This window comes from Silene latifolia, chromosome 3 (genome assembly GCF_048544455.1).
Source record: "Silene latifolia isolate original U9 population chromosome 3, ASM4854445v1, whole genome shotgun sequence".
In the NCBI taxonomy this organism is placed as follows: Eukaryota; Viridiplantae; Streptophyta; class Magnoliopsida; order Caryophyllales; family Caryophyllaceae; genus Silene; species Silene latifolia.
In genome coordinates this window covers 2,017,879-2,162,057 of record NC_133528.1, presented here as the reverse complement: position 1 = coordinate 2,162,057, position 144,179 = coordinate 2,017,879, and the positions used below count along the sequence as shown (strand labels likewise).

General features: G+C 35.2%; 14 protein-coding genes and 2 long non-coding RNA genes across 22 annotated transcripts; 8 read left to right on the top strand and 8 right to left on the bottom strand.

The window, feature by feature from the left end:
• Window positions 1-5,960: 5,960 nt before the first annotated feature.
• LOC141646701 (2-methylpropanoate--CoA ligase CCL4-like) lies at window positions 5,961-8,079 on the bottom strand. The gene has a single exon (XM_074454605.1). The coding sequence runs from the start codon at window positions 7,897-7,899 to the stop codon at window positions 6,220-6,222; it is 1,680 nt and encodes a 559-aa protein (XP_074310706.1). The 5' UTR covers window positions 7,900-8,079; the 3' UTR covers window positions 5,961-6,219.
• A 7,379-nt stretch (window positions 8,080-15,458) lies between these two features.
• On the top strand, window positions 15,459-20,622 carry LOC141646699 (uncharacterized). Its single transcript, XM_074454604.1, has 2 exons — window positions 15,459-15,675; window positions 20,342-20,622. The coding sequence occupies exons 1-2, from the start codon at window positions 15,502-15,504 to the stop codon at window positions 20,411-20,413; spliced, it is 246 nt and encodes an 81-aa protein (XP_074310705.1). The 5' UTR covers window positions 15,459-15,501; the 3' UTR covers window positions 20,414-20,622.
• A 1,147-nt stretch (window positions 20,623-21,769) lies between these two features.
• Window positions 21,770-22,444, top strand: LOC141646511 (uncharacterized). Its single transcript, XM_074454382.1, has one exon. It carries the CDS (start codon window positions 21,770-21,772, stop codon window positions 22,442-22,444), a length of 675 nt encoding a protein of 224 aa, XP_074310483.1.
• Window positions 22,445-25,161: 2,717 nt separating this feature from the next.
• Window positions 25,162-27,108, bottom strand: LOC141646698 (putative pentatricopeptide repeat-containing protein At5g40405). The gene has a single exon (XM_074454603.1). It carries the CDS (start codon window positions 27,061-27,063, stop codon window positions 25,453-25,455), a length of 1,611 nt encoding a protein of 536 aa, XP_074310704.1. The 5' UTR covers window positions 27,064-27,108; the 3' UTR covers window positions 25,162-25,452.
• A 26,757-nt stretch (window positions 27,109-53,865) lies between these two features.
• LOC141645807 (uncharacterized) lies at window positions 53,866-56,344 on the top strand. Its single transcript, XM_074453999.1, has 2 exons — window positions 53,866-54,251; window positions 55,701-56,344. Exons 1-2 carry the CDS (start codon window positions 54,080-54,082, stop codon window positions 56,000-56,002), a joined length of 474 nt encoding a protein of 157 aa, XP_074310100.1. The 5' UTR covers window positions 53,866-54,079; the 3' UTR covers window positions 56,003-56,344.
• A 745-nt stretch (window positions 56,345-57,089) lies between these two features.
• Window positions 57,090-59,951, bottom strand: LOC141645806 (uncharacterized). The gene is made up of 2 exons (XM_074453998.1): window positions 59,618-59,951; window positions 57,090-57,442 (listed from the first exon to the last, which is right to left on the bottom strand). The coding sequence occupies exons 1-2, from the start codon at window positions 59,760-59,762 to the stop codon at window positions 57,273-57,275; spliced, it is 315 nt and encodes a 104-aa protein (XP_074310099.1). The 5' UTR covers window positions 59,763-59,951; the 3' UTR covers window positions 57,090-57,272.
• Window positions 59,952-61,365: 1,414 nt separating this feature from the next.
• On the bottom strand, window positions 61,366-62,290 carry LOC141645805 (uncharacterized). Its single transcript, XR_012545172.1, has 3 exons — window positions 62,181-62,290; window positions 61,981-62,011; window positions 61,366-61,678 (listed from the first exon to the last, which is right to left on the bottom strand). It is a non-coding gene; the product is annotated as an uncharacterized LOC141645805 (long non-coding RNA).
• Window positions 62,291-65,174: 2,884 nt separating this feature from the next.
• LOC141646697 (uncharacterized) lies at window positions 65,175-68,545 on the top strand. Its single transcript, XR_012545595.1, has 3 exons — window positions 65,175-65,573; window positions 65,709-65,737; window positions 68,222-68,545. It is a non-coding gene; the product is annotated as an uncharacterized LOC141646697 (long non-coding RNA).
• A 17,241-nt stretch (window positions 68,546-85,786) lies between these two features.
• On the top strand, window positions 85,787-96,295 carry LOC141646680 (auxin response factor 8-like). Of its 5 annotated transcripts, none has more exons than XM_074454583.1 (15): window positions 86,105-86,324; window positions 86,459-86,872; window positions 87,364-87,479; window positions 87,579-87,677; window positions 88,060-88,116; window positions 88,209-88,364; window positions 88,442-88,526; window positions 90,562-90,652; window positions 90,799-90,963; window positions 91,084-91,206; window positions 91,909-91,984; window positions 93,370-93,517; window positions 94,043-95,010; window positions 95,274-95,464; window positions 95,788-96,295. In XM_074454583.1, the coding sequence occupies exons 2-15, from the start codon at window positions 86,830-86,832 to the stop codon at window positions 95,876-95,878; spliced, it is 2,409 nt and encodes an 802-aa protein (XP_074310684.1). In that variant the 5' UTR covers window positions 86,105-86,324; window positions 86,459-86,829; the 3' UTR covers window positions 95,879-96,295. The 5 variants fall into 5 exon arrangements, with proteins under 5 accessions (XP_074310681.1, XP_074310683.1, XP_074310684.1 ...); XM_074454581.1 differs by having other exon boundaries at window positions 86,151-86,240; window positions 87,364-87,494; XM_074454584.1 differs by having other exon boundaries at window positions 86,159-86,240.
• Window positions 96,296-100,089: 3,794 nt separating this feature from the next.
• Window positions 100,090-101,420, top strand: LOC141646678 (psbQ-like protein 3, chloroplastic). 2 transcript variants are annotated; one of them, XM_074454577.1, is made up of 3 exons: window positions 100,090-100,194; window positions 100,672-101,156; window positions 101,252-101,420. In XM_074454577.1, exons 2-3 carry the CDS (start codon window positions 100,722-100,724, stop codon window positions 101,345-101,347), a joined length of 531 nt encoding a protein of 176 aa, XP_074310678.1. In that variant the 5' UTR covers window positions 100,090-100,194; window positions 100,672-100,721; the 3' UTR covers window positions 101,348-101,420. The 2 variants fall into 2 exon arrangements, with proteins under 2 accessions (XP_074310678.1, XP_074310679.1); XM_074454578.1 differs by lacking the exon at window positions 100,090-100,194 and adding an exon at window positions 100,209-100,393.
• Window positions 101,414-103,276, bottom strand: LOC141646679 (uncharacterized). Its single transcript, XM_074454579.1, has 4 exons — window positions 103,000-103,276; window positions 102,140-102,215; window positions 101,858-102,030; window positions 101,414-101,646 (listed from the first exon to the last, which is right to left on the bottom strand). The coding sequence occupies exons 1-4, from the start codon at window positions 103,185-103,187 to the stop codon at window positions 101,571-101,573; spliced, it is 513 nt and encodes a 170-aa protein (XP_074310680.1). The 5' UTR covers window positions 103,188-103,276; the 3' UTR covers window positions 101,414-101,570.
• Window positions 103,277-103,656: 380 nt separating this feature from the next.
• LOC141646696 (protein EMBRYO SAC DEVELOPMENT ARREST 30) lies at window positions 103,657-111,329 on the bottom strand. Its single transcript, XM_074454602.1, has 10 exons — window positions 110,908-111,329; window positions 110,607-110,691; window positions 109,471-109,541; window positions 109,288-109,376; window positions 108,942-109,185; window positions 107,929-108,041; window positions 107,451-107,541; window positions 106,768-106,896; window positions 104,969-105,522; window positions 103,657-104,474 (listed from the first exon to the last, which is right to left on the bottom strand). Exons 1-10 carry the CDS (start codon window positions 111,076-111,078, stop codon window positions 104,069-104,071), a joined length of 1,953 nt encoding a protein of 650 aa, XP_074310703.1. The 5' UTR covers window positions 111,079-111,329; the 3' UTR covers window positions 103,657-104,068.
• Window positions 111,330-113,107: 1,778 nt separating this feature from the next.
• Window positions 113,108-116,016, top strand: LOC141646695 (uncharacterized). The gene is made up of 2 exons (XM_074454601.1): window positions 113,108-113,256; window positions 114,873-116,016. The coding sequence occupies exon 2, from the start codon at window positions 114,957-114,959 to the stop codon at window positions 115,764-115,766; it is 810 nt and encodes a 269-aa protein (XP_074310702.1). The 5' UTR covers window positions 113,108-113,256; window positions 114,873-114,956; the 3' UTR covers window positions 115,767-116,016.
• Window positions 116,017-116,676: 660 nt separating this feature from the next.
• Window positions 116,677-123,423, bottom strand: LOC141646694 (uncharacterized). Its single transcript, XM_074454600.1, has 8 exons — window positions 122,216-123,423; window positions 121,703-121,787; window positions 121,143-121,239; window positions 120,983-121,046; window positions 120,846-120,902; window positions 117,932-117,969; window positions 117,756-117,837; window positions 116,677-117,272 (listed from the first exon to the last, which is right to left on the bottom strand). The coding sequence occupies exons 1-8, from the start codon at window positions 123,272-123,274 to the stop codon at window positions 117,183-117,185; spliced, it is 1,572 nt and encodes a 523-aa protein (XP_074310701.1). The 5' UTR covers window positions 123,275-123,423; the 3' UTR covers window positions 116,677-117,182.
• Window positions 123,424-126,435: 3,012 nt separating this feature from the next.
• Window positions 126,436-132,523, top strand: LOC141646693 (ras-related protein RHN1). 2 transcript variants are annotated; one of them, XM_074454599.1, is made up of 8 exons: window positions 126,436-126,621; window positions 126,704-126,781; window positions 126,884-127,051; window positions 128,314-128,362; window positions 128,515-128,588; window positions 130,894-130,987; window positions 131,725-131,855; window positions 132,211-132,523. In XM_074454599.1, the coding sequence occupies exons 1-7, from the start codon at window positions 126,583-126,585 to the stop codon at window positions 131,823-131,825; spliced, it is 603 nt and encodes a 200-aa protein (XP_074310700.1). In that variant the 5' UTR covers window positions 126,436-126,582; the 3' UTR covers window positions 131,826-131,855; window positions 132,211-132,523. The 2 variants fall into 2 exon arrangements, with proteins under 2 accessions (XP_074310700.1, XP_074310698.1); XM_074454597.1 differs by having other exon boundaries at window positions 126,462-126,621; window positions 132,198-132,523.
• Window positions 132,524-132,700: 177 nt separating this feature from the next.
• Window positions 132,701-135,397, bottom strand: LOC141646692 (trans-cinnamate:CoA ligase, peroxisomal-like). Its single transcript, XM_074454596.1, has 2 exons — window positions 135,125-135,397; window positions 132,701-134,400 (listed from the first exon to the last, which is right to left on the bottom strand). The coding sequence occupies exons 1-2, from the start codon at window positions 135,320-135,322 to the stop codon at window positions 132,823-132,825; spliced, it is 1,776 nt and encodes a 591-aa protein (XP_074310697.1). The 5' UTR covers window positions 135,323-135,397; the 3' UTR covers window positions 132,701-132,822.
• Between the last annotated feature and the right edge of the window lie 8,782 nt (window positions 135,398-144,179).

The window sequence follows — 144,179 nt, the reverse complement described above, 5'->3', positions numbered from 1 at the left end:
ACTATTAGATATAATGAGTAGCAATTGTATGTATTCGGTATTCGAGATCTGGTTGGATGTCGAACTAAGTGCAAAAAAGATGGTGTAATTCTGAATATGTTATTTGTCCCACATTGAAAAATAATGCAGGTTTGATAAATATATATTACGTATAAATATTAGAATTTTCCCATATCAGAAAAAAAATCCAATTTTTGTGAATATATTACTTATAAATAGTAGAATTGTCCCACATCGAAAGATTAATATAAGGTAGGGTGATTATATAATTATAAATAAGAGTTAACCCGCGTATATATTAATCTTTTTTTTGAAAGAGATATTTTAATAATATGTAAACAAATCATTAGACATATAATGTAAACATTAAACGCTTATAACGTTTTCTTTTGCATTATAAATAAGTTAATTACCCCGTTGCAACGCACGGGCATTCAAACTAGTTTGCTAATAAATCAATTTAATTTTATAATTAACCGGTATTGTAGGTTGCTATTATTTCATTAATTTGATTAGTTTAACTATAAAGTTGAATTTGTTTATTTATTGTCAATTATTTAACTTGTTAATCCGATTTTTTTTTCTTTTGTTAATTCGATTTATTTTTAAGTTCATTAGATATATGACAGGGCTTGTTTACTCTGGCCCATGCGAGCGTAAGTGGGCTTTCAGACTTTTGGGGTATTATGGGCTACATTCCTACCCAAGTTCCAACCTATTTCTCTTGAAGCTAAAAAAACTTTTTTTTACCCGATTTGTAAACATCGACAACGTTTTAGTAACTATCGTCGACGTTTTCATTGCAAAAGACGATAACGCCCCCAACATCTCACTAACATTTTCATTTCCTCTCTAATTGAAAAAACCCAAAATACTCAACAGTCAACACCCAAACCTTCCACCACCATCCCACACCGCCACCACTGCCACGCCGCCACCACCACCAAGCCACCAACCGCCGTCAAAAACCATAAAAGTTTAGTCACTTTTCTTTTGTTTTTGTTTTTTTTTTAAATTAGCTTAGTAATTAATTTTATTGTAAAATTAATTTGTGTCCCCTTTGTCCCGGTCAATAGTTATCTATTTTCATTTTTAGGCGTATCATTGAACAGTTATCTATTTACATTTTTGATAATCTTTTGTGGGTCATTTTCCATGTATGAGGTTAAGTGATTTATGTGGTCCAAATTCACTCATACTTATCTCCTTAATATTTGTGTCAAAAGTAATACTCTCTCCTATTCGGATAACTGTCCCATTTGGACAATGGCACGAAAATTAAGGAATAAAGTTAAATAATGAAAAATATTGTATAAGGGTAAGAATATAGGAGAGTTAAATAATGAAAAGTTTACTAATAGGATGAGCTAGGGGTGGTTGGGGTCGTAAATAAAGAAAAGAGTCAATGGTAGGAAAGTCATTAAACATGTCCAAATATGGCAAATGGGACAGTTATTCCGAATAGGAGGGAGTAGATAACTATTGAAAGAGACAGAGGGAATATAACTTTAATAGGGGGCTTTAATAGTAGGTAGTAGTTAGTTTTAATTCATGTATTACGTTTTCAATTTTTAACCGGAATTCTGGAGAGGTGTTGTTGTTGTTGATTGGGTGTGTATTGTTGTTAGTAGTTTGTATTTCGTTTTCGATTTCAACCGGAGTTTTAATAATAGTTTGTAGTTTGTATTGTTGTTGTCGAAGGGGTGATGTTGTTGTTGTTGTTGTCGATTGGATATGTCGAAGGGATGGTTGGAGGGGCTGCCATGGCGCAACGTTGGAACTCAACGTGAAGCCATGGTCTAACGTTGGAATTCAACATGTATCCATGGTGCAAACGTTTGTATTCAACGTTAATGTCATGGTGAACGATGAATCCTTTCGTTTGATCCATGGTTAAACGTTGAGATTCAACATTCAGCCATGATCAAACGTTGAATCTCCACGTTTGGTCCATGGTCGATTGTTGAATCTCAACATTTCGTCTATGGCTCGTTCAAATTCTTTTAAACCGTGTTTATTGCCTTTATTTGCCAAATTTTTTAAATTATTTTAAGTTTTCTATTCGATATAGGTTATTTTCTAATATTTTTTATTTGTTTAATGCAGATGGGAGATCGAAATGAAAGAGGAAAGAACATGCTAATGCAGATAGGTTATTTTCTGTTCCGGGTATAATTCCAGAGCAGATTTGTTTACCACGTAAGCTTGGTGAAATGATGCCTTTGCTTGACTCGACTCTTCCTTGCGGTCTCTCCTGAAACGATGAACTTTGCACCGAGCGTACTCACTCCGACGCTCAAGTCAGTAAACTTAAAGAGATTAAGTTGTGTGTTACTTGACAAAGTATATTGTAGAGAGATAAGGGAGTTTATACCAGATGAATAGTGAGTTTTAGGTTAGATTGTGGATCGTTTCAGGAGAGACCGCAAGGAAGAGTCGAGTCAAGCAAAGGCATCATTTCACCAAGCTTACGTGGTAAACAAATCTGCTCTGGAATTATACCCGGAACATTTTCTAATATATGTTGGTTTTTTTTTTTAATTTAGTTTGTTTTTACCAGAATTTGAGAGAAAATTGTTTAGAGAGAGAAAGTAGTGTGAGGGAGCAAGGGGCATGTTCGTCTTTTGGAATGAAAATGTCGTCTATAAAAATCATCCCTCTTTTTTTAGTGATCAGAGAATTCACATCCACTATTTTCGGTGTGCACCGGTTAAATCATCGGGTATACGTAATAGTTTACAAACCACGTAGACCAGGAACCGAAAAAACTTGTATGGATAGCATCATGATGAACAAGTGAACATAATAAATAACGGAAAAGAAAGATATTCTCTCCTGTTCACTGAAATTGTAAAATTGATTGAATATAAGTATTATTTTAATAAAATGTTGTACTTTTAGAAAAGGGCAAAGGGAGCAACATTATCGACTTATCAGTAGTATCACCATATCGCGTGTACACATTAGCATAGCTAAGGTGTGCTACCAAGGACAACCACCACAACATTCACTTAAGCCCAATGGAGAGGCAAGTTCCTATTAATGGTCCGGATTGCATTTGAACAACATTTAACGGTTCTAAATTTACACATAAGATAAAAGAAAATGAGGGTGAAAAGAGAAATTATTATTTAAAGAGATTGTGAGAGGAAATGGAGAGAAAGGAAATGGAGATGATCCATTTCTCATTCACTTGGTCACTACATGAAAAAGTTTGTCAATCTCCAACTGATAAGACCATCCCCAAGCACGATTATAAGGCAGGTCATGACCTTGTTGGGTCACCTTAATCAACAATTAAGCACAAGATTAGCGTGACCTCTTTCCAAATTAACGTGACCTTTTGGTAAAAGAGGTCAATATTTGTGACCTATTTGATTGCTCTTGACCCAATTGGTGACCCAATAGGTGTCACATTTCGGTCAGAAATTAATAAAGACACGCAGGGGTTCGATAGTAAAGTCATTTCGATCCAATCCATTCTTGGGGTCAAATAAAGACAACGGATATGTCAATGACCTAGCACGACAAAGCACTCTCCGAGGGCATGGAATGTCTCTTTTTTTTTTGGTAAGAATCTCGCTTAACGAAAGGGAACTCTCTAAATTCTTTCACACAATTGTATCTTTGTTGTTTAGGATTACCGATTTTACATTATGTATGAAAGAAGGTGATACATAATTACGTAAAGAAAAATTCTTGTGTCCTCTAGAAGGACCGTACTCCTTACACCTAAGTCATTATAATAATTACATTTGATAGATTGTCTTTAAATGTACGGAGAACGATCCTCCCAAAAAACATAAGAATTTTTCTTACGTAAATACTTGAATAGCATGATCTAGTCATGTAGGGTCACACGTTTATTTGATGCCAACAACTTACGTCCTACACTAGTAAAGAAAATTCATTCATCATTCATGTCATCTGACTCACTGATCATTCACTATTCTACCCGATTCGCATCAGCATTTAGCCTTATTCAACCCCAACACCACAAACTCCTTCCAAAAGATATATACTTCGTACTTACTTGTGTGTCCGACACTCGCACACGACACCTGTGTCAGTACTTTATTTCGCTTGTGGGGTCGCCACAATTACTGCGATAAGTACTATTTGGACCTCAACCATCACTTATAAGAATTTGAATAATTTTATTTAGGTTAGATCGTCTTTTCATATGGTATCAGAGTCAGCGTGATCAAAAGATCACGAGTTCAAATTCTGAAAACCTCCAAAAAAATCCCGTAAGTGGAATTTAAGCACACGCTATGAGTCCGCAATTCAGCATGTGTATGTATAATCCACTTTTCAAGCCCAACAGACAGAAATGTTTTCAGTATATGTCGAATCAATTGGGATTCTCTCCATTTATGCCTCTCTCCATTTCCTTCCATTTCTTATTAACGTTCACGATTTCGTTTTGAAATGATCCAACGGTTGATTGTTTGATGAGTTGGTGGATGTATAATGATTTAATATTGTTGTATTAGAGGAAATGGAAGGAAATGGAGAGAAAAAGGAAATGGAGAGGATCCATACTCATGTCGAATACTCGAATATATGACTTAGATCAGGGCCGTCTTTGGACCCGTGCGGGCCGTGCGGTTGCACAGGGCCCCCAATTTTTTGGGTCAGAAATCAAAGTAAAAGAAAGAATAAATAAATACAGTACACTAAATATTCAATGAATGATAGTGTCTTGGTGGTTAGTAATTGAGTTTCTATACATAAGGTCTCAGGTTCAAGGTTTGGTAGCTACATTTACGGACTTTTTTTATCCTTCTTTTTTAAGATTCTATGTCTTAAAATGTTATATAGGGTCCCATATCTAGGGTTCGCACAGGGGCCCCCAAAACCCCGAGACGGCCCTGACTTAGATCATGTTCACTAGATTGATAGTATACCAAAACATACATAAATCTGGTAGCTAGGTTGGTTCAGGACAATAATGTAAACCGGACATGATCTACACGGCAGTAGATATTTATACCTTCCCTTCATAAAAATCTACTAACAACGACAAAAAAAATCGCCTTTATAGCTGATATACATGTGTTAAAGATGACGATTGAGGGTGAAAGTTTGAAAATGAAATATTGTGTATTTTTTCGTTCATCATATACCCAATTTATACAATATAAGACTCTATGTATACATTTAATGTACTGAAGACATTTGCCATATCGACTTTATTGTTAACAACATCAACAAAAAAAATTGCGTTTATAGTTGAAATACATGTGTTAAAGATTACCATTGAGGGCGAAAGTTTTTCCTTTTTTTTTTTTGGTCTCCTGAAGCGTGCACATAGTCGCATTATAATAAAGTGGAAGGGGGATTCGAACCTGGGACCTATTGAGGGCGAAAGTTTGAGAATGAAATATTGTATATTTTCTCATTCAACATATACTCAATTTATACAATATAAGACTCTCTGTATACATTTAATGTATTGAAGACATTTGCCATGTTGACTTTATTGTTAATAACATCAAAAAAAAGTAAAAAAAATCGCGTTCATAGCTGAAATACGTGTGTTAAAGATTACGATTGAAGGCGAAAGTTTGAAAATGAAATATTGTATATTTTCTCATTCATCAATACCCAATTTATACAATATAAAACTTTGTGTATACATTTAATGTACTGAAGACATTTGCCATATCGACTTTATTGTTAATAACTTGATAACAAAGGGAAACAAAAAAAAACTTGAAAATTGCTAAATCTTCACTGCTTCATACTAACAAAACCCGGAATTTTATTTTCGTAATTATTCGAGATTTTGAGTACCATAAAATTATATTTTCTGGCTCCGCTACTGATTACAATCGACTACTTTTCGAAATATCCAACCCCTTAGCAATTTCCCTAAGCACAAATTTCTTAATTTTGCCAGTAGAATTCTTAGGCAATTCATTACATGTGTTAAAGATTACGATTAAAGACAAAAGTTTGAAAATGAAATATTGTGTATTTTCTCATTCATCAGATACCCAATTTATACAAAATATAAGACTTTGTGTATACATTTAATTACCGAAGATATTTGCCATATCGACTTTATTGTTAACAACATGATAGCAAAGGGGAAAAAAAACTGAAAATTGCTAAATCTTCACAGCTTCATACTAACAAAACCCGAAATTTTTTTTTCATAATTATTCGAGATTTTGAGTACTATAAAATTATATTTCCTGACTCCGCTACTGATCACAATCGACTACCTTTCCCTTTAGAAGTGTCCAACCCCTTAGCAATTTCCCTAAGTACAAATTTCTTAATTTTACCAGTAGAAGTCTTAGGCAATTCATCCTTAAAAACAACAGTCTTAGGCACCATATAATGTGGCAATTTCCCTCTACAATACTCAATCACATCCTTTTCAGTCGGACGCGCCCTCACACCGTCTTTCAAGCTTACAAAGGCGCAAGGCGTCTCGCCCCAGTACTCATCAGGTTTAGCCACCACAGCGGCCTCGTTAATTTCAGGAAAAGTATATAAAACTGACTCTACTTCAACACTACTAATATTTTCGCCTCCACTTATGATTATATCCTTTGATCTGTCCTTAATTTCTAAGTACCCATCAGTGTGCATTACTCCTACATCCCCTGTCTTAAACCATCCATCATTTCCCATACAGTTTTTCGTCGCAATTGGGTCTTTTAAGTATCCCAGCATTAAAAACCCGCCACGTAGGACGACTTCTCCTACGGTTTTTCCGTCTTTTGGGACCGGGTTTTGGGTTTCAGGGTCGATTATATCGACTTCTGAAGCTGATAATGTCCGGACGCCTTGGCGGGCTTTTAGTTTCGCTTTTTCCAGAGCCGGAAATTTATTCCAGTGTGGCTTCCATGCACAAGAAATGACCAGTCCTCCGGTTTCGGTTAAACCGTATCCGTGGCTGATGATAAACCCTAGGGATTCGGTCCGGAGGAGGACGGCGGCTGGTGGTGGTGCTCCGGCGGTGAGGAGGTGGACAGGGCGGCGGAGTGGGGTCGGGTTGGGTTGGTTTGAGAGCATGTTGAGTATCACCGGGGCCCCACACATGTGGGTTATATTGTACTGGCGGATGGCAGCGTGGACGGTGGGGCCATCGAATTTACGGAGACAGATGTTCGTGGCCCCCACCGCTGCCATCCCCCACGTGAAGCTCCACCCGTTCGCGTGGAACATTGGTAGAGTCCACAGGTAAATTGGTTGTTTCGGGACTGACCAATCCACCAGGGCGTCCATTGACATAATGAACGCCCCGCGGTGAGAGTGGACTACACCCTTGGGTGCTGACGTGGTACCCGAAGTATAGTTTAATACTATCGGGTCCCACTCACTCTCAGGTCGTACCCACTTAAATTGTGAATCACCCTTTTTGATCATTTCCTCATAAGTGGTCAAATACTGGTCAATATTTATATTGACCTGGGTTTGAATCTCGTCAGCATTATTATTACTTTCTTCAATCAGAACCAGTTTTGGACGAGGGTGGGTGGGAGGAAGGACCGCGAGCGCATCAACCAAAACCCCGAATAACTGATAATCAACGAATACGAGCTTAGTTTCGCTATGACGAATAAGCACGGAAATCGTCCTAGGGTTGAGACGGATATTAATATTATTAAGAATTGCACCCGACATGGGTACGCCAAATTGTAGTTCATACATAGCAGGAATATTAGGTGCTAAAACGGACACAACATGACCCCTTCCAATTCCTAATGACATTATCGACGATGAAATACGTAAACATCGACTATACGTATCGGACCATGTATATGTCGTGGAGTCGTAGACGATAGAAGGGCAGTCACCGTAGACGGTGGCTGCCCTCTCTAGGAAGCCTAAGGGAGTAAAGGGTGGGGAGTTTGCTTTGTTTGGTTTGAGATGGTCCATTTTTTTTATTTTTTATTTTTGGGAGATTTTGGTAAGGTAGGAAATGGGATGAGGTACGAAAGTTGGTAGTAAGTAATAACGAAAGATCAAGAGATAAGAATGTGTTATATGGACCTACACTAGATTCCGTAATTGAGAGAAATTGCTTTAAAATAATCTTGATTTAAGACGGAATATTCGTCTTAAATTTAAAAGGATCGGGTCTTTTAAGGTAAATGGGATAAAAGAGTAATAAAAATTGTCTTTGATATACAAGTAAGCTATGTTACTGAGACTCGTTTAGAAGTATCCGACACAAGTGCGTGTCTAAGTGTCGGACTCGGCTATTATTCTGAAAAATATGCATATTATGGTCTAAAATGAAGCGTCCAAGTGTCATACCCATATCTGAGTGTCGAGTGTCGGACACGGATACGCTAGGAAATTAGAAGAGTCGGAGTAACATAGCAAGTAAGTTTGTAAATGTATATTTAACCTGTTTTCGTCTTAAGACGGATACTATATGGACAAAAGGTTTTGAGCTAAAATGATTGGTTTAAGACAGGATATCCATCTTAGTCATAAAGCGGATCAGGATTATTATGGTAAATGAGATAAAAGAAGTAATAAAAGTTGTCTTATATATACAAGTGTATACTAAACTTGTTTTTTGATCTTAAGACGGATATTGTCGTTCTGAAAGAGACGTATTTCTTTATATGTATGGACAAAAGGTTTTGATAGTCACATGAGAGTTGCAAAAATCAAGAAGTCAAGGACGATAAGGAAGTTTATCTTAATGACAACTTGTTTTAAATATGTGTACACCATCAATAGTGTTATCTCGAGCACCGAAAGGACTCGGTCAATAATTACTCTCGTACAAAGATAGAGCGTCACCCGATTAAATTGACTTTTAATATCACCTTCACACGGAAATATTATGTAAAAATAAGAGATTTGTGTATAATTTACGTATGCATGTGAGAGGATGGTATATTATAGATAACCAAGATATTATTCAATAATATTATCTCATTTTCCTTTCAAGATTCTTTCCTTTCAAATGAGAATAGGAAAAGGATAAAGAGCTTTTTTTTTTCTGACATGCATATGAGTTGGATATGATTTGGAAGTGATTACGTACGTAACTTACCATTGATGTGGAGTGAAATTTACTTTAAGGTTGATTCTTGTTATTATATGCAAATTTGATCTTAATTGCATATAAAATGTTGATTAATTTTCTTTAATTTCATGATTATTATGCTTAACATTGAGTTTACACGAGTTTTTTAGATTTAGAGGCGTAAGAAAATTGTCAAAATATTTATGCTTTTTACAATATTAATTATATAGGTGATTTGAGAATTCCACGGTCTTTTAAAAAGAAACTCTAGCTTGATAAGGGTCGACATTATTATAGATTTATAGCGACCATTTTGTCAAAATATAACAATAGTCCAATAAATACTAAGGATTTGTTTTTGGACTTTCTTCATTTTAAGCTCGTCTTACCATAAAATTGTCTTATAAGAAAAATCGTGTAATAATTGTAAGTTGTAACTAATTGGTATAAAGGTATATCTCTTCCTACAACAACTCGCATATAGGACCGTCTTATAACATAAAATTGATTCAAAAGAAGAGAAGGCCAAAGATAATTTTTTATTTTATTTTTATTTTAACAACACGATATTTTATGATAAAAACTAACATATTTAAATATACGGAGTAGTTATTAATATAAAATTTTAAGTTATCAAAATAAAATATATTTTTTACAAGTCTATTAACTAATTTTTGGAGTTTTTGATTATTTAATTAAAAAAGGGATTTGGGTTTTTGGGTTTCTTGGCTGGTCTTATGCTATAAGACTGTCATATAATCCCTTCCATCCACTCAAAAGGTAACATGAATTCACTTTTCCCTCACAAAAAAGTGGGTTCATGTTATATTTGGAGTGAATAGGAGGGACTATAACAATTTGTGCTCTTCATATTAGTCTCAACTCTTAGTGCCCAAATAGCCCTTTAGAGCCCGAAAGCCAGTTTGAGCCCGTTAGGTTTGGGCTCATTTATTAGGCCAACGCATATGGCCTGATCCGGCCCAACTCACAGGCTTAGGTTATTAATATCAAGGCCCAACTCAACTTTGGCCCAATCCACGATCACCTCTATTCTATAAGTACTAGTTTTAAACCCGTGCAAAATTGCACGGGTATGTATTTAGGACGGTATGAATCTTTTTTGATGAATATTTAATTTTTACATTTCTACTGTAATTATCTAATAGTTCTATATCAGTGATCTACATGTTTAATGTAGATCAGTGATCTAATTGGAAATGAACATTCCCGACGTTTGTTGAAGAGTAAATTTACTCGGTAGCCTATTATTGTCACCTATCATTTTCGATGTGCGCGGCTAGTAGTTAAGTTGCCGAGTTTTTAACTGTAAGTAAATACTCCGTCATGATTTTTTTTTTTCAAATATATCGCACTATCTAGTTTTAAAAAAGTATGCTTGTAATTTATTTATTTTTAGGTGAAATGTGAGTATATATATTATATCAAGGAACCAAGATACATATACAAGGTTAGGGGTTCAAACCCTGGTAAGCTCAAAATCAAACAAAAAAACGTACAGCATAACAGATAACCAAGCCTCATTGCAAGCAACTTAACCACCCATTAGTGCTGTTAGACATCCCAGGGCCAGCTTTGCTGCACCCTCTTCTTCCTGCCATCTCCTCTATCTGAGCAACTAACAGTTCAGGCCTCACAACAGACTGATGGAGTCTGGTGATGTTTCTCTGATGCCATATCATATAAAGATAAACATTGAATACCATAGTCATTGCCTTCCATTGTATACTTGTAATTTATTCGCATTATATGTAATTCAATCACATAATTAAATATAAATCATTCTCGTAATTATGTAATTTTATTGTTATTCAATTTTTTTGTAAAATTATGTAAATTCTATAATTTGTAATTAGTTTCATTTATTCCGATTTGTAATTCATACCGTTTATACACTACAAGAAAACACGACAAAGGCGACAGACATACTACAGTCGCCAAATTGGCGACAGAAAAAAAAAAATGGGCGACCACTATCCGTCGCCAATTTGGCGACTATAACTTTTTATCCAAAAATCCGTATGAAATCCACGGGCGACGCAATATTATCCAAATTGGCGACCGAAATCAGTCGCCAAATTTGGCGACCATTACCCGTCGCCAATTTGGCGACCAAAAACGGTCGCCAATCGTCTGTATATTTTTTTTTTGCCAGATTCTCACCCCGTCCCCTTCATTCACTTCAATCAACTTAAAAAAAAAAAAAAACGCCCAAAAATCCGACGACCCGACGCCACCACCAACTACAACGACCACCGGACGCCACCACTCGCCGCCGCCATCCGCACACTACATCCCTACCGACCCTTTGCTTATAATAAAGGTTTGTTTTCGACTCAAATCGATTTAATTACTTCAATCCTTCATATTTTGTTTAAGTTGTGATACTTATTTAGTATCTAGTTGTAATTTATACATTAGTGATGCTTATTATTGTATGTAGTTGTAATTTAATTAGCATTTTTGTTAATTAATTTGAGTTAGGGTTAGAAATTGGGGTTTTTGTTAAATTAGTAATGTGATTTGATTAGGGGATTGTATAAGGTAGTATAGTTTTATGAAGGTAGAAATTGGGGTTTTTGTTAAATTAGTAATGTGATTTGATTAGTGATGCTTAGTTTTAATAATATTGAAGTAGTATTGTTGAAGGTAGTATAGTTTTATGAAGGTAGTATAATTGTAGGATTGTATAAATTTGCCTTATAATTAACCAAATTAAGTTAGAATGATTTAATTAGCATTTTTGTTAATTAATTTGAGTTAGGGTTAGAAATTAGCATTTTTGACAACTTGTATAATTAACCAAATTAATTAAGTTAGAATGATTTAATTAGCATTTTTGTTAATTAATTAGCATTTTTCTTGAATGGAATGAGCATGATGTATAAATTTGTTAAATTAGTAATGTCATTTGATTAGGGGATTGTATAAATTTGCCTTATAATTTTGACAACTTGTTTAATATATAATGACCTAGTACCCGTTCAAGAATTACTCATTAGGAGCAATTCTTGAATAGTCCCCATTTTGGGACTGTCTTTGTACGTTTCAAGTCACTTAGGTAGTAAACACATAGTTGTGATTTTATTAATGAGAAAAGAATTTGGTTGCAAATTTCTCCAATGTTCTCTGAATACATATGTGGAATATGTATCTTTTCCACATTGTGTATTTGGAGAACTAAGGGGAATTCTTTGCCGAATTTTTTCTCATTAATAATTCACAAATGTGTGTTTGCTAGTGACTTGAAACGTACATTGATGGGTTTAGGTTGGAGTGATAAGGACCCAATTGAAATCTTGAAATTAGCATAAAATGGAGGATGAGATAACCATTGCTTTTTTTGTTGAAATTAAATATTATTATTTAAAATGGTTAGTTTGCTATATATTGCTTATAGATTAAAATGAAGAGATCGAACGTATTTGGATGTACGAAGAAAGAGTAGATAAGAAGAAACGTCCTATCGCTAGATTTGTAAAGGGAGTTCGTGGATTTATTGAATTTGCTAGATGTCAAGATTCATATGATTTGGAACAACATAAACTTAGGTGTCCTTGTACTAAATGTAAAAACTTAAAATATTTATTTGACATTGAAGTAGAAGAGCATCTTGTTACAAATGGTTTTTTTCCAAACTACTACAATTGGATCTCCCATGGAGAAAAATATTATCCCGAAGAACCTCAAATCCAACAAAATGAGAACCCATATAGAGAAATGGTACTTGATGCCTTTCAGTCTAATGATTTCATTAATGACGACCGTGTACCAATGATTGATGAAGAACAACCAAACCCAAGAGCAAAAGCCTTTTTTGACATGCTAAGTGCTTCCGAAAAAACCTTATATGAGGGGAGTAGAATGACATTGTTACAAGTTGCACCCAGGAACAATTCCTTGTCCGTAGGAAGAACAACCCGGAAATTGATGACAATGAGCTATGGTTTGATCTTGTTGAGGGGTTCCAAAGAGGAGATGTGTATGGAGCCGGGTCGGCAAAGGAGATTTTCTACCCTCCTACAAGAAGAAGAGGGTCAATTTCCTCCCAACAACAACCTTATACCCCAAGTGTCGTGAGTGTGCTCCAAGCTCAATTAGCCGCCAGGGAGAGGCAGGATGCCGAGAGGGAGAGGCGGGATACCGAGAGAGATGCTGAAATTCGGAGGATGAAGGAGGAAATGGACCGGATGAACACCTTCTTCGCCAATTGCAACACCGGGTGGCGCCCGCAACCAAAGGATCCTAGAGATCCTAATCATGGAGGTGGTAGTGGAGCGGGAGCAAGTTTCCCTGTTATGTAGTTTTTTAGAAAACATGTTATTCCCGGATAATGTTAGATGACCAAAACTCGTAGAACTCGTAGTTGTGTGTATGGAACATGATTTTCTTTATCAAGTTTGGTTGTGTTGGCTTCCCATGTGTTCTCTCATTGGAAATGTTGGTTTATTTGGGTTTTTACGTATTTGGCTAGGTCAAAAACGATTTTTAGGCTAAAAAACATGTAAATTTGGCGACGGACACTGGGCATTTGGCGACGGGAAACCGTCGCTAAGTCTCTGATCATGAATTAATTTTATGGGCATTGGCGACGGAGAACAGTAGTTTTGGCGACCAAAATCTGTCGCCAAAATGGCGACCAACATCTGTCGCCAAAATGGCGACCAAAATCCGTCGCCTTTTTAAAAAATATTGAGATGACGTGGATTTTAGGAAAGCGACTAATAACAGTCGCCTTTTTAGCGACTCATGACAGTCGCCAATTTGGCGACGAATTTTGGTCGCCCGATTTAAAATATTTCAGTCGCCAAAATTGGCGATTTAACGCTGTCGCCAAAAGCGACCAAACCCAGCTACGAAATGCGGGCGACGGGTCTTAGTCGCTTTATTCTTAATGGCGACTGTTCTCAGTCGCCTTATATGGTCGCCAATTACCTTATTTGTTGTAGTGATATGCCATTATTTCATTTATTCGGAATGTATAAAATTATTTCATAGTAATTGTTCTAAGACGGAATTTGTCGCATGTTTGTATTGACGTAATTCTGAAGAAATAAATACTTTGCACACTAACGGGTCCCACCATAACATGAATTTCCAAAAAAAAAGGTTGTATTAATGACGTGGCACGTCCTGGATTGAGTATTGTCTTCTGAATTAATAAAGATAAGATTTGTTATCCGTCACGGTTTAATAAAAAGAAAAGGAATTTATAACACCCAAATACGTTGAACTGTTTCACTTACCACAATCCCCAAGGATCGTTCCCTCACTAAAGATTATAAGGGTCGCGCAACTGCCACTTCAAAGAAAAGGTCTATGTTGTCAGTTTCTTTTTGCAGGTACACCCGCAGTACAATTGCCATTGTGAGAATGAAGCAGGAGGAAGTCCACTTTATCGAGTTCGACGCCCATTACCGTCCACTGTTCAAAAAGAGTCGTCTTGTTTCTTCGCTTGAAACTACTTGTACTGTTTCTTCTGTTACTAATTGGGTATCAAGTAGTTTTAGGTTTGGTTATGTTCCTTTGTTTGTACTTTACCTAGGTAGTTTGAACTGAACTGTTTTATTTATCAAAGTTTATTGTTGTCAAAAAAAAAAAAAGTTGAACTCAAACAACACAACAGTTGAATCAAATTAATATGGATTATGGTCTTATGGAGTACATAAACTCATCTCAAATTTGATTATTTTATTCACGCGTCATTAACCAAACTCTACCACTTCCAGAATATATTGGCGTTTGGTTCAATAGCATAGAATGGAATGGATTGGAATATGAATCAATTCCCTCATAAACATGTTTGGTTCATCTTAAAATTGTAGAAGAAAGGAACGAAGTTTGATACCAAGGGGGGAAGTTGGATATGGGATTCCAGGGGTTGGAATGGAGTTAAAATCCATTGGGTATCTAACTCCATTCCAAAAGACTTCAACCAAACATTGGAATGAAGCAAATCCATTCAAATCCATTCCAAGAGAGCCAACCAAACACCCAGAAAATAGACATTTAAGAGACGAGACCCTCCTTGCCATTAACGACAATTTGTAAATGTTGTCTAAAACCTCAATTAAAAACCTCTCATAACCTCTCTTTTATTTTAACCAATTATTCAAAATGATTGGGAAAACCTAGACCTAACAAATTGAGCTGACCCAAATGATCGACCCGAATAACTAGCCCGTACCCAACCCGACACCCAAATTCAAGACACGAGTTTAACCTGACCGAATATAACACGAGCGGAATATTTATCATTACATACTGATTCTATACATAAATAACCAAATAACATTTGACCCAAAAATAACCGAAATCCAACCCAAACCTTTAAAAACCCAAAAACTAACCCGCGTCAAATCTAATTCGATTGACCCGTTTGTCACGTCTAGATAAACCGTCTTACTTGACCACCCCCATTTCCCCAAAGATCTAATAACAAGTGAAACAAGAAAGAAAGAAAGAAAGAAAGAAAAATGAGAGGGAGAGGAGGAGGAGGAGTTGGTGGTTCAAGGCGACAACAACAGCAACAACAACAATCATGGTTATCAACACTTGTTGACTCTATTTTCTCCTTTGTTCGTGCTGCTGAATTCGAGATCCTTTTCGTTGTCTTCTTCCTCATTGCTTTTCTCATCTTCAAAGATCTCGTATGCCCCCTTCCTTTCCCTCTTTTTTTTTTTTTTTTTAAACGGTTTCGGATGATGATTCATGTTAGCGACCCCATTTTATTATGTTGTCGGATGATGATTCATGTTAGCGACCCTAATTATAGTTTGTGAGGCGGGTTTATACTAATATTGTATTAAACGGATTACTATATTGGTTTAAAAGGATCACAAACTCTTAGAAGTAGTTACAAAAATCCGTTTTACTCAAGAATTTGTGTTTTGCAAATTAGTTTGGGTAATTTTACAAATGATGGGTTATGCCCAATTAGTCATTTTGGTGCTTGGTGAGTTTATAATGCCCAATTAGTCATTTAAAATCCGTTTTACAGAAGAATTTGTGTTTCGCAAATTAGTTTGGTTAATTCATACGAGTAGTTTACAAATGACGGGTTATCTTTGGGTTACAATTGTCGGGGCCAATTAGTCAATTTGGTGCTTGGTGACTATATAATGCCCAATTAGTCATTTACAAAAAATCCGTTCTTCAGAAGAATTTGTGTTTTGCAAATTAGTTTGGGTAATTGTACAAATGATGTGTTATCTTTGGGTAATTATTGAAATGCCCAATTAGTCATTTTGGTGCTTGGTGACTATTTAATGCCCAATTAGTCATTTAAAATCCGTTTTACAGAAGAATTTGTGTTTCGCAAATTATTTTGGGTAATTCATAATTGTACAAATGACGGGTTATCTTTGGATTACAATTGTAGTGGCCAATTAGTCATACTGGTGCTTGGTAACTATATATTGGCCAATTAGTCATTTACAAAAAAATCCGTTCTTCAGAAGAGTTTGTGTTTTGCAAATTAGTTTGGGTAATTGTACAAAATGGGTTATGTTTGGGTAACAATTGTAGTGCCCAATTAGTCATTTTGGTGCTTGGTGACTTTATAATGCGCAATTAGTCATTTACAAATAATCCGTTTTACAGAAGAATTTGTGTTTCGCAAATTAGGTTGGGTAATTCATAGATTACAAATGACGGGTTATCTTTGGGTTACAATTGTCGTGGCCAATTAGTCAATTTGGTGCTTGGTGACTATATAATGCCCAATTAGTCATTTACAAAAAATCCGTTCTTCAGAAGAATTTGTGTTTTGCAAATTAGTTTGGGTAATTGTACAAATGATGTGTTATCTTTGGGTAACAATTGAAATGCCCAATTAGTCATTCTGGTGCTTGGTCACTAAATAATGACCAATTAGTGATGTTGAAATGATCATAATTTCATTATTTATTCGGGGAATTTGTAAACTAGAAAAATGGATGCTAAGTTAGTCAAATTGTGGAAAGAGTGATCACGACTTTGTTATTTATTTGTGGCGATTGTGTAAATGAAGGGTGATTTTTTGGGTGTAACGCCACCGGTGGTATTGAACTCTCTAAATCGTGTATGTGAGACGGTGGTGTTGAAACTTTGTAACACCTCTTGGTGCCCTATCATTGTCGATTTCTGAATTCTAAAGATGATGCCCATTTAGTCTCAACAGTGCTTGTTGACTATATAATGCTCAATTAGTAACTAATTGGAGATAGAGTGATTATGAGATTTTTTAATTTGGGGTAATTGTGAAAATGATGGGTGATAATAGTTCAGAATTGGAAAACAATGCCCAATTAGTCATGTTCATTTGTGACCCATAAATGAATTGTTTTCCATAGCTTGATCATAAAATGCTAAATTAGTCATATTGTGCAAAGGGTGATCATGACTTCGTTATTTTTTTGGGGCGATTTTATAAATGAAGGCTGATTGTGTGGGTGTAGTGCCGCCCGATGGCATTGTGTTTCAAACTTTCAGACCACCCTTTCACATGTAGTCATCTGTAGAATCAATGTGCATGTGAGAGGGTGGTACAAAACATCATTGTCCATTTCAGAATTCGGAAGGTAATACCCAATTTTTCTTATGGGTGCTTGCTGACTATACAATGCCCAGTTAATCAGGTTGGGGGTAGAGTGATCGTGATTGTATTTTTTATTTTGTGTAATTGTGAAAATAATGGGCGACAGTAGTTCAGAATCGGAAAATAATGCCCAATTTTAGTCTTGTTGATTTGAGACTATATAATGCAATGTTTTCCAGACTTTGCTTGTATTGTGGTTTCTTCCTTTTGATTGTTGAAGTGGGTTCTTGCGTTGTTTCTAGGATAGCTTTTTGGAGAGCATTCGAACAGTACTAGTAATGTCTTGGTTGGGGCATTTTAATCTGTTCATCAAGTGTTGGATCGTTGGTGTGAATTTTTGTTTTTGTGATTAGCCACTTACTGCTTTGTATTAATTAGTCAAACCACAGAATGCAAAGTATGCTTAATGCTAATGGTTGATGTATGGGGTTTGTTCTTTGCTTGGCGAAGTGGTTTTTGTGTGTGTCACTTGGATAGCAGTCAAATGTTACTAGTTCTGTATTGGTCTAGACTCTAGACCAGGTCATTTGTTGTACTCGTCAATTTGTCGGTGATTTTCGTTGCTTTTGTGCTGTTTTTTTTTTCTTCCTTGGAGTAACATATGCCATGTAGTGGTACCCTCCTCTACCTAGTCAACGGAAAAAAAGTTCTGTTTCTTTCTTTTTTATTCCCTCGATTTCTCCCTAATCTTAAGTCTTAGCCGTGTGCTCTGTAAGGTCACGTCTGTTGAGGTTTTTTTTGTGTAAATTGGAAAATGCATCAATCTCATTGTACTGCAGCCAAATGAGATTTTGTGTGTGTTTCACTGTAACGTACTAACGAGTTGGTAAAAGGGCGGGGCGGTGGGTTAACTGTATTTCGTTGTAGTAATATTGCCCCTTGTCTACTCTCCTCATAGCTTGAGTAGTACTTTGGCAGCCGTTTCTTCTAGTACTTGGTTGCCTAGCCCCTTAGTCATTGCCTGGATTGTGCCATTCAAACTGCATTTGATCTTGTTTTAGTATTAGTGGCCCGTTATTAGAGCTTGTATGAGTTTTATCTTGAGCAAAATCATCATTCCATCGAAATGGCGAGTTCCCCACAACTCCGCAAGCTTTTCTGAGAAACCTAGCAATTCTGTACTTATTTTTCTTCTGCAATTGCTATATGAGAAAGTGTTGTTGACGTTACAAATCTTCTTTTCTTTTAGAAGTCTTTGATATTCTCCACAACCTTCATGCATTATTCTCAACTCTTGTTTGTGTTAACTGTAATGCCGATTGCTTCGTTTGTGTGATGGAGTGGGGTCTGTGTCAAGCAGTAGCAAAGGCTTAAGTGTAAGCTATATTGATATTGCTCCTGATCTCCCATTTACTGATTAGCGCTTTATGTTAACCTTATTCAACAGACTATCGACTCTTATTTCCTTTACTCCTGAACTAACCCTTTGTTTCAATGGAGAAATTTGGAGGAGAAGGGAGGGGCGAACAACTTTGTTTGGATTGTAAGCTGCATTTCCCTACAAGCCAAATTAAAATTTTCCAGCTTTAAAACGCCATACCCACATTTTCCCTCCTCTTCTCTCCTCCATCCCACAATTGTATCCAAACAAACCCATAGCAATACAAATTGTCATGAAGGGGGTGTATCTCTGCGGCCGATTCTCCTGATAAGCAACCCATGTGTTTGGCTGTTTGAGCAAAAATCACTGAAATGTAGCTGATTGGAATACTAGTCAGTAAAGCTGTCTAGATCCTACTGATATTGTGTTCTCTTGCAGCTGCTAGTTGGTGATTTTTGGCTGAAAATGTGACCGTAATTTGAAGTGTTTAGCACCTGATGGTTTAGTTTTATGTTATCTGCTGAAGTGGTTTATTTTAATATCATTGAAATTCTTTTTAGTTGGGGTTAAGTTTCATGAGTAGCTTGGTATGGGTAGGAACGTCATGTGCAGCAGTGATCTTTCTATTTCGATTCTTCACTTCCACTGCCATGACCTCTCATGTATGACACGAGACTTAAGGATATGAGAATGGAATCCTTTCCTTACACTTCCTAATTCAACCCTCCTTCGCTAAGACATAAAAGGAGGCTGACATTGTAAAAATCGAGCAAGAGACCAAAACTAGAAGCGGTTAGTATATATTAGATGATTTAAACCTCATAGCACAAACAACATTCTATTATTTCTATATCACTTCAAATCTCTTAAACATTTCATGCTTTTTATTTCTCTTGTTTTCAAGGCGAATCAATTAAAGGACTCCTCCCAAGTTTGGTTGTTTCGTTCGCAGGGGTCACTGTATATTTTTCGTTTATGCCTATTGGGTATATTGGTATCTAAAATCAGATTCTCCGAATGTGGTACACAGTCTATCTGGTCCTACAAAATCAGTGTGTGGTTGCTGAATTCATAGACTTTAGGTCTTGTTGTTGTTGGTTTGAGGATCTGAAATTTCTTGATCATGGTACAAGTGAATGGCAGCCATAAAGAATGTTAGAATGGTATTGCATTTATATTCCCTTCCAGTACGTCACCACCGACGGATAAATAGCACAGTTCTTGCATACTTGCATGATATATGCCCCACTATATTAATGTACTGATGCTGATAATTCAGCTATACCCCAGTTACATGTTTATGTTCTGCTACGATATGAAATGTACTGATAAAACAGGACTTGATGGGCATTCCGTCTCATTTGTGAAATTGTTACATCCAGATACACTGTCTGACGATTCTTCTCGATTTCTGCAGACATCAAGACCCGAGTACAATCAAATATTGGTGAAGAAACCCGGAGGACATGATGGGTGGCCTTTCGGCTAAGCAAACTGTTTTGTGTCGTAGGAGTACTTTGTAGCGGTGGGTGTGTCCGATTATCCTTCCTATAGGCTTCATGTTGTATGGATAAAAAAAGTTCCGTTTGAATTCAGTTGTAAAAATGTTATCTACAAGTCGGAGAAAATCACCAAAACAATGTGTTGAGAGAGATTGTTAATGAGCCTCATCAATTTTGAAAGCGGATTGTTTTTTCATATTCGAAGTTTGCTCTTTTAATATACACCGTCTTTAAATTGCCGTCTAATACACTTCTAATCTTCCTTTCTTCCTCCATCTTCTTCTCCAAATTTCCATCTAGTTGCTTTTTCAAATACAAAGGACCTTGGTGGAACATTGGCGATTTAATTAAGAGTGGAGTAAACGGTGATTTCTGAGCTGTAAATACCCAAAAGACGACGAACTAGCACTTAATACAGTACTTACCTTTAAAAAATTAGAAAACTTGTTTTACACTAATTTTTGTTTAAGACGGATAATTCGTCTTAAACATAAAACAGGTCAAATAGCATAGATAAGACAAAAGCAGAAACTCAGAAAGTCTAGATATCCGCAAAAAAAGCTTACCTTATCTATGCAAATTGATACTCCATCTAACCCGTTTTAATCGAAAGACAAATATATCTGTTATATCCGTCGTAAGAGAGACTAACCGCTTAATTTAAGGTTAGTGACCCAAAAATCACCATAAACTCCTCATTACATCCCCCCTACTACTAAGAGAATAAAATTTTTCTTAATTTTCCCTCCAAAAAACATATACCTAAATTAGGAGATAAGTATCATAAAATTATCTTTTCAATAAATATGTTTTACTTTTAATTATAACTCTAATATTTTTATTAAATTCATAATTATTATTTTTTCATTAAAATTAAATAAAGTTAGTATTAAATTATTATAAATTAAAAGTTGTTAAAAGTTTCAATAATGCAATAATTATTATTTTAGGGAATCACTTGACATCCCCTTTTTTACTAAAAAAAAAAAAAATCTCAAACTTTTTCCACCTACGTGTTAACTACTACTTACAGTACTTAGTATATTTCTCTAATTAACTACTCCCCTGATTCATTTTAATGATATTCTAATTTTGTACACAATAAAAGTAGTTATAAATATATGTTGTATAATTGAAAATAGAAAAATAACAATAGTTTAATTGTTATTTTTTCTTACGTTTCCAACTAGAAAAACCGTGCTAGCACGGGAGCTACACTAGTTACACACTAACGTGTTAAACGCGTGATACGTATATTAGTCAACACCACCACACAACCTCAAAAATTCAATCAAATCAAAATCAATTTAATCCCCAAATTTCTCAAACCTAAATCTTCAACAATGGCGATCAAGCTTTTCTCTCTCCTCATCCTCCTTCTCTTCACAACCATCGCCACCGTCTCAGCCCGACCCGGTATCCCTTTCCACCCATGTAACACCCTTATCATCTCCACCTACTCTTTCTCTCTCCGCCAACCTCAACCCCAATCCCATCTCCATCTCCATAACCCTAATTTCCCTAATCTCCCCAATTTCCCCCAATTCCGTAACCCTAACCCCGATTTCATCTTCATGGATCTCCACCCTGTTCTCCGCCACCGTCTCCGTCACCGACACCGATACTTCCTCCTTCCCACCGATCTTAGGACGACAACTCCGAAAACAGCGATAACAAATACCCAACGGAGTAGTGAAATGACGGATTTACCCTTAGGGTTTAGCTCGTTGAGGGAACGTACTAGGGATATTCTTAGTGTTGTTGCTTCGTTACTATTTGGTGCTGCGTGTGGTGCGCTTACTGCTGGTACTATGTATTTGATTTGGTCTATTTTGAATTTCCGTCATGGTGATTATCGTAATGTTGATGGGTTTTCTGATGATGATGACGATAATGATGATAATGATGATTTGTTTAACCCTAAGAAGAGTCATTATGTTGCTATTCCTGCTGCTGCTGCTGCGCCGGTGAATGAGAAGGATGCGGATGCGAAAGCGAATGCTAATGCTACTGTTTAACAGCTTATGATGAATATGAATGTTTGCAGGTTTTTAAATTGTGAGAGATAATGTGATAAAACATTATTAATTATGTTGATGATGCTTATATATTAGTATATGTTATGAATATATTGTTGATTTCGCGTAATTGTGACTTGTATGAGTTTGATTTAATAGTAGTACTTTGTTTATGTTGATTTCGTATGATTGTGAGTTTAATTGTTTGCTTGTTTTATTTCTGTGATACATATGATGTCCGGGATGAAGATTGAAACCGATTTATGAGTCTGTGTTTGTAATCTGACTGCTTAAGTATGTGAGTTAGATTGATTGTGGGGTGGGTGTGGGTGTGGGTGTGGGGGACTTCATTGTGGTGCTGAAGGTTACGAGTTTATGGTGCGGTTGTTTAAACTTATGTTGGCTGTATGGATAGATGGTTGAGTCGAGTTTATAAGAACTTTGATGTTCTAATATGGTAAGGTCTGTCTGAGGTTTACAGCAATGACGTCTAAGGATTGTTTCTTTGACGAGGTTTTTGGTGCTACAGCAATCATTTAGGGTGTGTTTGGATAACGAAAGTGGAGGGAAAGGGAGGGGAGGGGGAAGGAGGGAAAAGAAAGGGAGGCAAGGGAAGGGGAGGGCAAATGGGGAGTGGGTGTTTGGATACAATTTCCTTCCAAATCTTGCCTATTGTGGAGAGATTTTGATTTGCCTTGGAGAAGGGAAAATGGATCCCTCCAAATCTCTCCCCCTCCATTTCCCTCCACCCTTATTTGCTATCCAAACAAGGGATTTTAAATCCCCTACTCTCCCTCCCTTTCTTTTCTCTCCAAATCACTCAATCCAAACACACCCTTAGGATTTTGCTGTCGTTGTTGTTCATGTCTTTGAGTTGTGGACAGTGGATTACAGAGGATTGGACTCTCGTTTATGGAAAATCTGTATTGTTGGCTTAAAATGAATTGTCCAATGTCATACCCATTTCCGAGTGTCTAGGGTTGAGTGCTTGGTGCACCAGGTATTACAAATAGTCAGGGTAACATAAGTTGTCTGGTATTGACAAATGTGGTGCTTTGTGCCCTTCAATAAGCTTGAGGATTTAGAATTAGGCAGTTCAAGAGAGATGTGATCGGGGCTTCTGAGATTTTGGGGTTTGGTCACTCCTGTTCAGCATCTAGCTTTACCTTACCTTTGTCGAGATAGCATGTTTTTGCTGAGTAACGGGTTGGAGCAGGTAAGATGCTTATTGTTTTAATGCAGCGTATTGAAGTTTTTCTGTATATAATGTGTATGCGAAGGCTGAAGGAGGATTTACTAGTAACTCTAGTTTGAACTACATCCCAAAACCAAATAATACGGTCGTTTTTTAATTTTTTTAGTTTGTTGGGGTTTTCAAATGTGCATTATATCAGGTTCATATCTTTATTCACCTATCTAATCTTCAGTTAGCATTATACGACGGAGCATGTCTTTCGTGCTGTGTTCTGTCTTATCGGCATTATAGGTTCTATACTTCTATTACCGATATTTCTTAAATGTACATCGGGAATTATGTTGTCACTGCATTATGTAGTGGTTAGAAGTTAAAACGGAGTTTTATATTGATAATACTCCGTATGACCGTATATATTAATAGCTCAGTTTCTACCCTATTTCTTCTCTTTGGCCCTTTCTGCCTTTTCAGAAGTGTGATTATTTTCCCATGGGAGAGCATGTTTATACTGGCCAGTTGCTAAGATTCATTGACTGATACTCGTATACCTTAGTTTAGAGGCGGCAATCATTGACACGATCCGAAAACACGACACGAACCCGACACGAAGTTAGCGGGTTAGGGTCAAGACGTTGTGACCCATTTATGTTATTGGGTTGACACGACACGATACGAAACTTAAATGGGTCGGGTTAGAGTTGATGTCTTTTGACACGAACCCGACACGAATAACCCATTTATTTAAAATTGTCATAATATATTTGGCTTGAGTCAATAATTCTACAAAACAACTTAAAAATTAGCATTTTGATTCATCATTTTTGGGTTTATAAGTTATAAAGCGTAGTTCATTGAAATAGTTTATTGGGTTAAACGGGTTAAGTGGGTTAAAAATGACCTGCTTAAAGAGTGTTTCTTTGATGGTGTTGGTTACGTTTGATGTCGGGATGACTTGCTTAAGTGGGTTAAAAATGACCTGCTTAAAAATGTCTTTTGATTTTGAATGATTGCGAGTTTAATTGGTTACGTTTGATGTCGGGATGAAGACTGAAATCGATTTATGAGTGTGTGTTTGTAATCTGATTGTTGAAGTTAGTGAGATAGATTGATGGTTGTGGGTGAGGGGGTTCGGATTCTCTGTCCCATTTTAGTTTCTCATCTTGTGTAAATGTTATTTCGTGATGGTGCTGAAGTTTATGAATTGATTGATGTTGGCTGTATGAAATCATGGTTTAGTCGAGTTTATGGAGTTGCTAAGGTCGGTTTGAGCTTTGTAGCAATGATGTTTAAAGAGTGTTTCTTTGATGGTGTTGTTGGTGCTAGAGTATAAAGAATTATTTGGGATTTTGTTCTTGTTGTTGTTCATGTCTTTAAGTGTTGTGGATTTGGGAAGACGGAAATGACTGCTTGGTTCTTAAGCAATGATCCAGAAAGCATGGTAGTTTTGGCAGTGCTTAGTTTTGGCCGTTGCGATAATTATAACCTTCACAAAAATATACTGTACGAGAGTAGTAAACAAAAAAGGGGAAATCGACAATGAGGGCACGTTTCTTTGATTTCTTGGTACTAAAAAATACAGTTTATGAGGCCATGTCTGAAACAAAGATCAATCATTCATGTCCCAAATTTATTGCCAGTTCCACATAGCCAAAGACCAAAGTCGACAACTTTTATCGTTCTGCAACTGGATATGAATATAAGGAACTCTGCCAGAACAGTTCACAAATGAACTCCGTTCAAGTACAGTCCATTCGGTTTGAGCAGAAGACGATCTAACCCTGAAGCATGCAATAGTGCGCCAAGCCGGATATAGTTATAAACGGATGTCTTGAGGAGCTGGTGTAGGGTTATGATCCGACAGATTGGAGCGTAGATGCTTGTCCATTCGAAGCAAGGATAACTTGATATCTTCCATTGCCTGGTGAGATTTTTGTCCGACACCAAACTCAGAAACAACACCGTCAACTTCAATTAAGCTGCATCCTGGCACCTTTCTCACTTCGTTCTCTTCCATCGTCTCTCTTACTTTCATTACTCTATCCCATTTATTTGCCGAGGCATAAATATTTGAAAGAAGGGTATGAATTCCGCTATAGTCTAGACCTCGCTCTATCAATCGTTCGACTGTTTCTTCTCCCAATTCGACATTACCAAATACTCTACAAGCGTGTAGAAGTGCTCCCAAGACATAGGAATCGGGCATCATTGACATACTTTTCACCACTTGTACCGCTTCTTCTAACATCCCGGCTCTAGCTAGAAGATCAATTAAACATCCATAGTGCTCGACGCCTGGCTCGATCCCGTATCTATCTTTCATGCTCTCGAATATTTTTAGCCCCTCGTCGACTAATCCCATTTTGCTACAAGCCGTCAAGACACAAATGAAAGTAACTCGATTTGGGCTAACCCCTTCGTCTTGCATCCTTTGGAATAACTCGATAGCTCTACCGCTCAACCCGTGATTTGATAAACCGAATATCAAGGAACTGAAAGCAAACACATCCTTAACAGGCATGCCCTCGAACACACGACTGGCCATCTCGATACACCCACATTTCGCATACATATCAACAAGAGCCGTCCCTAACTTCAAGTCCATTCCGAGCTTATTCCTATCCACGTACGTATGAATCCAACTCCCTTGCTCGAACGCTCCAAGAGACGCACAAGCGGAGAGCGCCCCAACAAGCGAAGCATGATTAGGTCGAAAACCCGCCACCTGCATATCACTAAACATCTCCAAAGCCTCATTAAAGAACCCCATTTGAGCGTACCCAGAAATCATAGCACTCCAACAAACTACATTTCTGTCAGGCATTTCATCAAACAGTTGGCGGGCATCCGAAACTCGCCCCGCTTTCAAATACCCATTAATCACAGCAGTCCAAGAAATCACATCCTTATCCTCACTATCATCAAACAATCTCCGCGACAAATCAACCCGATCACAAACCGTATACAAATGAATCAACCCGTTTCGCACAAAATCATAACTTTCCCACCTCAATTTAACACACTGACAATGCAACATTAATCCCAAATTCAAATCACAAAGATCAACACAAACCCTAATCAAAAACGAAAAAGTAAAATTATTAGGCCAACAATTAAACCCTAACATCTTTTTATACAAAGAAATCGCGGTAATCGGTTTTTTTTTATCTAAATATATTTTGATCAAGGAATTCCACATGTAGGTTGAATGGGTGGGAGAGTGGATGAGAAGTTGGCAAGCATGAGGGAGATATAAAGGGTGGTTAGCAAAGGCGGTGATGAGCTTTCCGGTAGCGAAAACATCGTAAATAGAACCCGTGACGACGAGGCGGGAATGGAGTTGTTTGAGGTGAGGGATGGTGAGGTTTTGGTGGTTGTCAAGGAGGGAAAGGATGGTTTTTGTTGTTTTCATGTATTGGCGCTTCATTACCGGATTTTTGAAAGTTTGTTTGTTTGTTACTTAACCAAGTGAAGTATATAAGTGCACAAATTCTTACATGGGACGGTCACAAGTTTGAGACGACTTATGGCTAGATCTGGTAAGTAGGTTATTTGGATTGAGTCTTTTTGCATTGAGATATTTTGGATTGGATCATTTTCTGCTTAATAATTATCGAGTTATTTATCGGATCGGGTTATTTTTGGGTGGTGACTCACTGACTTTGAGTCGTTCTGGAACAGGATTTTGTTTAAAATAAGTTATTTTGAGTGAATTGGGGTCAACGGGGTTATTTCGGGTAACTTTAAATCAGGTCATTTCTGGTCGGGGCAGTTCGGGTCTATCGGGCCAAGTATGAGTGATGAGTCACTTTTCGAGTCTCAGATCAGTCTTATCGAGTCTAGTCACTTTTTACAGGTCTTGTTATAACCGAAAAGGACAAGGGAATGTGACTTATGAGATGTCATAAGTTTTTGACTAGAGAAAACTCTGTAGGTAAATTGAAAAACACGTTATTATACACCCAAACTAATAGACACGGGAGGATTTCGGATTTTTTTATTTTTATTTTACCAAATTATATTAAGTTATACAATAGGGTAAAGGTGATATGTACTGATGTCCTAAATGATTATGATTTATATTCCGTATGATAATATGATAAACTCGATATATTCAATAATTTATCGTATATCTTCACGTTTTGAGAATATTATGTGCATTTTTCTCATTTATATTTCTGCAATTGTTGGACAAAACAAATGAAAGAAATGATTCAGGCAAAAGGAGTAAAAAGGTTTTGTTTCAAAATGATGATTTTATATAATAATCTGAAGTGAGACCAACTAAAATGAATACGACTTAAAATAGGCTTTTTTATTAATTTAAATACCCAATACATATATTTAAGCACTCAAATAAATCCACAAATAATACTCCATGATACGTAGCCGATAGTCCGATACATTATTTAGTTGCACACAATCACACAAAGATTGTTAATTTATGGACATTTTGAGGTTCCTTTCTTCGTCTTCCAATCATTATAGCACGGACATTCTTCTTTATTACCATAGGTTCCCGAGGGTACGCATAAACACTTCTTACAACATAAGTTGCAAAAGTTCAAGCATGGGTCATGTGCCGATGCTAATGCACACCTCCTTTCACATTCTGTTGGACATTCTGTAAATTGTATGATACATATGTAAGTTATTAATTTACTCATTAATTAATAACCTAAATTAAAAATTCAAACGAATTATATAAAATGAACTGTTTTGATTTGGGTTTTTGAACATGTACCAACAATTCTTAAAATTTGAATACGTGTATATACCTTCTGAAGTGACGGATCCCTCTCCACCCGCCTAGAAATACAAAGAATTATTAGTATCATACTATCATATACAAGTATATAATTATTAAGATATGTAATATACGAAAATGTGACAGTAAGAGAAATACATAATTTAAAAAATATGAAACATGATAATAACTCACTATAATAGTTCAAAATATTGCAATTTCATCAAATTAATCAAATAATTTTAAAATTTGCAAAAAAGTGGAGTACTTACATTTGAAGAGATAAAAAGAGATAGAACTATTAGACAAAAGATGGAAATTGTTGCAAATTTTGCCATTGTTTTGCTTCCAAGAAAATGTGGTTTTTCTAATGAGATTAATTTTTAATTTGCTTAGTTGTTTATGAGTTATGAAATTTCTTCAAAACCTTCTACCTTTTTATAGTACCTCTAGTAAATAAATGTAATTAATGTTTCATGTAAATAGAGTAAATAATTTGATTAATCACCTACCATTATCTAATTCTCCGTATGATACATTTCTCGTTTACACATTTGTTCCCACTTGGAAATTGGAACATGTATGTGTCTTATTAATTAGTTTTCTTAGGATGAAATAATTTTCTTGTTCATTTAAAGAGTCTCATACGTCTATACAACAATCGTAAGGTGCAACGATTGAAAAAGTGACTATTTTTCGATAGATGGTGATTATCTTATTCTAATATGATAAATTTCTCCTTTACACATTTGTTTCCATTTTGAATATGTATGTGTCTTATTAATTAGTTTTCTTAAGATGAAATAATTTGCTTGTTCATTTAAAGTCTCTCATACGTCTATACAACAATCGTAAGGTGCAACGATTGAAAAAGTTACTATTTTACGATAAATGGTGATTATTTTATGTTATAAAATGATCAACGTTTTTTACGATTATAAGGTGATGACCATCATTTTTGAAAATCTTAGATTTTCTTTACCGCTCTCATCCGTTACCTAGTTTCCTTTCCTCAAAAAAAAAAAAACAAATTAAACTAGCCATTATTAATCATAAAATAACCATTTTTCTCCGTCGTACCATAAAATTTGGGTACACAATAATTATTGTAGGTCAAATAGATAAATATGATGGGTATTAATCATAACATCTACTTTGATTTCAATGTTAGTCATACGCTTAGGGAATGTACTTCTTAAATGCTTATGGATTAGACATGTACGTAGCATCTATTATGAATTCAAATTTTTGTAAGTCGTCTCTCTCGTAACGGGCATATTCGTTATAAACTTGTGACGGATTAAGTACTGTCCATGTTGTTAGAACTTAGAAAAGTTAAAACAAAATGTTACTTCGTAGATAGACACGTTTAGGGAATATGCCGGTCACAAATGAGAATTTGTGTTCAAATTTAGTCAAACATGTACAATGTTCTTGATTTTTGTTGATGTTCAACCTTGGATAAGTAAATTGGAGATATTTTCAAAAATGTGAAAATTTTAGTGTTATGTTTTCTTAGAGTTTGTTTGGAACTTTGGATGAACAAATGATTTTTGTTTCCGTTCCGTCTCGAACAAGACCCGAATCTTTCGATTGGAATCGGTTTGAATTGAAAAGACCGAAATACTGAAATTTGTTGATACAATCCAAACACATAATTAATTTCAAAAGGTTAGATTTCATCAACACAACATCATCTGGAATTCTAGTTATCGACTTCCATATCAACATCTTGATGCACGATGTTGAAACATGGCCCTCTTGTGTATACCTAGATTATATCTCATCAAAACTAATTAAATTAGAGAAAATGAGATAGCGTTACTCGATGACACTGTATTTTAGTACAACCCATGACATTTAATTAATAAATTACCCTAACTTTTTTTACTTCCCTCCTTGACAATTTCAAATTCAAACTATAGAGAAGGTTAGTTTAGTAATATGAGTTTATTAATTCTTAATTTTTGTATGATCTTATACTGCATAATATATTCGTAATTATGCTAACGGAAGAAGGAGAAGTAATTTTTATACTTGTATAAAAAGACTAGAAAAGAGCATTAGTTTTCATTAAAAAAACGCTCAATTAATTAAGATTGCATAAGATACGAGAAAACAACGAGTCATAATGAGAAGGACAAAAAACATAAAAGTTCTGAAATACTTGGAAAATAGAACAAATTTGCCTATACATTCGTCAACATACATTTCATATTTTTCGAAAATATATCACACAATTTTGAATATAAAAATGCGAATATTCAAGTACTCGTATAGTCGTATATAGAAGTAGTGTTGATTGTGTTGAAGAAACAGTCCTTAAGAGTCGGCCTGGATAACACAAAGTTGAAGTTATTAGTACACAATAATCAATTATTCTCTTCGTCCAGACTCCTAATTATTCATTTACCTTTTTTTTTTATTAAGGTATATCATATTATGAATAAAAGGTAAGCAAATGTCGAAGATAAGAATACAAAATTAGACGTACCGTCTTCACAAAGACTCCAATGGAATGAAGATAACGTCCCGGAGCTCCAAAAAAGCCGATAATAGGACCAACAGACGGGTCATCAGGAGATTTGAAGGTCTTAACGTTCTTGCAACCCTTCAACCAACCATATGGCCCGTATCCATTCGGAACCAAATTGGTATGAATATAGAGTTGTGCCACAGTTGTACGATTTTCATCCCCGTCGTAGTCGCCATATGATCCACTTATTTGTGTTATATGTTCCGAGTTTTGCAAACGTACCTAGATATAGTCATATAGATATAAATATACATGCGCTATCGGAAAACTAGTTTTACAAAAAAATACACGGGTCGGTTTTAAATTATCATCTACTGACCTTATATGAATATTAGATATAATATTTATTTTATCAACAATTAAATTAAAAAAATATGAATTGAAAGTAGCTTAGATAATTGACATTGAATTAAATTGAAATCTAGTAATAATGAATTAAATAAATTATCCAAACACTTGTAGAGAATTTGTTGAAATTAATTGTCGTTAAGATCATGGATAGGCCTCACATTAAAAAAATTACTTTTTTACTCCTAAAATCAACAGCCAATCACAATTCTCCAAAAAAAACTTGGCTTTTATATTTTGTAGATGCTGCAATATTACATACAAAGATGAGAAGTTTACAGTTTGATGGGCATGAGATACCACATTGATTTAGACGTGCCAGATTGATCCACGATTTCGAAACCAATGCCATTAACAATAGGCAAAAGTTAAAAACCACCCCGGGGGCGTTTGTTTAGCACCAAAATCTCTGACAAACTGATTTTATTATTTACCAATTGTGCCCCTAGATTTATTCTAGAATCCTATCTCCATACACTTCTTGTTCCCGTTTTCTCTCTAACCACTTACTTTGTTTCTATCTTCAATCTTTCTCTTCATATTCCCAACATTGTAAATTGCTTCATTTTGAGTTTCTTCCATCAAAATCGTAATGCATTAATTATGATTTTTCATTATATTGTGATCTTGATCCATCATTTTTTTGAATGAATATTATACCACAACCATAATCCTCTTTAAACCCATTTTCGAAAAGGGTTCACCATTTCCCTCCTAGGGTGTCTTTTGTTCGGGATCCGGCGGCGAAGCCGTCGGTGTCATACAGAAAAGGGTTTAAGGTTCGATTTTCCGGCACCGCGTGTGGTGCCGGAAAATCGAACCTTAAACCCTTTTATCGGAAATTTTCAGGTATTAAGGTGGCGATTTGATTTAATGGGTTGTTTATTTGTGTTTGTGGTAATTTTTTATGGGTGAAATGAGTTGTAGGGCTCGGGTTTTGCGAGAGGTTTTGGGTGGCCAGGGATGAGTATCGTTGTAGAGCAAGGGGGGTGGTTGTCGTCGGAAACAGGCTGTCAGGGAAGTGAGATTTTGGTGGCGATGGGTACTGGTTGGGATGGAGGCCTAGAGGGTGGTGGTGGTGGTGGTGGTGGTGGTGGCTGGGATTGGTGGAGTGTGACGGGGTTGATTGGGACGGGGTAGGGACCTATAATCTTAGTAGTGCTAAAATCCTTACAGCTTAATGTATGTAATAACGCTAAAATGGATATTATCCACTGCCCCGGGGGCATTCGTTATCAAGATCATATTACCGGCTGAAACGATAAAAGTTCCGAGTCTATCGGTTTTATCAAGGACGAAAGTTGAAGGTCGTTGAGGGTCTAGGACGACCATATGGCCCGTATTATGCAAAAAACTGTGTCTGAGGGATATAATAATACATTATACATGTATTAAAAAATATTAGGGCCGTCCCTGACAATTTTGCGGCCCTGTGCGACATCTTCAACATAGGCCCTTAATTAAGGGTGCATCTTAATAAGTTAATACGGTTGTAATATATATTTTCTATACTTTCCACAAATAGAAATAGATATTACTGTTTCTTTATAACATGTACTTGGAAATGGCATAGTGGTCAATATTAGCATTGTCACAAACATACGACCCAGGTTCAATTCGCGGTTGCTGTTCTTTTTCTTGATTTTAAATATGCAAAATTTAGTTAAAAAGGGAGTTACTGTCAGTCGAACTCGCGTCCCCACTGCCAAAGTAACATCCATTTACCACTGAGACAACAAGCGCTTCTTGAAACAAATACTCGCTATTATGTATAATAACAGATCGCAGCTTAGATTGGGCCCCCTTAAATTGGAGGCCCTGTTCGACCGCACGGGTTGTACACCCATCCAGCCGGCCCTGAAAAATATGAACGTAAAAATATTTAATAAAAATAATAAATCATACAACCGATGATTTAATTATAAAATGTGTTTTAACCATAATCCGACCTATTTATTAAAACTTTACATCATAAATCATAAAAAGCAGCTTTGTCGTAAACATTACAACCAAGCTAGTTATTTAGTTAATCGTAGCTTTGTGACCAGGCCCGACCCTAGGGGGTGTCATGAGGGGCATTTGCCTAGGGCCCAACCTTGGAAGGGGCCAATATGAAAAAAAAAAAAAAAAAAAAAAAAAAAAAAAAAAAAAAAAACCTTAGAAATCTGCCTCAGTGCCCCTGCTCCTAGGTATGTAATCTTTAATTTCTGTGTACAATCAATTTTCTCAAAATCTTATCCATTTCACAATCTTCTTTGTCTTCAATTCCTTTGTACACAATCAATTTTCTTCAATTCCAAAGCAAACATATTTCAGATTTTCCATTAATTTGGCTAATTGTATGTATATTTATTTGAAACTTTGTATATTTTAAAGAAAAATTCAAACTAAAACATTATTTATTTAAAAAATTATAGTGTGTATAACAAGAGACATAGGTTTTCGATATTTTTTATGCTAAATAAAATTATTTAGAGGAAATTTTTTTTAAAAAAATTCAAGCCAAAATAATTTATTGGGGAAAAAAAAAATTGTGCCCCCATGCCTCAAATTCCTACTTCCGCCACTGATCATACATTGTATTTTTTTAAAGGGCCCCAATTCAAGATTTCGCCTAGGGTCCCGAGAAGTCTAGGACCGGGCCGGACTTTGTTGATGCCATTTTCTTCGAGTTACGTGCTATTAACGCCTTCTAAGTGTTATAACCGATGAAATTTAACTTGATTTGCTTTGCAGTTTGATTGATGTATATGTACTTATGTAGCGACCATATTATGGAGTTTTTATAGTAAGAAAATACAAGTTCGTGTAAAATTTAGAACAAATCCACTTTTAATTTTCCAACCTTTACCAATTCAATTCCCAAATGGGCAAATGGTGCCTTGGATATGAACAAATCCACTTTTACTTTTTTCCTTAGACGTGTGTATGAATGATAATGGTGTACAATTATGAATTGCTATTTCTGAATTGAATAAAATAAACATAAATACTTATTTAAGACGAGTATATCTGTCTTAAACTTAAGACGTGTCGAATAAGTGAATAAAATTAAATAAAAACAAAATGCTTCATTTGATATGTTGTTAATGATCGAAATCAGTACTTTGGTTTGTTTGAAGTGTTTAAATTTAAGTCAATCCCTTCATTTATTTTGAGCAAGTTTATGTCGGGCTAAATTTACAAAGTGTTATTTTTATGTCGATATAATGTTTTTAAAATTCTGATTTTTGTCATAAAGAGTCGTAGTTCATGTAACTTTTTCTGCAAAACAATCTACCATGTTGGCAATTCCTAAAAAAGAATTTTCTATATTTTTTGACAACCAAAGAACCATTTTTGTTTTTTTCCCATAATATAATTTGTTACAAGCCTAAAATAAAATAAAATTGTGTATCGCACGCATTAGATATTTAGTTTCTTATATAGAAAAAGAACTGCAATTTACGTAATCTAGAAAACGGATTTATTTCAAACTTAATTATAATTCATAAAATAATCGAAAAGGAATACAACTCTTGTAATATTTTTTTTATTAACTTGAATACCCAATACATATTTTAAGCATACGAATAATTGAAACTAAATCCACAAATAATTATACTTAGACGTCACAATCACACAAAAGTGATTGTTAATCTAAGGACATTTTGAGGTTCCTTTCTGTGTCTTCCAATCATTATAGCACGGGCATTCTTCTTTATTACCGAAGGTTCCTGAGGGCACGCATAAACATTTTTTACAACATAAGTTGCAAAAGTTCAAGCATGGGTCATGTGCCGATGCTAATGCACACCTCCTTTCACATTCTGTTGGACATTCTGTAAATTATATGATACATAGTAAGTTATTAATTTACACATAAGCTAATTACTGAAATTATAACAACCCCAATTTATCCGTCATTTCCTTTTCTCTTATAACCCAATTTCCGCTTTAATGAATAACAATTAACGGACAAGTCGGGAGTGCTACGTAACCCAATTTAATGCTTAAAAATACACGGATAAATTGGAGGTGTTACAGAAATTCACAAATCAAACATAGTCTATGAAATGAATTATTGTATTTGATTTGAGTTTTTGATCATGTACCAACAATGACTAAAATTTGAATACGTATATATACCTTCTAAAGTGACGGAACCCTCTCCACCAGCCTAGAGACACAAACAATCATTAGTATCGTATATAAGTATATACGGAGTAACTATTAAGATATGTAATTACGAAAATGTGACAGTAACAGAAATACATAATTTAAAACATATGAAATAAACATGATAATAACTCGCTATATAATAGTTCAAAATAATGTTCGTGAAATAATTTTTAAAATTTGCAAAAATGTTGAGAACTTACATTTGAAGAGATAAAAAGAGATAGAACTATTAGACAAAAGACGGAAATTTTTGCAAATCTTGCCATTGTTTTGCTACTAAGAAAATGAGGTTTTTCTAATGAGATTAATTTTTAATTTGCTTAGTTGTTTATGAGTTATGAAATTTCTTCAAATCCTTCTACCTTTTATAGTACCTCTAGTAAATAAATGTAATTAATGTTTCATGAAAATAGAGTAAATAATTTGATTAATCACCAACCATTATCTAATACTCCGCGTATGATACATTTCTCCTTTGCACTTGTTCCCACTTGAAAATTGGAATATGTATGTGTCTTATTAATTAGTTTTCTTAAGATGAATTAATTTGCTTGTTCATTTAACTAGTTTAGACCCCGTGCATTATATGCACGGTATTTAAAATTTTAATATTTTTATAAAATTACTTATATAATATTAGTACCTTTTAATTGTTTACATTTCTCATAATTGTATTTTGCTTTGATAAATAAAAGTTAGAACTGAAAATTAGTTAAGAGAATTGAGTAATGATCGAGTTGAAATATATTTTAATGAAAATATTTTTATAGCATAAAACTAATGAGTTTCAATTTATATATTTTTTTTATTATTTTTATTGTCACGAAAATAATAACCAACGATTTCTAGTTTTGGTTTTTATATAGAACTAGGTAGTATCCCGCGCTTCGCGCGGCTTGTTTTAATATTTTATGATTATAATTGAAGAAAAATTATATAATTCATATATGACCTTCAATATTCTCTCTTATAAGTAATTTTTTCTCAAATTTAATATTTTTAGATTTAACTTCAATGTTTTAGAATAAAATACATAAGAGTTTTAATTAAAACTAATAAGTGATAATTAATTATGCATGATCAACATTTTATAAATAAATTTGTGACTGGTGAAATATCATATTCTTCAAAATAAAATTTATTCGAATAATACAACAATCAACAATAAGTTCTCAAATTATATCATTTCACGATACTTTATGTCTCAAATCAATTAATATTTATTCAAAATAATGTGAACATAATTTTATGTAGTTTTTAATTTTTTATGTATAACATGTGACATTTATTATCTATCAAACATATAGAGTTCAAACTCAATTTCTTCAAATGTTTTGATTGTGTCTTGCATGTGATATGTGTCAAAACATATCTATGAGAAATTTGCACCTTTTGTTTTTTAAACAATTCTATATAATGATGTTTAAGAGTTTATTACCTGTAAATATAATATATTAAACTTTCTCAAATATTATTTTTTTATGTTTAACTTCAAGGTATAAAGATAACATATAAAATATTTAACTAAAAGTAATACGGAGTATTTGGTTAGCACAAATAAGATCATACATCCTGTTGTACAGGAAGCATGGTACATCAAGCCCATATATTACATATTAAACTATTTAAGCCCAAAAAAAAAATTCTACACATCTCCATTTTTCCCTAATTCTGGTTTGTCTCCAGTCGACAAACCCTACTCCCTCTTTCTCTTCTCTAAATTTCTCTTAAACGATCCGTAATTCTGATTCTAATATGGTGAAAAGAAATCAATTGACATCATAATCAAGGAGGAAAAACGCATCTAATAATATTTTGGTGAACGAGAAGCAATTTACATCATCATCAAGAAGGAAAAATGGATCTAATAATACTTTGAGGTAAATTTCTACACCAATCATACGAACTATTATTAGAAGAAAACAAATTCAAAAATTCGAGTACATAAGAATACGAGTTATTAAGATAAGAATATGAGTTAATGTAAAAAGATTACGAGCTTAAAAGAATCACGAACTTAAAAATACAAGCACATGAGAATACGAGCTATTAAGATAATAATACGAGCTAATGTAAAAAAAATACGAGTTTAAAGGATTACGTATTTAAAAATACTAGCGCATAAGAATATGAGCTATTAATATAAGAATACGAGCTAATTTAAAAAGAATACGAGCTTAAAAGGATCAAGAGCTTTAAAGTACGAGCACATAAGAATATGAGCTATAAAGATAAAAATATGAGCTAATGTAAAAAGTATACGAGCTTCAACTATTTTCATGTATTAAAAATTTTGGATAAAATTTTTTTTTTATCACAAGTCACGCATGTGATTTGTTCCATTATAATAATTTAAAGGAGAATATGATTCATTAAGTGGATGATGGATGAAGATGGAGAGGAGTTAGAAAAATATGGAAGTAGTCAGAAAAAGTAGGAGGATTGAATTCAAAATTGGATTACGTTTTTTTTTTTTTTTTTTTTTTTGTAAAAGCATTTGGAAAAAGACTAAAATAACCTTGGATGTACAATGCGCATTGTACATCCAGTTGTATAGTCTTGGAACTGTTTGGTTAGTCATAATCAATATTTTATATTTGACTTATACATATTTAATTAAAGATATTAAAAAAAATATAACGTGTTTTCTACTTTTTCATGTCATTTATAATACTATATTACTTAATAATCATTACTTTTGTTTGATTATTCAAATGCACTCGCGATCATTATGTACATACACACGCGTACACATACTCGTTATCACACTATTGAAACCTATCAAAATCTCATATGCATTCAATTTGTCCAATATAATTTTTTTCATTCTCAGATTATAAAACTTATCTCTTAATAGTTTTTTTAAAGTTGTGTTTTTCATATATACAATGACTCTTCCAAATATATTTTCTTAATGGATTTAATAGTCTAAGTTTTATAACTTTCTCAAAATGTTTTTTTTACGTAAATGTAAAACATTGTGAGACAACCATTTTAATCATCTCTACATATCAAAATAAATATTTCCAATAAATATAATGAAAATTATACTCAATTGAAAGCATTTTTCACAATGAACGTAATTATTTATATTTTAGAATTTTTATCAAAATAACTTTTTAGTAAATTTAGAATCAAATTACCGTAATTATTTAATATAATTTTATAATAAAATTTATTAAACTATAATTAATACGTTGCTGAGATTTATACAACATTTATTATGTTTGTATTTAATTTCAGCTGTAATTAATACGTGTATTTAAGGCTGGGTTGACACGTGGCGCATCCACAGCGTTTCAACCCAGTTTTATATATATATATATATATATATATATATATATATATATATATATATATATATATATATATATATATATATATATATATATATAAGATATGGCTCAACTCATCATCTAATAATATGATCTATAAAAGATTTAGCAATTTATAATTTTATATTAATTTTATTTTGATTTAAGTAAAATATTATAGTTTAGAGTTTAGTGAAAATAATATAATTTGATGAAAGATTAATCTTAATGAATATATAATAGATGAATTAAATTGTAATTGTTAGTTTCCTTATTTAGTGAATAAATATAATTATCATTAGTTTCATTTTTTGAGGATATGCTTTTTGGCGGTAAAATGATAGAGTTCACCTATTTGTTACTATTATAAAGTGATGACCATTTTATTTTATAATAAAATGGTGATTATTTTATGTTAGAAAATGATCACCATTTGTTACTATTATAAAGTGATGACCATCATTTTTAACATAATAAACTAATCATAAAATGACCGTTTTTCTCCGTCGTACTATAAAATTATCGTACACAATAACTATTGTAGGTCAAATAGATAAATATGATGGGTATTAATTGTAACATCTACTATGATTTCAATGTTAGTCATACGTTTAGGGAATGTACTTCTTAAATGTTTATGGATTAGATATGTACGTAGCATCTAATCATCTATTATGAATTCAAATTTTTACACAAGTCTCTCTCGTAACGGGCATATTCGTTATAAGCTTATGACGGATTAAGTACTGTCCATGTTGTTAGATAAGACAAAACAAAATATTACTTCCTAAACACTTTAGTTTTGTCTTATCTACCCACATAAATCGTATTTGATCTGTCGCAAGTTTGCAACGGATATGTCACAAATAAGAATTTGTGTTCAGATTTAATTAGTCAAACATGTACAATGATTTTTTTTATTTATGTTGATGTTCAACCTTGGATAAGTAAATTGAACGATAATTTCAAAAATGTGAAAATTTTAGTGTTAGGTTTTCTTAGAGTTTGTTTGGAACTTTGGATGAAAAAATGATTTTTGTTTCTGTTCCGTCTCGATCGAGACCCGAATCTTTCGATTGGAATCGGTTTGGATTGAAAAGATCGAAATACTGAAATTTGTTGATACAATCCAAACACATAATTTTATCAACACAAAGTACATGATCATCTGGAATTCGAGTTATCGACTTCCATATCAACATCTTAATGTACTTCATCTTCATTGTCATCATGGACACCAATAGCTTGCCATATTTTTTGTGCCATCTTTTCTCATACTTTCGCCATGAATACTTTTGATCTTTATTATCCAAGTTCGTGTCTGTTCTTCCTTGACCATGTCGTATAACTGATATACCAAGTTTATGTATCCGTATAAAATTATGAAGTCTGAAACGAAAACAATATTAGCATTTAATACTTTGATGACAATGTCACAATAGGGCATGTTTATATGATTATATCACCTGTCAATTTTTTTATATTTATATTTTAAAATTTCTTAGTTGGTCCAAATGTATCTACCAATTAAATTACTACTCCATCAATTCATTTTATTTCCACACCTCATGCATTTTCATTACATATTAGTACTCCCTTTTTTTCGGTCAATTGCTGTCCTTTACTTTTTGGACATTATTCATAAAGTAAAAGTCCTTAAAATAATTTCCAATAACACAAAAAATATAGTCATGAAGAATCTTGTTTGATTCGTTTTAATGAGTAGTTAAAATTATTAAAAATTTATAATTGTCACACTTATGTAAATAAAGATATTTACGAAAAGAAAAATAACAACAATTGACTTAAACAAAATGACTGAGATAAAGGGAGTAGTAGTTACATGTGATTATAGTAAAACATTACATAACTTGGAAGAGAACAAATCCACTTTTACTTTTTCCTTAGACGTGTGTATAGAAACAGTAAGTGGATTATACATTTAATAAACTATCACTAATAGTATAGTTACTAAGCATTGTAATAAAGTTTTTATTTTAAAAATTATGAGTTTTACTATAAAGTTTTTGAGTTCAATTACTTAAACATTAAGCTCAAAAAATTACAATAAAACTCAAAAAAATTACTCCCTTCATTTTTTAATATATGTCGTTTTAGAGAAATCAACTTTTCTCAATTTATATATCGTTTTAGAGCTTGTTTTCCTTTTTCAATGCACCTTTTCCTTTCACATCCACATTCACTTTTTTTTTATGCATTTAATTGATTAGTTGTGGAGAGAATTAACCAATAAGAGGTAGTGTTGAGGATAATAAAATTTTATTTTCAAGATTGCTAAGGTTCATAATTATGCATAATCAATGATTTTTGTTTTAACAAATTTTTCTTAATTCATGTGCAAAAGTCTAAAACAACATATATAAAAAAATGGAGGGAATAAAAATAACCTTAGTTAAATTTAAGTTTTGACGGAAAAAAATAAAAAAATCTAAATTTTTAATTTAAATAATTTCAGAAAAAATACACATATGCTCAAAAACAAATAAAGTTTGAAATAATAAGTTAAAAAAACACATATGCTCAAAAACAAATAAAATCTGAGGTAATACATCCGATATATGTTTCTTTTTCTCGTATAGGAATGATAATGGTGTACAATTATGAATTGCTATTTCTGAATTGAATAAATAAACATAAATACTTATTTAAGACGAGTATATCTGTCTAAAACATAAGACGTGTCGAATAACTGAATAAAATAAAAACAAAAGGCTTCATTCGATATGTTAATGATCGAAATCAGTACTTTGCTTTGTTTGAAGTGTTAAATTTAAGTCAATCCCTTCATTTCTTTTGAGTAAGTTCATGTCGGGCTAAGTGTTATTTTTATGTCTATATAACGTTTTTAAAATTTTGATTTTTGCCATAAAAAGTCGTAGTTCATGTAATTTTTTCTGCAAAACAATCTACCATTTTGGTAATTCCTAAAAATTAATTTCCTATATTTTTTGACAACCAAAGAACCATTTTTGTTTTTCCCATAATATATTTTGTTACAAGCTTAAAAATAAAATAAAATTGTGTATCGCACGCATTAGATATATAGTTTCTTATATAGAAAAAGAACTGGCATTTACGTAATCTAGAAAACGGATTTATTTCAAACTTAATTATAATTCATAAAATAATCGAAAAGGAATACAACTCTTGTAATATTTTTTTATTAATTTTAATACCCAATACATATATTTCAGCATGCGAATAGTTGAGATTGAACTCACAAATAATAATACTTAACCGATTACAAAAGTGATTGTTAATCTATGGACATTTTGAGGTTCCTTTCTATTAACAATACTAAGTCAACTTAGTTTGTTTAGATAATTTGCACATGTTTAATTTAGTTTCCTAGTCTAATGTAATTAGCTTTAGTCAATATTGTTATATCTCCTTCCACGTAAATAGCTACTAGTTAGCTTAGATTTAGGTTATTGTTAATCCTCATGTATTATAAATATCATACTGTAAACTCAGTTTAGTTTATCAATGAAAATCATCTCTTAAAACCTCATACTTTACATGGTATCAATCCCGACATCGATCCTAACCTTCATCTTGCTTCTCGTTGTACTCAACCCTAAAACACTCATGGCAAACTCCAACAACCTCGTCCCAAATCCTGACGAACCAACCAAACCCCTTATCTCCATATCGTTTCCCACATGCTCCAAACTAACCCCGACAACCTATCGCTCGTGGCGTTTCCAAATCACCCGTCTCCTTCAAGGTTTCGGTTTATTTTGTTACCTTGATGGAACCCTCACCCCACCATCCAAAACCACCACACCGGCAGCCTCCACTGAAAAGCCCAACCCCGAACCCATCCCAAACCCAGCGTACAATACATGGTTCAAACAAGATCAACTTATTCTTGGTGCGATTGCGGGTACACTTCATGACTCCGTTGCACCAATAATACTTGATTGTACCACCTCCAATGAAGCTTGGACTCTCCTTGCTTCAACCTATGCCAATCCTTCCCGTGGCCATATCCTACAGTTAAAAGATCGTCTCAAGCATATAACTCATGGAGACAAATCCATCACCGACTATATGCTCGAGATTAAAACTTGTGCCGCTAACCTTGCCCAACTAGGTAAACCTGTCGACAATGAGGACATCACCAGCCAAATCATTGATGGTCTTGACCAAACCCTCTATAAACCCGTCATTGATGCCGTTCGTGCTCGTGACGTCCCTATCACATTCGAAGCCTTACATGAGAAATTAATTCATCATGAACTAATTGTAAGCAAACAACCTGTTACCACTACACCCTTCACCCCCTCCGCCAATGCTGCCATAACCCGTCCCTACACCAATCACCACAACCAGCCTCGCCCTAACTCCACTGCCAACCAAAACCGTGGCCCATCCTACACTCCCAACACCAACCGTGCACCCTACTACAACAACAACTCCAACCGTGACAACTACAATAACCAACCCCGTCCTTTTAAAGGAAAGTGTCAATATTGTCGCGACACCGGCCATGTCATCAGTAGTTGCCCTGACTTTAAACGAGACTACCCGAATGTTGTCTTCCCTCCACCTTCAACCCGCCAAAACAGACCCTATGCACACACTACTACCATATCGCAACAACCCGCTTCCTCTTACCTTATTGACAGTGGTGCCTCTCATCACGTCACCAACGACCTACAAACCCTCTCTATGCATCAACCTTATGATGGACCCGATGATTTAATTATTGGTGACGGCTCTTCCCTTCCGATAACACACATTGGTTCATACTCTATCTCTACTCCTACTCATACTCTTTATTTTAACAATGTTCTTGTCGTTCCTACAATATCGCGCAACCTACTATCCGTTTCGCAATTTTGTTTTGACAATAATGCCACTGCCTTATTCTCACATAATTCTTTTTGTTTTAAGGAAATTTCGACGGGGGCGAACCTTCTTCACGGGCCGCACCATGAAGGCTCCTATCAATGGCACCCGTCCTCACCACGGCCAACTGCACACTCGGCCATCTCCACCCCTAGCAGCTTGTGGCACAACCGCTTAAGCCATCCATCCTTAGCTACTTTAAAATTATTAAACTCTTGTTTCAATTTCCGTATTTCAAATTATTTGCACTGTAATGCGTGTCTTATCAATAAAAGCCACAAGCTTCCTTTTTCCGATTCAACCTTAACGTCAAATGCTCCCCTCGATCTTATTTTTTCAGATGTTTGGTGCTCACCGGTTCCGTCACATGACTCATTTAAATATTATATCATATTTGTCGATCACTTCTCACATTATTTTTGGCTTTACCCTATTAAAAATAAATCAGATTCATTAACAATATTCAATCAATTCAAAGCCATTGTTGAGAATTATTTCAAGAAACCTATAAAACAATTTTATTCCGATAATGGCGGCGAATATAAAAAACTCACACCATCACTCCTCAATGCGGGTATCACTCATCTCACCTCCCCGCCTCACACTCCCGAACACAACGGTTTTGCTGAAAGGCGACACCGTCACGTTGTTGAAACGGGTCTTGCTCTCCTCACTCAAGCACAAATGCCCCTCACGTTTTGGCCACTCGCTTTCTCCACAGCTACTTATCTCATAAACAGGCTGCCCTCCACCACACTACATAACATATCACCTTACAAAATTCTTTTTTCTGCAAATCCCAATTATCAAAAACTTCGTCCGTTTGGGTGCCTATGCTATCCATGGCTCCGACCCTATAATAATCACAAACTCGAACCCAAGTCCACACCGTGTGTGTTTGTCGGGTACTCCAACACTCAAAGCGCCTATCTTTGCTTGGAACCCGTCACCAAACGTTTGTATACCTCCCGACATGTTCGATTCGTCGAAACCCATTATCCTTATGTTGAACTCACTAAAACCAGTATCTCAACCCTTCCCTCTCCAGATAATTGGTGCACCTTAACTCTCCCTATCCTACCTCCCTTTGTCGATAACCCTACTGCCCAACCACCTTCATCGCAGCCCATACCGACCCCTGCTACCCCTGTCGACCCAACCCCTGCCTCACCCTCCTCTGTTTCGCATCCCGCTGCCACTGCACCCTCCTCTCCTTCCACTCCTCCCTCTACCTCAGTCACGACGCCGTCTCCACCACCACCTCCACCACCTCCTCCACAAAGCAACCGTCCCATCACTAGACTCTGCAACAATATTATTAAACCCAATCTCAAATATATTAAACCAACCAAAACAGCCAACCCCGCCACCCTTTCCTCGACCCATACCACTCCAACGACCACCAAACAGGCCCTTGTTGATCCTCGTTGGAGACAAGCCATGACCGAAGAACACCAGGCCTTATTGCGCAATCAAACCTGGACCCTTGTACCACGAAACCAAGCCTCCAATATCGTTGGTTGCAAATGGGTGTTTCGGGTAAAGTACAACACTGATGGAAGCATAAAACAACACAAAGCGAGACTCGTTGCTAAGGGTTTTCATCAACGGCCCGGCATCGATTACTCGGAAACCTTTAGTCCTGTTATTAAACCCACCACTATTCGTCTTATTTTAACAATTGCAGTGACTCAAAACTGGCATCTTCATCAACTTGATATCAACAACGCATTTCTTCAAGGTAAGTTACATGAGTCCGTTTTTATGATACAACCACCAGGATTCGTTGACCCTAGCAACCCTGATTATGTTTGCAAACTTAATAAGGCCATATATGGTCTTAAACAAGCCCCGAGAGCATGGTACACCGCTCTCAAAACGCACCTTGTCACGCATGGTTTTCGCCATTCAGTGTCAGACCCTTAGTTATTTATTTTACAAAAACCTACTGTCAAACTTTTCGTTCTTGTTTACGTCGACGACATTATCATCACTGGCCCAAACAAGGATCATATTTCTCAATTTATTTCTCACCTTTCCTACGTCTTTTCACTTAAGGACTTGGGTCCCCTTTCTTATTTTTTAGGAATAGAGGTCACACCCACACGACATGGTCTCCACTTAAACCAAACTAAGTATTTGTCCGACCTCCTTCACAAATATAACTTTCAAGAGTGTAAACCCGCCTCTACACCGATGATTTCTCACCCTCCTCTTGTAGCTGAACCCCTCAATCCCGTTGACAATCAAACGGACTATAGAGCTATAATTGGCAGCTTGCAATATCTTTCCTTGACCCGACCCGACATTGCATTCCCGGTTAACAAACTTGCACAATTTTTAACACACCCCACATCGACCCACTGGATGGCTCTTAAGCGTCTTCTACGTTATCTATGTGGCACACTTCATCTCGGCCTACACCTTAACCGTCACTCCCCTCTTCGACTCCATGCATATTGTGACGCGGATTGGGGTGGTGACCCCTCTGATTATGTCTCGACCACTGGCTATATTGTTTATCTAGGAAGTAATCCTATTTCTTGGTCTTCTAAAAAGCAACGCGCCATCTCTCAATCAACCACGGAAGCTGAATTTCGTGGTGTCTCTACTACCACAACCGAGCTACTCTGGTTACATTCTTTACTTCAAGAATTGGGTGTCTCAACGACAATTGCTCCTACAATCTATTGTGACAATTTGAGTGCCACGCATTACTCCGCCAATCCCGTGTTCCATTCTAGAATGAAGCACCTAGCCATTGCATTTCACTTTGTCAAAGAGCAAGTCCGACAAGGCCTTATTCGGATTCAGCATATTAATGGTACGGACCAGCTAGCCGACACCCTAACGAAGCCCCTTCACAAACCTCGGTTCCTTGAGCTATCTTCCAAGATTGGTCTTCGTCTTCGACCGTCCATCTTGAGCGGGAATATTAACAATACTAAGTCAACTTAGTTTGTTTAGATAATTTGCACATGTTTAATTTAGTTTCCTAGTCTAATGTAATTAGCTTTAGTCAATATTGTTATATCTCCTTCCACGTAAATAGCTACTAGTTAGCTTAGATTTAGGTTATTGTTAATCCTCATGTATTATAAATATCATACTGTAAACTCAGTTTAGTTTATCAATGAAAATCATCTCTTAAAACCTCATACTTTACACTTTCTTCGTCTTCCAATCATTATAACACGGGCATTCTTCCTTATTACCGAAGGTTCCTGAGGGCACGCATAAACATTTTTTACAACATAAGTTGCAAAAGTTCAGGCATGGGTCATGTGCCGATGCTAATGCACACCTTCTTTCACATTCTGTTGGACATTCTGTAAAATATATGATACATATCACATATGTAAGTTATAAATTTCCTCATTAATTAATAACATAAATTAAAAATTCAAACGAATTATATAAAATGAACCGTTTTGATTTGGGTTTTATGAATACGTATATATACCTTCTGAAGTGACGGATCCCTCTCCACCAGCCTAGAGACACAAACAATTATTAGCATCGTATATAAGTATATAATTATTAAGATATGTAATATACGAAGATGTGAGAGTAACAGAAATACATAGTTTAAAACATATGAAACATGATAATAACTCACTATAATAGTTCAAAATATTGCAATTTCATCAAACTAATCAAATAGTTTTTAAATTTGCAAAAAAGTGGAGTACTTACATTTGAAGAGATAAAAAGAGAGAGAACTATTAGACAAAAGATAGAAATTGTTGCAAATCTTGCCATTGTTTTGCTTCTAAGAAAATGAGGTTTTTCTAATGAGATTAATTTAATAATTTTGCTTAGTTATGAGTTATGAAATTTCTTCAAAACCTTCTACCTTTTTATAGTACCTCTAGTAAATAAATGTAATTAATGTTTCATGAAAATAGAGTAAATAATTTGATTAATCACCAACCATTATCTAATATGATACATTACTCCTTTACACATTTGTTCCCACTTCGAATATGTATGTGTCTTATTAATTAGTTTTCTTAAGATGAAATAATTTGCTTGTTCATTTAAAGAGTCTTATACGGCTATACAACAGTCGTAAGGTGTAACGATTAAAAAAGTGACTATTTTATGATAAATTATGATTATTTTATGTTCGAAAATGATCACCATTTGTTAGTATTATAAAGTGACCATCATTTTAAACATAAACTGGTCATTATTAATCATGAAATGACCATTTTTCTCGATCATACTATATAAAATTGTCGTTCACAATAACTATTGTAGGTCAAATAGATAAATATGATGCGTATTAATTATAACATCTACTTTGATTTCAATGTTAGTCCTACGTTTAGGGAATGTACTTCTTAAATTTTTATTGATTACACATATATGAGCATTAACCATTGATGGTAGATATGTACGTAGCATCTACTCTGAATTCAAATTTAAATTTATGCAAATCTCACAAACACAAGCTTATGACGGGTCAAATATTATCCATGTAGGTAGATAAAACAAAATAGAATGTTATTTTCTGAACACTCTGCTTTTGTCTTATCTACGCACATAAATAGCATTTGACTCATCGCAAGCTTGCGACGGATATGCCGATCACAAATAAAAACTTGTGTTCAAATTTAGTCAAACATGTATAATGATTTTCTTGATTTTTGTTGATGTTCAACCTTGGATAAGTAATTTGGACAATATTTTCAAGAATGTGAAAATTTTAGTGTTATGTTCTCTTAGAGTTTGTTTGGAACTTTGGATGAAAAAATGATTTTTGTTTCCCTTCCGTCTCGATCGAGACCCAAATCTTTCAATTGGAATCGGTTTGGCAAACACATAATTAATTTCAAAAGTTAGATTTCATCAACACAAAAGTACTTTTGATCTTTATTATCCAAGTTCGTGTCTGTTCTTCCTTGATCATGTCATATAACTAATACAGTAAGTTTATGCATCCGTATAAAATTATGAAGTCTGAAAGCGAAAACGATAATTAACATTGGATACTTTGATGACAATGTCACAATAGGGCATGTTATATGACCTTCCAGTTGACCGAATACCACTCCAACTTTCATTCTACTCAATAAATTTCTTCACAAATTCTCATTTGTGATGGAGGTACCCGTTGCAAGCTTGTGACGGATACCGTACCGTTTCCTCTCACAAAATACCCATTAAGAGATGAGTGGAAAGCACATCGGGGGTGCCCCACCTTGTCCCCTTTCTCTTTTTATGAGAGGTCACAAACTTGTGACGGAATTAGCCCGTCACAAGCAAGACTAGCTAAAATTTCTTAGATGGTCCAAATATAAGTCAATTTTTTATATTTATATTTTAAAATTTCTTAGTTGGTCCAAATTTATCTACCAATTAAATTACTACTCCATCATCATGCATTTTCATTACACATTAGTACTCCCTTTATTTCGGTTAATTGTTGTCGTTTTTGTTTTGGACACTATTCATAAAGTAAGAGAATCCTTAAAAAAATTTCCGATAACACAAAATATAATCATGAGCGATCTTGTTTGATTTGTCTTAATTAGTACGTTAAGATTATCAAAATTTTATACGAAATGAAATGAGCATTGTCAAATGTGCAAAAGGCAAAGCACAACAATTGGCTGAGATAGAACGAATAGACATGCATGTGATTATAGTAAAAAAATAGATTTTTTCTAAAATACGCCCTAAGGACACGTGTTAATTTTTCAAAATAGGATTTTTCTAAAATGTGCCCCTTTACCAATTCAATTCCCAAATGGTGTCATGGATATGAACAAATCCACTTTTACTTTTTCCTTAGACGTGTGTACAATTATGAATTGCTATATCTGAATTGAATAAAATAAAACGAATAATTATCTAAGATGCTAAGATAGATATATATGTCTTAAATTTTAGACGTGTCAAATAACTGAATAAAATAAAAACAGAATGCTTTATTTGATATGTTAATGATTGAAATCAGTACTTCGACTTTTGAGTGAGTTTATGTCGGTTTAAATTTATGAAGTGTTATTTTTATGTCTACATAGATGTTTTTAAAATTTTGATTTTTATCATAAAAAACCGTAGTTCATGTGATTTTTTCTGCAAAACAATCTACCATTTTGGTAATTCCTAAAAACGAATTTCCTATATTTTTTGATAACCAAAGAACCATTTTTGCTTTTCCCATATTATATTTTGTTACAAGCCTAAAAATAAAATAAAATTGTGTATCACACGCATTAGATATAGTTTCTTATATAGAAAAAGAACTGCCATTTACGTAATCTAGAAAACGGATTTATTTCAAAACTAATTATTATTCATAAAATAATCTAAAAGGAATACAACTCTTGAATGTTTTTTTTTTATTAACTTGAATATTCAGTACATACTTTAAGCATGTGAATAATTGAAACTAAACCCACAAATAATTATACTTAGACGATCCATTACTTAGACGTACACAATCACACAAAAGTGATTGTTAACCTAAGGACATTTTGAGGTTCCTTTCTTTGTCTTCCAATCATTATAGCATGGACATTCTTCCTTATTACCGAAGGTTCCTGAGGGCACGCATAAACACTTTTTACAACATAAGTTGCAAAAGTTCAAGCATGGGTCATGTGCCGATGCTAATGCACACCTCCTTTCACATTCTGTTGGACATTCTGTAAATTATATGATACATAGTAAGTTATTAATTTACACATAAGCTAATTACTGAAATTGTAACAACCCCAATTTATCCGTCATTTGCTTTTCTCTTATAAACCAATTTCCGCTTTAATGATTAATAATTAACAGACAAGTCGGGAGTGGAACTTAACCCAATTTAATGCTTAAAAATAAACGGATAAATTAAAGGTGTTACAGAAATTCACAAATAATCAAACATAGTCCCTATAAAATGAATTATTGTATTTGATTTGAGTTTTTGATCATGTACCAACAATGACTAAGATTTGAATACGTATATATACCTTCTAAAGTGACAGAACCCTCTCCACCAGCCTAGAGATACAAACAATTATTAGTATCGTATATAAGTGAAATAACTATTAAGATATGTAATTACGAAAATGTGACAGTAACAGAAATACATAATTTAAAACATATGAAATAAACATGATAATAACTCACTATAAAATAGTTAAAAATATTGGAATTTCATAATGTTGGTGAAATAATTTTTAAAATTTGAAAAAATGTTGAGAACTTACATTTGAAGAGATAAAAAGAGATAGAACTATTAGACAAAAGATGGAAATTGTTGCAAATTTTGCCATTGTTTTGCTACTTAGAAAATGAGGTTTTTCTAATGAGATTAATTTTTAATTTGCTTAGTTGTTTATGAGTTTGAAATTTCTTCAAAACTTTCTACCTTTTATAGTACCTCTAGTAAATAAATGTAATTAATGTTTCATGAAAATAGAGTAAATAATTTGATTAATCACCTACCATTATCTAGTACTCCGTATGATACATTTCTCCTTTACACATTAGTTCCCATTTAGAATATGTATGTGTCTTATTAATTAATTTTCTTAAGATGAAATAATATCCTTGTTCATTTAAAGTGTCTCATACGTCTATACAACAATCGTAAGGTGCAACCCTGCAACGATTGAAAAAGTTACTATTCTACGATAAATGGTGATTATTTTATGTTATAAAATAGCCTAACGTTTGTTACTATTATAAGGTGACGACCATCATTTTTAACATAAATTAGTCATTATTAATCATAAAATAACCATTTTTCTCCGTCGTACCATAAAATTGTACAGAATAATTATTGTAGGTCAAATTGACAAATATGATAGGTATATTAATTGTAACATCTACTCTGATTTCAATGTTAGTCATACGTTTAGGGAATGTACTTCTTAAATGTTTATGGATTAGATTAGATATGTACGTAGCATCTATTATGAATTCAAATTTTTGCACAAGTCTCTCTCGTAATGGGTATATTCGTTGTAAGCTTGTAACGGATCAATTATCAGTACTGTCCATGTTGCTAGATAAGACAAAACAAAATGTTATTTTCTAGACACGTTTAGGGAATATGCCGGTCACAAAAATGAGAATTTGTGTTCAAATTTAGTCAAACATGTACAATGATTTTCTTGATTTTTGTCGAGGTTCAACCTTGCTTGAATAAGTAAATTGGACGATATTTTTAAGAATGTGAAAATTTTAGTGTTATGTTCTCTTAAGAGTTTGTTTGGAACTTTGGATGTACAAATGATTTTTGTTTCGTTCCGTCTCGATCGAGACCCGAATCTTTTGATCGGAATCGGTTTTTGGATTGAAAAGACCGAAATACTGAAATTTGTTGATACTTTCGCCATGGACACCAATAGCTTTGCATATTTTTGTGCCATCTTTTCTCATACTTTCGCCATGAATACTTTTCATCTTTATGGTTAATTCTCTGGATGAGAATGGCCCTAACAAAGATTTAAACGGGGATTCTCATGGTGCGGAAAAGAAAATGTTTCAGTTTAGTAAAAGGGGCAGAGGACATTCCGTGCTAAAAATTGATGCGGGTACTTATAAAAAAACTCCATGATGGTAAAGAGGTCAGCTTCTTCCAGAAATCACACTTATCAACTTTGAAAATTAGAGTTCTTAAACCGTGCATCAAGGAGCCTGATAGAGGTCCAGTCACTCCTCATAAGAAGAATAGAGAAAGACAAAAAAGGAAAAAAAGTTTGCGGGCTGATACTCTAATTACTGTGGTAGACACGACCAAAAGTGACGTTTCACATTTACCTCCTGTGGCCTTTAACAAGCCTATTGATCGTGATCTGCCTATTGCGGAAGCTACTCAAGCTTATCTTGGGAGCTCGTCAATAATGAGGCTTTATGCGGTCCTTGTAGTTCTAATTCAAATCAACCTCCATGTTTCATCCAGGGTTGCCGAATACGTAATACGCTCGATACGAATTCGTAATACGAGTTCGCGATTCGCTCTATTTAGCGTATCCGATACGGTGAGCGTATTAAAAATAAATAATTCGCTAATACGTATCGATTCACTTAATATACAAGACGAGTAAAATAAAAAATAATTTCAGAAAAATACTTAAATTAATGAACACACTTCACGAAATTTAGATCTATAGGAAAACTCAAGAGCCATATTAATTACCTAGAGAAAGCACAAATTACAAGTTAAAAAATTGTTTCTTCTCAAGAAAGATCCAGAAGTCTACTTGCTACTTTATGTCTATCTCTATGATCTAATCAAACCCAAGAAAACCCTTCATTTATCAGTAATCAGAAAAAAAGAAAAAAAAACCATTCAACTCATCTTCATCTTCTTCACAAATCAAACAAATAAAGATGAAATTAAAGCTAAATCTACCAACTTCATCTTCATCTTCTTCACAAATCAAACTATTTAATAAACAGTAAAAAAGAATTCATTTCTTCTCAATTTTCCTTTGAATCATTTACACAATTAAACCTAAAAAATCCCATGCTTCATGCAGAAATTAAGATGAAATCAAAGCTAAATCTACTAACTTCATATCAAAATGAGTACAAAGTGTAAGTATCTTTCATTTACTTTAGTTTTTTCTTCATTTTTTTTTTTTGTTTTGGCAAACTATTTCAGTTCGCTCTTTCTGGGCGAATTCATAACGAATTTGGCCGAACTGATTCGCTAACGAATTGCGAATTGATACGATCGTATCGATTCGCGATTCGCTAGGGGGTGTAGCGAATTCGGCAACCCTGGTTTCATCTTCACATCATCGAAGTCGAAGGTTGATAAAGTGTTTCAGGCTAGAAGACAATTAACAAAAATTCAAAGCCGAAGAAAAGAATCTCCAAGACGCAATGTTTATATCTACCCAGGTAAATTTCCACGTTCACGTGACGTGAGTGTGTCTTGTTGCAGGTACTTTCCTAAATGTCAATTACTGGAGAAAAGGAAAGAAACGACATCCTCAATGTGCTACTCCAACAACTCTTTGAAGAAACCTCGTGCTTTATTTTCCCCCACCCCTAGTTTAACACTAATTCTTATTTCAGACCGGCCGATCCGTCTGAAATAATAAGACGGGTCAAACCCACCCATATTCCATTAAACAACCCGTCCGAAAATGCAATTTGTGGGACAATTCATTAATGAGCCGTCCAAAAGGTGATTTGTGTAAGATTTGCTGATTTGAGGTGTCTAATATAATAATAACAATAGTACCATTGTTCCTTTTCTCTTTCTATTCTAACCTAAACCTACACCATCTCCTCTTTGACTGCTTCCTCTTCAACCATTCTCCATTTTCATCACATTTCATCACATAGATCAAAAAATCAATTTTCAACAACAATTATAATTCTCAATCACTCATTCTATTTAATTTATCATCAAACAAAATGTGACGGTCTTCGTAACAACGTTGTACTTCTTATTTCGTACTCCATAACATTTATTTATGGAGTAAAAAAAAAGTCACACATGGAAGCCAATAATGTAGGCATGACTATTGTCACCGTTGAGGATGAAGTTAACGATGTCGTTATAAGGGACGCTAGTGTGGTTATCAGTGACGATGTCGTTCTAGGGGACTCTATTGTGGTTGGCAATGACGATGTCGTTCTAGGGGACTCTATTGTGGTTAGCAATGATGGTGAGTTAGACTGTTTTCATATGGTTAATGTGCATGTAATTTTCAATTGGTTTTCATATGGTTAATATGCATGTAGTTTTTATATGGTTTATGAAGATGATGAAAGTAGTTTGAATGACCTTAATTTTCGTGTGTTTCATATGGTTAATATCCATGTAGTTTTTATATGGTTTATTAGTAGTTCTAAAACAATTTATTAGACTTTTTCCAAACTTGTCGCCACTTATGATTTTTTTGTGTACAGTTAATCATACAATGACGTTGGTTTTATGAGAAATTCAAAAACAATGTTGTCACTTATGTTTATCTTGTGTGCAACAAATCTTTTGATATTTTTATTTGATTCACATTTTTTTTTGAAGCTAATCATTGCATTTAATGTGATGATGATTTGATCATTGTATGATGTTTCGATTATAATATTTAATGTAATGACGAAATTATTTTATGATTTTATTTTTTTGAAACATATGTCACCATTTCTAGTTCACATGTTTGGTGAATATTTTAAGCAATGCTGTTTTTTATGGATCTTGTATAATTATGTTACCATTTCATCCAATCATTGCATTAAATGAAATTAGTTATTGTACTATGATGATCTCATGATTGGACATTAATTCTCTTCTGCATTTAATTGTTCCATTTAATTCGTTCTCTGAGATATATGTCACCAATTATGTTTAATATGTTACGTGATATAGCTCAATACTGACGATGAAAGTAGTTTTTGAATGAGCTAGAATTACGTGTGTTTTATAAGTACTTCTAAAACAATTAATTAGATTTTTTCCAAACTTGTTGCCACTTATGAGTTTTTTGTGTACAGTTAATCATACAATGACATTGGTTTAATGAGGAATTCATAAACAATGTTGCCACTTATGTTTTTTTTGTGTGCAACTAATATTTTGATATTTTTTTTATTCACACTTTTTGTGTGCAGCTAATCATTGCATTTAATGTGATGACGATATTATTCTATGATGTTCTAATGATAATATTTAATGTGATGACGATATTATTCTATGATTTAATTGTTTTTCCATGTTTTGAAACATATGTCACCATTTCTTGCTCACATGTCTGGGGAAATTTTTGAAGCAATACTGTTTATTATGGAACTTGTTTAATTATGTTACCATTTTATCCAATAGTAATATTCTTTTTTGCATTTAATTCGTTTTCTGAAACATATGTCAGCACTTATGGTTAATTTTTTTGGTGTAATAGTTCAATACTGACTGTATACATTTTGACTAATTATGTTATCACTTTTTTTATGGATCTAATGATTGGATAGGTATATTCTTTTTTGCATTTAATTGTTGCATTTAATTCATTTTCTGAAACATATGTCAGAACTTATGTTTAATTTGTTTGTGTAATAGTTTAATACTGATTGTATACATTTTGACTAATTATGTTACCACTTTTTTATGTACCCAGAGATTGATAGCGCAGGATCTTTAGTAGGCGATGTGGCTGATAAGTGGGAGGATTTATACGAGTTATACAAAAAGCATTCTCAAGCTATTGGATTTAACATTAGGAAAAGTGGTCTTCGTAGGGCTGATACTCCTGGAGCTCCTGAACGTGAGAGATACTTTGTTTGCTCGTGTGAAGGTCGCCATGGAAATGGGAAGAAGGCAGAGGCAAGTGCCGACATAAATGGGAAGGGGAAGAAAAATGTTAAGACCTCGTACGATCAGTTACCAAGGGAAGGAGTAAGCGTAAACCAAGCAGTGTGAGCAAAAAGAAGCGGTCGAAAAAGGGAAGTGACAATGTGGCTTCGAATGCGGAGTTGTACACTCCAGTTCCACGACTTTTATAAGTCGCCTGAACTTGCCTGACCTTATTTTGGACATTTTGTGTAATATTTTGGGTCTACAGCGTTTTGGAGAAGATGTCACCACATTATCTTATAATGTGGTTACATCTTGTGCAAATGTCTGAACTATTGTGACCATCTAATATTCATGTGATCACATTTTGTAAAAATCTCTGAACTATTCTGACCATCTAATATTCATGTGATCACATATGTGAAGTTGGTAACATTATAATATAATGTGGTGACATCTTTCACATAACTCAGTGCAAATAATCTGAAAACATGTACTTGGTGTTTATCAGTCCATTATGTGTACTTGGTGTTTATCAGTCCAATATAACTTGCATGAATCTTGACAAATTCACAACTTGACAAATAGTCTCATATAAGTTCTTAATGGACACATATTACACCAACAGAATAATTTTTTTTATGTTGTGTCATTTCAATTATTTGTAACCATATTATCATTTTATCTAACTTATTACATAAATGGCAACATTATATGCTTTTGTGTCAACATTATCATTTCTCAAATTCAAATTTGTCCCAAATAAGTTGTTAATGGTCACATATTATACCAACATGATATTTTGTTTTATGTTGTGTCATTTGAACAATTTGTAACCATATTATCCTTTATACAACTTACTACATAATTGGCAACATTATATGCCTCTTTGTGAACATTATCATCTCACAACTTCAAAATAGCCTCATATAAGTTCTTAGTGGTCACATATTAAACAAACATGAAACATCCATTCATGTACTCAATTTTTTAATATATGTAACCAAAGTAGTAGTTCTTGACACGTTTTTTTTCCATGAAAGTTTTTTAGCTAATTGTAAGGCAACATTTTGTATCTTTTATGGCGACATATTTGGATTGAAACCAAATGTCATCACATTTAGACTAATTGTCACCAGAAAGACAAATAAAATATCAAAGGAATTTTGGAAACACTGCAAGTTTATGTGGCAACATTATCTACATTGCCAGCTGAACAACAAGCAAACCATACTTAATATATTCAGAAGTTAACAACAACCAACTAGTGTATGTTACAGACGTCTTCAATGACATGACAACAAAATGAAGCTTCATTCATGTCAATAACAACATACTAAACATGTTTCAAAATATGAGAGCCTTGTTTTTTACTGATAACAACAACTACCTACAATCAAATGCCATCACAAACTACTCTGTTCACATCAACATTTTCCCCCTCCATTTGTTCTTCCACTGGCCTGTTCAAGCGGACAATCATTTTCCCTTTCACTCTCTTTGATCCCTCCCTAACTTCAAACCTTGGCTTCACACTTTGGAGTGGTTTTGGTTCGATAGGTTTACCTGTAAACATTGAACATACAGTTTCTCAATCGTCACATAAAAAAGGCGACATTTTCATCAACAATGGGCACAGATACTAGATGGGTACTATACATATTACAATATTACAGTTTCTGTTAATTGTGACCACATTATCAATAATAATTCAACTATGGAGGAATGGTAACATCTTGGACAAATAAATCAACACGTGAGCACTTTAGGTATATGTAGGGTCTTTTCCATAAAATGTCACCATATTACCAAAATCGCTTCAATTATGGAGCAATGGTTACATACTCCACGAAAATGAAAACATTTTACAACAACATGTTCTTTCCATTATGTTTAATTATTTCAACAAAATGACACCATCTAACAATCTGAATTAAATAAAGGACAAATGGTTACATCTTGTATAAATAAATCAACATCTAAGCACTTTAGGTATATGTAGGGTCTTTTCCATAAAATGTCACCATATTACCAAAATCACTTCAATTATGGAGCAATGGTTACATACTCCACGAAAATGAAAACATTTTACAACAATATGTTCTTTCCATTATGTTTAATTATTTCAACAAAATGACACCATCTAACAATCTGAATTAAATAAAGGACAAATGGTTACATCTTGTACAAATAAATCAACATGTGAGCACTTTAGGTATATGTAGGGTATTTTCCATAAAATGTCACCAAATTACCAAAATCACTTCAATTATGGAGCAATGGTTACATATTCAACCAAAATGGAAACATTTTACAACAACATGTTCTTTCCATTATGTTAAATTATTTCAACAAAATGTCACCATCTAACAATCTGAATTAAAGAAAGGACAAATGGTTACATCCTGTACAAATAAATCAACATGTGAGCACTTTAGGTGTATGTACTGTTTTTTGCATAATTAGTCACCACATTAACAAAATCAATTCAATTATGACGAAAGGTTACATATTGTATGAAAAGTGGACACATTTTACAGTAACAACATATTTTCAGAATGTTTCAATATTTGAACAAATTGTAGCCATCTGTAAATATCAACTGAATAAAGGAGGAATGGTAACATAATGGATCACAGAGAAAATATTTCAAGCACATATTACATTAACTAAGTGGTAGTTATATGTACTGCAAAATCTGTTACTTGTGACCACAATATCATTACCAATTAAATGACGGAGGAATGGTAACATCTAGTACAAATAAATCAACATGTGCGCACTTAAGGTATATGTAGTCTTTTTCCCTTAATTTGTGTCCAAAATAGCAAAATCAATTCAATTATGGACGGATGTTGACATATTGTATGAAAAGTGGATACATTTTTCAAAACAACAAAATCCCACATTGTTATATTATTTCAACAAATTGTACCCATCTTACAACATCCATCTAATAAATGAGAATTGGTAACATATTTCACCACAGAGAAAACATTTCAACCAAACATTACATTAACTAATAAAAAGTTAAATGTGGTACAAATTCTACTTCTTGTGACCACATTATCAATTATACCAGAACCGTGTTCAGTGGTTACATAATTAACACCTCAGTAAACATTATTGCCGTGCATTTCATTAAGATCTCAGTTCTATGTTGTCTGATTTCACCATTTTTTATACATGTTGCCAATTCAATACGGTATTTGATAACTGGTAACAAATTAAACCCAAATGTAAACATATGGAAGTCATGCATTTTATGAGGATTTCAAACAGGGAGTAATGGTAACATAGTTCAAAAACATGTGAACATCTTAACCATAAATTACATATATTATCTATGTACAAATCATCAGGACTTCAACTAATGTGTTTAAATAATAAGACATGGTGACATAATGCAACAGAAAGTGTACAACTAAAGGACACCGACTTTTTCCTTGTTCTTCACTGCATCTTGTTCTACAACACAAAACCAAAACTAACAAAACTAAATATTCACCAAATATTCAATCAGATCTACAACATGTGATCCAAATGCATGTTTAAATCGCTACAAATAATGACCCTTAAACAAAACTTAATATTCACCAAATATTCAATCAGATCTACAACATTTGATCCAAATGCATGTTTAAATCGCTAGAAATAATGACCCCAGAAATAAAACAAACTAAAACCACAAAATATTGTAACAATAATCCAAATTATTGGCCACATTTCTCAAACACTTACCAATTTCCATCTCTTCTTCAGGTTCTTCTTCAATAACAACCTTCCTCCTGCCGGTGGTGGCTCTTGGCCTCGCAGGAACATCTTCCACCGTCGTAGATATCGCCTTTTTCGGAGTGGTTCTTGTTGCCATTTTCTTCTTCCCCATTTTTTTGGTACTAATTATTTATTTTGCATGAACAGTGATGATGGAGAGTGAGAATGATGAGAGAAATTGAAAAAGGAAGAAATGAAAATAATGGAGGGGGAGAAACGAGGTTAACAGCTGGGAGGGAGAAACGAGGCAAGATTTTTCTAGACATTACACTATTCACGTATTAAATACTACCAACCCCACCACAGACCCATTTCCCAGCCCATATTAGCAATTCAGTATCAATCCAACCCGTCTTATAATTAAGACGGATACTAATGGTCTTAAGGAAGACCTATTGCTAGTTTAAATTTAAGTTCTTGTATCAATAATGTAGGATTGGCATCGGACCTATCGAGTCCTAGGTGCTCTATGTAAAACACTTTCTTTATCGTGATAAAAAAAAAAAAAAAAAAAAAAAAAAAAAAAAAACCTTTTCATCCTTATTATCCAAGTTCGTGTCTTTTCTTCCTTGACTATGTCGTATAACTGATATACTAAGTTGATGCATCCGAATGAAATTATGAAGTCCGAAAGCGAAATCGATATTAACATTTAATACTTTGATGGCAATGTAACAATAGGGCATGTTATATACTTATATAACCTTCCAGTTGACCGAACACCACTTCAACTTTCATTCTACTCGATAAATTTCTAGTTGGTCCAAATATAAGTCAACTTGTATATTTATATTTTAAAATTTCTTAGTTGGTCCAAATGTATCTACCAATTAAATTACTACCCTATCAATTCATTTTATTTCCACACCTCATTTTCATTACATAATTCCCTCTATACTGGTCATTTACTGCCCTTTTTTAATTTGGAGGATTTCAGTTAATTATTTTACTTTTTATTTTAAGAATAAAATGAATTTGATAAGCAATATGATCATTCTTACTCAATTTGTTTCATTTTGCATTTAATAATTGATTCCCTCCTCTTTCTATTTTGGACAGATCAAGACAGATCAATTGTTGTCATTTACTTTTTATGATAAAGGAAAAGAATCCTTAAAATAATTTCCAATAACACAATATATACATGACTACTCTCCCTTCAAAAAAAAAATCCCTTCAAAATAAAAATATATACATGACTACTCTTGTTTAATTCGTCTTGATATAATAAGCATTGACAAACACACTCTCACGATAGAGGTAGCAACTAGGTTACTCGGTTAGCATTACATCAAGTGGGGTTCAATTCAATTTAGAGCTTTAATTAGACCTGGCAAAACTAACCGACTCGAACGACTGAACCCTAGTTCGACCCCACACATGAACTCAAGAGCCGAACTAGACCCAAACTCGAATTGGCCTGGAGTGTTATGAAGTGTTATTTTTAATTTTTTATATCTACATAATGTTTTTAAAATTTTGATTTGTCATAAAAAGTCGTAGTTCATGTGATTCTTTCTGCAAAACACTCTACCATTTTGGTAATTTCTAAAAATGAATTTCCTATATTTTTTAACAACCAAAGAACCATTTTTGTCTTTCCAATAATTAATTTTGTTACAAGCCTAAAAATAAAATAAAATTGTATATTGCACGCATTAGATATAGTTTCTTTATGATTCATAAAATAATCTAGAAAGAATACAACTCTTGTAATATTTTTTATTAATGCGAATACCCAATACATATTTTAAGCATACGAATAATTGAAACTAAACCCACAAATAATGATTCTTAGACGTTCCATTACTTAGACCTACACAATCACACAAAAGTGATTGTTAATCTAAGGACATTTTGGGGTTCCTTTCTTTGTCTTCCAATCATTATAACACGGACATTCTTCCTTATTACCGGCGGTTCCTGAGGGCACGCATAAACATTTTTTACAACATGAGTTGCAAAAGTTCAAGCATGGTTCATGTGCCGAAGCTAATGCACACCTCCTTTCGCATTCTGTTGGACATTCTGTAAATTATATGATACATAGTAAGTTGTTAATTTACTCATTAGCTAATTATTGAAATTATAATACCCTCAATTTATCCGTCATTTTCTTTTCTCTTATAACTCAATTTTCTCTTTAATGATTAACAATTAACAGACAAGTCGGGAATGCTACATAACCCAATTTAATGCATAAAAATAATCGGATAAATTGGGGGTCTTAATTCACAAATCAAACGTAGTCTATGAAATGAATTAATGTATTTGATTTGAGCTTTTGATCATGTACCAACAATGATTAAAATTCGAATACGTATATATACCTTCTAAAGTGACGGATCCCTCTCCACCAGCCTAGAGACAAAAACAATTATTAGTATCTATATAAGTATATAACTATTAAGATATATATAATTTAAAAAATATGAAACATGATAATAACTCACTATAATAGTTCAAAATATTGCAATTTCATCAAATTAATGAAACAATTTTAAATTTTGCAAAAAAGTGGAGTACTTACATTTGAAGAGATAAAAAGAGAGAGAACTATTAGACAAAAGATGGAAATTGTTGCAAATCTTGCCATTGTTTTGCTTCTAAGAAAATGAGGTTTTTCTAATGAGATTAATTTAATAATTTTGCTTAGTTATGAGTTATGAAATTTCTTCAAAACCTTCTCCCTTTTATAGTACCTCTAGTAAATAAATGTAATTAATGTCTTTGTAAATAGAGTAAATAATTTGATTAATCACCAACCATTATCTAATACGAAGTATGATACATTTCACCTTTACACATTTGTTCCCACTTCGAATATGTTATACTTATATGTATGTGTCTTATTAATTAGTTTTCTTAAGATGAAATAATTTGCTTGCTCATTTAAAGAGTCTTATACGTCTATACAACCGTCGTAAGGTGCAACGATTATTTTACGTTAGAAAATGGTGATTATTTTACGATAAATGGTGATTATTTTACGTTAGAAATCACCGTTTGTTATTATAATAAAGTGACCATCATTTTTAACATAAATTGATCATTATTAATTATTATTATTATTTTGGGTTCAAATGAGTGTACTATGTTTCGCGGGTGAGAATCGAATTTCCAATTTCATGGTTGGGATAAGAGAGTTCTTACTCTTAAGCTAACTCTAGCTAATTCTCGTTTTATTAATCATAAAATAACCGTTTTTCTCTGTCACACTATAAAATTGTCATACACAATAACTATTGTATGTAGGTCAAATAGACAAATATGATGGGTATTAATTGTAACATCCACTTTGATTTCAATGTAAGTCATACGTTTAGGGAATGTACTTCTTAAATGCTTATGGCTTACACATGTATGAGCATTAAGCATTAATGGTAGATATGTATCTATTATGAATCCAGATTTTAGAAAGTCTTACGCGTGACGGGTATATCCGTCATAAGCTTGTGACGGATTAAATACTATCTATGTAGGTAGATAAGACAATATAAAATGTTATTTTCTAAACAATCTATTTTTGTCTTATCTAATCACTTAAATAGTTTTAACATGTTATAAGCTTACCACGGAGATACTGGTCACAAATGAGAACTTATGTTCAAATTTAGTCAAACATGTTCAATGATGTTCTTGATTTTTGTTGAGGGTCAACCTTGGATAAGTACATTGGACATATTTTCAAGAATGTGAAAATTTTAGTGTTATATGTTCCTCTTAGGAGTTTGTTTGGAACTTTGGATGAACCAATGATTTGTGTGGATCCCCGAATCTTTCGATTGGAATCGGTTTGGACTTCAATCGGTCTTTAAAGACCGAAATTAATGTCAATTTTTTCCTTAATTTAGTTTTAAGTAAGATTATTGGTAAATGTTGTTTAAGAATGCTTAATTTTTAATTTATGAGACTTCAATGGTACAATACATATGTATTCATCTTTATAGGTTTAATAACATTATTCGGGACCTTTATAAAGTTAACATAAGTACGCGAGTAATGACGAATTGTGGTCCAACCGCTTCGGTCGAGTCTAGATCGGAACATTCCAACCCGGTCTAAAATTTTAGCAAATCAGTCCGAAGTATTTCGGTTTCCGTCCAAAATGGCTCCGACCGGGTCTTTGACTGTAAAATAAGGTAAACATTACTTATGACAATTTGAGACTACTTGGTCTAAATCAAGTGTAATGTCATAACTCACAAGTTCCCCTAAAACTAAAGAACAAGTGATACAAGTGATAGCTCAAGTGATAAAGGCTCTCTTACTCCAACTATAAAGTCGGTGGTTCGATTCTACATTCTATACATAACTTTATTCACATGCTTGAACGAGTATATTCTTTTTGGTAAAGTATTTCTTTGCCAAAGACACTACATAAAACCGAAACTTATTTATTCAGCATTTGCTACTTATTCTATTCTAATGAATTCTGTTTTAGAAATATACGTCAGAAATATTTTAATAAAATATATGTATAGAATTGATTGAAATGGAGAAACTACTAAATTTCACGAAATACGAACCATGTCAAATAATTCAAACTTGAAAAGTGGACGAACCAAATATCGAACTAAAACAACACTTAGGGAACCGTAAGTTCGTAACTAGATAGTGTGTTGGTGACAAACACACTCACGTGATAGAGGTAGCAATTAGGTTACTCGGTTAAAATTATATCGGGTGGGGTCCTATTAGGTTTGGGGCTTTGACTAGACATGGCAAAAAAAATCGACTCGAATGACTGGACCCAAATTCGACCCGACACCTAAATTCAACAGCCGAACTAAACAAGAACCTAAATTGACCTGACCAAATATAACCCGACCCGAATGTTATTGTTGCATACTGATTATTATACATAAATAACTTGATAATAACTGACCCGAAAGTAACCCAAACTCGAAATGACCCGACCCGACCCGTAGTCGACAAACTCGAAATGACCCGCACCAAAACTGAGCAGATCCAAACCTGACCCATTTAGCATATCTAGCTTTGAGAGGTGAATATCAGGCTCGGCTTCACCCTTATGTCGACCATTATTATTTACGTCTAATGTAAAATTATAGATATTCTCTCGTCTACCCCTCAACTTTTCATTTTCTAAGATGTAATCTATTTTCTTGCAAAAAAACTTTTGACCATCAATAACTCTTATTTACAAGTTTAGAATACGATACTTTTTTTTTTTTTTCAAATTGTCCGTCTTTAAGAGGTCTTCAGCTTGAAAAAGAATTCACCGACATCTCAACTCGTAGTCGAGAATTATGGTCGGTCAAAGTTTATTCGTTAAAAAAGCTTTGACCAACCATAACTACCGGCTACGAGTTCAAAACCGGTGAATTTATTTTTAAATTCAAGGCCTTGACGAGATAATTGGTTTGAAAAAAAAAATTACCGTTTTCTGAACTCGTAACAGAAAATTATTGTCAGTCAAAGTTTTTGTGAAAAAAACGAGGGATAAACCTTAAAAAACGAAAAAAATAAGGGGTACACGAGAGTATATCCAATTAAAATTTTATAAATCCGGGTCGGGTCGGTTTGATTTCAGTTCACCAAATTTTGAGGTTCAATCGAGTCCGCTTTCAGATGATTCGTAACAGATTCTTCGTGTCGGGTCAGACGCCCCCAACCACCGTCGTAACCACCACCACTACGGTGGTTAAACACTTAAACCCTAATGTAAACCCTAAATACGCAATCAAATTCCGTCTTCGATCAATCATCAACATTTCTAGGGTTTCGTGAAAAAGTCAAATGCAGTCACTTCAATTTCTCTCGTGTCGCCATTAATGGCGCTAGGGTTGAGCTTGAATTCCTAAGGTTTTGATGTCGGAGATTTCGCAGCTTACGATTTCAAATTGCCGGTATATTTCGCTGAATTGCAGGTTATATCATGTCAATTTCGCCATTAGAGGTATTATTTTTGCTACTTTTGTTGATTGATTGATTGATTATTATTATTATTGCATTAGTGATTACATAGCTTGTTTTGAATTGAATTGATTTCGATTTGGTAATTGCTAGCATTTAAATCATCTCGGAATTGCAGGTTATATCATGTCAATTTCGCCATTAGAGGTATTATTTTTGCTACTTTTGTTGATTGATTGATTATTATTATTATTATTATTGCATTAGTGATTACATTGTTTGTCCTGAATTGAATTGATTTCGACTTGGTACTTGCTAGCATTTTAGAAAGCGGAGGACCTTAGTTATGTCGGGAGGGAGACCGGTCCTGCTGATCATCTAAGTCTATAGACATTTCATTGAAGAAATGATCAATGATCGCCTTATTTTTATGTCAAGATCCGTCACTGATTTTAGCTGTGAGATTTTAGTGTTCTTCGCGCGATAGTGGAATCGATGAGGTCATAAGAATTAAGATTATGTGTGTATCAGGAAATGGGATTTGGAGATTTCTTATTCCTATGAAGGAAATAAGGTGAAGCTACGTTGCTCAGACTCGTCTTTTGCTCGGATTTTTAGCGACATGTGAGTGAACACGGCCAAATAAATGACTTCAGCAATTAGGCTTCATTGTTTTGGACTGAAATCTCTGAACTGACCCGAACTGACCTTATGGGACCTGACCGGAGCTAAATTGAACTGAAATTAATTCCTAAGCATATGGCTTTATAGATATGGACACGAGCACACGACACATGTGAGAAAATATTAAACTAGTGATGCTCCATTCACCAAAAAAATTATTCGTTTTAACTTATTTCTTTATCTTCTTGCTCTTATTTGACACCATGGACTGTGTAATTTGAGGATATTTGTCTTATCGGCCCCAAGTTGTGTTGGACACGGAACACAGTGACTAAGTGAAGTGTCAAAGTAACCTAGAAGCGAAGAGAGGAGTAGGAAAAGACACCAGATTAGGGTGGATTAGTGGATCCTCATGGCAAATTGTGCAAAGGGTTTGAAGAATGGTATTAAGATGCAGTATAGATTGCTAAATCTTAGTATTGGGATAACATAGATGTTGTGTAAGTATGCATCAGGCCACGGCAAAATATCAGGAAGTAGCATTAGAGAATGCAGTTATAAATTCAATAGTTCATGATGGATAATCTCTCGACAAGGAAACAGACAAAGCAGAAGGCTTTGGAGAGAATAATACTAGTGCTGTAGTGAGGGTAGGAACGAAACAAAAATGCTGACTCCGATTCAGAAATACTTTCCGAATTCTTGTTTTGTTCCAGGATTAAGGAATATCCGTAGAAATACTGATGTTTGCCTAATTGGCCAATGAGTAATACAATTTGTATTCGTCCTTGAGGCAGAAGAAAACGCTCAATACACAAGTATTGGTGTTTCTGCTCTCCTTCTTTCTATTTCTTGTTGGCATCAAATTTGGAAAATATGGAAAATATTTCTGAATTGAGTGGAGCAAAAAAAAAAAAAGCTGCTAAAGTAAATTCATAGTGTTATAGCTGCATTTTTGCCTGTTCTAATATCTCTCATTTTTTCTCTTATTTTCCATTGTTTTAGCTCAAATTTGACGGTTTGTGACGATAATTCACATTAGATAACCCCAAACAGTTTTGGAACTTGAAAGCTTTATTGTTTTTTCATCAACTTTGAAGTTTGTGAAATCTGCATTGTGAAATCGTGGAAATAGGATCTCTAATCCCAACTACGTAGGAAAATCTCGAAGAAATGGGAGAGATTGTCACTTTCTCGTGAAATTATGGATTGTAAAAAGTTTCTAGATGTTTGTTATATACATCATATTCAAACGTTTGTCTAATACGGAGTATACTAAGTAGTTAATTTAGTTGGAAGTTAAAGATTTATGCTTCTAGTCCTTTAATAAACACGGTATGTGTGTACCCTCTGAGGACTGAGTCCAGTCTGATGCCAAGTTTCCTAAATTTGCAGCTTTGCGCATTCTAAGACTGTTGAGAGCCTTTCTGTTCACTTAACATGGAACATTGGAACTTGTGGGACAACAATTTTGGGTGTTAGGGGGTGGTCGGTGGATACTCTTGTTTCTTTCTTTCCCCAGTTCTTTTGACTGTTAAACCGGCGGTCGGAGAAGTAGTCTGTGGTTGGCTGTGGTTGACATGTTTATCCCTCAAATAAGCGGAGACTAGTTATTCAATTGGGGAAAGTAGAGCATGATAAGTCTTCTGCAGGGCAGAGTCCTTGCGAGACTGTTCTGTTAACTGATTAATACTTACTCCCTCCGTCCCAGTCATTTGTTTACCTTTGATTAAAATACCCCTCACAATAAATATAAAAGGTAAACAAATGATTGAGACGGAGGGATTATTAGTGTATATTTTGCATTCTTCAATAGATAAAAGATTATTATTTATTATTTATACTTTCGGTCAATTTATTAGTTTGTGAAAGGATCGAGAAGGTTATAGACGATATGGAAGAATAAAAAGGTTATATGTAGCACAGTTCAATAATAGTTACAGAAGTTCTAAGCAAGCTTCTACATTGTTTTACTCGACAATGGCCTTCGGTCTTGCTTTGGAATCGGTGGTTGCGATAACATTCAAAACCGCTCCTAATCAATGTTTTTTTTCTCTGATATTGCAGGGGATAATGTTGTACTAGTAGACTTGCACTCGCGTTCTCGCAAGATATGACTTAAAGGAGAGAATCAGCTTTAACTAGTTGGAATAGACATTATGGGGTAGTTTGGTGGAAAGACAATGACTTATTCCTGATTATTCAGAAAATGAAGGCACCTACATTTAGAGATAGTAACCAAATCTAGCAGTTTTGCTTAATTTTCGACGCGGTTTCTACAATTATTGTTATCATTCATGTACTCTATAAAACTATATCAACCTGTTTTTAGAACTAGTCCATACCTGTAAAAGCTACTTCCTTTAATTTCTGAAGTAGACATTGTCCAAACTGTTTGTCCCTTTTTACAATCACTTGAACCCGTCTCGATCCAATTCGATTAATCCCCACTTTCTACGAGCTCGGCTCAAAATCTTGAACTTGAGCTCGGGCTATGCTCCAATCCTGTCGAGCGTAAAACATTGATGTTCGGGCTCGGTTTGACCGAACACGAGTCGAGCATTGACCAAGCCGATTCTGAGGGCTCGACGAGCTGGTTCAGATCATTTACAGGCCTACGGCCCTGTTCTTTTGGATTTAATTTCAGCCCATTTCAGTTCAGTTTAGTTTCATTCTGTTCAGTTCAGCTTTTCTCTTCACAAATTAACTTTTACTTCAGCTCAGCTCGATTCAATTCAGTTCAGTTCAGCTCAATTAAGTTTAGTTCAGTTTAGTTCAGATGGTTTCAATCCAAAAGAACAGGGCCTACGTACGTCTAAATCCAACATAAAAATGAGTAGCACAGTATATTTTCGAGTAACGTTATGGCCACCGTGTTTGAAGTAATCGCACTTTTTTTTCCGTTACGAATGTTCGGGAACGCATAGTTGGAGTACATGACTACTCTGATATGAAACATTGATTCATTGAAACCTCAGTTGGATATATTCTAGTGATGATGCGATATGGTACCTACAAATTTTTAAGGTTACATACAAGTTACATGTGCCCGGCCCGACTTCTCGGGTGATTTGATAACTTGATTACTGACTGACCCATAAGATTCAAATCACTTGTGCTGGAAATTGTCCTTAAAAACCTTACTTTGATCAGTAGTTCAGTACACACTAAGGTCATATCCTTTAACAAAGAAACACTCTCAATCAAATGTATGTTAATGCAATTATGTCCAGACACTTTTGCTATTTGTCGACCTAAAACAATTTGAGGTGCAAATTGGAGCATACTGTGTGTCTGAACGTGTAATATGTCCTTGTCTTAGAGGGATAGTTCCTCCCCCCCTTTGACTGTCGTAGTTGCATTCCATGCACGGTATCGAAAATTTAGTTGTCACTATATGTCTCAGTTTTGAAGGTTACCACAATCGCGTTTTGAAGTAATTTGAGATCGAAATGTTATAGAAGTAGTTTAGGCGATCAGACGTAAACTGAGATTTTAAAGTGATATAGGTTACATTTATGCAATGAGAAAATCAAGATAAAACCCGATTCAATTTCTAGACCGACATCCGAGCTCATTTCAAGACTGATACCGAAATTTAATATTTAAGGAGATTTTTTCAAGTGAATTTTTTCATTTTTCAGCAAGTCTCCCTTAGACGAGTCCATTTTTGAAATAATGGTCAAAAATAAAATATTTGTCGTTTTGGGTCGGTTTTGAAAATATTTGTCAAAATGGTGTCCACGTAGGCTCGGGATTTCTAGACCTGAAACAAGCCACTACTAATGGCGTGTTTTGTGAAGGAAACACGTCATTAGTAGTGACGTGTTTTTACAACAATTTTTTTCCTCAACTGACTGAACTTTAAAAAAAAAAAAAAATTACATAAGACACGCCATTAGGGGTGGCGTGTTTCCTCTCCGAAACCCGTCATTCCCAATGGCGTGTTTGTTTTAGTCCATTTTTTAATGAAGTTTCTTTCCGTACTCATTATAAACACGCCATTGGTAGTGGCGTGTTTTAGGTCCAGAAATCCCGAACCTACTTGGACACCATTTTGACAAATATTTTCAAAATCAACCCAAAACGACAAATATTTTATTTTTGACAAATATTTTCAAAATCAACCCAAAACGACAAATATTTTATTTTTGACCATTATTTCAAAAATGGATTCGCCTTAGACAGACATTTTTCGTCTGAAATTAAAATGTAGAAAATGTTACTGTACAATTTACGATAAAATGTGACCATTTTTGCATAAAAAGTTACCAGAATAATTTTCTAATAAAATGTCAACCGTTTTAGTTGTAGCTTTAGCTGTAACATTTTGTCATTAAATAACATTTTTTATTACAAAATAATATCATTTTTTCCGCCTTAATTTCAGATTGAAAAAACCCGTCTGAATTGAGAACTTGCCTAGTTACCTTCACTCTTAAAATTGATAGGAAGAGGGTAAGGGAGATTGGTGATAGCTGTAGTGAGTGTCCCACTGAATACAGTACACTCTAATGCAGTGACCAGTGACCACTCAATGAAGATGTGTTCTAGAGAAAACCAATACAAAAAGTCCGTTACAAGTTTGTGACGGGTTAAATATTATCCACATGGGGAAATAATACAAAAGTAAGAGTGCCTAGAAAATCACAAATGACTTATCTTTATCTACCCAAATGGCTAAGTGGATTTTATTTAACCCGTTACAAACTTGTGATGGATATTGTGCGTCACAAATGAGAATTTGTGAAACCAATAATACAAGTGTATACTTCCTCCATTCAACTCCACTCTACCTATTTCACTATTGTACACTATTCACAATCGTGTATTCAATTTCGATTTTCTCTCGATACGTAAGTGAAAATATATTCATGTGGGATCTTGTTTGATTCGTCTTTACGAGTACATTAAAAATATCTAACTTTTATTATTTTTGCAAATACGTAGCTAACGATATTTAACGCGTAAAACACGCGTTGGCAAACGTGAAAAAAGAAAGTGGTAGAGTGGAGTTGAATGGAGGAAGTATGAGGTACTACGGAACTCCTGGAAGATGTTACATCTAACATGACTTTGATTAAAAAAGTACGAAGTATACAATTAGATTCGTATATTAGTTGGAATGTTGGATACAATTATAAGAAATCGGAATAGAATGAAATGGAGTGAATATGGAATGTTGGGATCGAAAATATGAAACCTCGATTCTTGTATTTTAAGACATTGTTCTTTACCAAAGAGAAAAATCGCGTCTTTAGGTTTAGTCGTTTAGAGAGTATGTATTCGAGTGTTGAAAGAGTTAATACTAGTTGAATAGATGGTATAACATGAAATATGATGTTTATGAAATATGAAGTTTCAAAGCAGTTATTTTACATATCTTAATATTTGATTCAAAAGCTAATGTCAAGAAATAACAGTTTAGAAGATTAGAAGAAAAGTTCTCTGGAGCATTATTACGACCTATTAGTATTCGACACGTGTTGGAGGCATTTATATTAGAATGTCCTATCCAATGTCCGAGTATTCAATATGAAAAAAACGATATAACATGGCACTCATTTTTACATACCTTAATAATTTGATTCAAAAGTAAATGTCAAGAAACAGGCGATTAGAAGAAAGTTATCTTAAGCATAATTACAACCTATTAGTATTCTAAATGGGTTAGGAGCGTTTGTATTAGAAAGTCATATCTAATGCCAAGTATTCAATCTGATAAAACTATATAACACGGAATATGATGTTTCAAAGCACTCATGTTTACGTACTTTAATATTTGATTCAAAAGCAAATGTCAAGAAACAAGCGATTAGAAAAAAGTTATCTTAAGCATAATTATAACCTATTACTCCATAGTATTCTACATGTGTTAGGAGCGTTTGTATTAGAAAGTCATATCCATTGTCAAGTATTCAATCAGATAAAATTATATATAACACGAAATATAATGTTTCAAAACACTAATTTTTCCGTACGTTAATAATATTTGATTCAAAAGCAAATGTCAAGAAACAAGCAAGCGATAAGTCGAAATATTCTCTTAAACAGAATTACGACCCATTAGTATTCAATATGTGTTAGGAGCGTTGTTTATTTTAGAAAGTCATATCAAATGTCAAGTATTAAATCTGATAAAACTAAATGACACAAAATATGATGTTTCGAAACACTCATTTTTACGTACCTTAATATTTGACTCAAAAGTAAATGTCAAAAAACAGGAGATTATAAGAAAAGTTCTCATAAGCATAATCCAAGCTAAGCGATAAGTCGAAGAGTTCTCTTAAACAGAATTACGACCTATTAGTATTCGACATGTGTTTGGCCCTGTTCTTTTGGACTTAAAGTCACTTAATTTAAGTTCACTTCACATCCTATAAGTTGATTGATTCAATTGAGATCCTATAAGTTGATTGATTAAAATCTTATAAGTTGATTCGAGATCCTATAAGTTCGATTCGATTCGATTCGAGATCTTATACCTCACTTAATTTAAGTTCACTTCGATCCTATAAGTTCGATTGATTGATTGATTGAGATCCCTATAAGTTCGATTCGAATCCTATAAGTTGATTGATTCAGATTCTATAAGTTGATTGATTGATTCGAGATCCTATAAGTTGATTGATTGATTCGAGATCCTATAAGTTGATTGATTTGATTGATTGATTCGAGATCCTATAAGTTGATTCGATTCAGATCAGATTAGTTTGATCCAAAAAAACAGTAGTAGCGTTCGTTTATATTAAAAAGTCATATCAAATGTCAAGTATTAAATCTGATAAAACTAAATGACACAAAATATGATGTTTCGAAACACTCATTTCTACGTACCTTAATATTTGACTCAAAAGTAAATGTCAAGAAACAGGAGATTATAAGAAAAGTTCTCATGCCTAAACGATAAGTCGAAGAGTTCTCTTAAACAGAATTACGACCTATTAGTATTCGACATGTGTTTGAGGGGCATTTGCATTAGAATGTCATATCCAATGTCGTTTTGTGAACTTTATTTATCAACATAGATTTTATGAGTAGATAAAGCTACAAACCTTATCACATATATTCACAAATCACAATGCACAAAAATCTATTCACTAAATCTTGCTCTTAACTATTTGTTTTCCCTAATTAACCTCTCCTTTACTCACTTTCTTTCCCCCACCACTTTTGTGTCTTGAGTATCTATCTATTTTTAAGGTATATGTTTTTGATTCCATGCACAGTGGTCCTAATTAAAATCATGAATCTAAAGGCAACCTTTGAACTTTGGACCTTATATGTCGGATGAATGAATTTCAAGTTAGTAATAAAGGTAGTTTTGATGTTTATGACAAGTTTGAATCCAAGTCATTAATTGTATGTGTTATAGCATATGCTAGAAAGATAAATAAAATGTAAAGAACAAACAAGAAAATAGACAAATGGATTTCGGATTCAGATTAGAGAAGTTATAATATGCATAACCGCCATAACTGTTAGGGTGATAGAGTATATTATAAGAAAAGCTGCCTAAAACCTAATCATAATTATTGTGATAATCATTCGAAGTGGCAACTATGAGATTCATGCCCTGTTCTTTCCAGCTTAATTTAAGCTCTTATTCAACTCACTTCAGTTCAGTTCAGCTTAATTAGCTTATTTCAACTCTATTACAATTCAGTTCAGCTCAATTAAATTCAGTTCAGCTACGTTCAACCCAAAAGAACGGGTTATTCAACAGATTGTTTTAATTTCTATTTAAACGAGTCATTAAGTCCATTTTAATATTTCAAACACTATATATCATAGATTCATAGGTTATCAAAGTAAGTTATAAGACCAATTTTAATGTTGACGGAATTATTAGAATATATTAATATCCATATATTAATATATTCTGTATTAATATATTCTAATAGGAATTCAAACATAATTCAACAAAAAACCTCTTCAAAAATATATTTTAGCAGTAATATTTTCATATATACTTTTTCTTTCCCGATCATTTGTTTACATCCCGTCAAAGAAAAAAGGAAAACCACATAGTACTTCTCTAGTTCTCTATACTTGTACACAAAATCTCATTGAAGACGGCACGTATCTGTCACTTTGGAGTGACGGATACTATTTCCTCTCACAAATGACCCAAATAGAGGAGAGAGGGAAGCACATGGGGTGCCCCCACCTTGTTCCCCCTATCCGTTTTATGAGTGGCATTATCTGTCACTTGTTTCGACCCGTCTTCAGCAAGACTAACTGATACTTGTAACTTGTAAGTTGCTTGATCAATTTGACATAACCTCGTATAAAGCATGGCTATAATTATTCATATCATGCTAAAATCTTTTATCCTATGATTTACTTTTTTATCAGAAGTCATTATTATAATATTATCATGTGTTGTTGACATTTTTAAACTTGAAATATTGTTGTCAATGGAGTTATGTATTTGAGCACCAAATACACCATCATTGACTTGAAATGATGTGGTTTAACCAGGCACGCACAATGACTATTTCTTCCCTTTTTCTTAGTTGATGCACCGCCATCCGTCTCTGATAGTGGGGTTTGTCGCACTCCCCAAATCAAACAAATAACTCAACTAATGTAGTAGGGTAGTCGAGGTCGAACCACAAGGAGATCAAGTTTGAATACTAGTTTTGTCTTAGATTATAAGTTAGCTACGTGAATCAAGAAATTGGTTGATATTAAACTAATTAACTAAATTATAAATAACTACTAAAACAATTAAAGTAAGAAAGCAAGTAATAGAAATGGCAATTCAACAAGAGAAGTGAAAATGAGCAAGAAAAGATTAAGTTGTAAATCAAATGATTAAAGGGCCTAGAACTCGGTTCTCCCACAACAATTTGTAATTCCACACCATGATTCCCTAGGCTAGTTATTCGGGTAGACGGGCAAGGAGGAGATGACTCTAATTCGCCTAAGACCCCCCTCTCGGGTTCGAAGTAGGACACTAGCACTACCCACCAACCCCCCTCTCGGGTTCGAAGGTCGGAATCCCTAACTCAACACCCAACAACCCCAAAAACATGCATATTTCCAAGGTGGTCAAGAACTTGGTCAAGGTCATTAAGTACTCATCGTTTTCCGGGTCATCCCACTCCTCCTCTCGGAGGTCGATTTCAAACGCTAATTTAGAGGTGCCCTACCCGGTTCTCCCTTTCGGTCTCAACCTAGGTTAGCAATAGGGTCGAATTCCGGGTATCCAAATCACAACCTAACCAACTCTCGTTGGTGGACAAGGGTCATAAATCGACACTACCCAAAAATCGGTCCATAAGTCAAGTCATTCCTCTAAACTACCCTCACCAATTTCCCCAATTAATTAGCTCTTTATGAGAATCAATTAGTGAAATTACTCATGTCGGGTCAAACCAAGTCCTAGTAGAAGACTACTCACTAATCATGTTTCTAAAGACAAAGGAGACAATAAAGATGGATTCTTTAATCATGAACATGGTGGGAGAATAAATTCTACTACTAATCATGCAATTAATCAACAAAATTATGAGGAAAGACAAATTAATCTAAGATGGAAAGAGATTAATGCAAAAAGACACAAACTTTAACATAAGCAACTCAAAGATTCCATCTTTGAGAGCAACAACAATGGAAAACAAAGAAAAGATGAACAAGAGAGAGAATAACAACAATCTAACATAAACAATTAAGATTAAACTTGAAAGAAAAGCAAATGTAAACAAATGAAATTAGGAAGAGAAATTATACCAACTCAATAGCAAAGAAAGGAACTTTGATTGAAATATGGAAGGATTCTTCAATTCTCCAAATACAACCCAAAATTACTAATTGTAAACTAATGAAAAGGGAAGAACTTGAATGAACAAAAGAAGAATTAAACTAATAATTAAAGAAAGATAACAATTTTTTATTAAATGAAAATAAGAGAAGAAATATGAGGGTTTTACAATATTGAGAGAGAATAATAATCTAGTCTAATTTCTAAGGTAGTAATTGGTAAAATAATGTCTAATGTGGGGTGGTCTTTTTATACTAATTTATTAATTAATGCTACCACTAATTACTAATTACTACTAATAATAATAATAATAATAATCTTAGTCTAATAGTAATAATCCACTAACTAATGCACTAACTAAATGCAGCAAAACTAATCGACACAAAATTACCCCTAAACAAAACAATCGAAAATCCCAGAAAAAGGAAAAAGGGGAAGGGGAAAACGGGACTCAAAACGCAGCAAGGGGGTGTCTTGCCGGTCCACCGGCGGCCGGGGTTGACACCGGCAGCGAGGCCATTGAAGAAAGAGCAGAAAAAGGATGGGTGCGCGTTATGCCGGTCAGTCGACCGCCGGGGCACCGGTAGAGAAGACAAAGTTGATGCGAGATTGTTGATTGTGGTGCGTTTTGCCGGCTAGACGGCTGCCGGTCCCTATACCGGTAGCGAGGCCATCACAAAAAAGAGGAAAATGGGTGTGTTCTGCCGGTAGGGGATGTCGACTGCCGGGGCACCGGCATGGAGCACAAAGCTTCATAAAAGCTCGGTTTCGATTCCGAGTTCGAATCTGATTATGCATTGGAGATGGTGGGTTTGGTCGTGGGAGATGAATGGTGATCAAGGGATGGAGGTTGAAGGTGGTTATTAATGGTGATGTAAATGGTTAATGGTGGAATGATGGTGAGCTGAAATGGCGATGTTGGTGACGGGTTTGAAGGTGAAGGACGCATGGGACAACAATGGTGATATTCGAAAATGGCGGTGGTGATGTCGAGCTTCTGGACTGGTGGCAGCCATGGTGATTGAAGCCGTTGCTGCTGAGATGTCGCAGATGGAGTTGGGAGTATGAATGACGATGATGACTGGTGAATGATGGTGAAGGTGAAGACGGGTTTGGAGTATGGTGATGTCGGGTTGATGGGTTTTGTATGTAGTGAAATGATGAAGTTGGTGTACTGGGTTTGGACAAAAGAAATGGTGATTGTGAATGGTCAGTTGTTGCGTGTTGTTGATGATGAAGCAAAATGTTGGGGTTGACTTTGTCAAATGGTCAGCTTTGACCATTTCTTTTGTTTTCATTTGATTCACATGCTTTGCTCCATGACCCGTCTCACTCCTCGATTTCCGTTCCCTTTTATTCTTACTCGAATCTCCACTTTATTATATCGCCTCGCCTACAAATTATAAACAATAAAATAATATTAATACTAATGTTATTGAAATCCGACTAATTATTACATATAATTAAAACGACTAATTATTATAAATTAGTAAATAAATGAGCTAATTAGACAATTAAGCACGCAAAATTGAGTCGTAATAAGATATAAATGCGGGGTAAAAAGTGACCAAAATGCTATTCATCAGTCTCCATCAAAATAATCCCAAATTTATTTTATTTTTAATTTTTGGTGTGACAGGAGTTATAAATAGTTTTGAAATTCACGGAATTTAAACCTAGGTTATTGTAAAATCGTAGGTATCCCTTCTGACTTTATTAGCTAGTTGAAGATATACATATAAGATAATTGATTAGCAAAAATCGCGAATCTTAACCATTTTTAAGGTTTGAGGTACAAGTGCTAACATAACCACGGTTTAATGTGTTATATATGTTATAAAAATAAACTTTTCCGTAAAAAATTATTTCATTCAAAGAAATACGGAGTAATATATAAATGGTAAAATGATGGTGAAAAATAAACTATGCGAATTGAAGGGGGTATTAATTATCAATCGTCGAACCAAAAAATAGTAGAAGTTGGGGATTGGGAATAATTTGGGTTGGCCAAGATTTAATTGGTGTTGAATATATCACAGATAGATGTTGAACAGTTTAAGTGTCAAACTCGGCTATTAATGAGAAAAATATATATCAAGTGTTCAAGTATCATATTTACATTTAACTGACGAGTACTATGTTTAAGTCCGAGATATCCTTTTAATTAAGGAATGACAAACTCTTAATCCATCTATCTATATAGAGTATAATATTTATTTCATTTCATACTTATTAGAACAGATATGACCGTGTTAAGAGAGACCAACTCATTAACCATAAGTTGCCTAGGTAGGACCAAAGATAATGGGAGGACTGAGGAGACATGACATAGAAGGTGTAGTAGTTGAGGAGCTTATGTTATTTGAGGATGTATCATGTATGTATGAATCCTAGAAAGAAATGGTATAATTGCTAGTGTTTTTTAGTGTAATAACAACTAGTCTTGCTTGTGAGTTGTAACGAGCTAATTCCGTCATAAGTTTGTGACCTCTTACAAAAAGGGAGAGGGGATAAGGTGGGGCACACACATGTGTTTTCCACTCACCTCTCAATGAGCATTTTGTGAGAGAAAACGGTACCCGTCACAAGCTTGTGACGAATATCGCCCGTCTTCAATGAGATTTTATGGTGTAATAATTCAAAAATATTTGATGTTTCCCATTTTCTAACCTTTGATGTGGAGTGTGTAATCATTCATGTGCTTCATGTCTTCCTTTTGTTAAGCACTCATTTAGATTGTCCTAATTTTTTGGAAATCTTAAGCATGGATTTTTAAGGAGTGTCTTAACCATCATTATCATATTTAATTTTTGTTATTATATTAAGATTTAGTTAATCACTCACTTAGATTGTCCATCTCTTTCATGCTTAGCTTTAATTAGTCCTATTATCTTATATTTTAGTATTAGACTATTCTTCTTATCATCTCCAATGATTTTTGGTGGTTAACTATTGCATCCATTCAACTCATTGATGCTTATATCTTTATATATTTTCAATAAATCTAATCCGAAGACGGGTAATATTTCGTCACAACCTAAATATGGAGTAAAATGTGACCCATTTAAAACAAAAATGTAAGCATTTTTAGATAAAAAAATTACCATAACAATTTTCTAACCTATAACTATTTGTCATTAAAATGGGACATTTGGCCCGTTTTTTGCTTGTGACGAAAAGTGTTCGTTTTCCATGAGAATTCACGATATATTTTTGGATGAGGATGGAACTGAAATAGTTATTTTTGGTGCGCATTAGGTAGATACCCAGAATATATATATATATATATATATATATATATATATATATATATATATATATATATATATATATATATATATCACAAATTCTTATTTCAGACCGCCATATTCGTCTGAAATGGTCAGACGGATACCATTTCCTCTCACAAAAAACTCATTTAGGGTGTGAGTGGGAAAGCGCATGGGAGTGTCCCACCATCCATGTGCTTCTCACTTGTAAGAGGTCTTATTGCGGTCTGAAATAAGGCGGTCTGAAGCAAGACGGACTGTATATATATAAGTGGTACCCTGCAAATCACGTACATCAAGTCAATTACCTTTTTTAGGGGATGACAAATTGACAGGCTCAGAATCTAGAAGGCTTAGTTCATATAGTTCAACAAAATTGTTTTCGATGAGACTTAAACCTGAGACTCTTGGAAATTTGCCTCCAATTCTAATCACTAAATAAACTTCACACTTGCAAGCTCATGGATTAGTATACTGTTTGGAGTTTATTTGCATTCTCATGTTATCGCGTGTTAAAATATATTCATATCGAGTTAAACTAACCTGATTTAATCCGATAAATGAGTAAAACGGCCTCCTTATGCATGTTTTCATAGAGGATGGATCCTCTTCATTTTCTAAAAGAATTGGAGAGTCCATTTCTCTCTCACAAATTAATAGAATACTATATTTCTTCTTCCATTGTCTTTTTCTTTTATTTTTCGATATAAAACATGGACCGCTAGATCGTCGTTAGATGAAATCTTGATCATTGAAAGGAAATGAACCCTCTATTTCGTTTAGAAAATAGAGTGAGTCCTAATTGATTTTCATAGTACCATAACTTCAATTGCAATAAATAAACATGCCCCTACTTATTAATACCATACTAAGACGTACGAGTAATACATATATAGTCTCTATATAGATTAACCAATTAACGGGCTAAGAAACATGTAATAAAGTCTTAAATAAGATTTTATTAATGTCTCTAGCTATCGCCGTTCTTCGGAAAAATTGATAATATGATTAAATAAGATTAGTAATCCTTATGTTTAAGTTAATTTTATTTTATTACCTTGAGATTTCACTAATTTCATTCTGGTGCGTTAAAGTTTAGGTTACCATATTTCAGCGTGATAACATAGAGTAATATTATCAAAATTTCATACAAAGGTACGAAGTATAGAAAATGTTAAGCCGCCTCAATCTCAAAGTAAGGTTTGTGTATATTTTGAATATAATTTAAGCATAAGAATTTTATGGTTATAAATCCGTTAATATATAATCTACTTTTACTGAATCCATTTTTGAAATAATGGTCAAAAATAAAATATTTGTCGTTTTGAGTCGGTTTTGAAAATATTTGTCAAAATGGTGTCCACGTAGGCTCGGGATTTTTGGACCTAAAACACGCCACTAGCTACCAATGGCGTGTTTATAATGAGTACGGAAAGAAACTTCATTAAAAAATGGACTAAAACAAACACGCCATTGGAAATGACAGGTTTTGGAGGGGCCACACCTAATGGCGTGTCTTATGTAATTTTTTTTTTTTTTTTTTTTTTTTTTTTAAAGTTCAGTCAGTTGAGGAAAAAAATTGTTGTAAAGACACGCCACTACTAATGGCGTGTTTCCTTCACAAAACACGCTATTATTAGTGGCGTGTTTCAGGTCTAGAAATTCCGAGTCTACGTGGACACCATTTTGACAAACATTTTCAAAACCGACCCAAAACAACAAATATTTTATTTTTGACCATTATTTCAAAAATGGACTCACTTTTACTTAGATACCGTCTCTTACAATTTTCTTTTAAGTTCTCATAGTCTGTCATTTTCTTATTATAAAACCCCAACTCAATTATCAACATCATAAATAAATGTATAAAAACGATGTTTTGAGTGGTGGAGATCGGAGAGCCTCGAATCTATGATCCATGCACCCATGGGTACCTTAGCATAGAAAAATGGGGCTCCATGCCTTACAATATACGGGCCCTTTGTATATTATTTTGAATAGGATGGGTCCCCTAAATTTTTGGGGCAATCAATAAGGGTACTTGGTACCTACATTTGGAATAGAAAGGACTACCTTAATTGTATTGATAGGTGCACTTAATATTGGTATAAACAACCATTGAGGTATAACTTGGTAAAAATGGTTGAAATCAATCTAACCATCACTCTCTTGTTTCAATTGTTTTAGTTCCATTGCATTTGAGTAGTTTGTTTATGACTTCTATGGCAAAGGTTCTTTCCTACTTTTTACTCGGGTTCCGTTCTGAAATGTTACTCGTCATTTTTTATTGTATTTGTAGTATGAGTAACATTATTGTTCGAAAATTGAGAGCGTTGTAAAAAAAAAGCGATGGAGGATAAGGCAAAATCCAAAAATGTAACACATAGATTTACGTGGTTCACTAACTGTGTGTTAGTTACGTCCACAGGCAAGAGGGATGAGAGTTTTATTGGTGTTGAGGAGACTACATATTTCAACCTTCAGATTAAGATTGTTATGATATGTATAACTGTTAGGGTGCGGTTTATTAGAGAGTTTAGATAATACTTTCTAAGACTAATTCAAATAACCTAGAAAGGCCGAAAACAGAAGCCTAGTCCAAACATGAATTAGGAATTAGCGAGACCTCTGTGATAGTCGTTCGAAGTGACGACTAGTAGATTAAAGACACAAATACAAGGAGAAGTCCCAAAATTTGCATCGTTATTTCTCTCAAAACTATCCCCTTATTCTCCTTCTCCTCCCGACCTCCTCGCCAACTATCCACACTCTCGTCTCATTTAATTGACTAAAAATATAAAGTGAAAAATCATCAGTTAGGAATAAATGCTTACGATATGAATAAATAAAAAAATCACAACTTTTTATTTAACACAATATTATCCGTTGTACTAATACCATATGATAAAGGTAACTGCCCAGGTTCGAGACTCGCTAGAGCAAGAGACTTGGCCACGGCGGCCCCCGTTGTGTTAGGGGTGGTTTACATGGTCGCGGTGGTGTGTATTTGGAATCACTGGGCAGGGGTGACTAAACCCCAGGTTAAAAAAAAAAAAAAAAAAAAAAAAAAAAAAAAAAAAAGTAACTGCCTAGATAGTAGATACTAGCAAAAAAGTGTTTCTTATTTAGATCAATTTAATCAAACATTATCCTGTTAAGCAAGATTAGTTGTAAAAAATAATATATCTCCACTCTCAATTAGTGATAATCAATATGAAAAACCACTTTTGTAAATACACTAGATTTTCAGTTGAATTTGCACTATTGTCAATTGAAATGTGGTCACTTATTACTCAATTGACAATAAAGAGCATGGTTTCTTATTTAACAATTTAACAATGAAAGTGAAAGCAAATAAAGACCTCTATTTTTCTTTAGGTACAGGAAACATCATAGGAATAAATTTAAAACTTTTTTTTTAAGGTAAAAAAGAAAGAAATCAATTTTTCACTTTATCAAAATTCTCCCTCAAATTCTAAAGTATTCAAACAAATAAAGACTAAATCTATCGTTACACATCAACAAAATAATATTCTTAGATTTAGACAATCTAAAAGTACAAAGGAAAATTATATAAGAAACAAGTATAGTGTACTAGTGTTGTTTCTTTTGTTTCTAAAAAAAAGGAAAAGAATGTAAACAATTAATCATAGGTATAACTTTCAAACTAAAAATGACAACATTAAAAAGGTTTGTTAAAAAGATAAAATAAAATTGTCCCAAGTAGGTCCTTTACATTTATATTTTAACAAATTAGAAATTTTGATGAGTCAGATGAATACGAAGTATTTTATCGAGTAGAAAAAGTTTGTTACTTTTAAATTGAAATTATAACTATGGAGTAAATTGTTTTAGACATTTTATTCTATCGTTTTTAATTACGACAAATTCTTGTTTACTATTTTCATCTGAAATTAAGACAGATAAAATGTCACCATTTTATAATAAAATATAAATATTTTATGATAAAGTGTTATCATGAATTTTTGGTTAAAAAATGTTAAATTTAGTTATAACATTTTATCATTAAAAAGGTTATTTTCTATTAAAAAATTGACGACAGTTTCTTGTTTTAAAATAAGTCAGTCTTAAAGAAACTTACTCTTTAACTAGTGTAGATCCCGCGCAAATGGACGGTAAATATAAGCTTTTTAATTTTTAGTATATTAGTTATAGATTTTAGATTTATATCTCACAAATTTTTATAAAAAATAACTAATATTAAAATAAATCAAAAGAATTGAATAATTTCATAAATTGTGTTTTTTATGAAAATATTTTAACTACATCAATTTATTTTAAAAAAAAATATTTTTTCGTCACGAAATTAACAATAGGAATACAGTTGTTATTAAATGGAAAATTAGCTTGATAAATAAAAATCTAATTTATTTCCATATATAAGTTTGAGCAATTTGAAGGGAAAACTTTAGAGAAGTTGTATGGTCTTAGTATATAGGAGGATTATTTTACCTCGAAATAATTTATTTGCTCTATTTCAATTTAATCCACAATATAATCTATGTAGAATCACATAGGAATCTAAAATTGGAAACATAAGGAACATTAAATGAATGAATATATGATCTGTCTTGTCATGAATTTTTGTTTTATAAAAGGTGTTTGTTACTCTTTAGTTGAAATTATGACAAAGCTATTGTTGGGTTTAATGTTCTAATATTGCGGGTATTTTAAACTTTTGAGTCATTTTATGTCATGTGTCAAGACAAGTTCATAATGCTAGCTTAAATCCTAACTCCAATGAATGATATAAGCACCATGAGAAACAGTTATTCCTGTGTGACACGATATTGTGTAAGACAGTTTAAAAAACGAGAAAGCATGATCATATTAGTTTTAATGTCAAATAAAAGTTAATTTCACAGGTATTTTTATGCCTGAAAACTAGCGAGATAGTGGATTAGCAGGTTAGGTCTCTATAATTTATTCTTTGCGCGTTGTTAAACAAATTTATTTTAACAAAACAACTCGTGAATATCTCATAAAATACATCATTTTTTACATGTTTTCACATTTATCGTGAAGTTAATTAAGGCTAGTGAGTGGCTTGCCAGCCAAGGGATTTCTGAGCAAATTCGAATTGTCCATCTTCAGAAGAGCTCTATTGGAGTTTCACTTGCTTTTGTAGTTAACCCAAAACAACCCTAGATTATGAGTATCAATTAACTCACTGAGACAAAATTGTATATAGTTACTACTTTCTAGTAATTATGATTTGGTTCATCTATCCTATTTAACCCGTTTTAGGGTTAAAAATGATAATATATCCATTCTAATCACAAAATAACTCTAGATTATGGGTAAGGGACAAAAGGGTAATTTAACAACAATTTCCCTGATGAAAATCTCTAATGAAATCAGTTTTTTTTTTTTTTTTTTTTTTTTAAATAAATAAATAAATAAAAGTAGACCCTCCAATAATTTCAATAATATTTGGATTGATGGGCAAATATCCGTACCCTCTTTTCTCTCTATTTTTCTGACAATGACCACTGAAGAATGGGGGCACATGCTTCCTGTCATATCAACCGCACCTTATTTTTTTTATTTTTTTAAAATTTTTAATTTTTTTTTATTAGATTTAATCCTCTTTGACGGCCAAGATTCACTCACTCATTCATCATATCAAGTCTTTCTTCCTAAAATCCAACAATTACTATTTCCACCATTCAACTTCACCCTATCACTTTACCTTTTTACGTTTGGTAATACATGTTTTACAGGTTAAATATAATTAATTAGTTATTTGCAAAAATTATAAAAGTTTAGATATTTTTAATGTACTCATAAAGATGAATCAAACAAGATTTCACATGAATATATTTTCACTTATGTATTGAAAGAAATCAAAACTGAATGTTCACTTGTGAATAGCGTAGAAAACGGAAAGTGATATAGTGGAACTGAATGGAGGAAGTATATTTCTGTATTGCCAATTGATACTTCATGAGACGGTTTTCCATTAATACGAGTATGGTTTTAAATTGATTTATAATAAAAAAAAAAAGTATAATCCAGATGTCAAGTAGCGTAGCTAATAAGCTCATAATCCGTTTTATTGTTAAAAAAGAAGGTCAAATATGCATTGGTAATATCTCAGGAATAATAAAAGTTTGTCCCATTTAGCTAAATGGTGTAATAGTTACCCGTTTTAGCTATAAAATGGATACTTTCGACTTACGAAAGATTAGCTGAAAGTGTAAAACTCACGAGAATAATATTCATAATTTATAACTTGGATTCAAACCCTAACCACATTATATTCATAACTCTTTGCACCATTGTTGTCATAATCTCTATTCGATCCTATGATTCTATGATTTTACGATCCAAAACTGCTTGACCGATCCCGAATCCTACGATTCTATCATGTTTTTTAGAATCTTACGATCCTATCTATTTGAAATTTTCTAGAGGTAGAATCATAATACGATCTTACGATCCGACTCCCTAGTAAACATATTAAAATATATTTTTATATAATAACATCGTAAAATTTAAATTTCATGTAAATTGTAGAAATATGTTCATGAAATGATACTAAACTCATTAACTATTGATATTTTATGTATAAATAAGTGTTTTGATCTTCAATTATATATTTTTACCAAATAAAAAACTATATTTAGTGAATTTGTAGAATCTTACGATTCTACGATCCGATTGTACCGATTCGATCCTACCCTCTTCATCGATTCAAAGTAGAATCCTGATCCTAACAACATTTGCTTTGCACCAAAAATAAAGGACAAACAACTTTATTTAATCGTAAAATACTAGAAAAAACCCGTTTTACTCAATAATACAAATTCTTGTGTGAAACGACCTTACACGAGAATTTAGATTATGAGTATATAATAAGGAGTACAATCTATGAAATTAGTTTTTAATTAACTTTCATTTATACTCTTTTCATTTCATTTATTTCTTCCAATTTTCACATCATTTTCTTCTCTTTGTTGCTCTTCATTCTCTCACTATTTTCTCTCTCTACTGCTCTTCTCACTGCCCAGGTCGACTTCTGGTCGGGTGGTTGCTTACTTGCTTATATACTCTCATTAATTTATTAATTATAATTAATTACTAAGCTTATTTCTTGTTTATTTAGGTAATAATAATAATAAAGTTTATTAATATCTCTGATTTTTTTTAGTCATCATAATATAATGTCTTGATATTTGTGTACTCCCATTGTACTAAGTTACTGAACTAACTAACCTCTTTTTATTTCATTTTTTTTAGGTGGGTGCTTTGATTATTGCTATTTTAGGATAATTTTATAAAAAAAATTGTATCTTTTTGCAATTTTATGATATGGGTTTTGTTAGAAATGGTGTTTTATGAAATGGGTTTGTTTTAGTTTAGTGAAATGTGGAGTGTGTGACCCATTTTTTTGGAGGTTATTTTTTTGTTTTTTTGAGTTTTTTTAATTATTTTATGAGTTGTTGTGGAAGTAATGAAGGGAAGAAATGTGGGGATTATGGAGAATGGTTTTATGGAAATTAGTAAGGGATTTGAAGTGGGTTTAATTAGGTGGGTGATTATTGGTGTGTTACATGTAATTAAGGATTATCTAAGTTAGTTTTTTGGGTAGATTAGGAAAAATTTGGGATATGAAGCTTTCTACCTCAGGAATCAGTCAGCAAGGGAGTGAAGGTAATGAGTAACTTCCAATTTTTTGCTTGTTATTATGTTTGTATAAAGATTTTAAGTCGGAAACGGCCTCTTTGTGTTGCTAGCACAAGGGTAAAACTGCGTACATCTGAAACCCCCCCTTACCTCGCAATTGCCGGAGCCCTTGAGGTAGTGGGGGTAATGTTGTTGTATAAAGATTAGTTCGGAAACAGACTCTTTGTGTTGCTAACACAAGGGTAAGATTGTATACATCTGACCCCACTTACCCTGCAATTTGTGGGAGCCCTTGAGGCACTGGGGTAATGTTATTGTTGTATAAAGAGTAGATTTATGACACTGTAGGGAAAATTTTGTGTTAAGGTTATGGCATTTAATTGGTTTGTACGGAGTACTGTAATAGGATTTTGGTGGCAGAGGAAAGTATATTTATTAATTGTTAGTTGTTAATGATGATGCTTTTATTAGGTAACCTTAAATTAATTATTGTGTTTTTAATGTGATTGTTGTTATAGGGAGTGAGAAAAAGTGTTTGAATTCAGAACTATGGCATGCTTGTGCTGGCCCTTTAGTGTGTCTTCCGACAGCCGGGAGTCGGGTTGTCTACTTCCCTCAGGGTCACAGTGAGCAGGTTGATACTGCAAGGGTGATATCTTACTTTAAAAACTGATTTTCAAGGTGTTTGTGATTTATTCATGCAGAGAGTAACTATGTCCTACTTTTATCTCAGGTTGCTGCCACAACTAATAGAGATATTGATGGCCAGATACCCAATTACCCAAATTTGCCGCCACAGTTGATCTGCCAGCTCCACAATGTCACAATGCATGTTTGTTCTATGTTCTTAATCTTGAATTTTCTTTTGTCGAACTTTGGTTTTTATAATACTTCCTCCATCCTATCTACGTGATCCCCATTTGACTTTGGTAGCCAAACGATGTGGACTTTGATCGGTATTTTCACAATCACACAGTATGCAATAGAAAAAAATTTAGTGTGAAAAGAGTTGCTTTGGTAAATCAAACACTGCAAATTTTGCATAGAATCTCTAGTTATATTTGGAGAAATTAATGGTCGAAGCTCACAGCGGTTTGCCACAAATGGGAGCAATAAACTTGGAATGGGGGTACTATAATTTTTTACCTAAGGAGGAGGGTATCTAGTTTCAAATATAAGAGCTAAGTTGATGTTTCACATTGTTGATGTTTTAGGCTGATGTGGAGACGGATGAAGTCTATTCACAGATGACTTTGCAGCCCTTGAGCCCGGTATTCCTCGAATTGTTGTAATTGCTTTTTGCTTAAGGTTTTCTTTGGCAAACTATGACGCGAAATTCTCTCTTTGTTGAACATTTTTGCAGCAAGAGCAGAAGGACATCTATCTTCCTGCAGATTTTGGTGTCCCAAGTAGGCAGCCTACTAATTACTTCTGCAAAACATTGACAGCCAGTGATACCAGTACTCATGGAGGGTTTTCTGTTCCTCGCCGTGCTGCCGAGAAAGTTTTTCCTCCATTGGTAGTCTCTTCACATCCATTTTATTTTTAATTGCAAAGATTTGTTTTTTAATTTTTTTGTTTTCTTTTTTTCTGCAGGACTATTCTCAACAACCTCCTTGCCAGGAGCTGATTGCAAGGGATCTACATGATGTTGAGTGGAAATTTAGACACATCTTTCGAGGTATATGTATTTTTCACTTATTGCCGAACTTATATAGTCTGAGAGTTGAAATCCGTCGATGTGAATGAATGAGTGGGAGAATGATGGTACAAATGAGAAATGACCATATGGCTGTTTATTTGCTTGTGGTTATTCAATAACTGGAGGCATGGGGAACCATTCGTCAGTTCTGTTTTTTCTTTTCTTATGTTGTGTGGACCAGAAAAGTGTTCTTAACTTTTTGAGAAAGTTATCCTTTGTGTAAAGGGTATCTAGAAAGAGGTATTGATACCTTCTGAGGAATATTTCCCAGCATGCGAATAGTGGTCAGGAAGAGGTTCATGTTTGGCTGATAGGTCTTTAATCGGACAGACTGCCGAATAAGTATAGTCACTTTGTGCGTCATAGTATACTGGGTACCTCAACGAGTGGAACCCGTTAATTTTCATGCTTTAAGGGGCGTGTTACAATGTCACATTCAATTCGTAATAGTCCCTTATACCGAACACGAGTCAAGATATGGAGTTCCTACAATTAAGTGCGCTGATGAGTTTGGTGGTTAGCAGACAAATTCACGAATTACGAATATCCCTACTTTTTCTTTTTTTTAACGGTAACGGTTATGGCCCTATATATACCTTTCAAAGTGACTGCAATTTTAAAGTGATTGTAGGTTATATTATTGTTGTAAAGCACAAATGAGCTGGCCCAAGAGGCTAAAACACGCTTGGGTCTTTGTCTCAAACCCTTATGGGAGCAGTTTGGTTTGAGATTATGCCACTTGCATCAAAGCTTGTGACCCTTGTAAAAAGTGTGATTGACTTGTATGCATGGTTTGTAGACTATCACGTGCACATAAGGTAGCCCCCATTATCCCCCAAAAAATATCACTGTTACATACGACAAAGTACCTTGAAATTGTGTTTCATCATAAGTGAGGTTAGACTATAGTATCTCTATTATTTGTGACAATAGTTTTGCTAGTATCTCAAGTTTGTTAGCTGAAATACATTTGTTCTTGATGGAGGCATGCTTGGACAAGTTTACGGTGATACTCATTGAGATTGAATGGTGAGATTTACTTAATTTAACTTGAGAGAGTGGTAATATAATGAAAAGTGTGGTTCCAACTAATAGTGAAATTAAGTGGCGCACTGGCGCGGTTTACTCAATAAGTATTAAGATATGAATGCTGAATGTGGTGAAGAACATTCAGAGGAGTTCAATCATTTATCTTATCAGGCTCATCCACACAAAATCTGATTATCATTTCCAAGTAGATGAGGCTGTTTTGTGTGTATTTTTGGGGCATTAAAAATTCTACTGTTGATGCGTAGATTTCTTAAGCTGTAGAATGATGGCTGAGGCATTTCTGGGGGAGGGTGTGTCAACTGTATAGTTTTCAAGTGCTGTGTATGCCTGTACTTAGATTTTCCTCTTAGAATTTGTGTTAAGTTGGGTTTGTTTGTGCTGTATGAATTAATACAGTATTTGGCTTCTAATTCCACGTTCTCAAAGTTTCACATACTAACTTTCGCTCAACCTTATTGAGTGTTTGGGCTAATTTACTTACAGTTGATGGTTCTTTGGATGTTATTGCTTTTATATTCACTACACCATGACAAGAGATACTATTGTCTCTTGAGGATTTAGCTTTTTTATTGAACCAAGGATAAATACACTGACAGGCGACAGCTCAACGCTGCAGCTTACTCTGTTGTTTTCTATCTATCGAGGTTTTTTTTCCCTTAGAGAATTAGTTGTCAATTGTCATAAATAGAACCATGTTCAATTTATTGGGAGAATTACAGCTTCGATAGCTTCTTAGCATGTAAGTACGGTGAAAAATTGAAAGGGCTATTATAGAAGTAGTGAAGATTAAGCTAGATCGTCTTTGTTTAACCGACTTATTCCTTTCCTCATGTTTCTTAATCTGATGTTCCCATGGATGCATTATTGTAGTTGATTTACTTTGATCATTTGGCTTTCTTGTAACCTAGTGTGTATCACCATATATTGTCTTTTAGTTTCGACAAATTTTACTTTTGTTATGCAGGACAGCCCAAACGGCACCTGCTTACAACTGGATGGAGTGTATTTGTCAGTGCCAAAAGGCTTATTGCTGGAGATTCGGTTCTGTTTATATGGTTACTACCTTCCTTCCTTAGTTATATATTATTTCCCAGAATGCTCGAATATTCATCATTGTTTATCTTTATCACTTTTATTCTTAATAGGACTTGATCAGAATTTTTTTGGATGAAAAATTGAATGATAGATAATCTTCATGTAGGAATGAAAAGAATCAACTTTTTCTGGGAATTCGCCGGGCCACACGACCTCAAACTGTGATGCCATCTTCAGTTTTATCCAGTGACAGTATGCACATAGGACTTCTAGCTGCTGCAGCTCATGCCGCTGCTACTAACAGTTGCTTTACAATCTTTTTTAACCCGAGGTCAATTACAAGTCCTACTCAGTCTCAATATTACCTTTTTTTTTTGCTTTCTTCTGTTAGTTGAGTTTGTTCTACGTTTCTTCAAGCTGAGTTTTTCTTTTTACATATACCGTGATACAGGGCAAGCCCATCAGAGTTCGTCATATCACTGTCAAAATATGTCAAAGCTGTGTTTCATACGCGTGTTTCTGTTGGAATGCGATTTCGTATGCTGTTTGAGACAGAAGAATCAAGTGTCCGAAGGTAGCGATATATCATATTAATACAATTTGCTAATCAGTGTATGTGTGTGTTTATCTAGCCTCGAAAAGCACTTTTGTTGTTAAAGAAATCCACGTAGATTATTTAAAAGTTGGAAAGTACTTCTTAAGTTCTAACCCAATAGTTGCCGTATTTATATGATGGATTTTCTTTTTCCTTGTCATTATGCCTGGATTCTTCACCCTGGTTGGTTCTCATCATTGTAGTTGAGACTTAAGAGCATCTTATTGATAAAAGGAGTACTTTGATTCAACTCATATTAATATGTGACTGTGACGGAAACCATGATATCAACGTGCAGTTTATTACTTGATCCCAATATTGGTCATTGTGGCTTGATCTTGGTCGTCGTGCTGTAAGTGTGGTCGATACCGTCTCAAAATGCGGTCATGGTAACCGTCAATACCTTGATAACTCGTTTCTAATGAGGTGTCGCAGTTGGCATTTTATAGCATGACGAAGACCCCTTTTTTGGATCCTTGTTCTTTAGTACTGTTTGTGCAAGAAATACACATTCTCTGTTTTTTTTGTTTTTGTTTTTCTTCTTAAATTATTAACTGTAGCTGTCACTTGGAAGATTTAAATTCGTACATCTCCGGAAAGTGATAACATCACCAAGGCACCAATAACAGTGTTTTTATCTATATTGATATAACTGAATATCTACTACCTTGTTATTTGCAGATACATGGGTACAATCACTGGAATAAGTGACCTTGATTCTGTTCGTTGGCCAAACTCACATTGGAGATCTGTAAAGGTACGGTCCAAAAACACTTGGTTCGTCTTTTTGTAGTATAATTTTTGCGCCTTCTCTACACGGAGATTTTCTTCTTGGTCACGCATTTTATATCTGAAGAGGAGGAAAGCCGAGAGACTACTAGTCTCAAGTGAGCTGTAATGTGTATACTGAAAGTGTTCAAGGCAATTGGCCCTTAATCTGATATTTTGGAAGAACACTACCACTGGGGGTGCTATATGCTAATTTTAAGCGCTATCATCGGTTCTTGGCACTAATGTTGGAAGCGGTGCTGCATATTGGCATTTATTAATTTGCTTAAATGCTAGATCTATCATCTATGGTGGTTCATATGATAGCACGAGCCATGAAAATTTAAAACAACTTCATTCACAAGGTGCATTAAGTTATATCTTTGCTGTGCACCGCTCTAATTTCTTTTGCTAAGGGCTTGCTTGGTTTGTGGGTAAGGGTGGAAAAAACAAAGGAGAGTAGGAGGTAATGGTGGTGGCGGATAGAGGAAGGCGATGAGGAATTGGTAATTGTTACCTGATCAAGAGGGTAATAGTCACTCACTTCCTGCCTAACTAATCATTACACGTATCGGTGTAATAGTTCCCACCACTCCTTCATCTTCATCACCAACGGTTTTCTCCTTTTCTCCGTTGTTTTGACCTCCATTACCTTGTAACAATCACCTTCAGTCCAAGTGAGCCTTAGATCTTCACCAGATGTTTATGTGGTTTTAAACTGGTTGATTTCTTGTTTGTCTAGGGTGAATAATTATTATAACATGTGAAAAATGTCAGTGATAGATCTGCATTTTACTCTCTTTCTTCCAGTTTCCATTCGACTAGGGGCCTACGGAAGTGGTATTGGAGGGCAGGGATCTGCTGTTGTTTATACAGTGTCTTAGATTAGATAGTTGCCCTAGTAAAATTTGTTTTTTTGGTGAACCTCCTGCTGAAATATGCTGCTTTCTGTTCTGTTATTGATTTAAATGCGTTTTATTCGGCGAGATTTGATTTCTCTTGCTCAAGTTTTCTTGAGTCAGTCATGATAAGATTATCACGAGGCCACTTTACAAAAAAGATTAAATTTGCCCTTTTAGTTAGTGGCCCTTTTTCTCATATGAGACGGTCTCACAATAACACTTTTAATGTCACCAGTGACCTTTTTAGATAGTCTTATTTTTAGTGACCATTTAATCATCAATCAGATCGCTTTTAAGTTTTATGTCATTAGTGATTATTTGACAACTAGAAGCGACCGTTTATCTTCAAGTGTGGTGTGGTCTTACAACAAGTTATTGACTGTCTCTCAGCCTCAAAGACGTGCCGTTTATCTTGCTCATGATTTCTGCTTGTGTCCTGTAAGTTTTTGATTTCTGCTGTCTATTTATACAGGTTGGCTGGGATGAGTCAACTGCTGGAGAGAGGCAACCTCGGGTGTCATTATGGGAAATCGAACCTCTAACAACCTTCCCTATGTATCCATCTCTCTTTCCGCTGCGGCTCAAAAGGCCTTGGCATACTGGAGCGTCTTCAATACCAGGTATTGTAGGCTTCCCTTTTATATTCTTTCTTACCTTTCCCAAATAACTCGTATTACTTTCTCTTTTTATTTGTTGTTTCGAGTGCACTTATTTACTCTATTCAATAATCTTCTTGTCTATCTTCCAAGCGGATTTCCTCAATTTTTAAGTTTTTCCCTCTTAAACTTCACACATTTTTTTGCTTGTAAATTTGTGTGTGTGTGTGTTGTCTACTCTACATATCTTACTTTTAGGCTTTCACTTGTAATTATAACATCATCGAATTAAGAGGCTTAATGTACACAACCTTACCCTTGTGTTAAATACAAAACCGCTGAATGTTCCTGGGTCATTTTACTATGAATGGCCCGTAACAAAAATTGCATCCCCAATTACATCAACCAACTACTTCTAAAGTATACTCGTGTTCCATAAAATTCTAAAGTTTCAGAAATGAGTTGCGAGTGCTTCATTTGAAATGGAAAAAAATGAAATAAAAAGTTGTTCTGAGTTTTCGTCAAATGATGGCTGACTTCATCGTACAGATACTATGGATGACCCTACGAACAGCTTATTGTGGTTGAGAGGACAAGGTGGGGAGCAAGGGCTTAACTCCATGAATTTCCAGTCCATGGGTATGTTTCCCTGGATGCCGACAAGAGCTGACAGTATGCTTCCTGTTAATAGTCAAACTCAGCAGTATCAAGCCTTGTTATCGTCCAATTTGCTTAATTTGAGAGGTGGTGATATGGTCAGTCCCCAGTTGATGCAGTATCAGCAGCCTATGCATTATCTTCCACAGGCTACCAGTCAGATCCCTATGTTGCAGCAACAACAACAGTTGATGCACCCGTCGATTACGCAACAAAACTTTCTAGGGCAGTCCCAAGTTTCCAAAGACAATGTCCAACCACGAATGTTACAACAGGAGGGACTGCAAAACAGTCAGCTATGTGGACCGGAATCGTTTTCGCTACAGAGTAATGAAATGCAAAGCAGGCAACAAAATAGTATCTCGTCATCCCTTGGAAAATCCGAGAACACTGCACAAGCTGGAATCTTCAGTCCTAGTCATTCTCATTCACCTGTAACTAATAATATGTTGGGTCCCATGCGTTCTGAAGGTATTGGTAATTTGTCAGACATATCAAGCATCAATCACTTAGATGGGTCCTTGGTATCTTCGAATTTGTACACGCCCATCAATGCGTTTGGTGATGCTGGGTCCTTGCCACCATACCCGGGGAAAGATGGTTCCTTGGAGACTGGAAATTGTAGCTTAGATGGGCAGAATCATAATGTGTTTGGTGCTAATCTTGATTCTTCTGGACTGGTATTACCCATGACAATGCCAACCAATTATCGCATCTCATCAACGGATACTGATCTATGTTCAATTCCATCTGGGGCCTCTGGGTTCCATACTTCAATGTATGGTGGTAGTAGCAGCTCCCCAGAGTTGCTGAGTGAAGGGCAGGGTGACCTGTCCACCACAGCGCGAACATTTGTCAAGGTACTTACTACTTTAGCGGAAATTGATACCTATGTTACTTCAACAGTTTAATGTGTGTATTGCGTGTCCGACACACACATTCCGAGACAGCTTTCATGCTTCAATTTAGACAAAAAACTTGGATTTTTTTTTTCACAAAATAGCCGTGTCATTCTCATCCGGCACTTGCAGCCGAGTTGGAGTGACGTAGGTTTGTATGTAGCTTTTGTAACTGTGTGCTAGGTTTATATATTTTAATTCTTTGTGGTGGTTAATGTTTGCAGGTTTATCGATCGGGATCAGTTGGGCGGTCGTTAGACATCTCTCGGTTCAGCAGCTATCATGAGCTGCGGGAGGAGCTGGGACAGATGTTTGGAATAGAGGGAAAGTTAGACGACCCTCTGAGATCAGGCTGGCAGCTTGTATTTGTCGACAGGGAGAATGATGTACTTCTCCTTGGAGACGACCCTTGGGAGTAAGTCATCTCTCATCATATAGACGATTCATTTGGCCTCTTTTGGATTGTCGTGTTATCCGGTCTTCATATTATTTACTTTTCTTTTACGGGAATGGATGGTGAACCCTGACCATTTCATGGACCTATGTTACTTCGACATTTCACTTTGGCTAGGTGCCATCTACTAACTCACCCATGTCGGACAATCCAACATTCCCCTGCATTCGAGTAACATCGGTTTGCACATTGTTTAAATTTTAAAAAGTCGGAGACATTTTAAAGCAAAATTAATACGCTAGAGACCCGAAATGAGCTAACTGTGATATAATTTTGTCGCGCAGGGCATTTGTGAACAATGTCTGGTATATAAAGATACTGTCACCCGAGGATATCCAAAAGTTAGGGAAGCAGGGGTCTGAATCATACTCCTAATTCATCAGCATTCTACTGTTGCATTGTCTCTGGAGAATGCTAAGAGATTGTCGATAAAGCATCCCGGCATCAGGTCCTCGACCGTGAGTCCTGACTCCGCTTAAGGGAAGCTTAATGCCCTAACTTTTCAAGTCAAATTAGTAGACGATGTTCAAATGCAGGTTTATAGTACTGCTGAATTTATATTATGAGGAGTTTTTAGACTTATGTAGCTTGTTTTTTCGAAAAATTTAGTTCTTTCGGTGAGTGAGATTTTTTAAGACGAAATTCATGCATTTGGTATGTAGTAAATTGAGTAGATTATTATCTTCATGTTGTCTATTTTTCAAGTTCCATTAGCGTACATTGTTGTAATTCCGACTCTTATTTCTCCGTCAAGATTATCCTCTTTTCGATCAAGGAATCACTTTGGATGAAGTATCGGTTTGGGTATGCTAGTACTCCGTATGTTGTCTTTAATATTTTCGGGTTTTATGAATACTTGGATCAATTGGTAAGGGACTTGTGTAGCTTAACTAGATGTTTTGAGTTCGAGCCTTGCGAATGCAATTGTGCTAGAATTCGTGATGGAGAGCGTTACTGCCCTTGTGGTCAGTGGTCTTACTTGGCTCGAAACCAAATAAATCTTGATGGTGAGACCCAAAAAATTTTCGAAACAATAAATCTTTGTTTTTTAGATTAATAATTATTTTATGCAACATAATTTGTGTTCTAGCATAAGTTTATTGTGAGCTTGGTATGCATGGACCGTCACGATTCTTAGGGATTGCTTAAGGACTCGGTTTCAAAATAGCATATGAACCGTCGACAACGATGACAACAATTTTGTGTCTACTGAACCAATTAGTCTCGGATAAGGCGGTTTTGTATAAAAAAATATTTAAAATAGATCCAAATTACAAGAATGTCCTCTGTTGCTTCTCAAAATTTGTGTGGCTTCTTTATCTGACCTGAGGAGCCTTCTATATGATTTACAGACATTGTTTTTCCGGAACCCTGAAATCCCGAAAAACGTGTATTATACACTTAAATTTGAGCAGTTTGGGAGGTCGTACCGAGACCCGGGTCATGTTTATTTTCCTCCCAGTTTTTCACCACGTGTCAACGGTTGCTTCATGAGTTACCGTATTTGATTTTTAGACCAAAATAAGAAGTATTCATTTATTTTTATGGAGTCTGTGATTTTCGTCCGATACTCGTTTATCGCGTACCTTCATCCTTAAATGTCCTTTGTTGATTCTCAATATTTTTGTAGCTGGTTTATCTGACCCGAGGAACCGGCCGTGTGATTTACAGACCTTTTTGTTTCGGGACCCTGAAATCCCGAAAACCTTGTATTATACACTTAAATTTGAGCCGTTCGAAGGTCGTACCGGGTCATTTTTTTCCTCCCAGTTTTTCTAGCACATGTGTTGGGTCGCTTCGTGAGTTATTGTATTCAATTTTCAGCCCTAAATAAGAAGTACTTCGTATTTATCTATTTTTAAAGAGTATCTGATTTTCGTCCGGTACTCGTTTATCGCGTACCTTCACCCTCAAATATTCTGTGTTGCTTCTCAAAATTTGTGTGACTGCTTTATCAGACCCGAGGAACCGTTTGTATGATTTACGAACATTTTTGTTCCGGAACCCTAATATCCCAAAAATCGTATATTATACTATTGTACACTTAAATTTGAGCCGTTTAAAGGTCGTACCGGGTCATGTTTCATTTCCTTCCAGTTTTTCTACCACCTTTCTTAGGTCGCTTCATGAGTTATTGTAATGGATTTCTAGCCCTAAATAGAAGTATTCATTTATTTTTCAGGCGTATCTGATTTCCGTCCGATACTCGTTTATCGTGTACCTTTCTCCTCAAATGTCCTTTGAAAATTTGTGTGGCTGCTTTATTTGACCCGAGAAACCGTCTGTATGATTTACAAATATTTTTGTCTGGAACCTTGAAATCCCGAAAACCGTGTACTATACACATAATTTGAGCCGTTTGGGAGGTCGTACCGGGTCATAATTATTTTCCTCCCAATTTTTCTATCACGTGTCGAGGGTCGTTTCGTGAGTTACCGTATTCGATTTTCAGCCTTAGATAAGAAGTAATCATTTATTTTTGAGGAGTATTTGATTTTCGTCTGATACTCGTTTATCGCGTTCCTTCACCCTCAAATGTCCTCTGTTGTTTCTCAAAATTTGTCTGGCTTCTTTATCTGATCCGAGGAACCGTCTGTATGATTTACGGACATTTTTGTTCCAGAACCCTGAAATCTCGAAAACCGTGTATTATACAATTTAAATTGAGCCGTTTGGGTCCTTTGGGAGGTCGTACCGGGCCATGTTTATTTTCCTCCCAGTTTTCTACCACGTGTTAAGGGTCCCTTCATGAGTTACCATATCCAATTTTCAACCCTAAATAAGAAGTATTCATCTATTTATAAAGAGTATGTGATTTTGGTCCGATACTCGTTTATCGCGTACCTCCACCCTCAAATGTCCTTTGTTGCTTCTCAAGATTTGCGTGTTCTTTATCTGACTCGAGGAACATCCGTATGATTTATAGACATTTTTGTTTCGAGACCCTGAAATCCCGAAAACCGTGTATTATACCCTTATAAATTTGAGCCGTTTGAAGGTCGTACCGGGTCATGTTTCTTTTCCTACCGGTTTTTCTACTTCCGAGGCTGGTTTATCGTATTGAGGCACCCTTAAACGTCCTCTCTTGTTCCTCAAAATTTATGTGTCTGCTTTGTCTGACTCGAGAAACTGTCCGCGTGATTTGCGGAAGATTTTGTTCAAGAACCATGAAATCCCGAAAACCGTGTCTTCAATTTGAGCTGTTCGGGAGGTCGAACCGGGTCTCGTTTCTTTTTCTTCCGGTTTTCTTACCACGAGTCAGAGATTGCTACGGGAGTAAACCTATTCGATCTCAACTCCATATAACAAATATTAATCTATTGTTCAAGACTATCCGAGTTTTGCCTTGGGCTGGTTTATCGCATGCCGGTACCCTTAAATGTCCTCTCTTGCTTTTCAAAATTTATATGGCCGCTTTATCTAATCCGAGAAACCATCCAGGTAATTTACGGACGTATTTGTTTCGGGACCCTTTTTCTTTTTCTCTACCGACTTGAGATCGAATAGGTTAACTCATGTAGCAATGTATTTGTTATATTGCATACCGGCACCCTCAAGTGTCTTCTAATTCATTTCGAAATTAGTGTGACCCTTTATCTGACCTGAGAAACTATCCGGGTGATTTACGGACGTTTTTTTTCCCGGATTCTGGATTCCTGAAAACCGTGTATTATACACACTCTAATCTGAGCCATTCAGGAGATCTCTACCGGTTTTTCTACCACATGCCTCGAGTTAGGAGTGAGCAAAACCGGATATCTGTTGGAAACCGTATCGGATATCCGGTTTTTTAAATCTCCTTTTTTAGTATCCTTATCCGATACGGTTTTTCCGTATATCCGGAAACCGTACATCCGGTATCCGGTTTTCAGCCTCACCTATGTAATTTAATATATTTTTTTTCTTTTTTATGTGTGATTGTTGATTTTTTTGGTAACTTAAAAGTGTTTTAAAAAATTATAAGAGTAAATAACTTATAAATTTTAATACTAATAAGGTTTAATAACCAATATATTGGATATTTTGTGATTTATGTATATATTTTAATATTTTATTCTAGAAAAAAGGCAACTGTATCGGATACCTATATCCGGTTTCATATTTTGCCGATCCTTATCCGATACGGTTTTTAAAGAACCGTATCAGATATCCGGAAATTCGTATCGGATATCCGGAAATCCGTATAATGAAATTCATATAGCGTATCGGATACGTATAATAAAACCGTATCGTATAATTTTGCTCAGCCGTACCTCGAGTCGCATTAGGAGTTACCCAATTATATTTCATCCCCAAAAAACAAGTACTAATCCCATGTTCACGATTATCCTATTTTCGTCCGAGGCTGGATCCTCATGACTTGACTCAATAAGCTTCACTCGAGACCTAAAAATGACTCGAAAAGTGTGACCCGAATTCATCCCAATGTGACCCAAATCGAAATGACCTCACAAACTTGAAATGGCCCAAAACGGCCTGACTTGAAAATGATCCAATAATTATTGACCCGAAAATGACCCTAACCAAACCCGACATTAAAGACCCATTTGCCCGGTCTAGCCAAATTTTGTGAGTGGTGTGGGGGCTAATGCCTCTAGAGAACGTTTTCTTTTCGTTTGTTTGTTTCATTTTATATGGTCGTCTGTTATCCATTGAAGCTAGACCTCTTTATCTCAATATTACTACTGCTTGTAAGTACATTTTATCCCACTTTACCTCCCTCATTTTTTGCTTCAAATTTATTCTTAGTTAAACATTTTTGTTCCTACTTCACTTATATTGTTGGCAGTCAGTTTATGCAATTCTCGACACAATTTTCATTCTGGGGTAATTCGGAAACAGCCTCCCCCACCCCTCCTACCCGATTGTGGGACCCATTAAGGCACTGGGGTAATGTTGTTGTTGTTGTATGCTAGATTGTTGGCCAGAGACTAACTGTACGCGGTCGTCTGGTTCATTTCCTTACCATAAATTCTCATATGAGACGATTTTAAAATAGTCTCAGACCAACCCAGTTGGCCTAATCCATCCATTTATCGAGAAGAGTATATGGTCGTTTGGTTCATTATAGGAATTAAAAGCGTCTAGAAAGTTATATTTTCCTCGATTCTGTAACTCTGAATTAGCGAAAGTTGTTTAATTTTATAATGTTCTTATTTTTATTACAGAATGAAGCAAACATGAACAAACAAGAACAGTAGATAGTCATTCCTGCAGTATGGCATTTGCTTCATCAGTCTCGTGCAGCAGGCATAATTTACGCTGCACATGCTCATCGACGTCTGAAACTGTCAAACCAAATGCCATTAAGATTCAGCCTTGTATCAGTAGACGAGTGGGGTCCATAACACTAATATCCTCACTAGTATTAACAGCTACAAGTAATACAAATGCGAGTGCATTCGAGTTCAGGATGACAGTCCCTGATCAAACAGCTGAAGAAGCTGAGGTCATGATCCGAGATCATTCCCGAGCTTTGTTAGATGTCAAGTTCCTCTTAGAGGCGGAAGACTGGAGAGAAGCACAACGAGAACTAAGGCGATACGCTGGGTATCTTAAACAGGATATCTACACTATTATTCAAAGCAAAGATGGGAGTCTCAGACCGTTTCTCAGGAAACTCTACTCTGATTTATTCAACAATGTTTCTAAGGTACGACAGTACGACAGTCGACAGTCGACAACTTTATTTTATGCACCGAAATGAATTTTTCAAAGTTTACTCACTTAGACTTGTCTGAGTAACAGTTGGATTATGCTGCAAGAGACAAGAATGTGGCGCAAGTATCCGAGTACTACAACAATGTAACAAACGTCCTGAACGACATTTTATCAAGAATCTGAAATACAATCCTTTTTGTAAGTCTATCAACGCAATTTTAATAAAACTAGTTCAATTATCGTCACTTGATAAATATTGAGGTCTTAATTAAAGACGGATCCAGATGATTAAGCAAAATTCAGTAGCATCATCGACAGGGCGAAATATCAGATACAGAAGTACAACAGGAAATGAAGATACAATACAAGTACATTTTTTTGGGTTTGTCTCACATGTCAGACCGTCTCATGTAATGATAAGATGAATTCCGAAAGAAATTGTGCAGAACAGAAGACCAGATAGAGCAACAAAACCATATTTCCTGCAAGGACAGAAGAACACACGAGTCGTTCATAAATTTATATGCCAGATTCAAAAAAATATACTCCCTCAGTCTCAATCATTTGTTTACCTTTGATTAAAATACTCGTCAAAAAAAAAATATAAAAGGTAAACAAATGACTGAAACAAAAAAAAAAGTATTTCTCAGTAGAAAAAAAAAAGATCAGAAGGGAACGGAAACATAATTATACCCGATGGAGAGACGTTTCTGGGGTTCCCCACTTGAGTAACCGGTGAAGTAGAAGAAACGAGTGACGATGTAAGCAAAGCCAAGACCAGCACTGATAGAAGGATGCTTAATTCCACCTAATATCAGTAGAATGAAAAACACTGGCATATATTCCAGTGAATTCTGATGTCCTCTCTGCAGCATTCGCCAAAATCAGTTACTCCCTCCGTTCTAGTCAATAGTTCTCGTTTACATCTTTATAGACGATTATTACACGAATATTTATATTAAATAGTATAAGAACCTGAACACAGTTGAAGAGATTGGCATCCTTGTTCTCAGATTCTACAGCATAAAGGGTTGGATAATAAACCTTATACCTGATTCCACAATTTTCCGAAAAAACATAAAATCATAACCCAACAAATTTCCGATACAATGGAGTCATGGAGATCAAAATTTACGAGTTTCAGTCTTATTACGAGTATGCATTCTGTATTTCAGCTGTTCTTCTATAAGAATGCACGATAAATAAAGTTCATACAGGTATACAACGGTCTTATTTCAGTAGTTACGTCTAGAGGCGGCAAACAATGACACGACACGAAAACACGACACGAACCCGACACGAAGTTAATGGGTTTGGGTTGAGCCTTAATGACCCATTTATGTAAGTGGGTCGACACGAACACGACACGAGATTTAATTGGGTTGGGTTTGGGTTGAGCTCTCTAAACACGAACCCGACACGAATGACCTATTTACTAAATTAATCATAATTTTTCTTGATTTTCCATCGCATAAATATACTTACACTTTCCAAATATAGACAAAACACGAAAACACGACACGAACCCGACACGAAATTAACGGGTTAGGGTTGAGGCTTGATGACCCATTTATGTAAGTGGGTCGACACGAACACGACACGAAATTTAATTGGGTCGGGTTTGGGTTGAAGGGTTCGTGACCCATTTACATGTGACACGAACACGAACTCGACACGACCCGATCTGTTTGCCAGGTCTAGTTACGTCTATATTATCATCTAAAACAAGAAATATAAACACGACCCAAAAAGGTTGACCTAAAATTAATCAAGATATAAGTACATAAACTCAAATTTTTATGATGAACAAGAGATAATGAGTGAAAGGAAAATACTTTTTCCGGGCTTTGCCGACCCGATACATCATCCAAAAGTTTAAGAAACAATACAAAACCAACACCAAAACAACATAACCATACTCCTTTGCTAACACCATTTGAACTCCATCCATTTTTCTTGACTTTCTTGGTTCAAAGACTTGGTTGTATTTGTGAATAATTTCTGATTTTGGATTTATATGCATTGTTTTGTACACAAATTCTTGTTTAAGACGAGCATATCCGTCTTAAGCCTGAAACAGGCCAAATAGATAGATAATAGATACACAAAAAGTATACAGCCTAGTAAATAAATAAATGACAATAAACTTGTCCGATTTAGATAGATGGAGTAATATTTGACCAGTTTTAAACTTAAGACGGATCTGACCGTCTTAAAAGGAAGACCTAGTGGGATTAGTATGACATAATGAATGATGTGGGGATGTGTTGCAGGTTGACATGTTATGGAATCTAGCTACTAAAACAAATAAATTAGGAAGGACCAAGTCAATAAGTAAACTTTGAACTTTTCTTAGTTATTATTCATTAATTATTTTCCGAGATTTAAAAATCATAAACTCGAACAGGGTTTCAATTTAGTTACTAATCGTTGAAAATTATAATATAGAGGGGTAGCGATAAAGCTAGTAAGAAAGAAAGTGTAAGGACGGATTAAAAAGAATGAACAGCGGGTAAAAACGCCTAAATAATCATGCGTAAATTGGAATATTACAGTTGTTATTTTTCAAATTCCGGTAATGAATATACAAAAATCATTCCAATTTAATAAACAAATGAGTCAAAATCTAATTGATTGATTTAGGGTGGATATCCGCGGGGTGGTAAATGGGTGACGAGGCTATCATCCATATTCCACCCTCTATTCATCTACCTCTATATCCCACCCTAAATTTACATGAAAATTCATCATATCCATATCCCCCATATAATTTTGGGTGGATGGATATCCGCAGAGTAAGGGTGGGATTACCGTCCAACTTGGCACCGCCTGAAAGTGTGGTTCTTGGGGTCTGAAAAAGTCCGAGAACACGAGGAAGAATAAACCAAATCTGGTGAACTGTGATTAGTCATCAGGGTCCATTTCTTCGTCCACCTCAATTGATGGTTTCGTCTGGGTTGAACCGTCTTCATCAGGTTCCAGCTGCCTATCTAATATCAACTCGTCTTCTTGTGAGTCGTTCTGACCAGAAATCGGATCTTGTAAACTGATGCCTTTCTCCATCCAGCTAGGGCACTCTACTACATTTCCATAAACAGAAGCGAGAACCACGTCGGAGTTGGATGTTTGGCAAGAGCATTCTGGAACTGGGTGAGAGAGGAGTGCTGTCGGTTTTGACGAGCGAAGTTCCCTTAAAAGACCCTCCTCACCAACACTCTTGTTTAAGTGTTCTCTTACTGACAGTATCCAACTGCGTTTCGGATGGTAAAGATTATCACTGCTACTGTTGAACATTTCTGCCAGATATTTTCTGATTGACATAAATTAGGTCCATGTATTAGATGTTTAAATTCGGTAAAAAAAAAATATCTCACATAACAAAAATTAGGTCCATGTTATACAGAAATTTGGAAAAAAAAAAAGGAATGACCTACCTAGGTATGACAAGGGGTATACAGAAATTTTCTAGACGGAGTAGAAACTCAACTCATATATGTTGGATATATTCAGAGACAGCTGGGGAACAAAGGCCAGCGACAGGACCGTCTAACAGGGTGTTCAATAATATGAAGGGTTGTCATATATTCCAGTGAGGAGAAGAGCGGATTTGAATTTCCTACGTATTTTTTAGTTGAATATTTAAAATTTTATTTGGAGGGCCTAACTTGGAACTTCTATAAACGGTCCCCTTAAATCGTTGAGACAGCCCTAGCTCCCCAAGCAAAAGGAAGTGAATCACGAACAAGAATGCAGCTATAAAGTAACCCCATTAGAAAACAGTAGTAAATAAAAAGTACTCCATACCTATCTGGTCGATATGTTCTTAAGGATGCCATCTCATAGAGCCGGTGTCCCATAACTAAACTTGAGAAATCCGGCCATCCACTACCATCATTATGGAAGCCGGGAAAAAATGCATCTGCTTCTACCGACACTATATAATCAAGAGCTGACCACAAGAGTCTATGTGCCTTCTTTCTCAAGTCCATTGACGAAGGCTCTGGTTCTACATCCTTCTCCGCAATCCAACCATACCAGCCCTCCTTCTCATGATGATAAAAAGGTCGGCCGGGAGGAGGTGGAAGGGGCCGAGGACGAGGACCGGCCTGATCCCACTCCTCTTTCAACTGCTTTGCATTTTTAGAAGGAGGTGGTTCAACCGTATTATCCGCAAGAAGATTTTCTGGGCCCCGCAGGTGCAACAACTCTTGCTTGGTGCACAATGAGGTCTGGTCTACCAAGTTAGTGTACATGGCACGTAAAGGGATCAGCACTCTTTGACCACCAAAGATTTCAGAACCTGCCAAGTATATCCTTGTTTGTGGTGGGTAACCCATAGCTCGAAGCAGCAGACCAACCTGGTGAATGACAAAAAAAACTAAAATATTGATGTAAAATTGAAGAATAGAAGTATGAAGTACAACTAAATTGATGTTCGAATATATATAACCAAAATAGGATATTGGTACTAAAGACTGTCGTCATAGTTGAGATTGTCATTGACAGCCAAAGAAAAGCGAGGGAGAAAGTTTTATACCTATATAAGAGTTTAAGGGTACATAGAGTTTTGGTGACAGAATACATAAGACAATGAGTTTGCAATCCATAGCAGGGTTGCCTTACGGGCCCTTTTGTTAAACAAACAAGACAAGCTGGATGGAGAAAGGCGCACCTAAAAAGTACCCAGGCATTTTGGCTACTGCCTCTAACCAAGGCACGCCTTAGGCGCACTCGAGGCACGCTTTTTTAAACTACAGACAATGATACAAGAAGAACAATTATGTTCCACCATCACTCGCAAATTCAAGTGGAACAAGTAGGCATCGGTTCAGAGTACGTTATTTTTTCACCAGATCTCTTGGATAAAATGATCAAAAGTACATAATGGGGCCCAAGCAGGAAGGAGCTATGGCGATGGTGAGGACGATAGAGAATTAACTGAAGGGACATGAACTATGAAGTACTTTTTTTTCACGCTTCAGTAATAATGTGAGGCCACAGGGGAGTTGCATAGAATGTATTCATTTGATCAACCCACTGTACTTGGCATAAATTTAAAGTCATTTCTAAATCACAGTGGTAGAGACCTAAAATGAACTCCGATGATCTACTCTCATTAACATCAAAGTATTCTGAATGTCCTACGTGGGTTCCCCAATCGTCCCCCATTCCCTTTCCGTTAAAATACATCCTTAAGATATTCATCATGATGGATAGTAATTCAGTCAGAAGCAATAAAAGACCGACAGAGACATAACACAATAAATAGACTAACTTAGACCCCGTAGAAAGAGTAGTGAGTAATATTGTTGTATTCAATACTCCATCGGTTTTGGAATATGATGGAATAAAGCAAAATGGCTTACTGAACTCCCTATTCTTCTTATATTGTGAAGAGACTAATTCGTATTACGAAGCACTTTTCATCATGGGGTAATGCAGATATGGCCTATGTGGTTGGAAAACAAAGGGATAAGGTTGCATATGTTCAACTACCATCTCTACCTTGCAATAAGCGGAGACATTGAGGCACTAGGGTGATATTGTTGTTTTATACAGTTCAGGATGTCAAGAGACATGAATATGAACAAAGAAAGTGTTACCTCTTCAGGCATAAGGGGACATGAACCATTTATCTTCCGTAGATGTGAATCAACATTCAATTCTTCCCGAATGATACGTTGCTTAATTATCTGTGCTCTTTTATACTGTATGAGTTCAGAGTGAACATCCTGATAATTAAAAAAAAAACGTGTAAGAAAAATTGTTTGTTCCTTTCAGGATATGTGCAATTATTCATCTATGTTTTAAGAACATTACAAAAAAAAAAAAAAAAAAAAAACTAAGCAAAAAAAAAAAACAGAGAAAGCAATATGAATTTCCAAGAACCAAACCATCATTAAACATTATGCTGACAGACACTTAAAAGGAGCTGGACGAAAGTGCCAGGACCATGGACAAATACGCTTTTACATGCCATCATTTCGACAAACACTATCAGCCACAACTAGTAAAACAGCTTAAACCTTTTGTTTTAACAACCCTATATTTCACTTAAATAACTATAATATCTAGCCTGTTTGTTTCAAACCCGCATTTTCATTTTAGGAAACAGTCTCCATGTTTAAGTAAATGAGTCGAGTCGAGCCCGACTCTTGGATATGAACCTGTGTCTGACACCTGTACCAGATTCTAACATAGTACAAAAGTCAAGGTGGGGATTGAAAAACTAGAAATAAGACAAATAATAAAAGATAACAAAGGGGATGAAAAGTCAGAAATAAACCTGAAAAAGCTCTGCACAACCATGATATGCTAAGGTATCCCTCACAAGCCCTGGATGATAAGCAAGGTATGGTTGACCAGAAGCACGTAATCTGGATTAAAAAAATGCAATTCAGATTCAGATAATCAACCTAAAATATTGTTAACAATAACAAAAAGAAAAATAATAATTCCTAACATCTTTTATTTACAAACCACTCATTGGCTGACACCAAAACGACAGAAAATTCAAATAGTATGCTAATTGAACAAAATAAGCGTCAAAATTGAGAAGCAAAGTAAGAGATTTCAAGCAATACAGTTGGCGAACAAAATTTTCTCCATCCTAAGCAACACATTATCCAACTCGTTCCAATTATGCAAGAAACTAAGCTAGTGATTATTACTCTACATGAGAAAACGTTTATTATTATCTAATCAACTTATTTAGTTCAATACTTCATGCCAACAGTGTCTTAGAAGATAAATTATGCATTTACCTTTTCACAACTTCATGCCCAAGTGCCAAAATTTCCTCGCGAAAACGAAGTCCGTGATAGGCAACCCTACACCTAAGCCGCTGGTACTCTGCCAAGCTAGGAGAGAGCGTAGCCTGGAAGAAGAACAACAGGCAAATATATTACATTGTACTCCGTACGTACTTAACTATCAAATTATTGTGTCAAGCCCATATCCTCTTAATTGTTAAATAACCCATGGCCACCAGAAATTGCTTATGCATATCCAGAACATGCAAAGTTTGCAAACGGCAAGTCTTCTTTTCTTCTATGCAGCCATGCATTATCTGATACGCTATTTGTCAATTGTCATATTGGTTCTTTCGTACTTAACAGTTTATTCTAGTCTATAGCTTTAACCACTTTTAGGATAAAGAAAAAAGGAGAAAGTATATAATGATAATAGTTAAATACTCATGTAAGACCGCTGCATAAACTCATATAAGACTGTCGCATGCATAAAAGGGATTATAGTAATGTTGTACACCATATTATATAAATGCCTTGATGGCTTAGTTGTATGCATATAATGGTCTTAAACATAACCAACTAATAATACAAATGTTTGTATAAGAGTACACAAACACGCTCAAGGATCCCTTTAAAATCACTTATCTTCATGCCAGACTATGAAAGTAATGGTGTAGTCAGGTAAACCACCCTGCAAACCATATGATGACAGGACCTTCGATAAACGTTTTATCGAAGGTCGTATTAGTCTCCTCAACAACTCAAAACCACATCATAACACTAAGACACTCAACAAGAGGGAAAAAAAGTTAGACCTAATCACAGGCTATGATGCTTGCCATCAACTGGAGAAGCCTACAATAGGGATAGAAAATTGACCAGTGCCTAAAGATTAATATTGCTAATACGTCAGCTCGCAGAGGCTACTGGCGCACTAGCCGTCGGAATTTTTACAAAAATTGAAGTGTTGGACATGCTTTAAAAGAGCCTACTAATGAAATATTGGAGAAAGAACGGATTAATACCTGCAAACAACCTCCATCGGAGATAACTAAACCAACAGCCTTTGCTTCTCTCAGAGCTGGTAAAACTTCATCAATGTAGTAACTCGGGGAAGCTGAACGTGAAGGCTTAAATGTTGGAAACTGCTTCTGCTTTCGAGCTTCCTTCAACTTAGAAGGCAAGGTTTTCACAATGATAACATCATTTTTTAAAGCTGCCACGAACTGCTCCTCGTTGTACAAATATGAAAAACTAGTATAACTTGAGCTGGAACATGTAGCAAGAAAATATATTACTAACTTGCCCCCCTTCATACTGCACCCACAGATTTCTACAAGAAACACTGAATCATTGAGAGACAAACCGAACCTGATGCCTTTTGAACGTAAACTTTCTTGAATTTCTGGAATGACCAAAGTGGCATTTAACATTCGAGCAATGGCGACAAGATCAGCAATCTAGCAAGCACATGCCGAAATGAAATTAAACTAAGCATTATGATATGAAAGAAGTATCAAAGGAGCACATGGTAAACTTCTGATGAGCATATACCGAGTTTCTAATCTTCTCGAATCCACCAAAAATTTTAGCATATATGAAACCATTGCTCCGAGTAGATGGATCTACAGCAGGAAAGTTAAAAGCAATGAAGGGTATTGTAATTGAATAGACGACATGATGAAATTGTAGTAGCTCAAGTAAACTCATGCAAACATCATTACATGACTCAGATTTGTCCATATGGTTGCCTCTCCGGTTAGTCGACGTGATTGCTAATAGGGCTATGTATTCTTCAGTACACACAAGTGACGTAACCATGTGTTGGGTAAGATGGTCCTATGCTAAAATGGGGTGACCTTTCAAGGTCAATGAGTTTTTAATCTTGAACCCTAAAAACTCACCCCATCTTGAACCTTAAAAAACCCCACATCTAGGACTATCTTACCCAAGCTTTTGTTGACATCCTAACACCGGCTTTTACATCGAGTAAGTGACAATCTCAAACCCTCTGAGGAAGAAACCATTCTTTCAACAATGCTCAAAAAATATGTAAAATAACATGACTCCAATCTCAATATAACCTAGAATTTCCATCAAACCCAAAATGGGAACCCCTTCATTGCCGAAACAATAAAACACCATTGAAAGGACATTACTAATTACCCAAAATAAGAATTCTTCACATAATAAAGTCATTTATCTCACCAACACGTCCTACAGCATTGCTGAACCAAGAATCTAAAACTCATAAACTCCAAACTCAAACCTCCAACAGCAGAACTAGGAGGTAGCCATGAATCCATGATCGTCGTCCTAAATGAAAAGTTAGAAGCTTTCAGTTAAAAATTCCGAACTTTTCTTCTAGTCTACTCTACTACACCTTAATATTTCACCCCCACAAAGTTTCCTCCCCCTGACTACAAATCCTAGTTCCGCCATTGCGCAAACCACATTCACTAACCAACTCACCACAAAACACACACTACCCATGAGCACTTAGACCAACTGGTAACTGGGTAAGGGGTTGTTCTAGCTTAACCAGAGGTCTCGAGCTCAAGCCCTAGGAATGCAACAGTGTTAAAACTCATGAGGGGGAGCTTTAGCCCCCTAGTGGTCCTATCCGGCTCGAATCCGGACTAAACATACACCAAAAAAACACCAAATTCAATCAATCAAAAACAAATTACCAGGAAAAGAAGTTCTTGGATTAGAATAAGGTTGCAAAGACTGAAGAAATCTCACATTTCCCCATAATCTCTTGTACCCAACTACCTACACACAACATCAATCAATCAATCAATCGACAAAAACCCACAAAAATTCAACAAAAACCCATCACAATTAAGCTCAAAATTAACCCAAAAACAACAAAATTAACAAAAACCCACAAAAATTCAACAAAAACCCACCAAAATTAACCTGAAAACAACAAAATTAACAGAAACCCAAATCAAAAAACAGAAAAAAGAAAGAGTAAAGAATAATTACAGGGGTACCAGCAACAGAAATAGCAAGATCATCAGTGAAAATATGAACAGGAGTATACTGAAGAAGGTCAGCATATGAATATCTAGCAAGAATTAAATGAACAGCTAAAGAAAGAATTGATAAAACAAGACCACCTAAAGCTGCCCATTTAATTTTGGATCTGAATATCATAATTTTATTTTTCTGGGTTTTTTATTTTTGTCAGATTGAGATCTATCTATTTATAATATCTAATGATTCTAATCTTGTACTGTTGATTGATGTAAACAAGAACAAGAAGAACAACAAAAAAACCCAGAAAAATTTAGTTAATAAATGTAGGAATTTTAGGAAATAGAGTGAAGTTTAAGTGAGTGTGTAAAAATGTTGGAACGTTTCGTGACTGCTTTAGTAAAGAAGTTGAACAAGCTCGTTTTTTTTTTTTTTTTTTAATTTTGATTTGATTTATGTTTTGATTTTTGATTTTTGATTTTTTTTGTTTTTAATTCAGAATTTGTTGATTCGATTCGTCTTTTTTATCGCGGTTTAATATTGGGTTGGAAGTTTTATCGCGATAGTAAATTTATTTTTGTGTTATTAGCATGTTAGACATAATAACCGAATATATTAATTTGTGAATGTAACAAATTATAGAAATTGTGCTATTGGCTAAATAAAATTGGAGGGTTGACGCTTCTCCTCGCTTGTGCATGCGACAAGACAGGCTTGATTAGATATCGAGTTCACGTATACTATTTATCAGATATATAATGTTGTTCTTTTAAAACTATGTCGGATCCGTAAATCGCATTAGGGGTTGTTTGGCAAACAACATATTAGGTGAAATTAGTAGATTCCGGCTTAAATAGTAGTTTGACCAATCAATCTACAAATTTCATGTGTTTGGTTAATCGCATATTCATATAGCATATTGGCCGGAATCTACTGTTTTTGGATATGCTGCTAATAACAGCATAATAGCATACTAGTATAGATCCCGCGCGAATGCGCGGTTTTTTAGACAGAAATATTAGAGAATTTAACAGTTACACTACTGGTTTAATTTCATTTGAAATTTAACTATAAAATTTACTATTATAAATGTTTTATATTTAGAGGTAGGAACTCAATTACAATAGGTGGATAATATTATAACTTGAAAAAAAAATATATTAAGAGGTGGAATAGAGAAGGTTCAACAGGTTTACTCCTAATAAAATTGTTTCTTTTACTGAAACCATTTTGTTCACTTTATTTCAAAAAAAAAATGTAGTTGCATCACTATATCCACTAAAGGTATAATATAAGTGTAAACTAATGACATTAGTAATACAATTAGATAAGATATGCGTTGTAATAATTATACTTATGTGCTTCGTATTTGTTAAATAACAAAATAACCAAAATTTAAATGTTCGCGTAGTACGGCGAAAAGATAGATATATTAAGTGAAAGTGAAAGAAATAAATATATAATCCGTAAGTTTTTCATTTTAGAAGTAAAAATATACATGAATACTACATAAGTTTGTATCAAAAGACAGAATAATATAATTTTTTAGAATGAAAATGTTTGCTAAAATAACTATACGTACGTACCCATCATGTTAAGTTTTAAAAATAATAACAGTAAAATATTACGTATAATTAGTGCAATTTCATTTATGATAAAATCAGAATATCTTATTAATACTTAATAGTCTATGCAAATTGAAAAATATATTATATCTTTTTAAAACGGAATAGATATATTTATTGTTTGGAAAGTATGACCCATTTATAGATATGATATAGTGAAGTCTAATTATAGACTAAATCATTTAGGCGGAAAAATTTTAGTAACCTTTTATTCTTTTAGTATAAGGGGGATTGAGTTCATACATAAAAATGCTAGACTTGTCATATAATCTGCTAGTTTCCAAACACGTTTTCTTAATTCTACTAATTTAATATGATGGTCAAACCTGACCAGTGATTAAGCAACCATATACAGATTGATGGTCATATCTTTTTCACGAATGAATTACTTCACTCGATTAACATATTTCAAAATAAGAAAAATATACATCGTTTTACATAAAATTAACAATCTATTAATGTTAATCTACGAGTACCATTTACCAAACATTTTTTTTGCTAATTCTGTTAATTAAAAATATTAGTCACACTTTTGTTAAAATATACTTTCTATAATACAAACAGTAATCCGCTGATTATCAAACGGGGTCGTAGACCCGATATTAGTCGGTGACCCTAACATTGTTCTATTATTACTATGCATAAACCTCTTGTTCTTTCAAGTTCCTCCCCAATTCATATTTTTTCCCAGTTCCATCACTGCGATTGAAGATCCTTCACCAGATTCCTCCTTGTATGTAATCATTTCTTCAATTTTTTGATTTTGATTTTGATTTTTCCCTTCCCCCTAATTTTTCCTATTGTTTCTTCTACTATCTTTATTTAATTAGCAGATTAATTAGTTGAAACTCAACCCTAATTGAATGATTGCGATTAAAGATTCATCTTTTGTTGCGGTAATGTTAGAACCCTTGCTTGATTAGCAATCTATGACATTTTTGCCCAAGTACTGTACAAATTAGGGTTCGTAGATCTGGTATCTTGTACAGTAATTGTTAGTGTTCTGGAGAATACTGTAGGTTTTTTAAAACCCTAGCTTTTTAATTTTGTCCTATTTCCTAAAGCGTACCGAGCCCTTTTGGTCTCTGAGGTAATTTGGTTGATAGGAGAAGCATTCTGTTCACTTAGTATTAGTATTTGTTTAGGTTGTTTAAGATTGTTGGGAGTCCTTGTTAGGGCATGCTTGGATGGGGGTAATCGTTACGGGGTAATGTAACAAAACAAAAGTAAAGTGAGTAGGTCTCCTGAGAGACGGTCTCTTAATAAGTTTATTAATAGACTATTTTACAATTTTAAGAAAAAGTGGTACTAAACCTAATAAAATAGGTACAAATCATGATTAAAGATAAAATGGGTACATTTATTATGTAAATAGGTACAAAATTACTATGTTACGATCAAGTGATCAACAACAGAAGGGTCACAGAATACAAATAAAAGGGTAAAGAAGTCTGGTCTCTCAATAACTTATTGAAAGACCGTCTCTCCCAAGTTGTAGTGAAGTAAAGTAGGAGATAGTGGTGAGACAATCGGGTGTGATTTGGTTGTTAGGAGCAGCATTCTGTTCAGTTGGTAAATGTTTTAGGTTGTCGAAGATTGTTGACAATTCTTGTTAGGGCTGGCTTGGATTGGAGGTAATTAACTAATTTTTACGGGGTAGTGGAATAAAAAACGAAGAAAAGTAGAAAGTAGCGGTAGTGGTGGTGGATAGGGGAAGGGGAAGGAGATGAACATACTATTCAATAAAGGGCTAATAGTGACCGATCTCCCTGTAGGGTAATGTTTTACCCTCAAATGAGAGTAAGATTAACAAGCTTCCCGCCACCTCTTCGTCCTCCTGTCACCACTCCCTATCTTTCATTCACCATCATTAGGGTTTTAGTATAGAACATTGGTAGTAAAATGCATTTGTAGATCTGGTTTTTTGTAGGTTCTAGTGTACTAGACTACTAGAGAATGCTTGTAGGTTTTTAAAACCCTAGCTTCTAATCTTGCCTAGGGCATGAGATTGGAGGACGTGTGTGCCGCATCTCGACCTATTGGTTAGGGCACTTCATTTTTAATCTTATGACACCCTCAATATGTGGAGAAGACCTTAGTATATTTTTGATTTTGTTTTACTTATTGTTATATGTTGAATTTGGTTTTTGTTAAATGACACCCTCCGTATCTATTACGATTAGGTTTAGCCAATATTATCGTAGTTTGTGCTTGATGAATGTTATCATTTTTTGAGTAAATGAAATCTTCGTGTTAGTTGCTGCGGCTAGAGTTAGCTATGTTCTCTGCAACATCTCGTTGAAGCTCCTTTTTCATAATTATATAATTATTGCTATTATAATTTTGCAGGTTTGAGAAAAGTGGGTGTTTAGTGCCTGCTATCTGAGTGCACAAGAAACAGATTCAGTGTGAGATAAGAAAACAGAATAATCGATGTCGAGTAAAAAGGAAGAGAAAGGAGCAGCCGATAGAATTAAGGCTGCAGCCTTGTCGGCCGCAACTAAGGGCATGAGCCGAGCTCAAGCTGAGAGAGCCGCGACAGCTGCAGCCAGGAATGTGAATGCTTATGGGCAGAAAGAAGAGGGGCCTAGCAGATGGCAAGAAAGGAAAGAGTTGAAGAGGCAGATGTACATGATGAGTACTGAAAAGCCTGTGAATTTGGGTGTGAAGAAGGAACGAAGTTCCAATGCCCTTTCCAGTGGAGTTCCATGCCAAAAGTGTCTCCAGTTAGGGCATTGGACCTACGAGTGCAAGAATGAAAGGGTTTATGTCCCACGTCCCTCAAGGACCCAACTCCTCAAGAACCCTAAACTAAGGCAAAAAATGACACCTACTTATTATCCTGAGGATGACCTCGAGGAAAATCCTGATGTGCAGAAGGAACGGGAGGAGAAAGAGCATAAGGGTGTGAAAAAGGGTAAGAAGAGTAAGAGGAAACGGAATAAAAGGAAACATCAATCAGATACCGAATCTACGTCAGAATCCAATTCTGATAGCCGGTCCTCGTCAGATACTGGGTCGGATTACTCATCAGACGAGAGTGCTTCCAGTGACAGCTCATCATCTGAGTCAGAAGACACAAGTAGGAAAAGGAAAAGCAGTAAGAAGCAAAAGGGAAGCCGTAAGAAGAAGTACAGCTCATCGTCCGAATCATCTGAATATGACTCAAGTTCTGATTCTGACTCTGATTCTGATTCTCGGAGAAGTCGGAAAAAGAGTAAGAAGCACAGCCGTAGGCGCTAGAGAAGGTCGCTGTCTAGCTTTGGGCTATTTCCTCCAATCAAAAAAGCAGGTTTCTCTAGAATGCTTCATGTGTGTGTTTTTATGATTCACCTACTTTTAACTCCATTATTTCTATTGTGTTTTCACTTTTCTGCTGTACTCTGGATGTATTTTGTTTAAGATTGTTTTAGTTGAAATCAGAATATCACTTTTTTCCCTGAATGGGATTACTTTCATCTAAAGGTCCATTGGAGTTGTAACTCTTACAAAATCAGCTCGTCTCGTTATGATTAAAATCTAAATGGCTCGGTCCCTTGACCAAAACATCAGGAACTGAATTCTTTAGAAGTGATGTTAGCTTTAGCAGTTTAGCGCATCTCAATTAATCGTGGAAGTGACGGAAACTTGTTCTGTTCCATAGGGTCTGGTCCGCCGCTGGTGGTTAACTAATTTGTCAAGTCTTCCACAGACAGCCGACTGTGGTTATATGCACGATTTTTTCACATTATATCATTCTCACTTTTGATTTCTCCAAGGGTTATCCTCGAGAACCTTCCCAATTGAGACTCCTTCCCTATTCTATCTTGCCAGGTTGCTACATAAAATTTGTAAAACCGACTTTATGGTCTAATTGCTTGGGTTTATCGCTTGACGCTTATGCAATGTTACTATTTTCTGTGCCACAGATATACACCACTGAATTATGTCAAATGTTCGTCGATGTGATTAGAACTCTGCAATTTTGATCAAATTGTACTTGCAGTAGACAGTTTACGAGCAGGTACCTTGTTACGATCAGATTCGGAATTTCAATCAGAAAGATTAATGAAAGAATACAACGATGAGGCGCACTTGCACAGTAAATAGCAGGAGAACAAAACGTGCTCTCACAATTGGAAAACCGGTGGACAATGAGGATAGACAGAAACAATTCGAAGAAAGTCCTCTGTTCCCCTTTTTTCTGGTGGGAATTCAGAAAAGCTAAGCTAACATAGCACACAGTATGCGAGCATTTCACTACAATGCGAACAATTATCCATATACTACAATTATGAATAATCAAGTTTACCGATGATGGGCAATGCTGCATGGGTCTCACCATTCAACGGCTCATACAAGGCATATCGGTACTAGTAATAGATTACTCACATTTGCCAATAACGGAGTACATTTGACGTGTAGCTGAACTCTTACTCCACTTTTGGGGCAATATAGTGCCTGTAAGCCCAAGATTTGAAAGGACCAAAATTTTTACATGGATTTCAATAAACATTCCAGCAAATGAGCCAGCTCAACAAATTCCATCATCGGTACTGAGCAACATGCAGTTGACAATGATGGGCGAATGTCTCAACTCAAGTAATAGTACACGACCCTTAGCCTCAGTTGATGTCTTTGTTCAGGAAAGTCTACTTCTCAAGCCGAGCCAGAGGAAGATCAAAAGGCAGATATAAACCTTTGAATTTTTGACTGAGCTTTTTCCTTTTCCTCTGGTCCATCGAGATCCCCGATATAATCATGATATTCCTGAGGTCACAAAAAACCAAGTCTTAATTTCAGGAGATACTATAATCAAACCATAAACTATAGCTATACTAGCACTTAACGATAGGCTGACCTTGGAAAATTTTGCTAAAGTAAAAACACGAAAGAGAAAAAACAAAACAAAAAAACACTAATTGCACGTTAACCACCTAAAGGCAAGTATGTAACTTAATCTCTATATCCTGGTGTTTAAGAATTGAGATCTAATCTCGTTTTGGGCCTTGATCAAGAAAGTGATCCTCATAACAAATCGAAAATGCAGCAGATACCGCCTCAAGCTGCAGTGGCGGTAACCTTTAAAACAACGATAAATTGAGATGTGATTCAGTGTTGCAGAAATATAGAACCATTATATACATATAAACAAGGAAAGAGACATATAAATGTCTGCTTTGCCCTAGAAAAATAAATAAATACACAACCTAAACTATCCCGGCAAGCATAAAATATAAAATAAATCCTAACCTGGAGTATATCCTTTACATCATTCTTTGTAAGTTTATGTTGCTTGAGCAAAAGTTCAATCCTAGCTCTTATCTGTGGGTGTCTGCAGATAGATGCCAGAGTCATAAACAAGGAAGATATAAAAAGTAAATTATGACCACTTTATTTTATAGCACAAAAATATTAAGAGGACTTACTCAGAAGACCAAAGATTCCCCAGAATGACAGCAATCAGCTGCAATTAATGGAATAGCGCGTTAAGAAAAAGAAAAGTGTAGATGATTCACGTAGGAAAACCATTTAACTGAATGACACATACATTGTAAAATCAAAACAATCTCCCCAGAAGTTTATCAGAATGAAAAATGAATTTCTTAAATCTTGAGTTACTAAGTACTCCATACACATGTCACTAGGCGGAAATGTTACCCAAGGCGCTGGCATGAAGTGTAGTTACTACACCATAACAACTTCAAGTCATGAACTCACGATATCAAATCAAGAAGTGACACCAAACTGCGACCAAGTTATAAGCTCTCCAAATCAATAAAACCACAGGCCAATCTTTTTTATTCTTTCTGCCTCTTGATTGTAACTAGACCACATTTGCCAAAAGCACCCTTATAGTTCAGATAAGTGGCAATATAGCTAGGTAATAGTCAGGACTTCAGCGACATAGACAAGTTATATAAGTATTCGAAGAACATCAACATCTTGTAAGATGTTGGAGGATGACATCGAAATGCTCTCTTTTCTCAACGGAGCTAGTAGCCAATAAGCAGAGGAAACTCCTATGAATATTAGATTATACTAAAGGGGGAAAAAGATGTAATTAACCATCTATACTTAACCAATAAAAGGACTACTAATATACATTCATACAACATGTGTGTGCACGTGCGTGTAATAATTTTTTCAACAAGCTCCAGCTGAACTACTACAGTAAGCCAATAGCATATATGGTCTAAACGCTCAAAGTAGTTTTAACATATAGGATTAGGGTATTCATAACTACATGGACAATGGACATACGAAAAGAAAATGGCTCTTTGAATGTATTTGCAAAAACTCCGATCTCATTTTTACATTAGCAGAAAATAAGCAACGAATATTGACGCCTTGACACTTAGTTGACAGTATAGAACATTATTTTTTTCTCAGTGATTTGCTGACGAGTGACATGCTATGACTTGTTGCAATTTGTTTAACAAAGCACTTGTAGAAGAAAAATCAATGGACACTTTCAATAGAACTTTAGACAATTATCATTCGTTATATACACAAGAGTTTTTTGTCAAAAACTACCTTATATTTAGGGGTATTTGTAAAAAAAACTACCTTATATTATGGGTTATTCTACGTGGTAACCTTGTGTTTTTTTGAATTCTAGCTGGTAACCCTTCATTTTTCAACCACCCACATGGTAACCCTGAACTTATCAAAAAAAGTTCTTCGTGACCCCCAACTTTTATTCCGTTAAAAAACTCCGTTAGTTTGCATGTTTATTGGGACTTGGGCTTGTTTTTTAGAGTTCAAATGCTTAAATGGCCAACAAACTATGGTCTTCTCAACTCAATTAAATAAATATACCCCAAATTTTCCTAACAAATAATTATATTCTAAGTGTGGTAAGACTTAAGAGTCTAATTCATAATCTTTTTATTATCATTATTATTATTATCATCATTTTTATTGTTTAACAAAGAATATTAAAGTAGTAAAAATACCGATCCACATCTTACCTTTGTTTTTTTTTTTTATAAAAATAAAAATAATATAATATCAATTATAATCTAATATAATTTATAACAAAAACAAAAGTAAGATGTGTTTCAATACATTTACTACTTTAATATTCTTTGTTAAGCAATAAAAATGATGATAATAATAAGAATGATAATAAAAATGTTATGAATTATACTCTTAACACACCGATAATATAATTATTTGTTAGCAAAATTCGTGGTTTATTTATTTTAATTGAGTTGAGAAAACCATAGTTACTTGTTCATTTAAGCATTTGAAGTGTAAAAGACAAGCCCAAGTCTCGATAAACATTCAAACTAACGGAGTTTTTTAACGGAATAAAAGTTGAGGGTCATGGAGAACCTTTTTTCATAAGTTCAGGGTTACCATGTGGGTATACCATGTGGGTAGTTGAAAAACGAAGGGTTACCAGCTAGAATTCAGAAAAACACAGGGTTACTACGTAGAATAACCCTTATATTATTTTTCTTGTTTTAGACTACCTTTGTTTTCTCATTTTTTGGTCAAAAACTACCTACGCTGAAAATATGGCGAGATTTGGTCGATTTAGTGACATTAACCTATCTCACATGACTTTCTTAACATCAAACAACAATGATCAACTGCGTCCAAACCAAAATTTAACTTCAGATAAGCAAAATTAATAAATTTCACATTTCAATAATAACTACAAACATCTACTAAAGTTTAGCGTAAGTACTTTATGACTTCCCAAAATCGGGCCTTAGTAAGATTAAAACATAAAAGAGTCATGTGAGATATGTTAAAGCCGGAAAATAGACCAAATATGTCTAGATTCTTAGCGTAGGTAGTTATTGACCAAAAATAAAGAAAACAAAGGTAGTTGAAAACAAAAATAATAATATAAGGTAGTATTTTTACAAATACACCTAAATATAAGGTAGTTTTTGACAAAAAACTCTATACACAAGGAAAAAAGAAGAGAAGCTGGAATTAATGTTGCCTATCATATACTTCTTAAATCATACTTCCTCCATTCAACTCCACTCTACTTATTTGTATTTTGCACAAATATTAAGAAGAGTGGGTTGGGTGGAAAATATTGTAAATAAATAATGGGGTATAATGTAATTAAGTGGGGTATGAGTGAAAAAGGGTGGAGTTTGATGTAGAAGTAGTGGGGTATGAGTGGCAAATATTGTAAATAAGTAATGGGGTATGAGGACAAAATGGTCATTTGACATTCCTTTTTAGGAAATAGGTAGAGTGGAATTGAATGGATGAAAAAGGAAAGATGGTAGAGTGGAGTTGAATGGAGGAAGTACAAACTATCTAACATTCAAATAAAATGAACAGATTAGAATGATGATGAAATATTTCTACCTGGAGAGTAAAGAGACCAGAATCCAGCTTCCTACTGTATTTTTCTTCCTCGTCCAACTGCAAAAATTTCAGCAATTTGAGTATATAAATTTATTTACATAAAGAATCACTATCAGCGCCAAGTCTCGTGAGTTAACCTCAAAATCGTCAAGGTCAATATTGTTCAAGCGTTCAGTCTCTGCTTTTACTCTATCAGAATACCTACAGAAAACATATTTGTCACGTGAATACACCGGAAGGTGGAAGTTCCTAGTTAATCTATAACACATCATCCAAACGCTTTGGCAAAAGAATTACCTGACATAAAGTTCCATAAGTCTGTCTATTTTCTCACATTCATTTTCCACAAACTTGTTCAACAATCTCTCTCTTCTAGATCCCCTCAATATCCCAGCTGGAAAAGCAACGCAATATTCAAAAACTCATTATGCTAGATATGCAAGCAACACTAACATGGCTACAGGGAATACTAATCTTAACAGCAAGCAGCTGAGCAATAGTACAATTAAAAATTCTATGGAACTATGAACCAGATAGCGAGCATATTTTTGGATTGCATGAAAACTATTAACCAGATAGCGATCCTAATTTTTGTTCTTTCTAGGATGGGGAGACGAGGGTGGTGAAAGGAGGCAATTTAGGAGACGAGCAACTTCAGATTAAAACGTCTCACAAAGGCATTCAGGTAGTACACCAGGGATCAAACAAGATGCTAAAATAAACCTTCATTTTTTCTTGCGCGCCATTTATACTGAACATTCAAAATGGTACACTAATGCCAGTTTAGTCTCAGAAAAGCTAAACATCATATAAGAGCTCAAAATCTACTTCTCAACAATATGGTCTTCCCTACTTACCAAATAACGCCGAAATCACTGAAATGATCCTCTCTTCTAGCTCCTCCTGGTATCGCTCTCCTTTATGCTTCTTGCTTGTTGGTATCTAAAAACCAAAACAATACAAACACACAATATATCTCAGCAATGCACATTAACAAAGCTCGTAAACTACTCCTAACATAAAAATGGACAGAACCCATAAAGGCAACAAAGGGACAATAGGACTTGCCTTACCCATAAAGGCAACAAACGCGGTTTTCAACCCCAAAACATCAACAAACGATATATCTCAGCAATGCACATTAACAAAGCTCGTAAACTACTCTTAACATAAAAATGAACAGAACCCATAAAGGCAACAAAGGGACAATAGGACTTGCCTTACCCATAAAGGCAACAAACGCGGTTTTCAACCCCAAAACATCAACAAACGATATATCTCAGCAATGCACATTAACAAAGCTCGTAAACTACTCTTAACATAAAAATGAACAGAACCCATAAAGGCAACAAAGGGACAATAGGACTTGCCTTACCCATAAAGGCAACAAACGCGGTTTTCAACCCCAAAACATCAACAAACCGCTCACAAGCCGGAGGATACTTAGTAAGAGCAAAATCAAGAGTCCTAATAGCCGAACCATACGCTAATTTCCTCTGCTTCATAATAATAATCATCAATTCAACCCCTTCGGCTTTCACAAACCGTTCCTTATTCTCCAACGGCATTACCAAACAACACATACAATCAAACAAATTCTCCAACATTTCCTCCTCCTCAGAACTCTTAGGATCCTTACTCTTATACATCGAAATCGCTTGCAAAACAACATCAACACCATTCATCTGCCCTAACCGTTTCTGATTAACACTACTATTCTGCAACAAAATTGCTAAAATCTCAGACGCATACTGTTTATTCCCATCAAATTCCCTAACCTTAATCTTCCCTAACAACCACCTCATTAACTTCGTCTTTTCGCAAACGATTTCCGCAACAGCGGGTTTCACCTCAATCAAATTCTCAATAATACCTAAGGTAACATGAACAGCACTTGCTTCATCAGGATCAGAATCATTCAATCGCAATAAATTCTGAATCAACAATTCCAAACAATTATTCTCCACTAAACAATCAACCAAAACCCTAGCGGAATCCTCATTATCATCTAACACATCTTCATCCGTCAAATCCTGCAATAAATTAACAACATCAACAGCAATATCGACATTATCGTGATTCAATAATCCGATAATTGAGGGAACTGAGTTTAAATTAACGAGTTCGGGATAAAGATCGGGTGCGGCGGCGAGGAGTTTGAGCTTGAGGAGTTCTTCATGGAGTTCAACCTCGGAATCGGCGAATTTGTCGGGAGTGTCAGGGTATTTGAGACGAGCTTCGATGTTGTCGCGAAGACGGCGTTCGAAGGCGAGGACGAGTTTTTTTAGGGTTTTTAGGTCTAGGGTTTCGATTGTTGGCTGGGATTGGGATTTTTCTAGGGCTTCTAGGAGGGAGAGGTCGACGGTGGTTGGAGCGGTGGTTGTGGTGGTGGGGGAGTCTTCACGGCGGCGTTTGAGGGAGGAAGACATTGTTGTAGGGTGAATGTGGGTAGAGCGGGTGCAGTGTGAGCAACGTAGTGAGAACTGAGACCTAGTGATGACAATGGAGCCGGTCGGTTAGGACGGAGGTATAGTGGATACTCAGTTTTCAAGTCTGAGAGATGGGATTGTCTTTCATTTAAGGTTTTGTTTGGTTGTCATGGCGGAATTAATCTCCCGTTAATTTCAAAAACACGTGAATTAGTTAATTCATGTGAATTACTAAAAAGACGTTTGGTTGACATGTAGGAATTGAATGGACACAGGAATTTCAAACTACCTAGGGGGACCTAGGTAATCAAACTCCTCCATTATGGAGGAGTTTGCAATTCCTGGGAAAAAAAAATCATGGGATTTTGGGTAACCAAACATCTTCATTTTTTCTAATTCATGGGATTTTTGAATTTACCCACATTTCTAGTGGCAATCAAACGATACCAAAGTTGTCGACGATCCTAGGAAAATACTTGCATTTTCCGAGAGGACGTCCTTCTTACACTTCCTTCTTCTTTTGAGTGTAAGGAGGATGCTAAATTGATAAGTATTTTCCATGATCCTACGCTTTTTAATGTGACTTTCGTAACACTTTTGTTGTTAATCGTAGTTCGTGGTTCATAGTGACTCTTTGTCAATCTAGTGGTTGAGATGGATGTATTGTGAGTTGTGACAATAGATCACAAGTTCGAAACTCCATCCATGTATATTGTACTGACCTTGTGTCTCATTTGAAACCAAAAAAAAGAAATTATATTTTATGCTCATTTCATATGTAGGTGTTTTATTAGTTGTGATACTTTTTGAACTTGAAATTATAAAATGATCTTATAATAAATTTATTTTTGAGTTACTCATATCTTTTAGGAGACTTACTCAATGAATAGTAGGTTCATTTTTTATTTTTTTTAGAAAAACACTCCAAGGGCATATTAAATAAGCAGCAAATCAGCGATTACAGCATTGTTCGCAATTGTAGGTAGGACATTCGACCACACACTACGACCCACAATTCTAAGAAATAAATGAGCTAAAGCATGAGCTACACTGTTATTAACTCTATTAGTATAAGACCAAACAATTCATTGAAACGAATTTGCCAAAGACAAGATATCGTTTAAAACTAAATGAAAAATACTCCTTCCTTTATTCTTCTTCTCCAGCGCGCCGATAACTTGGATGCAATCACTCTTGACAACCACATAAGAATGTCCTATCCTCGCAACTTCCTCAAGGCCCTCCAGCACGGCAACCTCTTCCGCAATATGTGGCTCCCACACCTCCTTCCACGCACCTTACACACCCCACAACACCCTCCCTGGCTCGTCCCTACACACAACTCCCACACCCACTTCCTCGCCCTCTTTCACGCCTGCATCAATGTTCACCTTCACTACAACACCTTCCCTGACTGTTTTCGGTCTCCCGCCTTTTTTTCCCGTCGCCAATTTTGCGAATGTGGATGCAACCGCCTTCTTTTGTCGCCCTTATCGTGTTTTCTTGTAGTGCTTCACAAACCCCTCCGATGCCGCAACCCAACCAGCTATTCCTCCCTCCACCACACCCGCAATCCCCTGCCTTCCCCTAGCATCCCGCTCCCCACCTTCCATTTCCTCGATGAATAGTAGGTTCTAGATTTGAATATCCCTCTTTCAAGTATTGTAATGATGATATCGAGGGTTTATAATTTATTTGACACCTTGGAAAAAAAATATAGGTTCAATATAAAGTTGTCAGACTTTATAGCCTGGAATCGTGGATATATGTGGATCTTGGAATATTATATTGAGTGATTCGTTTATATTACTCTAATAAAATGGATTCTCCTTTTTTTTTTTAGATTAAAATCGGTTTAGTATAGTAAAATTCATGAATGTAAATTAGGTTTGGAATAAGTATGTATCTAGACAAAAAGTCTGCCATGTGACTTTAGGTCAAAAATCGCGATCCAAGGTAAAGTGTTAGATTGCGAGTATAGATTTTGATTGGCTAAATCTGTTTTAGAGTTAGGTGATTATCACTCATAATCAAGTAGAATTGGGCTTAGGCGTGTGATAGTCTACTGATCTAGACACACTTCTTCACCCCTTTAAATTCACTGTATGCATCTATGTTTTTTAATTTCATTTTCAGTTTCAAGTAATCTATAAGATTATTTCAAGCGTGTCGAATGTAAGATATGATGTTTAATTTAAGATACTTTTTGGGGTTTTAGAAAACGTACTGCTATTTCGTACTTTTAATGTTTACTGCTATAAGTCTTGTACTGTCGGATATGTTTCTTTAGAAGGTGCTAGTCAATCAATCCACTCCATACCACAAACTTTGCTATCACTTTTTGCTTGCATGCGAATACAAATTGTTGCCTTCAATTACTCTCAAGCAAACATGTGTGTAATGAACGTTGATAATTGAGACTAGGATTCCGACATGTAACATGAGATCGTTAAGAAAGCATTAGTGGGCGATCCCTAACTAATGCTTGTCCCTCAAACTTGCATTCTTATCGTGAAATTACAAGGGTGTGCTTTACGTTACACCTCAAAATACCAGACCATGAAATTAAGCAAAGTCATGTTAAACTTTCCTCCTAAGAGTGTTTTAGGTAAAAATGGCAGTAGGTAGGGTTGGCCCCGGGCCAGTCCCCCGGCTTAAAAAGATAATTTACATGACACATAGTCACAGTCTAACAGACACATGAAAATGGTGTATGTGTCGCGATGTGCTTTATTTTTGAGATTATTAGTGTTGGCATGACATAAGCACGATGGACTGAGCTGTGTTATTTTTGTTTTTTTGGTGTGCCAGTGGGCTGAGCTAACCCACTGTGCCAGCCTATAAACCGTTAGTGGGCCGTGTCAAGCTGGTTTTCTAATTGAAAACAACGACCTTGACACGACACACAACCTACGAAGTACTGCACTGGCTAGACCTCGCCAAACCCGTATCGTGTCAAAATGGATAATGGACCTTGTTAATACGTGCCCGTGCCCGTGCCCGTGCCCGTGCCCGTCTCTAGCTCTCTTGGAGACTAGGATACTTGGACGGACTTTAAAACTTAAAAATTAAACGGACGCAACGTATACAACATTTTACTTGCACCGATACTTGGACCTTAAATCGTGACCGTGACTCCACTACGCGCACAACTACAAGTCCTACAACTCTCACCAAACACAATCATCATCAATTCCATCAACAACAACAAACTAACCCCATTATATAAACACAACAACAAAAAGTCATCCCTTCCTTCACGAAACTTTCCCCTTTCATCTATTCTCAATTTCTTCATTTCTTCATCAATGGCGACCGTTGCTCACAACAATCTCAACGCTAAACTCGTAATTCTCCCTATCTCTCCACCGATCTCCCTAATTATCACTTAATTACACTTAATTTCGTTCTAATTCGATTTTTTTGCAGGTTCTTCTCGGTGATATGGGAGCTGGTAAATCCAGTTTAGTTCTTCGCTTCGTCAAAGGTCAATTCGTTGAATTTCAGGTTATTTCTAGGGTTTTTACTTTCTACGTCATCAATTTATCAATTAAAAGTGATTTTTGTTAAAATTGACTGAATTTTGGGGGAAAACGGTGAATGACGTAGGAATCGACGATCGGAGCGGCGTTTTTCTCGCAGACGTTAGCGGTTAATGATGCGACGGTGAAATTTGAGATTTGGGATACTGCTGGTCAAGAGCGGTATCATAGTTTGGCTCCTATGTATTATCGTGGCGCGGCTGCTGCGATTATTGTTTTCGATGTTACTAGTCTGGTATATATATTTCAGTTTGCTATCTTATGTGTAATGTTCTTGTTTAGATGTTTGATTTGATTGTTGAGTTAGCACTGTAGAATTCAGGATATGTTAGGGAATAGTCTTGTGTGAGACCGTTGTAGGTATAACGTTCATGTTTAGATAGTTGATCTGATTGCTGAGCTTAGGACGGTTGGATTTAGGGTAAATTGCATGTTGCATGTGATAGATATGATAACTATTAGTGTTGTGTAAGATCGTTGTAGAACTGTAGGTAATACAACTAAGTCACGGAACTATTATCAATTTAGGATGTAATATGAGACGAGACCGTTGTACTGTATAATCATTTTTGACGTTACTGGTCTGGTATAACTATTAGTGTTGTGTGAGATCGTTGTAGACCTGCAGGTAATACAACTAAGTCATGAGTCCTATTATCAATTTAGGATGTAACATGAGACGAGACCGTTGTGCTGTATAATAACATTACCAGTCTGGTATAATAAGTTTTTTATCTTATATGTAATGTTCTTGTTTAAATGGTTGATCTGATTGTTGAGTTAGGACTGCAGAATTCAGGTTTTAGTAGCATGCTGCATGCTGATATGGTAGTGATTAGTCTTGTGTGAGATCGTTGTAGGTATAATGTTCGTGTTTAAATAGTTGATTAGATTGTTGAAGTTAGGACTGTAGAATTTAGGGTAACTTGAATGTTGCATGTGATTGATATGATAACTGTTAGTGTTGTGTGAGATCGTTGCCAGTAATACAACTAAGTCACGAGTCCTATTATCAATTTAGGATGTAACATGAGACGAGACCGTTGTACTGTATAATTTTTATGGTGTCAATTGTTCAATCCTTTCTATTCTATATTCATCACCTATTAACTCTAAGATTATTTCGTCACTCTCATTAGTTTTCAGCTGCAGTTGTGCCTAGTGTTGACACTTGTTGCTATAGACAGATGATTGAGTGGTTTTCCCCCCTCTTTCCTCACTCTAAAGTCTAAATTTGGCAGTAATCGTCCCTTATAGTGCAGACTTTCCAATCCCAGGCTGTAGCTTTTGTTGTTAACGAGAGTGTGTAATTGAAGTCCCAAGTTTTTTGAGAGGGCTACCAGAATTGTACTTTACTGCATGTTGTTTCTATCTTGGTGATGTAATTGCCTTAAAAAAATGTTTTCGAGTAGTTATCTAGTCATCTAGAGATATCAATCTTATTACTTTTGTATGGATGGTGTTACTCATACGGTCTCTGATTGTGAAATGTTTCAGGACTCATTTGCTCGTGCTAAAAAGTGGGTTCAGGAGCTTCAGAAGCAAGGTGCGTAGGCAATGGACTCATTTCATATCTGCTTTTAAAATTTTATTCCCTTTTCAGTGACGTGAAACATTCTATCGCACTCTGAAGTCTCAAATTGGTTTTGCCGTCCTGGTTTTTGAGCTTTATGGCTTTGTTTACATTATGGTATGCAGGAAATCCAAACATGGTGATGGCACTAGCAGGGAATAAAGCGGACTTAGAAGAAAGGAGGGCTGTAACAGCAGAGGTAAATACTGCACTTGTCTTGAAAGTTGAAACCTGTTGCTTTTGTGTAATATCTGGTTTATGTTTTTCTCTCTTTATTTGTTTATTTTTATTTATTTTCTGTAGCTTGAAACAGCCTCTGTGTGTGTGTCTATCTTTTGTTTTCTAATGGGTGTGAATTGGGCCATAGGTTATTATAATAATTTAGATGTTATTGGCCTTCTAATTTGCTGTGACGAGTAGCAATTTTATATCCTTTCTATTAATCGGCAGAAAGTCTAGAAACTATAGATATTCTTGACCTGCCTACTTGTTAATCTTCTGTGGGTGTCAGTATCATTGTTGATTTCTGTTGCAGTTGAAAGAAAGCCAATCTGCTTATGTACTTAGTTAGTTTTGATTTGTGAAGCCTATTTTACATTGGGGGGGTTTGGTCTAACCGTAAGTTCACAAGTACTCCAATTGTTTTAACTTGCTCTTTCCGAGGAGGTATTGTTTGCATCAAACAAATCAAGGTGCTATTCAATTTAACAGCAGGCTATTGTATAAGTTTATATATAAGCCATAAGAGCGTTTTTCGTCAGCTTGGTCAAGTTGCCGATTATTACGAGAAATAACTTTGAGTATAGTTTTAGGCTTACTCCCCTATGATGCATGGATCACATTAAACGACTTAGCTGTGATATCTTGCGAGATTGCTGAAATAATAGTCGATAATATGGCCAAGCCAATAAAACCCCCTTGTCTGCTAATAAATGCTTGAGAAGGAGAAACTACCTTCTATCTGAGTTGCTTTAAATGAAAATAGTGGAATTCATGTTTTCAAGGATGCTGTTAGTATCTTGTTTGCATTAGATTTAGCCACTTGGCTCCTTAAAGACCTCTTTTGTAGTATTTGTTTAAGAACTGTGTGCTTGTTTTGCTGTCTTTTTCACGATGTTCTTTTTTAATCCCTTATTAATGTTGATAGTTACGGAACTCTTTTGAACCCCCCTTTTACAAGCATTGTCCAAACATTACGCTTGGACATTTGATCATTAATTAATTTTTCTTTTGTTTCGAAGCAATGGTCTTTCACTACTTCCGTCAGTTGTGAGCCTTTTTGGTGTCTGACTTTATGGACACTTGTGTGAGTTGTGTCTCTTCTTTAGAGGTGGTTTTGTGAGTCATTGGCTTCCATCCTCATTCAGGATGAGGTTGTTTGGTCCTCCCATATAGGAGGTAGTTTGGCACCCTTATAGGATCAATCTAATTTTCTTTCTTTATCCAACAAAAATTCAAGTTTGTAAATAAATATTGAGTCTCATTGCTCGAGACACACATTCGCCTCTCCACAGTTAGCAATTAGCACTCGTAGCTTTTGTGCACCTCTCACTTTTCAAAACCAAAGATCTAAGTGCTTTTGTGACGTTGGAAGACATAGGAAGTGAATTCGTAGGCATTGCTGTTAAGGGTGATTTCTTGGCTGAAAATTAGTAATACAAGTAGAACTTTTCACATGGAGGAAGATGCTTATTTTTATGTTGTTCTGACTCGGCTGCAAGTGTCAGACACGAGAGAAGCAACTATTTCTGAAAACTTTTCGTATTTTTAGCCTAAAATGAAGGGGTTGTGTTGGAAAGAGTGGAGATACGTGACATGCAATTGAAGTGAAGTGTCGAAGTAACATGCTTATCTACCCCTTCTATGGAAAATTCATATGAAATTGGATGAATATTTTTCCCTTGTGATTGGAAGTATGTGGAATAATTCCATATTTCCAATGGAGCCAAAGATTCATTACTCTTTGGTTTTGGATTATGATGGAATAAAGCAAAATGGCTCACTAAAGTGGCTACGCTTCTTTTTCTTGTGAAGTAGTGGTCCTTCGATGCAGTTCTCGACGCAATTTTCATCTTGGGTCATTCGGAAACAGCCTCTTTGTGTTGCTAACACAAGGGTAAGGCTGCGTACATCCGACCCCCCCTTACCCCGCAATTTGCGGGAGCCATTGAGGCACTGGGGTAATGTTGTTGTTGTTGTTGTTGTTGTATTGGAAGTATGTGGAACTTTGTTTTGAACTATACAGACCGTAGATTGGAAATTTGTATGATTTGATCTGGTATCTGACTATTCGGTTATTAACCAACTTTTTTGTCCTACACGGAAATTGATTTCGGGTGTCCAGACACATCTTGCATAGTTGCATGTAGCTGTCTTGTCAATGAACTATTCATGGGTTTGATTTCCTTACTGTGGCTAACTGGCTATCACAAACACTAAGCTCTGAAGATCTTTATGATGCAATGGAAGTATCATATAAATGTGAGTGGTTTGTTCTTTTGCAGGAGGCTCGTACATATGCTGAGGAAAATGGTCTTTTTTTCATGGAAACATCAGCAAAAACAGCTCAGAATGTTAATGAGATATTCCATGAAATAGGTGCATTGCTAATTCTTCTATGCTTCCAATACCGTTCCGATTGTTTTACCTAATTGAGCAAATTACTCTGTTAAAGGTGGATGGATTTGATGGGTTAGATAACTGTTCATATATCACTGGTTGTAAAGCTAATCAATCAGCTGGTTTTGTACGGATTGTCAGTTTTCTGTTAATTTTTGTGTAAAGGTCTGCTGGATGCTGTGATGAATAATCACTCAGGTAGTGTAGGTAGTTTTTGAAGGAAAAAATCTTCACTCTAGGAGTTTAGGCAGAGCAACCAACATAACATTGTAGGAGTCTAGGAGGAATTATTTTTATCTTAGCGTATATGCTCATTAGCTGAGCCACGGATACTTTCTCTGGTTGGATGGATACCTTGACTCCTGATTTTTGTTTTTTCATACCGCCTGCCAGTGTTGAAGTGCTTATATTTTACTTGTCATCGTGTTCACTTGTTTATAGTTTCTGGTTCATATTCCTCCTGGAATAAATTAAAGAGACTCACTAAACTCTCTATGCTTCATTAGTAAAGCGTCAATTCATTTTACAACACATTTTTCGTTTTGGGTCATATGAGAAACTTCTTTGCATATTTAACGCATTGGCAAGGACGAGTATTTCCGGTCTCACATTACCTTGCAATATACGGGAATTACCAAGGCATTGGAGTAATGTTGTTATTGCTGTTGCTGCGCTTTTATATCTTTAACTCTGATACATTCTACTGTGCTACACAGCAAAAAAATTACCGAGGGCCCAGCCTCCACAGAATCCTGCTGGGATGGTTCTAGTTGACAGGCAGGCAGATGGAGCCAGAGCGTCATCATGCTGTTCCTAATTCCTAACTACTCTGCGACCTGCCCTTCATGTACGTTGTTAATACTGTGAAAATCCCTCGTTTGAATGATTGAATGTCCTACAGTATAAAATTCTTCATGCAGATTGCTAAATTATTTGAGGCTCTTACATATTGGTTATATGACTTGCATGACCTAAATTATTTGAGGCTCTTACATATTGGTTATATGACTTATATGACCTATTACTAAGGCAAGGCAGAAAAGCAATTTCGGAATACAAGCCTATGTTAGTAAAGTCGGAAATTCTCATGAATAAAAAAAAAAGGAAAGTGGTCTTAATCTCGGACATTCCGATCATTTGTTTTCTATCTTGCTCCTACTTGTATGGTGACATATTAAGCAAGCTTCAGTTCTTTTGCGCAGGGTTAGATGTCTTCAGACAAGAGAAGGTGCCAAGAACTCCTGGCTGTCGCTGTCGTTGAACTGATAAAATGTGCGTAGTTTTTGCATCCGTATCTTGTAATATTGTAAATTAAGTAGCGATTGATTGATGTTTATTTCTACACTAAGTACATCATTGCTGCTTTCTTGGGTGTATAAAGATGTATCATGATTCATGAATCCCCTTTGGTTGCTGTAGAAATCTTATTTGCCTTATTGGTTGCCGAACATACAGCTGACAATCGAGGCATTCAGGTCTGTTTTCGTTTGATCATATCATGATTTCCTTTGGGTCCAGTAGAGTTTGTGATAATTAATTGTCTAGTAAGTGGTTGAGTCGAATCATTACCGGGTTACAGGTCATCTTGGGTATCATTCTGTTTGGGTGGGGTTGAGACTTGAGACATTTTGAATTGTATTGACTGTTTTGTTGGTTAGTCCTCAGTTTGGTTGGTTTTGTGACGTTCAATTTTTTGGAGATAAACCCGAGAATTAATGCACAATCTTGGCATTCACGAGTAATTACACAAATCTTGTTTCAGAAAAAGACTAAACACACGAGCTTAAATTACAATATGAGCTTAAGTTACAGTTCTATAAGCGTGACATGGTGATTGTTTGATTCTGATCTTTTGAACTTTGAACCCCAATCTTCTTAGCAATGGCTCTCAATATCGGCTTTTGAACTTTACCTGTAGAAGTCTTCGGCAGGTCCTTCACAAACACAACCTTCTTAGGTACCATGTAATGTGTAAGGTTGCTTCGACAATGTGTTAGTATGTCTTGCTCCGTCACAATCTTACTATGTGACTTTTTAACCACGAAAGCACAAGGGCTTTCTCCCCACCGCGGGTGGGACATAGCAACAACCGCCACCTCGGCCACTTCTGAATGTCGGAAAATCACTCCTTCCACCTCCACACTACTAATATTCTCACCACCAGATATAATTACGTCTTTCAACCTATCCTTTATTTCTACATAACCATCGGGGTGAATTACACCCACGTCACCCGTGTGGAACCACCCGCCCTCAAATGCTTTCGACGTTCCTTTCTCGTCTTTGAAGTATCCTTTCATAATACCACTACCGCGAATTACTATTTCACCCCTTGTTTTACCGTCGCGTGCAACACTTTCATTTGATTTTATGTCCTTCACGTCTATATCCTCCACATTAAGTACACTAATCCCTTGCCTCGCTTTTAACCGTGACTTATCCTCTCGCGGCAAATCATCCCACTTGGTTTGCCACTCGCACACTAATGCGGGCCCTGTGGCCTCAGTGAGCCCAAAAGCGTGTACCACATTGAACCCTAGCCCCTCCATCTCCTCCAAAAGTGTGGCCGGTGGAGGAGCCCCACCTGTCAGGACTTGAACCCTCGACCTCAGTTCAACATGTTTTGCTTCACGAATCATGTTGAAGACAATTGGCGCACAACACATGTGCGTCACGCCATGTAATGCAATGCTATTGTAAATTTCGGACGCAGTTGTCTTACGGATACATACGTTGGTCCCACCCCGGGCCGCAATCCCCCAAGTGAAAGTCCATCCATTGCAATGAAACATAGGTAATGACCACAAGTACACCGGTTCAGTCCCCATCTCCCAACCTAGGATCATGCTTAGGGTGCTCAAGTACGCGCCACGGTGACTATAAACGACCCCTTTTGGTGCCGATGTTGTACCCGACGTGTAATTTAACGCGATTGGGTCCCACTCATCGACAATCTTTGATTCAATAAACTCCGAATTCCCTAACAAAATAAGTTGTTCATAGTCCAACTTGTGACTATTCTCAAGGTTTAACGGGTGATAGTCGATATTGGACAAAGGGATGGCCGATTCATTAACAAAATCGCGTACACCTGAACCAAGCTCGTTATTGTAAGAAGGATACCCGATTTCATTAATGATAATTACCGAGGGTAGTTTGAAGTTCCTGCTTTTGGCACATTTTGGGTCGTTTTTGAGAAGAGTAAAGGCTTCACAAGCCTTGGATACGTACTCATAATCGATAAAAACAATCTTGGCCTCGGAATGGAAGAGAATTGTTTTGATAGAGCTCGCGTCAAGCATGGTGTTGACCGTGTTTAGGACGGCTCCGGCCATGGGTACCGCGAAATGCATCTCGTACATGGCTGGTATGTTAGGTGCTAACACTGATACCTGAAATTTTCAACAAGGCACGAAACTTAGTATCGTACATACAACGCTATCAGACCTTATAATCTCTCTGTCCCAATCTAGATTTCGAGCATGTCCACAAATACTATCCTACAACCAGTTGTATAATAGCATTATACAACTGCATCAAAGTTATCGAGCTCTCACACAAAGTTGTTGAGTTATTTTACAAGCTATTGAGCTATTTTACGAAGTTATTGAGCTTAATAATTATTCTGTTAAGCTCAACAACTTTGTACTATAGCTCAATAATTTTGTTAATAGAACTCGACAACTTTGTAACAAAGCTCAACAATATTGAATAAGTTGTATATACAACCAGTTGTATAATACATTAACTGGAGCATGTCACCCTCGGGTGGATTGCATGGTTTGCAGGCTATTACATATAGGTAGCGGTTGCGGGTCCCAGACATAAAAAAAAAACATAATATTGTACATACTCCCTCCTATTCAGGGTTTTCTTCCCTATTTCCATATTCAGTTATTCGGGTTTTCTTCCCTATTTCCTTTTTTGGGTTGATTTGTGTGGTCCAAATTCAATGGCATGTGGGGTAGTGTGATTTGTGTGGTCCAAATTGATTTCCTTATTTTTTGGGTAAAAAGTAAAGGGGAAGAATATAGTGAATAGGAGGGAGTACAATACTATAACAAGTTAACAACACTATAAGACCGTCTTACAATAACTTATCGACATTGGACTCACCACATCATTCTTTCCAACACCAAGAGACACAAGGGATGAAGCGAGACGACGACAACGGACATAAGTCTGACGCCAAGTGAACCTTGCCTGACCATAGATGATAGAAGTACGATCAGCATAAAACATAGAAGCTCTCTTAAGGAATGTGATGGGAGTTAAAGGAGTGTAGTTTGCATCACACTTGTTCAATTTGTCCATTTTTTTTTGTTGTTTTACAAAAATGTGACTCCCTTCGTCCCGGTCAAATGTTATCTATTTCCACTTTGTGGTGTATCAATCAATTGTATATATTTATATATTTTGTAAGTTTTAGATAAGTGGGCAAATGGATACTCGAAATTGACAGGTGAGCATGTAAAAAATAATAGATAACAAATAATCGGGACAGACGGAGTATAAAGGGAAGAAATATAATGCTAGAGAAAATAAAGAGAAGAAATTAAGACACTTATTTAGTTGTGGTAAGCTAGTAAAGGTATGTTCTTTCTATATATAGACAACTAATTCCTCAAAGATTAAGGACTAATAATGGACTAATTGACTAATGGTAAAAAATGTTGATAAAAGTCAAGTCCATATTCAACTATTAATAAAGGGATTTGGAAAATTACATGGAAAAAATATGGAAATTACTATCACAACAATCAATTAGGATCCTTTTCATTTCTTAAACGAAATAGAGGGTCGATTTTTCCTTATTGCTTAAGTTCCAAAACATGGAAAAAGATATGGAAATTACTATCAATCAATTAGGATCCTTTCCATTTCTTAACGAAATGGAGGGTCAATTTTCTCTTAACGCTCAAGATTACATTCAACAACAATCTGATGGTCCAGGTATTTTACCGAAGAATAATGGAAATGGCAATGAAAAAACAAATAAAATACTCCGTATCATATTATCTCGTAAGAGGAAATAGATCATTTATTTGTTTTAGACTTTTAGTAAATGGAGAGGATCAAAATTCAACAATAACATATTAGTATGGTGGACATATTACTATTTGGTCATCATCACCCATTGCATCTTATTTTTGAGTTTTAGTTTTCTTCTTGTAGAATAATTATCCTTGACATTTTTGACATTAAAAAGGCTTTGAACTATCGTGGAAGGTGTGAATTCAAGGATAAGGTATACCTTAGGGTTTTATATATCATTTTCCTAACATTTAAATGTTTGAACCAAAGTTGGTTGGTGTGAGTGGTAAGGGCTCTCATCTCTTAAACAAGTGGTCAGGGGTTCGATTCCTGATTCTTGCGAATGAAAAAGCCAAACTTGGGAGGGGTCAACCCATTAAATTGCCTTGACCGAAGGGGAAGGAGATTGATTCAATTTGTCGGTAGGGATCTCCTTGGTCAACACAAAAAAAAAAAAAAAAAAAAAAAACATTCAAATGTTTGACTATTAGACCTTGAATTCAAGATATTTTTATATTAGGGAAGAAATAGGTCGAATAACAATTCAATTCATGTCACCGGAAATAAAACAAAAAGAAATCTATATCCTTGATGTTTTGTTAGGTTTCAATTCCTTCCTCCCGGAATTTCGAATCACTCACCCGTAACCTTGATAATTGAAAAATCGTAAAAGTGATAGTTAGAAACTTAGAACCCTTATGTTTTGCTAATAGTCTAGTTATACCTAGAGGTGGCCATCAGCACGGGCTGACCCGACCCGAGCCCGCTTCGCCCTGTTTGGTCTCTCAGCACACAGCCCGGCCTGGCCTGGCTGACCCCTTAACTTTTCTCCATAACAATTAAAGTATTACTAAATGTGAAATTTAATCCTATTTCTATTTCTCCTTAACATCTCATTAGAATGCCAATATTATCAATATCTCATTGTATTTTAACTATTAAATACTAGTGTCGATCCCGCGCGAATGCACGGTTTTTTAGTAGGAATATTAAAGAAAATAACAATTATACAATTGTTATTTAACTCAATTTTAAATTTTAATTGTAGATTTAATATTATTAAGGTTTTGTATTAATCGGTGGAAAAGAAAAAGTTTAGTATATTTCAGTTATAAAAATAATACTCCCTCCATTTTCCTATTTTCACCCCATTTGTTTTATTGTAATTACAAATATGATATAATAAAAGTTATAGATATGATATAATGAAGGCTCAATTATAGCCAAAGTCATTTAGGCGAAAAAACTTGGGAGATCTCTTATTCTTTTAGTATATGGGGGATTAATATACACTAAAGAAAAAAAACTAAATTCCATACATAAGAATACAAGAGATACGTATAGTATTGTATATCTGAACCTCGTTCTTCATCTCCTTTCGAAACAAATTCGTCAAACCGGCCATCTTTATTATTCACATGTCGACTACTTCTACTTAAGCAATTAAATCAATTGCTCTCCTATTGCAATTCAAATGTGCATTCAATAGTTGCTTTTACCCAACCCTAGTACTGCCCACAAGTTTGATGAATAATGCATACAAAATCAAGGAAATAATAAATGAATCTATGAGTTCACATGCTTGTTGTAATTTGCCATTTTTTTGCCATATATTTCTAATCTCAATTTAATACTAATTAGAGAGATTGTAGACTCTATGTAGTTGCATAGTTATGAGCATTAAATATAAATATATTTAGTGATTTTAAGAAATGAGCACGAGTAACCCACTTACTTATAAACTCATTCTTTCACTCTTTGGGCCTGAAATCGAATATGGTTAACTCCTAAAATGACCTCGGAAACGTGGTAGAAAAACCGGGAGAAAAAGAAACGTGGTCCGTGTAACACCCCCATACACCAAGGTGCCTTACCAAGACCATCCTAACACATGGAGATGCTACCATCTCGGTTACCCGAGGTATAGTAATCAAAGGAGACCATAAAGAAGCATACTTAAGTTTAAAAGTTAAAACGTGCGTACAACTTAAACCAAAACTGGAAATATAAAATACAATCGTCTCAAACTGGAATCCAAAACTGAAATAAAACTGTCACATACTATCAGCGAAAGACTAAAAGACTCGGACTAGTGATGACTCCATCCCCAGCTAGATCTCGCGCATACTCCATATATATACGTGTAATCAACTGTTCACCATCCCCGAATGGATCACCACAGTTTTCAAAACATTTAAACGGGGCCAGTTACTGAATAATCAAATTAAGAAATACAACAACATCCAAGTACATAAACACATTCCTCCAACTCCAGTTCATCACCAATCACCTGTCTACGCACTAAAGTGTGTAGACCTGCCAGAATATCCATCGCAACAGATATTACACTTTGCCAGTCGGGACCATAACCTTGCCACCTAAGCTCCGCTCAAAACCGTAGAGCGAATAACCCATGTCCATTAATGTGCACACGAATCAAGGGCGTGAAGCCATTCCCGAAAATGACTCCACTCAGCCGAGGGTGCACCTCGCGAACCACATACAATTACAACAAAAAAACCACAATACTGATAATCATGCCAATACCAAAGAACACAATTATAACCACAATGATAATCATGTAATTCATCCATCACATTAACTCAAACCAATTATACAGTAACAGAGTAGGAAAAACCCTACCTTTTCGCAATCCGCTAAACTGCAGCCAAACATACAATTGTACAAGAGTACCACATCGTCACCTACAACAATAATCAACAATTATACATCATAATCCGATTTCTACCCAAAACCCCCAAATAACTCAATTAGGGTTAGCCCAAACTTAAAGATTCAACATAAAAACAACATAAGGAACTTACCCAAATACCGACGATTCAAAGGTGTAAAAATCCCCAAAATTTATGAACCCTAGCTTTAGATTTGATTGTAAAACGTCGTTGAAGTTTTGTGAAACCCTTTGAGAATAAAATGTAGAATGAAAAATAAACTGACGAAATAACCTTTAAAGACCTCTTCCACTTTTATTATCAAACCGCGATAAAAACCCGTAAATAAACCGACACTCGATCGAGTAACTCACGTACGCGACCGAGTACACCCTACTCGATCGAGTTGCCACCACTCGATCGAGTACACTCAGATAAGAACATAATCCAGAACCAACATACAACTTACTCGATAGAGTACCCTAAGTTCAGAATACCCGAGGTATTATGCGGTACAACCTCTCGAATGACTCAAATTGAAGTGTTATAATATACGATTTTTGGGATTCCAGGGTCTCGGAACAAAATTTTCCGGAAATCAGACAGAAGGTTTCTCGGGTCAGATAAAGCGGTCACACAATATTTGAGGAGCAAAGGTGGACATTTAGGGGTGCCGGTATGCGATAAACCAACATTCGTTGAACTCGGATAATCGTGAACTATGGTTTAATACTCATTATTTGGGCCTGAAATCGAATTGGTAATGAGCTCGGACACGTTGTTGAAAAACTGGAAGAAAAAGAAACGTGGTCCGGTACGACCTTCCGAACGACTCAAATTGAAGTGTATAATACACGATTTTCGGGATTCTAGAGTCCCATAACAAAATTCTCCGGAAATCACACAGAAGCTTCTATGTGTTAGATAAAGCGGCCACGCAAAATTTGAGGAGCAACGGTGGACATTTGGGGGTGCCGGTATACGATAAACCAACATTCGTCGAACCTTGGATAATCGTGAAATATGAATTAATTCTCGTTAGTTGGGCCTAAAATCGAATTGGTTAACTCCTGAAATGAGCTCATACACGTTGTTGAAAAACCGGAAGAAAAACAAACGTGTTCCGGTACGACCTCCCGAACGGTTCAAATTGAAGTATATAATATAAGGTTTTTTTTTTCTAACACAACCTTTAATATAGGTTACTTTGCGAAACACCACCTTCAGAAAAATTTCTCGTTTTCTACTACCTTTAAAATTTTATTTTTGTTATACACTACGTTTTTGCCGGAGTTTGACCAAATTTAAAAAAATTCGGCGTTGACTCTTATCACCTTACCCTTTTTTTTCGTTTATACTCTCATTTCTCGTTTTCCCTCCACCATCCTGTTAATTTAATCACTAATTTATCAAATTCTTCATCCAAAATTGACTATTTGAATACATTATTTGGTTTCCAATCAAAAGTTCAAGTAATTTATTTCCAAAAACTGTTTTTTCTTGGTATGACAGCCTCTCGTTTTGCTATTGTCGAGTTTAGTGGCCTCCCATACTTAATAGTGTAGGAGGAACATTTGATAAGAGACATTCAATGTGGTTTCAAAGCTTCTATAAGACATTTTTTTGATGAAAAGTAGAACAAATGAGTTAGAAAAAAATGAAGAAAGAGGATAGAATGTTGAAGATAAGGAGGGAATAATTAGAGTTATCGAATACAAAGGTGAAAATGGAGAGGAATTATAAATGGAGTTGAAAAATTAGATTCCAGCTAAATTTCAACCACATTCCGACCAATTGGTTGTGTTTTACAATTTTATTATTTTAAAGGTGCCAGAAAACAAGAAATTTTTTTAAAGGCGGTGTTTCGCAAATACCTTTTTTATAAGGTTGTGTTGGACCAAAAACCCTATAATATACGATTTTCAAGATTCTAGGGTCCCGAAACAAAATTCTCCGAAAATCACACAGAAAGTTCCTCGGGTCAGATAAAACGACCACACAAAATTTGATGAGCAATAGTGGACATTTGGAGGTGCCGGTATGCGATAAACCAGTATTCGTCGAACTCGGATAATCGTGGAATATGGTTTATTACTCGGTATTTGGGCCTGAAATCGAATTTGTTAACTCCTAAAATGACCTCGGACACGTGGTAGAAAAACCGGGAGAAAAAAAACGTGGTTCGGTACGACCTCCCGAACGACTCAAATTGAGGTGCTATAATAAACGATTTCAGGATTACAGGGTCCCGGAACAATCTCCGGAAATCACACAAAAGGTTTCTCGGGTCAGATAAAGCGGCCACACAAAATTTGAGGAAAAGAGGTAGACATTTAGAGGTGCCGGTATGCGATACACCAGTATTCGTTTAACTTCGGATAATCGTGAACTATGGTTTAATACTCGTTATTTAGGACTGAAATCGAATTGGTTAACTTCTGAAATGAGCTCAGACACGTTGAAAAACCGGGAAAAAAAACGTGGTACGACCTCCTGAACGTCTCAAATTGAAGTGTATATAATACACGATTTTCAAGATTACAGGGCCTCAAAACAAAATTCTTTGGAAATCACACAGAAGGTTCCTCGGGTCAGATAAAACGGCCACACAAAATTTGAGGGGCAACGGTGGACATTTAGAGGTGCCGTTATGCGATGAACTAGTATTCACCGAACCTCGGATAATCTTGAAATATGGTTTAATACTCGTTATTTGGCCTGAAATCGAATTGGTTAACTCCTGAAATGAGTTTGGACACGTTGGTGAAAAACCGAATGAAAAATAAACGTGGCCCGGTACGACCTCCCGAACGACTCCAATTGAAGTGTATAATATACGATTTTCGGGATTTCAGGATACCGGAACAAAATTCTCCGGAAATCACAGAGAAGGTTTTTCAGGTAAGATAAAGCGGCCACACAAAATATGAGGAGCAAATGTGGATATTTGGGGGTACCGGTATGCGATAAACCAGTATTCGTCGAACTCAGATGATTGTAAATATGGTTTAATACTCGGTATTTGGGCCTGAAATCGAATTAGTTAACTCCTAAAATGACCTCGGACACGTGGTAGAAAAACCAGGAAAAAAAAAACGTGGTCCGTGACGACCTCCAGAACGGCTCAAATTGAGGTGCTATAATACACGATTTTCGGGATTACAGGGTGCCGGAAAAAAATTGTCCGGAAATTATAGAGAAGGTTACTCGGATCAGATAAAGCGGCCACACAAAATTTGATTAGAACGGTGGACATTTGCAAGTGCCGGTATGCAAAAAAACCAGCATTTGTCGAACCTCGGATAATCGTGAACTATGGTTTAATACTCGTTATTTGGGCCTGAAATCGAATTAGTTAACTCCTGAAATGAGCTCGGGCACGTTGTTGAAAAAGCGGAAGAAAAAGAAACGTGGTCCGGTACGACCTCCTGAACGACTCAAATTGAAGTATATAATAATGCACGATTTTCGGGATTACAGGGTCCCAAAACAAAACTCTCTGGAAATTACACAGAAGGTTCTATGGCTGTGATAAAGCGGCCCCTGAAAATTTGAGGAGCAATGGTGGACATTTGGAGGTGCCGGTATGCGATAAACCAGCATTCGTCGAACCTCGGATAATAATGAACTATGGTTTAATACTCGTTATTTGGGCTTGAAATCGAATTGGTTAACTCCTGATATAAGCTCGGACACGTTGTTGAAAAACCGAAAGAGAAAGAAACGTGGTCCGGTACGACCTCCCGAATGACTCAAATTGAAGTGTACAATACACGATTTTCGGGATTAAAGGGTCCTGAACAAAATTCTCCGGAAATCGCACAAAAGGCTCCTTGGGTCAGTTACAGCGGCCCCAGAAAATTTGATGAGCAACGGTGGACATTTGGAGGTGCCGGTATGCGATGAACCAGTATTCGTCGAACTCGGATAATCGTGGAATATGGTTTAATACTCGATATTTGGACCTGAAATCGAATTTTTTAAATCCTAAAATGACCTCGGGCACGTGGTAGAAAACCGGGAGAAAAAGAAACGTGGCCCTGTATGACCTCCTGAACGGTCAAATTGAGGTGTTATAATACACGATTTTCGGGATTACACAGTCCCGGAACAAAAATTTTCGGAAATCACACAGAAGGTTCCTCGAGTCAGATAAAGCGGCCACACAAAATTTGAGGAGCAGCGATGGACATTTGAAGGTGCCGGTATGCAATAAACCAGCATTCGTCGAACCTCGGATAATAGTGAACTATGGTTTAATTCTCGTTATTTGGGTCTGAAATCAAATTGGTTAACTTCTGAAATGAGCTCAGGCACGTTATTGAAAAACCGGAAGAAAAAGAAACGTGGTCCAGTACGACCTCCTGAACGACTCAAATTGAAGTGTAATACACGATTTTCGGGATTACAAGGTCCTAGAACAAAATTCTCTGGAAATTACACAAAAGGTTTCTCAGGTCAGATAAAGCGGTCACACAAAATTTGAGGAGCAGTGGTGTACAATTGGAGGTGCCGGTATGCGATAAACCAGTATTCGTCGAACTCGGATAATCATGGAATATGGTTTAATACTCGGTATTTGGGCCTGAAATCGAATTGGTTAACTGATGAGTCATAATTATATACACATTTATGCCTCCACCTAGTTGCTTTTGAGACGGTTTTGTGGTATAATAAGTTAATTATATGTCGTTTATATTAGAAATGTCGATACTTCCGCCTTTTGGTGTTTTAATGTAGATTGGATGCATTTGTGGAGCAAAAAAGTAAAATGGAGCACTGCGGAGTCGGCAAGATGAAAACAAGAAGATAAGAAGACACGAAGCTAAAGTTGCTGAAGATACTCGATCGAGTGTGTCAAGACTTGATCGAGTATGGCATACTTTTTATGAAACTTTCCTTAAATCAGTTTAATTAATTATTATGTAATAGTATAAATAGGAAACTCCTACACAATGATTAGGTGATGCTTTTCACTATTCTAAAATCCCTAGTTTAGTTTAGTTTAGTTTTCCTCTCTAAAACTCCTTTATGTTATTGCTTTCAAGATCGTTCACACCTTGAATCTTCCAATTAATCATTGTTCGGTATTTCTAATCTCTATTCTTATGTTTTCTTTCATTATGTTTATCGTTCTTTCTATAGTTATGTGTAGTTCATTCTCCTTCTAGGGTGAAGAGGGATCTAGGTTGTTAAAAGGGGGTTTAAATGTTTAATTAATGAATTAATAGTTAAATTGCTTTTAGTTGTTTAATTGTCGTCTTGAATCTAATTGATTGATTACTGATCAGAGTTAATTAATTAGTCTTGCAAACTAGGTTTTTCACCGACTAGGTTAAGACTAGTATAGGCTGCGACAATTGAATAGATTGACTTAATGATTGTGACCACATGTTAAGGATAGATCTATAGGACATATTAGAATCGACTGAAAATATGACCTTAAACAAAATAAATTGCTCTGT

Coding starts and splice junctions, on each gene's coding strand:
- LOC141646696 (XM_074454602.1), bottom strand. CDS start 111,078: ATGATATTCAGATCCAAAATTAAATGGGCAGCTTTAGGTGGTCTTGTT. Junction 106,897..107,450: donor GTTGTGCAGAGCTTTTTCAG/GTTTATTTCTGA, acceptor TTTAATTATCAG/GATGTTCACTCTGAACTCAT. Junction 105,523..106,767: donor GTCCCCTTATGCCTGAAGAG/GTAACACTTTCT, acceptor GTCATTCACCAG/GTTGGTCTGCTGCTTCGAGC.
- LOC141646701 (XM_074454605.1), bottom strand. CDS start 7,899: ATGGACCATCTCAAACCAAACAAAGCAAACTCCCCACCCTTTACTCCC.
- LOC141646680 (XM_074454580.1), top strand. CDS start 86,830: ATGAAGCTTTCTACCTCAGGAATCAGTCAGCAAGGGAGTGAAG. Junction 87,495..87,578: donor AGCAGGTTGATACTGCAAGG/GTGATATCTTAC, acceptor CTTTTATCTCAG/GTTGCTGCCACAACTAATAG. Junction 88,365..88,441: donor AGAAAGTTTTTCCTCCATTG/GTAGTCTCTTCA, acceptor TTTTTTCTGCAG/GACTATTCTCAACAACCTCC.
- LOC141645806 (XM_074453998.1), bottom strand. CDS start 59,762: ATGGGGAAGAAGAAAATGGCAACAAGAACCACTCCGAAAAAGGCGATA. Junction 57,443..59,617: donor TGAAGAAGAGATGGAAATTG/GTAAGTGTTTGA, acceptor CAATGTTTACAG/GTAAACCTATCGAACCAAAA.
- LOC141646511 (XM_074454382.1), top strand. CDS start 21,770: ATGGCGATCAAGCTTTTCTCTCTCCTCATCCTCCTTCTCTTCACAACC.
- LOC141646679 (XM_074454579.1), bottom strand. CDS start 103,187: ATGCATATAAATCCAAAATCAGAAATTATTCACAAATACAACCAAGTC. Junction 102,031..102,139: donor ATCTCTTCAACTGTGTTCAG/GTTCTTATACTA, acceptor CGAATGCTGCAG/AGAGGACATCAGAATTCACT. Junction 101,647..101,857: donor CAGAAACGTCTCTCCATCGG/GTATAATTATGT, acceptor CTGTCCTTGCAG/GAAATATGGTTTTGTTGCTC.
- LOC141646698 (XM_074454603.1), bottom strand. CDS start 27,063: ATGAAGCGCCAATACATGAAAACAACAAAAACCATCCTTTCCCTCCTT.
- LOC141646693 (XM_074454599.1), top strand. CDS start 126,583: ATGGCGACCGTTGCTCACAACAATCTCAACGCTAAACTC. Junction 128,589..130,893: donor GGAGGGCTGTAACAGCAGAG/GTAAATACTGCA, acceptor GTTCTTTTGCAG/GAGGCTCGTACATATGCTGA. Junction 130,988..131,724: donor TGAGATATTCCATGAAATAG/GTGCATTGCTAA, acceptor TGTGCTACACAG/CAAAAAAATTACCGAGGGCC.
- LOC141646678 (XM_074454577.1), top strand. CDS start 100,722: ATGGCATTTGCTTCATCAGTCTCGTGCAGCAGGCATAATTTACGCTGC. Junction 101,157..101,251: donor TATTCAACAATGTTTCTAAG/GTACGACAGTAC, acceptor TCTGAGTAACAG/TTGGATTATGCTGCAAGAGA.
- LOC141646699 (XM_074454604.1), top strand. CDS start 15,502: ATGAGAGGGAGAGGAGGAGGAGGAGTTGGTGGTTCAAGGCGACAACAA. Junction 15,676..20,341: donor TTCTCATCTTCAAAGATCTC/GTATGCCCCCTT, acceptor CGATTTCTGCAG/ACATCAAGACCCGAGTACAA.
- LOC141645807 (XM_074453999.1), top strand. CDS start 54,080: ATGGAAGCCAATAATGTAGGCATGACTATTGTCACCGTTGAGGATGAA. Junction 54,252..55,700: donor TATTGTGGTTAGCAATGATG/GTGAGTTAGACT, acceptor TTATGTACCCAG/AGATTGATAGCGCAGGATCT.
- LOC141646694 (XM_074454600.1), bottom strand. CDS start 123,274: ATGTCTTCCTCCCTCAAACGCCGCCGTGAAGACTCCCCCACCACCACA. Junction 121,788..122,215: donor TTGTTGCCTTTATGGGTAAG/GCAAGTCCTATT, acceptor TTTGGTTTTTAG/ATACCAACAAGCAAGAAGCA. Junction 121,047..121,142: donor CTTATGGAACTTTATGTCAG/GTAATTCTTTTG, acceptor TGTTTTCTGTAG/GTATTCTGATAGAGTAAAAG.
- LOC141646695 (XM_074454601.1), top strand. CDS start 114,957: ATGTCGAGTAAAAAGGAAGAGAAAGGAGCAGCCGATAGAATTAAGGCT.
- LOC141646692 (XM_074454596.1), bottom strand. CDS start 135,322: ATGGACAAATTGAACAAGTGTGATGCAAACTACACTCCTTTAACTCCC. Junction 134,401..135,124: donor GTGTTGGAAAGAATGATGTG/GTGAGTCCAATG, acceptor TGAAAATTTCAG/GTATCAGTGTTAGCACCTAA.